The following is a 141,813-nucleotide window of genomic DNA, read 5'->3' as shown; positions in this document are numbered from 1 at the left end:
ACTCTAAAAGGGGCAAATTTTAGTGTAATTACAAGGATATGCATGTTAAGGCAATTAGGTATAACCTACACAGCATTTTTAAAAAACTTACGGAGAAAGTTCAAGAAAAATCTCTGAAAACCTAATTAATAATGTGAGATTTTGTGCCCAAACATTTTAACAGACTGTTATTCCACGTCATTTTGAGATAATTTATGGCCTGAGTCCAAAACATGTTGTTGTCATAAATGATGTATTCTCTCTAGGACAATATAACCATAGCTTTCAGTGGCATTAAGAGCAGCATTTGTACAACATGTGAAAAAGAAAGGAAAATGGGAGCTCTGTAGCCATTATTCATGGAGAAGTAATAAAAAAATACCCAGAAATGTAAAGCCTTGTGCATCTATAGTTTAATTCAACATTCCTCCAAAAATAGTTCTACAGGACTAGGAACCATGCAGAGGCTGGGGATACATCACACAAAACACAGTGTCTTCCAAACTGCAGGTGTCATGAAGTTGAAGAGTCACATCAGGGACTTCCCTGGTGGCACAGTGGTTAAGAATCCGCCTGCCAATGGAGGGGACACAGGTTCAAGCCCCGGCCCGGGAAGATAACCACATGCCACAGAGCAACTAAGCCTTGTGCCACAACTACTGAGCCCGTGAGCCACAACTACTGAAGCCCACGCGCCTAGAGCCCGTGCTCCGCAACAAGAGAAGCCACTGCTCGCCACAACTAGAGAAAGCCCGTGCGCAACAACGAAGACCCAACGCAGCCAAAAATAAAAATAATAACATAAATTTTAAAAAAAAGTCATTCAGCACTTTAAAAAATGAAACAGAATCAACTATACTTTAATTTTTGTAAAAAAGAAACAGAAAAGTCCGTTCTGGGTATATACCCAAAGAAATTGAAAGCAGGGTCTCGAAGAGATGTTTGTACACCCATGTTTATAGAAGCATTATTCACAATAGCCAAAATGTGGAAACAACCCATTTTCCACCGATGGATGAATGGAGAGACAAAATGTGATCTATCCGTACAACGGAATACTATTCAGCCTTAAAAGAAAGGAAATTCTGACACTTGCTACCACATGGATGAACCTTGAGGATATTATGCTGAGTGAAATATGCGGCATGATTCCACTTATATGAGGTCCCTAGAGGAGTCACATTCATACAGACAGTAGAATGGTGGCTGCCAGGAGCTGAGGGGGGGTAGTTAGTGTTTAATGGAGACTGCGTTTCCAGTTAGGATGACGAAAAAGTTCAGGAGATGGATGGTGGTGATGGCTGCCCAACAGTGAATGTACTTAATTCCACTGGACGGTATACACTGCAAAGTGGTAAAAACGGCAAATTTTATGTTGTATGTATTTTACTACAAGAAAAAAATAGATGAAATAGGAAATATCAAGGTGCATTGAACATAGTAAGAACAAGCATTTTTACCTGAAGTGTTGATCTTTACTTGAAATGTCTGTACGTGTGCTGAGTTGGGATGGAAAATGTATTTCTCCCTGTAGCTGACATATAACAATCGTACAAATAAATACGTCATTGCAAATTGTGGTAAGTGTTATGAAACAAAACCAGAGGAAGAGTTTCAGATTATTGTGGAGGGTCTGAACTGGACTGAGGCGTGAAAGGAGGGCACAAAGCAGCAGTGGGCAAAGAACAAGTGGACGTTGCTTCAGGCAAATAAGGCTCATCTGGGGAGCTGAGATTACCGCGGTGGGAGACGGGGTGACCTGTTCACAGGGGGGTTCTGATTTTATTCTAAGAGCAGAGAAGTTGCCTCTCAGTTCGTGTTTTGGGTTAAATTGTGCCCCCTCCCGCCAACTTCATATGTTGAAGTACTAACTCCTGGTACTTCAGAATGTGACCTTATTTGGAGATGGGGTCTTTACAGAGGTAATCAAGTTAAAATGAGGTCATTAGGGTGGGCCCTAATCCAATATGACTGGTGTCCTTATAAGAAGAGGAAATTAGGACATAGACACACACAAAGGAAAGACCATGTGAAGACACAGGGAGCAGATGGCTGGCTGTCTCCAAGCTAAGGAGAGAGGCTTGAAATCCATCCTTCCCTCCCAGCCCTTGCCCACACCTTGATTTGGGGCTTCTAGCCTCCAGAACCATGAAACAATAAATTTCTGTTGTTTAAGCCTCCTGGTGTGTGGTACTTCATTACAGCAGCCCTGACGAACTAATACAGTTAGTATAGAATCGCAAAGTCAAGAATTGGATATTCCAGAGATTCAGGACACCATTCATCACTGATACTAAATTATAAAATATAAAATACACTTTCTCATGATAAGACTGTTACTCCATAAAATGAGAGCTAATCACAGATTCTTGACATCAATAAAGAATATTAAACTCCTTTGTCCCCAGCTTGCCTGCTGACGCAGCAGTATTTTTCTGCAACATCCCTGACAAACGGTCACTCGGCTCATTTCAAAGTTGAAGAGCTTGAATTATTACAAAGATTGTTGGTTATTTTTATCCCAAACCGCCCTTCCCAAAGCATCGTTCATTGATCCCACTTTTGTCTGGTCAGTTTAATCTCCCTCTGTCCTGATGCAGGCTGCTGTCTGTTCTGAAAGGGTGCTCTAACAGCCTGCGTCCCGGTTTCCCCACCTCTGCTTTGTTACTCCAGGGTTAACTTGCCCAAAGAGGGGTTAACGACATTATTTCATTCTCTGATGCCTGCCACATTAAGTGCACACACCTTGGTGTGGACTTCCAGTCTGTCTGTGTTCCTGCCACAAATGCTGTCTTTGGCATCCGACACACTCCTGCCACACCACATACACGGCAACCCCTATCCACGACTCTCATACGTGCCATGCACGTGAGTGCTCTGGACCTCTGCCCACACCATTTCCCAGTGCTGAGTGCCCACCTCCCTGCCTGCCAGCAGAGAAGCTGCCTCATCTGGGAGGGCTTGGTGAGCCCCCTACACCCCCCTCACATCTACTGGTACCCGATTGCATCCCTTACATCAATCAGCCTTGTCTCCTAGGAACGTGTGTGTGTGTGTGTGTGTGTGTGACCTGAGTGGCAGTTCCCTTAAATAACTTGGCGATTATGATTCTATTGATACAACGGAAGTTTGTATTGATTTTTTTTTTTTTTTGAGCAGCCAGGCTATATGCTGTTGGTTCATATTGAACTTCTGGTCAATTATAAACCTATCAGTCTTTTTCAAATGCATTACTGTTGGGTCGTCTCCAACCTGTACTGAGCTAATTGATTTTTTAAAAAAATTTTAATCTAAAGATAAGATTTATCTTTACCCCTGTAAAACGTCATTTGATTTGTTTCAATCCATCCTTTTAACGAACCAAAATCTTTTAAACTCTTGAGTCTGGTATATAACACATCAGCATTGTGACAGCAGCGAATGTGCTGTAATAAACCCATTAATGTCTTATTCAGCCTTGTAGTTGATAAACACATTAGAAGCACAGGGTGGGGCTGGCGGAGGCGTGGAGCTCTCACATCGGCCACACCTCACCAGCTGCAACTCCACTGATCTTTTTATAAATACTCTGGATGTGTCTGTCCAACTAAATATCAAGTCACCCAATTGTCTGTTGGCCCAGACTATTTTTCTCTGTACTTTCCACAGGGTTTTGGGAAGGCTCTTTACCAACGCTTTGTCCATCCAGCCTGGTAACCCCGTGAAAAGAGGGAATAAGTTTGGTTTGCCTCTTCGTAACATTTCCTTCCAAGTGAGTTTACACCAGCTCTTCAAAAATCTGTTAAAATTTTTGCTCAGAACCAATATTAATATCAAATTTATTATCTGTATTTTCCAGAACCCAACTTATTCTGCTTTTTGGAAAATTATGACATTTTTCCCTTCCCAGTTTTCTGCGACTCCCATCTGGCCAAATCCGAGAAAGTTTGTGGAGGCCTAGAGACTGGATTCACAGTCACTAAGCACCACCCGCCTGCCCCCATCTCTCACCTATCTTGGGCTCTTGACAATTTCTCCTAAGGGACATTTCTTCAACTCTTCCCAGTTTAAAGATTATTCTCCTTATTGGAGGAAAAGAAACCCGCAAAGTCCGAGATACGCAGATGGCTTTCAGAGTCCTTCGAGGCCCCCATTCTCTGCCTCAGTCAATCCATTCTGCTTTTTTCTTTTCTTTTTTTTTTTTTTGGCTGCACCGCATGGCTTGTGGGATCTTAATTCCCTGACCAGGGATGGAACCTGGGCCGTCTCCAGTGAAAGCGCAGAGTCCTAACCACTAGGCTGTCAGGGAAGTCCCTCATTCTGCTTTTCATTCCCCAAACACCCTGCAGTTATCTGTCCCTGGGGCTTCACTTGCATGATTTCCTGGAAATATCCTTCCGCTCCTCTGTGGGCTCAGCTCTTAAGCTACTCCCGCTCTGTCCAGCCAGAGTCCCTGCCCCCTCCACCGCGGATGGCTGTCCGTACCGTTCCTCTGTGCTAAACCAACCTGCTTTTTGAAGCTCTGTAGAAGCTGGGGGCTCCGTGGGGGCAGGGCTGTGGCTCTTCACTCTGTATTCATTCCCCCTCCCGCAGCAGCCAACACGTGTCCTCCTAGCTCTCTCCCGGGCCTCGCACCAGGCTGGGAGCCTCATCCCCACGTATGGAGGTGGATCTTGCAGCTCGTCTCACAAAGGTGAACCCAGCTCTCTGACTACTTGTGCAGTGCTGGTCCCGGATGGGCTGGGGTGGGCAAGAGGTACCGGACCAGAAACAGCACTCTGTGTAATAAACACAGCCTTATCAACTTCATTATCCTATCACAAAAATGTCGACACTTCCGAACCATGAACTTCTGAGCCTCCCACAGATAATCTGCTAATAGTCCAAATGGATATGAAAACTCCTTGTTATCTAAGAAACCCATGGGGTTTTTTCCCTCAGTAAGTTAGCCAATCAAAATCATTCTTGGGCTTCCCTGGTGGCGCAGTGGTTGAGAGTCCGCCTGCCGATGCAGGGGACGCGGGTTTGTGCCCCGGTCCGGGAAGATCCCACATGTCGCGGAGCGGCTGGGCCCGTGAGCCATGGCCGCTGAGCCTGCACGTCCGGAGCCTGTGCTCCGCAACGGGAGAGGCCACAACAGTGAGAGGCCCGTGTACCGCAAAAAAAAAAAAAAAAAAAAAAGCATTCTTAATGATTTGCGTTGATCAAAAAAATTTACATATTTTGCAGTGTCTGAAGTGAAGTGGAAAATTAAAAGCAATATTGGTTGGTTTTCTCTCTCTTTTTAATCCTTTTATTTATTTATTATTTTTTTGACCGTGCCGCACAGCTTGCGGGATCTTAGTTCCCCGACTAGGGACTGAACCCAGGCTGCAGGCAGTGAGAGCTCAGAATCCTAACCACTGGACCACCAGGGAATTCCTGGTTTTCTCTTTTCAGAATGGCATTCCATTGAGGAAACTCAGTGTTAAAAGCGTCCCTTATCCATACAGTAATGCCAGTACTGCAGTGGATGGCAAACGAAATTTCCGTTGTGGCATCTCCACCGAAATATGTCATTTTCAGGAATTTTTGTTCATTTGCTCTATTGTGTCACCTGTGAGGTTTTATGGCAGTTCTTGGCATACCACCGACTAATCACAGAGTAAATATTCTAATATTAGGTCAACTACTCATCCCAGTGTGCTGGGGCAGCCGTGTTTATGCTTGTGTCCTGGCATAATAATCCCCCTTTGACCCTGAAGTATTCTAGTTTGGATGACAGATTATATAGTCATCCTAGCTAATATGGAAAGATGTAGACTATACCCATATCATGCATTGAAAAAAATTATTGAGGTTCATACAGTTATATTTACAATGCCACCCTCAGCTTCCTCACAGCAGCAAAACTGCAAGAAATAAAAACAAGTTGCCGGAAATCTGAATTATCTATCAGGAAAGTCAAGTAAAAGGCCCGCTTCTGAGGTTTGCCTGGTCCCTTCCTACCACCCCCATCAGAGCCCTTTTCATCCCAGTGGCTGAGATACATAATGCTTACTTGTAATTAACAAAACATCCTGGAACCCTTGCTAATATATTTGCCTATGGTCTGCAGACTCTAGTTATCGCATTGATTAAGGCAAAAGTTTAAAGGGTGTTCTGAGCAGAGATCACTGGTAAGATGCTTTTCCATCTCCTCCCGTCATGGGCTTGTTCACTGTATTTTTTTTTTTAATTGAAGTATAGTTGATTTACAGTGTTGTGTTAGTTTCTGGTGTACAGCAAAGTGATTCTGTTTCATATATATATATATACATATATATATACACACACACATATATGTGTGTATATATATATATACATATATATATATTCTTTTTCAGATTCTTTTCCATTATAGTTTATTACAAGATGTTGAATATAGCTCCCTGTGTGTTCTTCATCACAGATGGTTGCTGGGTGCTGACTATTGACTCACTTGTTTGCACACACTCAGTGCCCACTCTGTGCTGGGAGCAAGGGACACAAACAGGACTAGAGCAACACCTGTCCCCTGAGGGTCTCATCGTCCAGGAGGGGAGTAAACACCATAGGAACACACTGAACACACAGGAGGGGACCAAGGCACCCAGGAGCTCACTGGGGGAGAGTGTCAGTGCTGTCCATGCATCAGTCACCATCCGTGCCACAGGCCTGTGGGGTAGGTAGTACTGCCTCAATTTTATGCGTAGGGAAACTCCCTTGTGAGCAGAGGGGCAGGTGCCTGGCCTAAGGTCACCTTGCTGCTGAGAGGTAGAGCCAGGATTTAAATCTGATCCTCTCAGGTCCCAAACCTTGCTTTTCTGCCCTGAACTACCACCTCAGCAGCTGAGGGTGGGATAAGAGAGCCTGGGGGAAGGATGGAAGATTTACCCAAGAATAAAAACTGACAGCCTGGTTGGGGACAAGAAACAAGAACACCCCAAGATAGGGTACGGCCATGGACTTCATCCTGTGGGGTGCAGACCCCAGGTCCAACTTACCAACAGTACGTGTGAAGAAAGTATTTGCTCCTTGGGCTTGAGACAAATGAAGGCATGGGGATTACTGAACCCCCAGGGGCTAGGGCAGACAGGGAAGGAATCCAGGTTGGGGGTGTTGGATGGGACCAGAGTTCTGGCTTTGATGGATCTGAGAGATGAAGTAAGTGGAGAGGAGGAGTTAAAGTCATCCAAGTAAGAGGCTAGAAATGCACACCCAGTGTGTCTGGGAAATGAGGAGCCATCCAGCTCTGTTCAAGTCAAGGATGGGACAAGGAGGTCAGACAGGAGGTATCAGGCTGCACTGCAGAGGGCCTAGGACCCCTCACTAAGGGGCTGGACTTGGCCTATGGGCAATGAGGAGCCCCTTGGAAGCTTCACAATTAGGCTGTGCCTCAGGAAGTTTGATGGGGAACTGCAGGTAAACGGGACCAGGAATCACAGGACAAACTAGTGGGCCACAGGCCTAGTTCCAGGTGAGGCAGTGAGAGCCTGGGTGTGGCCAGCAGCCATCCTCCCAGGTGGGTGGAGAATTGGCCAGTCGGACCATGTTATTGATACAGAAGACGCCAGAGGAGGGTCTCACTCTCAGAGGGACGGAGTGGGATGTCAGGAAGAGAGGTGAGTGCAGGGAGAAGGCCGAGGCCTTGGCAGTGAGGATACATTTGGGGACACAGAGGCCGGACAGATGAGCTGTAGCAAGGCCTGAGGGCCAGTGGTGGCCAGGAAAGAGGCAGTCAGGCTGGGAAAGGAGAAAAGAGCTGGAAAACCCACCTTGTGGGGCAGCATGGTCAGAAGGGGCTTTGTCAGGAGGAAAGGGTCAGAGGAAGGGGAACTGGTTACAATTCAAGGAGAAGGGAGGTGGTGGCTGGAACAGACTTCCAGAGAACACTGTGTGTGGGGGGTGGGGCGGGGGAGGGTCACTTGGGAAAGAAGGAGGAATGGCACATCTTCTGGGAGGAGGGTCAGAAGGATGAGATGAGTGAGATGCTGCAGAAAATGTGAGGTTTCATTCATTTGTTCAACAAAGCTTTGTTGGCAACATGATCATCCTTGTAAGGAAGTTCTAACAGTGACTTTCTAGGGAAAGACAGCACACAGATCATGCGTATTTGTCTCCACATTCTGGGGACACTCATCATACCCATGGGACAAAGAGGATGGAAGAGGGGACAACTTCAGTACAGCTTCACAGTGGTAAACAGGTAAAGGAGAGGTGTGGTCTCATCTGCCCCAAACAAGCTGAAACTGAAGCCAGCAAGCGGGGGGCAACCAAGGAGTACCCCACTTCCCACCAGAGAACCAGCAAAGATTCAGGAACTGACAGCATGACTATGGAAGTGGGGACACAGGAGAGGCTGAAAACAGGAGGACTGGGCTTCCCTGGTGGTACAGTGGTTAGGAATCCGCCTGCCAATGCAGGGGACACAGGTTTGATCCCTGGTCTGGGAAGACCCCACATGCCGCGGAGCAACTAAGCCTGCGTGCCACAACTACTGAGCCTGCATGCCACAACTACTGAAGCCTGTACACCTAGAGCCCATGCTCTGCAACAAGAGAAACCACTGCAATGAGAAGCTCACGCACCACCACGAGGAGTAGCCCCAACTCGCCACAACTAGAGAAAGCCCTTGCGCAGCAGTAAAGACCCAATGCAGCCAAAAACAACAACAACAACAAAAACCAGGAGGATCGGCCAACAGTCTGCTTAAGAAGCTGCTATGGACTGAATTGTATACTCCCAAAATTCCTATGTTAAAGCTCAAACCTGCAAGACAACAGTATTTGGAGTTAGGGCTTTTAGTAGTTAATTAAGATTAAATGAAGTCATAAGGGTGGGGCCCTAATCTGATAGGATTGGTGACTTTATAAGAAGAGGAAGAGATCTCTCCCCCTCACCCTGAGAGGACAACTGCCTCCAGAGCTTCAAGAAATAAATGTCTGATGTTTAAGACCCCCAGTTAGTGATATTTTGTTATGGCAGCCTGAGGTGACTAATACAGAAGCAGTTAAACCTCTTCCCAATCTCCTTCCTCTCCCTGCAGAAGATTGGAGGTTTAATCTCTGAAACAGGTGTACTAAGGTGTCCTCAGCACAAATGGATACCAGGGGGGATGATCAGCGGGAAGACTCTGAAGATGAGAAAGAAGTGATGGCCTAATGCTGAATGGTGAAACCTCGCCCCAGCCCCTTCCCATCCTCAGTTCCTGCATCCTGGCAGCCCAGTGTCTGCCGTCCAGGGCAGAGTGTGGAAGACCCTTCTTTAGGGACCATGACAAACTCTTGGGAAAAGACCTGGAGGTCAGGAAGGTCAGGAATCACAGTTGTTGACAAGTCCTCCTGTGGACAAATCTCATCTGTGGACTCAGAGCTTCATGCAGCTTTTGAATGTTCGTCTCTAAAATTTGAATGGAGAGCCAAGGATCTCTAAACAGTTGAAAAAATATAAAAGGAAAAAAGGGCAGGGAAATATGAGGAAACAGAGAACAGAAGGATACAAAAAGATCATCAACATCCTCAGAGGCTGACGTTATTGTAGCCACAAAACAAGGACAAGATACTAAAGTTAGATGATAAAAATGAGTATTTGACAAATGTAGAAAACAAACTTATGGTTACCGGGGGGAAAAAGTTGGGGGGGATAAATTGGGAGATTGGGATTGACATATACACCCTAAAGCAGATAAAACAGATAACTAATAAGAACCGACTGTATAGCACAGGGAACTCTACTCAGTACTCTGTAATGACCTATATGGGAATAGAAGCTAAAAACGAGTGGATATATGTATACGTATAACTGAGTCACTTTGCTGTACAGCAGAAACTAACGCAACATTGTAAATCAACTATACTCCAATAAAAATTAATTAAATAAAAAATGAGTATTTGGAAATTAAAAGTATGATGGTAGAAATAAAATCTCCACAGAAGAGTATAAAATAAAGTTAAGATAGACACATTACTGTATACAAAGTAGATAACCAATAAGGACCTACTGTATAGCACAAGGAACTATACTCAATATTTTGTAATAACCTATAAGGGAAAAGAATCTGAAAAAGAATATATATATATATACACATATATATACACATATACACACACATATATGTACACATATATGTACACATATATGTACACATATATGTACACATATATATATAACTTAATCACTGTGCTGTACACCTGAAACTAACATGACATTGTAAATCACCTATACGTCAATTTAAAAAATTGAAAAATAAAATAAAATAGAGTTAAGGAAATCTCCCTGAAAAATAGAATAAAAAGACAAAGCAATATAGAATATAGGAGAAACAATTCAATAATCATATTGGGAAGTTCAATGTCTGAATAAAAGGAGTTTCAGAAAGAGCAAGTGAAGAAAATGGAGGGAAATCAGCAAATAAATAATTCAAGAAAAAGTTCCAGGACAAAGGGACATGAATTCCTGCATTGAAAGAGCCTGCTAAGTGCTCAGTACAATGGCGAGACAACCAAACACGAAAATTTATATCCCCGTGACATATTACAACACTGGAGACAAGGGAAATGTTCAAAAAGCTTGCAGAGAGCAAACAACAGGTCTCAGACAAAAGATTAAGAATTACAATGAAACTGGATTTCTCAACGGTCATGAAAGGAGCTAGAAAACAATAAGGAAATGCAAAAAATAAATTTTGGTGGGGAACTTAATTTCAACCTATAATTACAGACAAACCATCCAATCAAGTGTGTGAGTAGAATAAAGATATTTTCGGTCACACAAGTTCTCAAAAACTTAGCTCCCATGGGCTCCATTTCTCAAGAAGCTACTGCAGGTTGTGCTCTACCAAAATGAGGGAGTCACCAAGGAAGAAGACGTGAGATCCAAGAAACAAGGAACCCAGGACAGAGGAGAAAGGAATCCCCATGAAAATGGGTTGAGAGCTCTCAAGGCATCAGTTGTGCAATGGACAGTAATAACTGTGTTAGTGGGCAGCCAGTCAGGTTGCAGCCAGAGGACAGTCTCTGGAGAAAGGCTGCCAAGAAGATGGAACTGGAAACTGTTGCAAGATTTGCACATGAGCCAGAGTATTTGGGGATGACTTAGTAATAGGTACAAAGAAAACAGAAGACAGTTACCCACTCCAGGAAAACAAAAAAATTGTACAAGAAAGGAAACGCAATCAATTACTATATGGCTTAACCATGAATAGCATTCCATAGTCCTAATAATACAAGCATATAACGATCAAATTAAAAAATTATGACATAACTATATTGGAAAGACAGGGAGAAGTGTGCGTGCATGTGCGGGTGTATAGTGAGTGATGGGAAAGAGAACTAGGTCTTCATCTTCCATGGTGGGAATTTAACAGATAACAAATTCCTGAACCTGGAAAAATCAGAAAGCATCACTATACCCCTGTTATTTCAAGAAAGATAAATGCATTCCAAAAGGAATAGATAAAATATTTGGAAGGAAGTTGCTTCTGGGAAGTGGAAATGTGGGGATGGCATAGGGAATGAGGGAAGGTAACTGCTCTGTCTCTCTTTCTCTTTTTTTTTTTGTATTAAGCCTTGTAGAACTGCTTGATTTTTAAAAATATGTGCCATATGACTTTAATAAATTTAAGTTAAGTTTAAAATAATATGCACATTTTAATCTAACTTCTTGAACTTCAATTTGTTTATTTGCTCCTTTTTCACGCAAAATCATCTTTCTATTTTAATTTATTTTTTATCAAGGCCTTCATTTATTCATTCAATCAAAGAAATGTGTTTTGGGATTTTGTTTTTTGTTTCTTTGCTATTCAAATATACAATTTATTCCTTGGCTTTGGAACATTTTGGCATTAACCCAATAGGGTAAAAGTGTCTTATGTTTATTTGCTCTTTAGTTCATTTGTTTGTTGGTTTATTCACTCTACAGACGTTTGCTGTGAGCCTTCTTTTTTTTTTGGTTTTTTTAATGTGAGGCTTCTTCTGAAGGTCAGGTGCCATGCCAGATAAAGACTCAATTCTTGCTGCTAAAGGACCTTCCCTTTTTATAAGAAAAACTTAGAGGAGGTTAAAGATTTATGTGCCTTTTCACTTTGTTTTGCATATAAGTTGGGTTTCTGAAGAACTCTAAATTCTACATTTGTAAATCAGTTGAGGTCTTGGGAAGATGTATGGCTGGAGCTTGCTATTTAAATCTTTTGGGGAAAAAAAACCCTGCATAATATATGTGTAAACTCATATTTTCATATATTGGCCACTCTGGTGAGAAATAGATGTGGCAGCAGGAAAGGTAATTTGAGAACAAATTTATGGGTGACATTATTGCCATTTGGCAAGAGGGGAATTCATTTATGACCAATATTACTAATGACAACAAATGAGAATTCATCTATATTCCATTCACTGAGCTGTGGTCCTTAATTGCATTATTATGTGCATTCTTAATGATGTCATTTAGTGATTAAAAACAAACCATATCCAATAAATGGGATGGTAATGTGTTCAGCTGTACATCACTGAGATTCTGCATGAATTAAATTCACAGGTTCTTAATTCCCTCCTTTATAACAGATATACTTGCTTCCTTTCAGCTTCATTGATAAGGGCACAGAGGAGAACCTCTTCTATATATTTAATATACGAACGGATATGTTACCTGCTAAGATTTCATTTTTGCCTGTAGGATATTTTATTGCACCAAATTAGAGAAGCAAGAAAATATTCTTAAAAGATAGCCATCATTTGGAAAAACCATCTGTTTTAGTTGGAAAAGTATACACATGAACTGTATCATGAAAATTTGCTGTGAAAGTGCTCTTTCTTCCAAATGTTACTTTTGTGCTATGACTATTTATAATGTCCTGGATGAGTCTACAGAATGTTTTATTCAAAGTCCTTGCTGCTCTCCCAAGACTGCCATTATGAGGAAACAGTAGAGGGTAATAAGTTACACTCGTGTATTAGGCATGCCTTTCCAGTTGGTACAAAAATCATATCAGGCAAAATACATCCCGGAGTAGCGAAAACATCTTTTCCACCTGGTGGCCAGATTGGCCTGCTAAAGTGCAGCTCTAATCCTATCACTGCTCAGCTCAAAGGTCCCCCGTGGCTCCCCACTGCCTGCTAAATGAAGAGCCAGGGGCCAGGCCATCCTTCCCAGTGTGGGATCTATCACACATGTTCAGGCCTTGGCTTACTAGCCTGTGAAATGGACCGTTTGCTGTTCTCTGGATACACCCCTACTCTATTCCATCTCAGACTCTGTGCTGTCCCTTCCCGTTGCTCCGTGTTATAGACTGAACTGTGTCCCCCTGACATTTCTGTGTTGCAGCCCTAACCCCCAATGTGACTGTATTTGGAGACAGAGCCTATGAAGAGGTAATGAAGGTTAAAGAGGGTCATGAGGCCCTACTCTGATAGGATTGGTGTCCTCCTAGGAAGAGGAGCCTCAAGGCTTCCCCTACCCTCCACGTGAGGACACATCCTCGAGCCAGGAGAGAGTCCTCCCCAGAAACCTAACTTGCCGGCACCTTGATCTTGGACTTCCAGCCTCCAGAACTGTGAGAAGAGAAATGTCTGGCGTTTAAGCCACCCAGTCTGCAGCACGTTGTTATGGCAGCCCGAGGTGATGAATATACTCCCTGTGCTCCAATCCATCATCTCTCAAGGTTCATCAAGTGCCATCTACTCACATGGCACCTGCTTTGGGGACCCCTCCTCCCTCCTCTGAACCTGGTACTGTCCAGGGAGAGCCTGGCCCCTCGAGACCTTGCCTGGTCCACCCCGTGGGCTCTGCACACCCCGAGAACAGATTCCCTCCCTCCCGAGGCTCTGCATGTAGAAAATAGATTTGACGTGGAAACATGGGTTCCTGTAACTTTTCAAGGAGGCTGTGGCGCCCTGCCTCTGTGTCTCGGGCAGTGTGCCAGGAAGCTGCATTCCTAATGAACAGTATTAAATGTAAAGTGTGTGTCAGTACGAAGAGAGGAACGACCTTTTTTATTTTTGGTGTTTTGTAACCAGCAAAGCTCTTTATGATCATTGGACTAGTTTCCATTTTAAGCTAATTAGTAAATTGCATTTTTGGCTTCTTTAACTGGCTAGGTTAAATTTAGCTCATCTTTTCCCTTCAAGTCAAGCTGTCAGTGGGATCTGCAATTAAAATTTTCACTCTCAACTTTCTTTCCCATTCAGGGGAGAGGTTGGCAATGTACCCCCTCTTCCCAGCCTTCCTCCCTTCAGCTTTCTCCCCCACGCAGGGCTTCTCATGGCTGCAACCAGACAGCTCCCTACCCCTCTGCTTGCTGGCCAGCCGTGCGCAAGACTGACATCCCTGGGTCACACCCACAAGCAGGCAAGGCATGTGCCCGTGGCTGCAAATCCGCCTCGGGCGTGCAGCTGAACACCTATCGTGCCTCAGACCCCAAAGGAGTTATTTAAAATATGCAACAAACTATATGACCAGAAACAGGAGCCTGGAGGTGCCCCGACGTGCAAGGCAGGAGCCCTTCCACTGCTGGACACAGGATGTCTGAGGGGGTCCCAGAAGAGGAGGCTGGGTGGCAGGAGGAAAGGGCGCATTCGGCGGCGGAGGAAGGGTGGGAAAACACTGCAGAAATACTGAGCTCTACAGAAATATTTGAATCTTCCAACAGATGCCATGGCCAGGCCCAGGTGTGCCTGCTGACGCTGCGCCCTGCCTGGCCCCAAAGATGCCTGAGAAGGTCACGGCGAGGAGCGTGGATAAGTTCATGCAGATGTCACAAGGCCACCCCTGCGCGGCTATCTCGGAGAGCCAGGAAAAGCCCCCCACCCCTAGAATCCCACCCTCTCACCTCCAAGCCCTCTGCTCTTTGCCTGGAACTCTGCTTCCCTCCCTCCCCCCGCCCCATCTCCCCTTGAACCCTGCAGAGGACTCTTCCACGGCCCACCCCCAAGTGCAGTTCAGAGGCCCAGTTCCCCAGCCCCTCAGTAGGACAGCCTGAGAGTGGGATTGGGGGAGATGCTCACGCAGCCTCCGTCGTCGTGCGGAAGAAACACCAGGCCAGTTCCCCCTGTGTGAGCAGCTTGCTGCCCCTCCTCCAAGGGAGACGGGGAGTCACAGACCAGCCTTATGAGCAGAGGCTCGCAGCCGACTTCTCTCGTGGTTGTTAAGCAAGACGGGCTGGTGATTTCCAAGAAGACAGGAGGAGGCCTCCATTATGTGGGCACCAATGCATCTCCGGGTCTCTGTGCTGCTCCGGGAAGAAGGGCGGAGTGTGGGACAGGGAGCAGTGCCCACCTCGGTCCGGCTGGTTCCTCTTCCCATCCACCTCCGTTTTCTGCATATCTGGGTGATGGCAAGTAGGGCGGAGGAGGCCACCCCAGGGAACCAGCTGCGGTTAATGAAATGAGCTCTGTGGCCTGGGGAGTCTATGGAGCAGAGAGAGAATCCGGGAACAAGTGCCTGCGTCTTCGCAGTCAGAGTGACTTGGAATTTCAGTGGAGAATTACCTGTGCAAAGACTGGAAAACATTTGTTCTCTCCCAGGTGTGGGACCCTGGGCGAATGCCCACCCCTCTCTGGCCGAAACAGGAAGGAGGTGGGTTCCAAGACCTTCTGGTGTCCTCCCAACCCAGGTCTCCCATGGTCCCGGCTGTATCGAAGACTCCCAAACACCTATCCATGGAACGGTGACAAAGGTTGGGAGTGAGGTTTCCATGTCAGGAAGTGAATTTAATTTCAGGACTTGGCCTTATTCTGCGATTGTCCATCTGGCACTTTTGTAACCTTTGGTTTATGAAATGATGGCCAGAATAGATGGTCTTTATTTATTTATTTATTTTGGTCATGCCACGCGGCTTGCTGGATCTCAGTTTCCCAACCAGGGATTGAACCCAGGCCACGGCAGTGAAAGCCCAGAATCCTAACCACCAGCCCACCAGGGAACCCCCAGGTGGTCATAATTTTTAAATATCCTTATTTAACAAAATAAAAAGTTGGCAGCCTTATGTTTCTGTCCTGGATGGCCAGAGATGTGTGAAGTCTGTGAATCCCATTTAGCAGGGAGTCCTGGGTCCTGAAGGACTCTTACTGCGGGCTTTGGTCACAGTAGCCCCAGAGGGGTGGGAGGGGGAGGGGACACAGATGTGCACCCCATCTGTGGGGACAACATCATGACCACCACGCTCATAGTATGTTCAGGATGCAAAGCTTCTAAATCTTGTGCAGGGGATTGAGATGCTCTTGTGTTTTATTCATCCAATGAGCTTGTACGGTAAGAGCACCTGCTCCTTGTCTGGCAGGCGTTAGAGCACAGTGGGTCAAATCAATTTAGCAGAGGACTGAGACCAGCCTTTTTTTTTTTTTTTTAGCGCTTTTTTAAATCTTTCTTTCTTTCTTTATTAACCTCTTTAAGTATAATTGCTTTACAATGGTGTGTTAGTTTCTGCTTTATAACAAAGTGAATCAGCTATACATATACATATATCCCCATATCTCCTCCCTCTTGAGCCTCCCTCCCACCCTCCCTATGCCACCCCTCTAGGTGGTCACAAAGCACCGGGTTGATCTCCCTGTGCTATGCGGCTGCTTCCCACTAGCTATCTAGTTTACATTTAGACCAGCCTTTTTTAACTGAAAGACTGTGGAATAGAACAGAAATGATCGGAGTATATCATATGCAGACATGTAGTAGGTAAGTATTGATTCATGAGCCTTTTGTTTCAAGTATATATAAATTCAAATATTCAAATATTTTAAAATATGTGTATATATGTATATATTCTGCTTTTGTATGGAGGAGTAAATTGCTCACAAACCAACCTTCCTGCAGACAACATATACAAATCTGCAAACTATGGACAATATAACCAAAAACAACAGGGCCCTAGAGGGTAATCATAAGTACATGTGTTTTGGAGCAGCATCAAAGCCTAGAAGGATCAACCCACAAGGGGCAAGTTTCCTATTTTTGTGGGTTTGCCCTGAGGGCAGCCACATTTGTGATGGGGGCATGAGGTAGCTAAATTCTAGTAGGAGGCCTGTTGTCCCTGTGGACAGAGGGACCAAGAGAAGGAGACTTAGACAACCAGGGTCACCGGAGAGTGGGAAGGAACCCCACGACGCAGAGAGCTGGAGAAGAAAAATCCAGATTTTGTGTGTAAACCCTGCCCAAGTCTCTGGCTGAGCCCCAGACACGTGCCTGGCAGATCAAAGCAGTCTGAGCTCCCACCTACCACAAGCCTCATAGAGTATAAAGTTCGAGTCTAGCCAAGTTAATTGCCTAATGAAACAAAAACATCAACGTCCTACAAAACAATATCACTGAATCAGTTTCCACAACACAGCATTCACAATGTCCAGGATACAATCCAAAATTACTCTACACATGAAGAGCCATTTTCAAGAATAAAGTCAATCAATAGATACCAACCCTAAGGCAACCCAGATATTGGAATTATTAGGCAAGAAATTTAAGCAGCTATTATACTACTCAGTGAGGTAAAGAAAAATACATCGTAATAAAAATATATGACATCTCAGTCAAGAGGTATGATACATAAAAATGAACCACTTGGCAGCATTATTCATAACAGCCAAAAAGTGGAAAATATCCAAATGTCTATCAACTAATGAATGAGTAAACAAACTGTGGTTCAACCACACAATGGACTATTTTTCAGCCATAAAAAGGAATGAGTTACTCATACATGCTGCAACATGGATGAACCTTGAAAACAATAAGTGAGAGAAGTCAGTCATATAGACCACATATTGTATGATTCCATTAACAGAAAACTTCCAGAGGAGGAAAATCTATAAAGACGGAAATTAGATTAGATATTGCCAGCAGCTGAGAAGAAGGGAATATGGGGATTGATTGCTAATGGGTACTAGATTTCTTTTGGGTGTAATGCAGTGTTTTGGAATGTATAGTGGTGATGATTGCACAACTTTGTGAACATACAAAAAAAAAAAAACCCCACTGAATTATATACTTTAAAATGAATCAAATGAAAATTTCAGAACTGAGAACTACAGAATTTTAAATGAAAAAAAGTCATGGGATGGACTCAGAATGAGAATGGAATGACAGACTGAAAAAATCAGTAAACTTGAAGGGAGATGAATAAAAAATTTCCAATCTGAAAAAGAGAGAGAGAAAAAACATAATAGAATAAAATTAACAGAGCCTCAAGGACATATAAAACAATATCAAAGTCTAAAAGTCCCAGAGGACAGGAAAGAGAGAATGGGGCAGGAAAAGTATTTGAAGAAATGATAGCCAAAAACTTCCCACCGTTGGACAAAAACATACGTTATAGTTTTAAGAAGTTCAGCAAAATCTGAATAGAGTAAATGAAGAAAACTATGCCTTAGGCACATCGGAATCAAACTGCTGAAAACCAAACATAAAGTCAAAACTTTGAAATCAGAGAGAGAAAAACCATGCATTTCATACAGGGGATCAATGGTTTGAATGGCTGCAGACATCTCATCGGAAACCACGGAGTCAGAGTATAGTGGAATAACATCTTTAAAGTGCTGAAAGAAAAAAATACCATCAACCCAGAATTCTATATTCAGCAAAAATATCTTTCAAGGATGGATGAAATAAAGACATTTTAAAATAAAGGAAACTTTGGTAATTCATCACCACCAGACCTGCATTATAAAAAATGCTAAAGGAAGTTCTTCAGTTGAAGAGAAATGATGCAGGTGGGAAATTCGGATATTCATGAATGAATAAATAGTAAATAGAAATAGTAAATATTTGGGTAAATATAAAAAACGATTTTTCTTCTTAATTAAAAAAATTACATGTAACTTTCTGAAGCAAAAATTATAACACTGTCTTGTGGGATTTATAATAGATATAGATATAATACATTTTGCAACTGTAGTGTAAAGCAGGGGTCCCGCACCCCTGGGCCGTGGACCGGTATCAGTCTGCAGCCTTTTAGGAACTGGGCCGCACAGCGGAGGTGAGCGGCAGGCGAGCGAGCGAAGCTTCATCTGCCTCTCCCCATCGCTCTCATTACCTCTGAACTATCGCCCCCCAGTCTGTGGAAAAATATCCAACTAAGCCAATAATTACATTAAATCTTATTGGGATAAACATTCTAGTTAGAAGGCAGAGATTACCAGAACGGAGAAAAGAGTAAGACACAACTATATGCTGTCTACAAGAGACTCACTTTAAATATAAAGACATGTGTAGACTGAAAGTAAATGGATAGAAAAAGATGTAACATGTAAGCAGTCAGTATGAAAAGGTTGGAGCGGTTCTATTAATATCATGGAAAACAGACTTCAGGACAAAGAATATTACTAAAGCTAAAGAGAAACACTTCGTAATGATTTAAAGTTCAGCATGTCTTCATCAGGAAGACATAACAATAATAAATGTTTATGTGCCAAATGGTAGAGCCTCAAAAAATAAAACTGACAGCTTTAAAGGGGAGAAATTGACAATTCCACAATCATGCTAAGAGACTGTATCACCCTCCTCTCAGCAACTGATAGAACAGTTGGAACAACAGCAACAACAAAATCAGTAATGACAAAGAGGATTCCAACACACCCTGACCTGATATTTATATGTACAGTTTACGCTGTAAAATGTATTACTTACTATGAATCATTTCTTTAAAAATAAGTTTGAAAATCACTCTGCCAAGGCAAACACAGAGGACTGAACCACAGACCCTTAAAATTCGATATCTAGTGGGGGAGGCAGGCACAGATCATGATAATATAATTGGAAATTGCTATAAGGAAGGCTAGGAGAGGGAAGGGATTAATGTTTACTGAGTATCCACTATGAGCCAGGCCCTGTGCTCAACACATTACATAGTTATATAATTCTTGTTACGTGTCCAGGTGTATTATCATCCCCATTTTACAGATGGGGAAACTGAGGTCCAGGGAAGTAAAATTACTGGGTTCGTGTCAGAACTGGGATTTGAATCAGCTCTGACTCTTACAAAATGACCATAGGAGGACAGAGAAGGTAGTTCCTTTACTTTTGAGGAAAGTGGAGAATAATGGTACAGCGAAGTTTAGGTGCCATCAGAACAGGGTGGACAAGACAGAAATGGAAGAGGATGAGCAAAGGTGAGGAAGGGGGAAAGTTTGTGTGTGGTGTTTATGGATGTCAGGTGGCTGGAACTTGGAGGGAATAGGAGGGGCTGGTGGCAAATGTGGCTGGAGGGGTCTACAGGCACTAGATCAAGCTGAGCCCCATTTCCATTCCCAGGCAAAGGGAGAATGAGAGGCAGCAACAAAATAAAGTGCACATCTCCCCCTCCTTGGCTGGCTGCATGTGGGAGACGCAGCCTGGGAGGAATCTCCCCTACACTTAAATTGAGGGTCCCCAGTGTAATGTCCTGAGAAAACCTGAGCATCAACGGCAGGAACGTCTAGAGGACATCGTGACACTTGTCCAAGTGCTGACACACATATTCCCTGTCCCCAGTCCAGACTGACGGCTTAAAGGATGGGGATGGGTCGTGTGGAGACATGTAAACAATTAGCATCCCCTTCACTATCCGGGAGGCCCCAAAAGGGGTGAAATAAGATGGACCACATAAACTAAGGAACCTCGGACTGTCTGCATTAGATGCATGTCTAGGGGAAGAAAGGGAGGCCCACAAATGAGAAGACACTTGTTTCCCTGCCCACTGCCAGGGAGGCCAAGGTTACTGAGGTTCAAGGCCAGCACTGCCTACTGAAGACGACCCTGTGGAACTTCTGGCTCTGACTTCCACGGGGGTTGCCTCCTGCACGCACTCCAGAGGGCCTTCTCCTGCTGGTGCCCACCACAGGGGCCCTGGAGCTAGGGCCATGCCCTTTAGTCGGTACTTTTCTTGGCATCTCAGGGATGAGTTCTGCCCACAGGAAGACCTCAACCTGGGTCACGTGTCCCCACAGGGGACCAGGATGCCATCTGCAGAGCAGGCCTTGCTACCTGCACGCTAATACCCTCCGGCTCCCCAAGTGTCCAGCAATGCTGCAAAACCCCTGCCAGCCTGACTTGCCAAAAGAGATGATTAATGCTGTTCCCTTTTCTGCTTCTCAGGCAAGTAGCTGGCAAATGGAGACTCCGGGGGCTGGCTGAGAAAGGAGGACCAGAAAGGGAGCCTCCAGTGGCTTCCCCTTGTCGCTGGAGGGGTCTGTGCTTCCTGGCTACCTTGAGTCCACATCAAAACAACCAACCAATGCCAGTTTGGGTCACCCTGGAGCCCCAAACTCATGACAAAAACACACACCTACTCTGGGGGCTCTGGCCAGTGAAGTTCTAAGTCTTTGCCTTTGACCAGCTGTTCTGGTGCATCTGAGCAGGGATTCTCTTTGTGCCCATGAATCAAATGCTACAGTGCACGTGGCGGTTCTCCACGTGGCGCCCCGTCTGCCTTCTCTCCACCTCCTCCCTTTTCTGTGCTCCAGCCCCGTGGAATTACTGATGGTTCCTTGAGTTGCATCAGGCTTTTCTGTGCCTTTGCCCACGTTCTTCCAGATTTCTTCCAAAATCTCTTCCTCTGTGGCAGCTCAGGGAGCTCACAGCCTTCACCCTCCCAGCTCAGACTTAACCCTCCGGCTCACACGGCTGCCCTGGGAGACTCTCTTAGCCCTCACCTCGCCAGGCAGAACAAATCTTTCCCCACCCTGGGTCACTTCTGCCGACAGGACATCCTTCTGAGGAGTCCACCTAATAACACGTGCCATCGTAATGACCCTATTTTCTCAACTCTAAGACCAACCTTTTTGCTTTTGAAGCCTTCCGAAATAAGGCTGGCTCTTAATGTTCAGTGCATACCTTTTGTGTAGGAGAGCTTCTCCCCTGTTCCCCACCCCCAGGAGAAGCTGCTGTGAAATCACAGACAGATCTTAGAATCAGGGGGACTCAGCCCCCTCCCCCGAATTATCTCTATGCCCCACAGCCTGGTGCAGATGGAACTTGGCAAGCATTTGCTGGATGCAAAGCGGAATTCAGTTCAAGTGTTTCTTGAGGCCCCCACTAAGTCAAATCACCTGCTCTGCAAAGTGGAGGGTTCTGGGTAAAGGCAGAGCAAAGTTCCTGCCTCTAGGGGGTCCCAGATTGTGTGTGTGTGTGTGTGTGTGTGTGTGTGTGTGTGTGTGTGAATGGGGGGCTGGAGACACCATAAGGAATGCCATCGACTGTAACGCAAGATAAAACCACCTGCAACAGCACCTTGGCCTGCACTAAGTAGAGGTTTTGTATTTTGTTCGTGATTTTTGGAATAAGTTTTTACAATTTGTCAGTGTCTTGAATTTTTTCAATCAATCCTATAGAGAATCCTAAATTCCCATTTGCCATTTTCATTTTGCAGAGAGAGGAACCAAGTAAAGAGCATTGCCCAAGGTCAACAGCTAGAAAGCGGCAGAACCAGGGCCAGTGGCCCAGCTGGTCTCATTCCCTGACCCCCGTGCCCTCTTGGCTAGAGTAAACTCTGCTTCGTGGGACCTAACTCTCCTCTTTAAAATATAAAACACATAGCCCACTCTTCAGCAGAAGTCTAATCTCAGTTCTGTGAAATAAGAAGTAAATCCTGAAGTTTCTCCCTATGCCTTGTTCTCACACAGTCACCATGGTGATGGGGAAATATTATGGGAATGTGAATCAGCAGAGCCAGCGAAAGGACCTTTGGAAACCGTGACTCCCAGTGGACATGCCGTATTTTCAAAGCAAACACTCCAGAATGATGGATTGCACTTTGCTTCTTACAGAAACTTGAAGGCCAGCCTCACTCCATTAGCGACAGAACGACTTCTCCGGGTGAACACTGGTCTTCTCTCCTTTTTGTAAGAAAAGCACCGGCCGTTTATTAGTATGGCTGCTGCTCGGCACCATGGGATTGTGGTCATGTGCTGGCTTCATTAAACGTTAAACATTTTTCCTTGCCAAGTAGAACAAATTATTGATGTTGATTTGGGTGGGTATTTAACATTGTCCAATAGAATTTCAATGGTGAAGAGGCCAAGCCTGGTTTTTAAGTCTAGAAGGATGACCAAACATTAAATATTGTCTGAACGTAATGACTGGCTTATCCTGTTCTTGGTAAGCCTCCCTAAAATTCACAGTAAATCTATGTGTGATAAAAAACACCAACTGAGTTCCTCAAAAAAGTCAAAATAGGGCCTTCCCTGGTGGCACAGTGGGTGGGAATCTGCCTGCCAATGCAGGGGACACGGGTTCGATCCCTGGCCCGGGAAGATTCCCACATGCCTTGGAGCAACGAAGCCCGTGTGCCATGACTACTGAGCCTGCGCTCTAGAGCCCGTGCTCTGCAACAAGAGAAGCCACGACAACGAGAAGCCCGCACACAGAACAAAGACCCAACACAGCCAAAAATAAAAAACAAATAAATAAATAAATTTATTAAAAAAAAAAAAGTCAAAATAGAATTACCATATGATCCAGCAATTCCACTTCTGGCTATACATTCAAAACAAATGAAAGCAAGGGCTTGAACAGGTATTTGTACACCCATGTTTATAGCAGCATTATTCATGATAGCCAAAGGAGAGAAACAACCCAAGTGTCCATTGACAGATGAATGGATAAAAAATATATATATGGTACACCATGAAATGGAATATTATTCAGCCTTAAAAAGGAAGGAAATTCTGACATGTTCTACACCATGGATGAATCTTGAGGACATTATGCTAAGAGACAGTCACAAAAAGACAAACACTATATAGATTCCACCTATATGAGGTTCCTAGAGGAATCAAATTCATAGAGGCAAAAAGTAGAATGGTGGTTGCCAGGGGCTGCCGAGGGGTGTGGAATTCAGAGTTAATGTTTCAAGGGTATAGAGTTGGTGTTTTGCACAATGGAGAGTTCTGGGGATGGATGGTGGTGATGGCTGTACAACAATGTGAATGTGCCACTGAAATGCACACTTAAAAATGGTTAAGATGGTAAATTTTCTGTTACATGTGTTTTATCACAATTTAAAAAGAAAACCAATCGAGGAATGGGCAAGGCAGTGGTTGGTGTCCCTGAACTCTGACTTGGATCTATACTGCCGGCACTTTAGTCCATGTTTCACCAAGCATGGATGGTGCTGCGGGCATGTGCGGTCCACCCTACTTCCTCTGTTCTATTCCTGAACTGAGAGGCAGGTGGCTGCCTCTCTCACTCCTGACTTGGTCGGCCACCTCCTTCCTTCCTTCCCACTGCCCCTCAGGTGTCTCTTGCAGAAAGCCTGCCTTGGCCTTCCAGGGCCTTCATTATCCCCCCATCTGTGTACAGGCCCCTGTGCCCCCCTAGTCTGCAGCCCTTGAAAGCAGGATGCAATGCCTTGGAACTCAAGGCATGAACTTCAGACCAGCGGCATCAACAGCACCTGGGAGCTGGCTAGAAATGCAAACTATCCACCCAGCAAATCAGAATCTTGGGGGGTGGGCTCAGGAATCTGGATTTCACCAAGTCCTTCCAGGTGAAGAGGGGTTTGTCACCCATCTTCCACCCTGCCCCCCACCATGGCTCTTAGCCAACAACTGCCCGGTGAGCCAGTGGGATAGGCCAGCCCCTGACCTCAGGTAGGGGCAGACTCTGAGGGGCCGTGCAGCCTGCAGAGCCCTGCAGGATGCAGTCCCACCTAGTATGGCTGTTTCCCCTTCCCTGCCCTGCTTCTCCCTCTCCTATACCGGTTTCTCCTGGGAGCACGGCTCTGGGGAACCCACCTTACCTCCACAGCAATGGCTCATTGATTTTTGCACCGTGCGGCTGGACATGTAATAGGTGTCAGTCATTGTTTGTGTTAAACTCTATCGCCTAACATCTGTCAGTGCATCTTTTAATAAGTGTTTTTAAATTTTTGCCAAAGATGTCATTTCTTTCAACCAAGGGAGTGACACACTAAGGGGACCATTTACAGTGTCACTCTTTAGCCTCATTCCTCCACACCTTAGTGAGTGTGATGGTTCAATTTCTGTGTCAGCGTGACAAGGATAAGTGTGCCCAGATCGCTGGTGAAACGTTATCTCTGAGTGTATCCGTGAGGGTGTTTCTGGAGGAGCATTTGAGTAAAGAAGTTGGACTTGGGACTTCCCTGGTGGCGCAGTGGTTAAGAATCCGCCTGCCAATGCAGGGGACACGGATTCGAGTGCTGGTCCGGGAAGATCCCACATGCTGTGGAGCAACTAAGCCCTCGTGCCACAACTACTGAAGCCACTGCAATGAGAAGCCCGTGCCCCGCAATGAAGAGTAGCCCCGGCTCACCACCACTAGAGAAAGCCCGCATGCAGCAACGAAGACACAACGCAGCCAGAAATAAATAAAAAAGATGTTGGCCTTGGGAGGGATAAGTTAGGAGTTCAGGATTTACATATACACACTACTATATATAAAACAGATAAACAACAAGGACCTACTGTATAGCACAGGGAACTAAATTCAATATCTTTTAATAGCCTGTAATGGAAAAGAATCTGAAAAAGAATATATATGTATAACTGAATCACTTTGCTGTACACCCGAAACTAACCCAACATTGTAAATCAACTATACTTGAATAAAAAAAAAAGAAGTTGGCCTTCCCCAGTGCAGATGGATACCACCCAATCCACGGAGGGCCTGAACAGAACAAAAAGTGGAGGAAGGGGCTGCTCATTCTCTCCTCTTGAGCTGGGACAGCCATCTTCTCTGCCGGTGGACCTCAGAGTTCCTGATTCAGCCTGGGACTGACACCTAATGGGACTTCTTGGCCACCCTTTCTCAGGCCTCTGGGCTGGGACTGAATGACACCCCCAGCTCTCCTGGTTCTGAAGCTTGCAGGGGGCAGATCACAAGATTTCTCGGCCTCCCGTGATCTGCCATCTGCAAGATTTATGATAGGAATCGGCTCAGCCAATCTCCTCTTATTTCTCTCTCTCTCTGTCCTATTGGTTCTGTTTCTCCAGAGAACCCTGACTAATGCCCTGGGCTCTCCTCGCCCTGCCGTAGGCCGTCCCCACCTGGAGGAGGCACCTGAGGCCTTCAGCTGACCTGTGATGTTAGCACCGTGTGAGGTGCAGCCCCAACACCCAAACCCTGCCTTCCAGGAGGGTCTCCACGGTTAGCAACCTCATGGAGCCAAAGCCTCCTTCGGCCCGGCCCCTCCCACTCGGCAGATTTGTGTGAAGGGCAGGCAGTGACGTCTCGGGCCCTCTGGTGTCCCCCACTGCCCTGAGAGGCCCCCCCATGTCACTAGCCATGCTCGGGTGTGTTGTGCAGCTGTGCTGAGGCTCCAAGAGGCTAAGGAATGGGAATGTGAATGCTAAAATCAATGGAAACATCTGTACAGCTTAGTGGAGGATCCAGAGAGAAATCCCAGGCACGAGAGTCATGACCAGGACACCAGCTCCATGCCCCAGGCACGCGGTGGCTGCCAGGCGCTGCTCTAAGCGCTTCCCGGGGTGGCCTTGGGGCTTCCTCAGAATGACCCGGGGCACCTCGCTGTGGGTGCGCCTGGGGGTCTGCCTCTGAGATCCTTCCTGTTGTCCATCCTTCTTCCCTTCTTATTGCTGAATAGCAGCGTGGCGCGTGAATGTACTGATGGTTGATCGATTTTATTGTGGACGAACATCTGGGCAGTTGAAGCTGTCATAAAATTGCTGCTGTGAACATTCTTGTCTTGTAGTGAATGCATGTATTTATGTCTGTCTTCACACACACACACACACACACACACACTTATATACATGTACGTACATCATGCATACATACCTATGAATGTCATTCAGCTTTAGCAGATAATCTCAGTCTTCCAAAATGCTTCTTACAAGTTACACTCTACCAGCACCAGGCGTGAGTTCTAGTGGCTCCAAATCTTCACCGGCATTTGCATTTCCGTTTGCATAATGTCTAAAACAAGCAAAGCTAATCTAGAGTGAGAAGTCCGGTAGTGTTCACCTTGGAAGGGGTGCAAGGGGAATTCAGGTGCTGTAATGCTCTGTGTCTTGATCAGGGTGCTAGTGACATGCGTGTGTGTTCACTTTGTGAAAACTCAAGCTGTGTTCTCACAACCTGTGCACTTTCTGTATGCAATGGTCAACTTCAATTAAAAAGTTTATGAAAAGAAGTAAACTTAGAAACAATCCAGGGGCACAGGGGCCATTATTGTCCTTCTGGTTCATATGAACATGCTGAAGGTCAAGGTCACGACCTGGTGCTGGGTTCACCGTCAGAGTCAATTTACGTGAAGTCCCTTTCCTGACCCATCCCCACATCTGTTCAGTCACTGAGTCATTTCTACCTCCACGGTGTTTCTCTAACTGGTCGCCCATTTCCGTTCGTGTTACTCCTCAGGCTGGATTTTGTCACCGTCAAATTTCATGTTAACTTTGCCCTCAATTCTAGCCCAGGTATGGTCATTTTGAATACTCATTCTGTGATCTCCCAGGCCACCTCTTGGCCCCAGGCTCGGTATCATCCACGAATTTGATAAGTGTACCTTCCATGTGTCCATCCAGACGCCAATACAAACGCTGAGCAACTTTCCTCTACCTGGGAAGGGGCAGCCAGGTCTCACGACACCCAACGAGAGCCCTGGCTAGATTGCCGTGGGCTCAGTGATCCATTCTGGTCTGTGTTTGACATCCCCACCCCCCCGCCACGGCTCTGCCAGCCTGCTTCCTCCCAACTTATCCACAAGCGTGCTATCTGGCAAACAGTCCTCCACTGGGCAAACACTGATTCAGCACCTCCTTTGGGAAGGCCCTGTGCAGGCGATGGTACGGGTACAGAGCTGGATTGAACTTGGATCCTACAGAGCTGAGAGGAGAAAGGTGACTCTGGAGCCAGACAGCCACAGCTCAAATCCTGACTCTGTCACTTGAAAGCTGTGTGACTCTGCCCAAGTTACTCAGCCTCTCTGAGTCTCAGTTTCCTCATCTGTTAATACTAGTGCCCCTAGGGGTGTGGTGAGAATTAAGTGAGTTAACAATTATAAAGCTCTTCCAAAAGAGAAAGCACTTTACAAGCTTTGGATGGCATTACTTGTGGATCCATCTGTGATTCCTCCGTTTCTCTTTTTCCCTGCTTGCCTGGGCTTCCCCCAGGGTCAAACCTCGGTCGTCTCTGTGGCCCTCGGACAGCAGAGAGCGAAACATGCACCAGAGGCACTTGGGTGAGATGCACCCGTGTTTGAAACCCAACTCTATACTTACTGGCTGAGCAGGACACTGTTTGCACAGCCTAAGATGAAAGCAGGGCTGCCGCACGCGGGGACCGTCAGCCCAGGGTAGGTGCTTGCTTGCTGAGGCCAAGATTAATACCAGCGGCTGGGGAGAGAAACGTGTTTCAGGCTGCAGGAGACTAGAGGCGTGAAGGAGGGACGGTCGATGGATGGTCCTCCTTTAGCAACGCGACACAGGGATTAAATCAACAAAAGGCTGAAAGTCATTTCCCGTGACCAGTGACTTTTAAAATCCTGCACGGTAACGCCCAACATCAAGGACTGATCCCGTGCATAATGCTCTGCCATCGTTAAAAGCGGTAACTGTGGACGTGACGCACCGGTGTGGGAAACTCACCACAGTGCTGAGAGGAAGGAACAGGGGATACCATTTGATGGGTGGCTTGAGTGGCAACCCTGCTCAGAACAGGTGGGGAGAGAAAGGAGGCCCACATGGCTGGCAATGCTGGGTTTCCAAATGAAGACACTACAGTGGATTTTGTTTTCTTTTTCTCTGTTTAATGCAGAGGTTTTGTTTCTTATACACATTTGGAAGTTGACTTCTTTTTTTAAATACATTTATTTCTGTATTTATTTTATATTTGGCTGCGTTGGGTCTTCGTTGCTGCGTGCGGGCTTCTCTAGCTGCGCTGAGCGGGGGCTACTCTTCGTTGCAGTGCGCGACCTTCTCATTGCGGTGGCTTCTCTTGTTGCGGAGCACGGGCTCTAGGTGCGCGGGCTTCGGTAGTTGTGGTTCGTGGGCTCTAGAGAGCGCGCTTAGTAGTTGTGGCGCACGGGCTTAGTTGCTCCGCAGCATGTGGGATCTTCCTGGACCAGGGCTCAAACCCGTGTCTCCTGCATTGGCAGGTGGATTCTTAACCACTGTGCCACCAGGGAAGTCCTGGAAGTTGACTTTTTAAAAAAATGGAATGGTTTAAGCCTAGACCTTTAGCTCGTTATCCGTGAGCTAAAGTGTTTTTGAGGGCATAGCCCTGGCCCTGTTGCCCATGAAGACGGTTGAGGTTGGGCTGGGCTGGAAGCAGTGCCTGAGTGTAGACGGGCGTCCTCCAGACCCGCAGTGCCACATCCCAGCTGCTGACCAGGACAAGCCCTTCCCTCTCTGGCCGAGGCCTGGACCATACGTTATGCACCGGATTCCTGCCCAGGCTGCTGGGAGGCTGAAATGAAAGGAAGGGTGAAGTGGCCACACGTGGTGGCCGTGGATGCAGGGAAGGTGCTGGCAGTCACAGGACATTCGCTAAGGAGAGAAACCTCCCTGCCCAGGAATTCACACAAGGCCGGCAGAGGCGTAGCTGGCAAGGAACAGCCGAACTGTCGGGGTCAGTGTGATCAGGAAGTGGACACCTATGGCAGCAGCTGGGAAGGAGGACGGAGGGCCCCCCAGGGAGGAGCAACCTTCAGCCGAGGAGGCCGTGCAGAGCTCACCTCGAACCCCAACCCTGACTGCCGGGTGCCCACCGCGTGCACCCCATCACCAGCGGGAGGCCAAGGCTGGCTCCTGCAAGGCAGGGGGCCCTGCGCTGGGGGAAGCAGAGCCACTCCCTCCCCTCCGTGCTAGAGCCTGGGCCCTACCCTGACTCCTGGCCCAGCGCTTGTTACCTGATGCTGGGGCCACCTGCGCCTGAGCGCGCTCTGATCCAGAGGCGCATAAGCTCTTTAAACAACAGGTAAATTACACATCTGGGCGTCAGCTTCTCAGCTGGGGGGGCCTTGGTAAAGTCAAACTTCTTTCAAGATGTGCGGGCCTGAAGCAAGTCTCCCAGACGAGCGCAGGCCTGCTCTGACCCCGACGGCCCCTCCAGACCCGCCAGCATTGTCATCAGAGAAGCAACAGCCAAGTAAACTCCAGATTCCGTGAAAACCAAGGTGCCGTGTTTTAATAGAGCTAGAGAGGCTCTAGCTCTATTTCATCAGAGCCTCGGATGCACTGATTGTAACACACGCTTTGTCTTCTGGACCGCAAGTTCACTGCGGTGGGGAGGGAGAGAGGCAGGCAGGAATACGTGCTTTATAAGAAGCCCTTGGGAGCAAGACTTCCGACACAGGACTGAACCATTCCCAGCCCTCCTAGGCCTCCCCAGGAAGCCCCGGTAAAAAAAATGCATAATTTATGAGGATGAGCTTATGCATATTCATGAGCTTGCTGCCTTCCAAGGCCAGTCGCTGTCTGTGAAAAATCCTCCCGCAATGAATTATTGCGTGAAGGAGCTATGGGGGCCGAGGGCAGGCCTCCAGTCCTCAAAATGACTATAATCTCTAAAGCTTGCTTTGAAGAAAATGCTCCCAATGTGCCTGCCTTTGGTCAAATGAGGGGGGTTGCAGAGAATGAAGTCTCCACTGTGGGGAACCCCTGAGCCCCCAGGCTGCATAGATCAGGGTAGACCAGCAGCATTTCAGGGAACCTGAGGCAGGTCTCCATCCCCAGAGCAACCCTGCATACCCAGCAGGTGTGCCTCAAGACTGAGCCCTCCTCAGCCTCTGATCACAGACCAGCAAGAGGCTAAAAGGCCCTCTGGCCAGTTACCCTCCTTTCTGGGCCTCAGTCTTTCCATCTGTTGACTGGGGAGGCTAATCCCTCCTTCCATCGACTCTGAAACATGCTTTTCACATTTAAGCACCTTCAAGACAGAAGTGTGCCCTGCCATCCATGCCTTGACTGGGTCAGGGTTTGAAGCGCAGTGTTTCCTCTTTCTAAGCGGTCCAGAAGACAAAGCGTGTGTTACAATCAGTGCATCCGAGGCTCTGATGAAATACAGCAGTAAGCTACCATTTACTAAGCACCTACTGTATGCCAGGCACCACGCACACCACGAAGCACAGGGGCTGGCGCATAGTAGGTGCTCAATAAAGCTGAGTTTCCTCCCCTTCTCAATCCTAGGAAGAAAGGGCAGTCCTCATGGCAATTTGCCTGGGAGAGAAGTCTGCTCACGAAACTCCTTATGTCCGCGTTTTATTCAGGGAGTTTCACGGTATTTGAAGCGTTAATTAAGTGGTGCAGGTTTAATTTGGATTTGCGCTGAGGTGGGAGGACTGAAAAGTTTTCCCAGACTAGTCACAACCCCATTAGAACGTTACTCATGAGCCCCAAGACGGTGATTCATTTACTATTCCGGCTGGCATTTCTTGCTGACAAGCATCTCACATGTGACTCAACTTTGATTTTGCTTATTAAGCGTTAACCAGCACACTTCCTCATCCCAAAAAAAGTCATTTTGGAAGCCTTGCTGCACCTGAGCTGTGCGCCCATGAGTGTATATTTGTGTGTGTGTGTGTGTGCACGCACAGGCGCGTGCACCTGCACCCTGGGGTGAGTTCATCCAGGAGTGCCCCGGGATGTATGATGTGAGGATCTGCAGTGCTGGCTTTGTTGACACGTGACCTGTGCTGTCACAATAGGGCCCTGCGCTCGGCTTAATGTCCTGCTTGAAATTCTTTTCATTGTGTAGCCAGCCTGGGTGTACTTGTGCATGTCTGCATGTCTGTGTGGGCGTGAGTCCATACAGATGGGCTGCAGGAGTGTGTGAGGACACGTGTGAGTGGGGACTGAGAAAGTGGACGTGAGGGGACATTGAGTGCCAGAGGGTGCCTGAGAGAGGGACCCACAGCCCACAAGGGGAGCCCCCAGATGCAGATTCCACGGGCCTGGGTGCAGCTCAGGAATGCAGGATTTTGGCGAGCCCCCCCCTCAAAGTGACTACAGTTTGAGAACCACTGGCCATAGGTCTTAGGGACTGAAAATCAAGGCCATGACACAGCGGCATTCTTTACGGGTGCGTTAGAAACTCATGCTGCTCAAAACCATTTCACTGCCCACGCTGTTATCCGAGTTCAGGTTCTCAGAGGACCAGCAGCCCACCAGGAACACGAAGGAACCAGTGAACCCTGAGGCTGCTAAGCAGGGGAAGCCCAGCCGGAGGCCTCCCTCAGCTTCCCGGGCCCTGAGCCAGGTGGTGACTCACGGCAGAGCAGGACAGAGTGGCCTTGACGGCCAGCGCTCCCAGTCCACGTCCCTGCATCGGGGGGCAGGGCCAGGGCTGCCACCACCGTGACTTCTTCGATTTATCAGCATGGGTCGTACGGCGGGCCCTGCTCCCATGTTCCCGCCCTTGTCCGTGTTCCTGGCCTGACCCTCACCCACACTGAGACCCACCCTAAATCAGAAGTGATTGGCATTGGCCAGCACCCCCGCTGCCATCAGGGCATGCCACCTCCAGAAGCCCAGGGGAGGTCCTAATTGTACCCTCCTAGGGCCTAGCTGGCACTGGCCCTCAGATTGCTGGCACCTGACCCCACCCAGAATAACTGTTCCGAGGCTCCATCTCACTGAAAAGCCATCCCAGGGTCAAGGTGGTGCCCCCTCGCTGAGCACATCACAGCTGGGTGAGGGGTTGCAGGGCAGCAGGCTGCCGCTGCCACTGGGCAATCCCTTGAGCTCTCTGAGCCTCAGTTTTCTCATCTGTGAAACGGCCCTTTCCTGTGCCAGCCCTTGGCCTGGGGCCTGGGTCCTGCCTCCAGCCTCCCTCTGGCCACCCCTATTCCCAGCAGCCCCTCTTGGCCACCAGAAGCTCATCTCAGTTCCCCACCCCTGCCCTGTGGGGGGTTGGGAATGGAGCCACTCAGCAGCACCAGTGTAAGTTAGACTCAGAGTTCTGAAACTCACGGTTACCAAGGAAGGGAAGGGGGGAGTGGGATGAATTGGGAGACTGGGACTGACATATATACACTACTATGTACAAAATAGATAACAAATGAGAACCTACTCTATAGCACAGGGAACTCTCCTCAGTGCTCTGTGGTGACCTAAATGGGAAGGAAAGCTAAAAAGGAGTGGATATATGGATACGTAGGACTGATTCACTTTGCTGTACAGCAAGAAACTAACACAACATTGTAAAGCAACTATATTCCAATCAAAAATTTAAAAAAAAAGTAGATCAATATACTCCAATAAAAAATTTTTAAAATGTATTATAAAAAACGAATGTATGGGGCTTCCCTGGTGGCGCAGTGGTTGAGAGTCCACCTGCCAATGCAGGGGACACGGGTTCGTGCCCCAGTCCGGGAGGATCCCACATGCCACGGAGCGGCTGGGCCTGTGAGCCATGGCCGCTGAGCCTGCGCGTCTGGAGCCTGTGCTCCGCAACGGGAGAGGCCACAGCGGTGAGAGGCCCGCGTACCGCAAACAAACAAAAAAAACCTAATGTATGTTTGAAATATAGTCACAATCTGAAAACAAAACCAAAAAGAAAGACTTAGAGTTCTGCAAGCTTTGGGTGGACCAGAAGGAGCTCCCAGTTTCCCAGGAGGGAAGCGGCTCCAGGATGGGAAACAGGCTGGCCCAGCACCACACTGCCAGCCCGAAGCTGTAATGGGACAGACATTTTCTGCTACTCCCTCCCTGCCATTGAATGCTTTCTTCCATAGCTGCCACTGCCAACCACCTACTGTGTACCAGGCACTCTGCAGGCTGGATTCTGGAGCCCCTGAAATGATCATAAGTGGTAGGCAGGGATGTCATAGATGAGGAGATGAGGGCTCAGAGAGGTTAGGCATCTTGCCCAAGGACACACAGCTTATGAGACCTGAGACGGAAGCTGGGGCCTTCACAGTGACACCTCGCCTCTCTGAGCAGCGTCAGCCTAGCCCCAGGCTCTTCTGGGCCCCTAGGGTCCCCATGCCATCCGAGGCTGTGTAGCTCCCATGGGTCCCCCCTCAGCTCCCTGACACAGCCCAGGTGGCTGGGAGCACAAGGCCAGCCCTCCTATTATTCATGCCTCTCTTTGTCAATGGGGACCTGGCCCAGAGGCGCCAGCTTTGCCAGGAAAGATAACACGCCAACCCCTGACTCATCCTCCTCTACGCTCCATCTCAATTTCCGCAAAGAACACGAAGGCCTGTTGCTCCTGGCCCAGTGCAGGGGGCCGGACCTCCCTCTCCTGAAAGGAAGACAAGCCATCAGCGGGATTACAGGATTAGAGTTACAGCTTTTCCTTGTGGCCACCTGTTCCCTCCTGTAACACTGCATGGGCACGAGGGGCGGGTGCCTGCCCACTGCGGGGTCTCGGGCAGGGGCAGCATCGGCTCCCACAAGCCCGGCTTCAGCTGCATCGTGGAGCCCATGCAACTCTTTTCAAGGTCGGTGCTACTAGTCCCATGTTAGAGGTGAGGAAATTGAGGCTCACTCAGACCACACAGCCGGTGGATGACTTTGCCAGGGATCCCTGCCCCATGCCGGGTGGCAAGCTGACTCATTTGTCCTCAAAAGAAGACTCGGAAGATGTGAACTCATGTATGAGCAAACCCTGCCCGCCAGCACCTCTACGTCTAACTTGATACTTGCCTCAAGCAGAAATCGTAAAGAGAGAACAAAAATGCGAGGCCACGACAGGGAGCCATGGAAGGTCGGCCTGCGGCCCCCTCACCCCTTCCTCCTCTACCTTCAGCACAGGGAGCTGGGCAGCTGATCTGGGAGCGAGTCACGACTCCAGTCAGAAGTTCGACGGAGTCCCTGGATCAAAGGATGCCTTTGGTCTCCAGGTGTCATGGGTGCCACCATGGGGGAAGCAGGGCAGGGAGGCAGCCTTCCAGGCTAGGAGACGGGTCCCTCCCTGCCCTGGCAGACCCCACCACACTGACAATGCCACTGCCCACACAGGATTAAGATGATGTAACAGGAAGCAGCCTAGTGCTGGGACAAATTAACGTCTTCAGAATGTTGGCAGGCACTCCAGTGACACCTGGGCATGAGCAAAACGTGGCAATGTCTTGTGTGTCCCCACCCCCAGTGATGAGACACTTTAATATCACCCACTGCGGCTCCACCCATTTTACACATCAGGGAACTGAGGACCAGAGAGGGGAAGGGATTTATCCATGAACCCCCAGGGCCAAGGGGGTTGTCAAATGGGGTGGATGGGGCATTGGTTGGAAAGCTCTCTGGCTTTGCATCCCAGCAGCCCTGCAGTTGAACCCTCATGCCTCCATGGATCCACACCCTCTGACCCTCGGTTTTCTTGTCCATAAAGTGAAAGTGTTAATAACACCCAGCTAACAGGGTTGCAGGGAAAAGATAACAGACACTACGACTCAAAGGCTTTGCAGACAGCTCTCAACCCTAAGTCTTTGTAAGGGCTGTTGGAGGAACAATGACTAGCAGCAACAGAGAAATAACAAGACAGTTTGTTGAACACCTGCTATGTGCCAGGTTCGGGGCATAAAGATGACTCAGACATAACTGCTGCCCTCAAGATGGTCAGCATCTGATGAGAAGATGCACAGAGTGGAGCGATGGAGGCACACAGAGGAGGCCCTTCCCCACCGGGGAAGGAGGTGGCGGAGGGCAGGAGGGCATCCCTGGGAAAGACAAGGCATTCCAGGAAGAGGGACCAGCCCCGGTCAGGACCAAAGGGCGAGAAACGGCGTGAAATATGTGGAATTCCATCTGCTTGGCTGCACTCGGGATGTGAGGGGGTGGGGTGATGGCAGTGCTGGGCAGGGAGCCCGGGGTGGCCAGCGGTGTCAGGCCACCCAGAGAGGGCCAGTGGGCGCCAGGCCAAAGGGCTCAGACTCAACTCTAACGGGGAATTCTCCCTGAAGGGTCTCACTAGCTGAAGTGTCAGGGACCCCAGGCCGCTGGGCTGAGACAAGAGGTTGCCCCGCGGAAAGGGCAGGTGGGGGGCTGGGGTGCTTCCGTGGGGGACAAGTCACCAATAGGCAGGACGCCCCCAGCACGGGCTGTGCTCACTGTGCCACCTCCCCTGCCTCCTTCTCACGGCCATCTCGAGGTGGGCCCCGAGTTACAGATGGGGAAACCGAGGCTCAGCCAGGGGCAGGCGCTCAGCAGGGCGTCGAAGCCCTTGCTCCTTCCTTTGACTATGCTGCCTTTCAGCTTCCCGGAGTACCTCTTCCATTAGCCACACATTTCAGGCTTTGTTTCCTAATTCAGCCTTCACTATTTTAAAACACTTCTATTTCAAAATGTGCATTTTTAATGCATCTTTTTAAAAAGTAGCAGCCAATTCTTCTGGAGTCGGTCCCCCATGCATCCTCTCCCTCCAGCCCCATTTTCTCAGCACCATAAATCACTTTCTTAAAGGGGGCCGGGAGACAAGCTGCGGTTCATCAGCCAAAGAGATTTGGGCTCCTGAGGCCCAGAGGGGCAGCCGGGAGTCACCAGGCCCTGAGGCAGGCACTGCTCCCCCGAGAAAACGCCCCAGCCCCTCGTGTCTGCTCCTCAGACCAGCGGGACCAGAATGCTTTCTGCCGCTGCAGGCCTGAGCTCTGAGACCCAGATCCTCACCCTCTGGCTCCACACACAGGGCTCAGGGATGTGCTGGGGGTGAAGGTCCAGACCAGCCAGGTCCTCAGTCCTGTGAGCCTGGAAGGTTCAGAACCGTCATCACGGGAGATATTCTTGGAGGGATGCTCTAGTTGCCAATAAGGAGAAATTTGGGGGTTTTACTTGCACTTAAAAAATTACCTGTTGTTGATCTGAAATTCACCCTGGAGCAGACATGTGCATTCTATCTGGCAGCCCCGGTGTCGCTCACGGGAGTTACAGTGAGTGCCTACCCATGTGTGTGTGTCGTGGCGGAGTCCAGGGACAAGGACTTGGAATAAAAAACGCCTCTCCTGGGGGCTGTGCTGGCTGCACTGTCTCCAGGCAGAGGGCTTGGAACTCCCAGCACATTTGCACTGAGAGCCGGCTGCATTTTATTTTATTTTATTTATTTATTTTAACATCTTTATTGGAGTATAATTGCTTTACAATGGTGTGTTAGTTTCTGCTTTACAACAAAATGAATCAGTTATATATATACATATGTTCCCATATCTCTTCCCTTTTGCGTCCCCCTCCCTCCCACCCTCCCTATCCCACCCCTCCAGGCGGTCACAAAGCACCGAGCTGATCTCCCCGTGCTATGCGGCTGCTTCCCACTAGCCATCTACCTTTCATTTGGTAGTGTATATATGTCTATGCCTCTCTCTCGCTTTGTCACATCTTACCCTTCCCCCTCCCCATATCCTCAAGTCCATTCTCTAGTAGGTCTGTGTTTTTATTCCTGTTTTACCCCTAGGTTCTTCATGACATTTTTTTCCTCAAATTCCATATATATGTGTTAGCATTTGATATTTGTCTCTCTCTTTCTGACTTACTTCACTCTGTATGACAGACTCTAGGTCTATCCACCTCATTACAAATAGCTCAATTTCGTTTCTTTTTATGGCTGAGTAATATTCCATTGTATATATGTGCCACATCTTCTTTATCCATTCATCCAATGATGGACACTTAGGTTTTTTCCATCTCCAGGCTATTGTAAATAGAGCTGCAATGAACATTTTGGTACATGACTCTTTTTGAATTATGGTTTTCTCAGGGTATATGCCCGGTAGTGGGATTGCTGGACCAGTCGTTTGCCGGGTCCATCAAGAGGGCCTCTGGAGCAGCTCCATCTGGGACGTGGTGATTAACAACTCCAGCCTGGGCTGGCAAAAGGCCTTGGCTTTGACACCTCTTATCTTCTGGTGCTCAGAATCACTGGAAATTAGCATCTCCATTTCCTTCCTGCTGCTTGCTTGTAAAACCCAAGTGAGGCCTCTCCACTCCTCTGCTCTAAACCCTTCCACAGCTCCCACCTCACAGAGGGTCAAAGCCAAGGGCCCCTCTTGGACTGCAGAAAGGCCCTTCACAACCTTCCTGCCCCCTCCTCTCTGGGCTCACCTCTCCCCACACCCCTATTCACTCTGCCCAAACTGACCTCACTGGTGTTCTTTGAAAAGATCGGGCACCTCCACCTCAGGGCCTTTGCCCCTGCTGTTTCTTCTGCTGGGAACTCCCTTCCCTCAGCTATTCCCAGGGCTCACTGTTCAACTGTCACCCTCTTAGAAAGACCTTCCCGGGCTCTCTCCAAAGCACTGCTCTCTCTCTTCCCTGATTCACTGCCCTCCATCCTTTTCACCCTCATCACCATTGTACATCCTTTGGCTATTTATTGTGTTCATTGTCTGTACACTGAAGTGTCAACCCTGTGAGGGCAGGGACCACACACTCTTTACAGCTGATCAACAAATGTTTGTTGATTGACTGATTGACCAAATGCTGCTGCTGCCTCTGCTTCTGTGCCAGGTCACCCAGGACCTTCCATGCAGCAGGCCTCGCTTCAAGGACTCGCTTTGTAATAGGAAGACCTGTATGTGAGGCTGTCTCCAGCACCCTGGAAGCTCAGCTCTTCCTGGGCCCTGGATGGCTGTGCTTTCGTGTGCCTCTGAGCCAATCGTGCTGCCCTCTGATCTGGAACACTCTCCCCTCCCTCGTCACCTCCCAATTGTCCCTCAAGACCCAACTCAGGGTCACCTCCTCTCGGAAGCCTTCCCTGTCTATCCCTCATAATTTGAGTCACAGCACATGGGTTACTGGGCTCTCATTGTCCTTCTTCTAGTTGTCTCCCTTCCCAGCTGTGACAGAGAGCCCTCTGTGTCCCCAGGACCCTGCGGTGGCCCGACCGACAACAGGTGCTCAGGGCATGATTGGCAGCTAAGTGAACAATGGCTTGCATAGTTTCTTTTTATTTTCTTTTAAGCTTCTCCTTCATAGATCCTGGTGCTTCACTGGAGGCACTGGCTCCAGACTGGTTCATTTCACAGGCAGGGAAACTGAGACCCGGAAGATGAAAGGCGTGGGAACTAATTCCTTTCCAGCATGTTCTCTGAGCCCAGCACCAGTGTCTGAGCAGGGAGACTCCTCCCCTGGCCACCCCCAGCTGCTGTGGGACTCTCCGCGGCCATTCTGTGGGGGCGGAGGTCACAGCCTGCACAGAGGCCATGGCTTACTGGGATGTTCAGCCCAGACTGAGTCCTTCCAGAGAGAATAGACTTGGATCTTTCATAGAAAGATTAAAAGGGTTTCTAAGCCTCCAAACTTCCCTTTCCACAGCAAGAAAAAAGCCTAAAGAGCACAGAGAGGGTAGGGCAGGGAGAGGAGGGGCCACAGGTAAGGCGGGTGCTTGCTGCCTCTCCCTTGGGGGCAAAGCCACCTGGGGACATCTGAGACCCTTGGGCCATTTCCTTTGGTCCCCAGCAAGAGCCCCGGGAAACTATAAGCTTCTCTGAAGAATCCTGTACTTGTGCCTGCAGTGGGCTGAAGGCCCTAATCCCTGGACCCTTTGAATGTTACCATATGTGGAGAAAGGGTCTTTGCAGGTGTGATTAAATTAAGGATGTCAAGATGCGGAGATTATCCTGGATTATCCAGGTGGGCCTAAATGCCACCACAAGCGTACTTATAAGAGGGAAGCAGACAGAGATTTGATGCACAGAGGAGAGGGCAGTGTGGCCTTGGAGCCAGAGATGGGAGTGATGTGGCCACAAGTCCAGGATGCCCAGAACCACCAGAAGCTGGGAGAGGCCGGGGACAGAGTCTCGTCCAGTGGGAGCCGAGCCCTGCTGACCCCACAGGAAATTAATACAGCGCCTCAGCCAAACTGTGCAGGAGCAGAGGGGAAGGCGGGGAGGAGGGGAGAATAAAGCGGGACCCTTGGGGTTGAAGCCACCTGACTCACTGGGGCTGGGGTGCAAAAGCTGGGCCTTCTTGTCTCAGACTCCATGGTGCAGTCTGTACCCCAGAGCTTCCACACACAGGGCCAGGCTACTGCAAGGTCCTGGGTGACCCGGCACAGAAGCAGAGGCGGCAGCAACATTTGGTCAACAAACACTTACTGATGAGCTGCAGGCGAGGAAGGCGTGGTCCCTGCCCACACTGGAGTGTACGGACAGTGAACAAAAGAAAGCTAGACGTGTTTCTCTCCAAAGTCTTCCCATGGAGTTGACAGTTTTATTAAACCACTATTTATTTTATTAAACTATTATTTAAAAAAAAAAAAAAAGGCTAGACGTCACCTGAAACCCTACCCTTTTTCCCTCCCTCCTCTCCTAAAAGCCTCTCCTGATAAGCCAGGTGCATAGGACAGAAGCTCTGCTCTATAGAATAGAATCCCCCCCACTTCTGCCCTTGACCGCGCGTGCTATTTCATTCACACGTAGCAGCCGTCCTATAAGGTATCATCAGCCTTGTTTTGCACATGAGACAAAGGCCCAGGGAGATTATATGACTTGCAAAGACCACACAGCACCAGGTGCAGAGTTGGCATGCCAGGGCCAGCCTGTCTGATTCCCTGTCCCTGCTTCCCACCTGTGTCCCGCGTGACTGTGGACAGAGTGGCAGGATGAGGAAGGAACCTGGGACTCCTGCAGGCTGCAGCATCCACACCCATCCCCAGGGCCTGGAGCCCCCTTAGGATATGACCCGCCCTTCCCAGGTTAGAGACTCAGTTGAGCATTCCAGGGCCATCAGGGTGGGCTCCAGAACAGGACATAATTGTTCCCTCCGGGGTAGCCTAATGAGCTCGCCGTCCAGCAGTGGACTTGTTTTCCACCCGTGATGAGCTGACTGTGTTCCCTCACCTCCCGCCTGGCTCCTGGCTCAGGTTGCAGCTACACAATCGGCCTGACTATTGGCACCTCCGCCAGGTCCCAGGCTCTCGCCCAACCTCATGGGAGGATGCTCCTGGCCTAGTTCCAGAGCTTTCTTTTGACAGACGCAAGGGTACAAATCCAGGAAGGGCAACATCACTTCCCTTGGGAGCAGCCACGGGGAGGAGGCCAAATAACTCATGATAAGAAAACCCACAGGTGCCCCCCCGCAGAAACCCAGATGACAGGCCGGGCTTGTCTTCACTGCGCATGTGGTCTGGACACCTGCCTCATGTGCATTTCACCCGGCTGCATAGACACGGCCCAGTCACTTGGACTGCCCAGCCGAGCAGAGCTTCAAAGCTGGGGAAGTCAGCCAGGGCTGGGCCACTGCCAGTCAGCACCTTCTCTGATGGTGTTTGTCCCTTTCTTTGGAACTTGCAGAAGGCTCGAGATTTCCAGGTTTCTCCATGTTCCTCCTTCACACCAGCCCTCAGAGGAGAGGCTCTGACCCCAGCCTGCAGCTTCAAGCAGCAAATGTTTGCTGACAGCCTCTCTGCACCAGGACCCTAGAATTATCTCACTGAATCCTCACCACAGCCTGTGAGGCAGGTGCTGCTGTCATTATCCCCATTTTACAGATGAGGAAACTGAGGCATAAGTTCTCAGAGCCGAGAGGTGATGGCCAACAGGCACATGAAAAGATGCTCAACACTGTTAGTCACTAGGGGAAAGCAAATCAAAGCCACAATGAGACACCACTTCACACCCACTGGGATGGTTAGAATCAAAAAGATCATAACAAGTGCTGGTGAGGATGCAGGGAAATCAAGACCCTCACGCGCTGCTGGTGGGAATATAAAGTGGGGCAGCCTTGGTGGAAAACAGTCCGACCCCTTTTCAAAAAGGTAAACATGGATCCAGGAATTCCACTTCTAGGTGTATAACAACCCTGGAGAGATGAAAACCTATGTTCACGCAGAAACTCGTGCGCTAGCATTCATGGTGGCATTACTCATAAGAGCAAAAAGTAGACACAAGCTAAATGTTCATCACTTGATGAATGGATAAATAAAATGTGATCTAGATCCGTACAATGGAATACTATTTGTCCACAAAAGGAACGAAGCACTGATACATACCCAAACACGAATGAACCTAAAAATGTTGAGTGAAAGCTCCTGATCACAAAAGGCCATGTATTGTGTGATTCCAGTTACGTGAAATGTCCAGTATAGGCAAACCTATAGAACCAGAAAGTAGAGTACTTGTTGCCAGGGACTGGGGGTTGACTGCTAACGGGTTAGGGGTTTCTTTGGGGGGGGGTGTTAAAATTGTTCTAAAATTGATTTTGGTGATGGTTGCATAACTCACTTTCAATGGGTAAGTTGTATGGTATGTAAATTACATCTCAATAAGGCAGTTACCAAAAAATTTAAAAAGTGATGGCCCAGGACTCTCCACAGAGCCTGCAGCCCTGAAGGTCACTGGCTATACCCTCCTGCTGCCCTGTGGCACTCAGAGGGGCCTGAGCACAACTTCCCTGACCGGCTGACCCCACAGCTTCAGGGCAGGCTTGGGAGCCTGGGACCCCCGCATGCTCTGAGTTAAGGCCACCCCCCAGGCCCCACAGGACCAGGGAGCTCCCAGCTGTGGCCTGTCCTCCTGCCAGATGCACCTGTGTGCATGCTGATTGGAGTGGGGCTCCTCCCGGGAATTGGATGGTCTCACGATGGCACAGCTGCCAGTCCTGGTGGCAATTTATTTATAGCACCTTGCCTCCTGGGTTGGGGTCATGGCTGAGGTTCCTCCTCTCTCAACAAGTTTCAAGATGGAAAGAAAAGGGAAGGCATTCCATGGGGGCTGAGGGATGGAGTTTTTGCAGGGCCTCCCCATGTCCACCTCTGACAGAGCTGAGGGCTGGATTTCCTCCTGGTCACGCCCCCAGGTGTCAGGAAGGAGTACCTGCTGGGGGGGCTCCCAAGTTCCAGGCTGGAACTCAGTGGTAATTCATCACCCACAAGTGTCCAGGCCTGTGAGATGGGGACAGCGTCCCTCACAGAGCTGTGACGGCACGGGGTAGCAAACGCAGATGGGAGGGAGCTGCCCGGAGCAGGCCACACAGCTGATGCTCAGTGAACCGGAGCTCGTGGCCGTTGGTACTTCTCTCTCTGGGAGGAACTGGGGAGGCCTGGGGTGGGGCCTGCCCAATGGGTGGAGCCACAGCCCAGGCTCTGTTCCAGCCTCAGCCACACTTCTTGGGTACAGTTCAGGGATGGACTGTAGCCCCGGGCTGTGTGGAGGGGCCCCTCTGTCACAGGTGTGGCTGAGCCCACTGTGGTCCTGGGGCAGAGCTGGGGGCCAGCGCTTGGCTGACAGTCACCGAGCAAGCAGAGAACTGCTCCAGAGAGATGCTGGGCCTTTGGAGGCCCTTCCGGAGTCCTAAGATTCTGCTACAAGAAAGAGAACTGATTATCTTATGTAACATTCCTGAGTCCAGATTCTGATGGAAACCTCTTCAGAAAGGGCAAATGACTTGCTGGAGGTCACTGAGTACTTTCATGTCAGGACTGAGCTCAGGGCCAGGTGTCCAGGCGTCAACCCCGGTGCTCCCGGTGGCCCACCCCTGCCTTCCAAAGGAATTCAGAGCGAAAGTCATCTGCTGTCTTGGCTCTCATAAAAGCCCCTCCCAAGACTGCTCCCTCATCCACTGGCCTTCCTTGGGAAGGACTGAAGCTCTCCCGGCCCTCCTCAGGCTGCAAGGCTGCTTGGTGCAAAAGAGGAGACCCAGGTTGGGGCCAGCACACCTGCATCCTGGTCCCACCTCCCTCACTGTGTGCTCTGGGGTAAGTCACTCAATGTCTCTAAACCTCAGTTTGCTCATCTGTAAAATGGAAAAACAGTGTTTACCACATAGGGTTACAGTATAAGGAGAGTCATACTGAATTAGGTATGCGAAAGGACCTAGGAAAAGGGGAGACAGCATTTAGTTAGTGCCTACTGTATACAGTCTCATTTAGTGCTCTCGTAACTTAAGTCTGTTAACCCTGTAGAGGAGGAAACTGACATGGCTTGGTGAAGGCAAGTCTGCAGGAGGAGTCCCAGCTCTCCCCTCACACTGCAGGGCCCAGCAGGACGTGTGCACGGAGGACGTGCTTTCGACAAACACACTGAATCAGGGTGTCCACTCAGACCGCCAGCTCATCCCTCCAGCGAGAAGTGGCAGGAGGGGTGTTTTCGGCAACTGCACCAGTGCTCTGACGTGTTTTTCCACCCGAAATAAATGAGGTGGGATTCCTAGAAATGTGTTTAAAGCTGGTAGAGAGTTCTTTAAACGGTTTGGCTTAGATGTTGAAATACGGGGCCCAGAACTGCAGGAACGTTTGTGCCCCAACACGGAGCCCAACATCCCCAAATTCCAGTTTTAAGTCTTGCAATTTGGGTGACATCATCGACTCTTGGGGCAGGGCTCGGAGACCACCTCCAGTCCCTGCAAACATTATTTTTAAACCAGGTCTGATCTCGTTATACAAAACAACGTGTGTCGTCCATTGCCACAGCCCTCTGTTATGCTGTGCATTTTTATTGAAATTTGCTTAGTTATATACTATGAAAAGTCAGGTAGGAAAGCCTGTAACAAAACTGATGCTACAGCATTTATTTGGTGATGTCGTACAATCGAGGAAACAGTGTCTGTATGAGAAGAATGAGGTACAGACTCACAGTTTTTTTTTTTTGCAGTATATTTGCATAACCATTTCCTTCTAAACTCACGTCCCATTCTTTTAATTTGTTGATCTCGGTGATTAAACTGGCTCATGAACTATTCATCCCAGCTCCCTCCTTTGTGCCTTAGCAAATGATAAATCGAGAGAGCTTTGTGGCAACAAGCAGCAAACTTTTCTCTTGCTTTTGTTTTCCTCGCTGGTGTTGTGACCACATCTTTCAGACATTAATTTTTGGGCTTTAAAACTCAGGTTCACATCTGTGGGAGAGAACACGTTTTGAAAAACCTTGCCCTTGGTTTTGGGATTTGCATATCAGAAGGACTCGTGATTTACATTTCAGAGGCTGGCTGACCACAGCACATACAATACGCTCCAAACATTTCAACATTAAAATGGATTACTTTCCAAAGAGTCAATTGGGAGAAAAAGTTAAGGGGGGCGGGGAAGACATTATTAATCTGTCCCCTGATGGGAACCTGTACCTGCCCTCAGGCCAGTAGGTGTGGCTGTAGGACTTGTTTTAGCCGATGAAATGCTGGTAGTGATGATATTGATCACTCCTGGGCAGAAGCATTTAATTGCCGGTGTGATGTCTCAGCTCCCCCCACCCACCCCCACCCCCCCGTCACCTGCCTCATGAGAAGGGGAGCTGGGTCCCTATGGAGGCATCACACCCACTGAGTCATCATGTAGGCGACCTGCCCTGGAGAGTTACCCAGACCTGCAACAGACTTTGCATGAGCGAGGAATACACATTTGTTGCTTTAAGCCGCTGAGATTTGTTTTTTTCACAGTATACTGAGCCTGTCCTGAGTAACAGTGCAAACCAAAAGGGGCTGTTTTGATCAATGCAAACACTGGAAATCAATAAATATGGATGGTAGCAGATACCTTTGGCCCATCTCAGCCACCAGTTCCTGTATTTTATTTTGCCTGCATAGTTTCAAGAAAAAGGCTGATAAATGGTTGCAGACACCCACAGCTTTGTGTCATTTTAAAAGTATAATTTAAAATATTTAAAATGTATCCCACTATCTCAAGAAAGGTCAGTTAGAATGGACCCAATACTTTAAAAGAACAGAAGTGGGGGTGGGGGCGGATTTCCCTCGTGGTCCAGTGGTTAGGGCTCAGCACTTCCACTGCAGGGGTTACGGGTTCCATCCCTGGTTGGGAAACTAAGATCCAGCATGCTGTGTGGCACGGGCAAAAAAAAAAAAAAAAAAAGCAAAACAAAAAACAGAAGAGGGTAACTTTTATTTCCTGGTTGAATTCCTAACAGCTTCTAAACTGTATTTCTTGTCCTAGGTGTAAAAGCCCCCGAGGGTGCTTCAGACGCTGGAGCTGGGACTGGAGCCGCGTAGATTTCTTCATTTGCTGCTCAGAGGTTCACGGGTAGAGCCGGGGCCCCTGAGCCCTGCCTGATGCCTGAACACAGGACACATGTGCAGAGCTCTGTGCTCACCTGTAGGATTCTACCGGGGTGGATGCAAATTTAAAAAACCCCTCTGGGACCAGAAAGGGCAGGAGGCTTGTTCTGGGTCACACAGCAACGAACCACCAACACATCGCCCAACGCCCAGTATCCTGTGAGCGGTACAGGGGTGTCCAGGTTGGAACCAGTCAAGCTGTTTCTGAGCAAGACGGGCAGATGGTGGGGTGGGGGGGGGCGCCCTCCAGGAGTGCAGGGCCCCTAGGGCTGCAGACTCCAGGGAAGGGTCCCTGGAGGAGGTAGGGCCCCACCAGCCTGGATGACGGGCCGGCTTTGAGCGGGAAGAGTGAAGGGGTGAAGCCCGCGCACAGGTGCCGAGGGGCCTGTGTTAGGGAATCAAGTCCGGGCTCATCACTCTCTAGCCGCTGACCCTGAGCCAATCTCTCTTTCTCTTGGGCCTCAGTTTCCCCCTCCATAACATGGGGATCCACGGGTAGGGAGTGTGGACTTGGAGTGAACTGTGACGCGTGGGAACCGAGAGAGGCGGAAACGGGGCGCTGTCTGGAGAGCCCCGAGCCGCCCCTGACCCCAGCCTCCTGCCCCAGGTCTCAGCTTAAGCCCTTCCTGCCGTCACTAGCACAGGTGCCTGGACCACCTATGGCCACAGTCTTAAGGTTCATTCCTGAGGACCACCGGCTGCCATCCATGCCTCTCCCGGCCCGCGGTTCACGGGAGTCTGAAGGCGACATCTCATCTAACCCCCATGACGCGCCCTAGGCCTTGGTGTCACCCGTACTTACAGCTGAGCCAGCCGAAGTTCAGAGAGAGCAAAGCCCTGCCTGTGTCCGGGGGGACAGGTGTGCCTGACCCGGGAAGCCATTCTCCATCGACTCCAACGTGCTGTGCGGACCGACCCCTGGGGCTTTGCCAGGTCACCCCACTGTACCCCGAGTCCCTGACGGATGAGCCCTCTGTCCTCTGGACCGTCCTGGCGGGGAGGCAGCATCGGGCCTCGGCCTGTCCCGCCCCCACCCCCGCCCCCGCCCCCACCCCAGCAGCTGCCCCACCCTCCCGTTCTCCCCCCACCCCCCAGAGGGCCTCACCCTCTCTGCTCAGGACCATTTCACCAGCCTCCTCCCGGGCCTCCTGGCCCCCAGATTCTCTCTCCTGACCTTTCACTCCCCCACATGGAAGTGATCCAGGCACCTCCCCGGCTTGAGGTTTCCCTGGCTCCCAGCCAAGAGGTGAAAATGGAACCCAGTTGCTGTCTGGGGTCGGGGACAGCCCTCACTGCCAGGAGGGGAGCCACATAGAGAGATGCTGAGGCCCAGGGGCCAAGCCTGCCTCTCCCGGGGGAAGACGCTTCCTCTCCAAGAGTGGGGTCTAAATAATTAATAATTATTAAATAAATAATAATTAAAGCGTTTTGCTTTTATCTCCTCACGGAGGTGCTCGCCCCAGACCCAGGCCCAGAGGTCGGTCGGTAACCATAAAGGAGAGAAGAGCCCAGCCCACACCTCGGAGGGAGGTGGACGCTGTTTTGCAGCCTGGCGGGGGGCCCACCACGAGGTCTGGGGACAGGAGGCTGGGGCAGGCTGTCTCTGGCTCTGGGATGCCAGGAGTTGAGTGAGAAAGGGGTAGACCACCCCGATGTCAGCCACCAGCCCCCCTCTCCCCAGAAAAACCACTTCCAACTGTACAAACAATGTGACTGCAGTCCCCGGGGTCGGGGGGATGGAGCGGGCAGTGGTGTTGGTGGAAGAAGGTTTTACAGGAGGAGAAAGGAGGTCACTCTGCTGTCTGAGCCCTTACTCAGGTTAGGGGCGTCCATCCTCACCACAGCCTCAGGAAAGGGCAAGTGTCCACCTGTCACTGAGCCCCAGAGAGGTTAAGTGACTTGCCTAAGACCACAGAGCCAGGGAATGGCAGAGCAGGGATTCAAACCCCAGGCTCTGATGGACCTGCATTCAGGTGCTCTGCTGAGAATACAACGGCCTATTCCTTGGTGCTTGGAATCATAAACTTGCTTTGCTGGAAACTTTCCCAAACATGGGAGGAACTGACAGCACGGAGGTTGGATTCTCTTCCTGTGGAGTTCTGTCAAGAGGTCAAAGTCACCACAAGGTCAAAGGCAGGAAAAGACAGTCAGCAGACCCAGGGTACAAGGAGCCCCTCTACCCAGGCATGTGTCAGCACTTACAGACACTGTGTAAGTCTCAGGGCCAGTGAGGGACGCGGCAAGGCCCCACTTTACAGATGAGGAAGCCGAGCCTCAGTGAGGAAGTGACCTGTCCAGCCCGCCACCTTGCTAAGGGGCAGAGTCAGGTCTGGAAGCCAGGCGACTGTAAGGGAAGCACCTTCACTGGACATGGTTACAGGCTGGCAGTTCTCGGTGCAGGCGAGTTCCTGCTATAAATATGATGCTGACTCCCGGTAATCTTAGCCTCCAGGCTCCCTTGCCCAGGCACAGGGCCATAAATCCCAGAGCGGACTACCTGCCACTGCGCTCCGTGCTGCGGAATTTTCCTGGCACTCTAACAAGGTACCACCTTTTCTTTTTTTACAGGCTGCAAATTATTGGAAATAATTGGAGCCTGTAACATTGGAGAAATGTTAAGCTAGCTGTCTCCAAATGAGAAGGGCCATTGCTCACAGGAGAGCCAGAAATACCTGCAAGATGGCTAGCTTCCCCATCCCCCAGGTAAGCAGGGTGGGACTTCCTGGAAGGGGCATCTGATCTGGGTTCTGCACAAACAGGGTCCAGGAAGCTGGGTTCAAAGTTGGGTGAACTTGCACAAGTCTGTCTGCCTCTCTGAGTTTCAGTTTCCTTAGTTATACAGTGGAGTTCATGCCACCCCCCTCCTGGGATTAAACGGAGTGTCCACAATGGCCAATACACAGCAGACAGTTTGGTCCCTTCATTTCCCTTTTTGGGTCGCAGCTCATTTACTGGTTGAATAATAAAAACAACAGCTATGACTGCTAACAACAAGCCTGGCATTATGTTCAGTGTGTTACATGCTTTCTGTCACTTAATCCTCCCTGGAACTTGAAGAGCTAATGTCTATTATTGTCCCCATTTAACGGATGAGGAAACTGAGGCACAGCACCCTTGAGTAATCTGCCCAAGGTCACACAGGTCGTGGCCAGAGAGCTGAGAAATTTCCCCCTGTCTACACAGACACAGAGATTGGATACTGAGAACAGGTGGAACTATTTCACAGCGGCCTCCTGGGCCCAATCACTGCTTCACGGTAGGAAAACAAGAAAGACTTGAATTTCAGACAACAGATCCTAGGAGCGCTCCCCCCGCTCCATAAACAAACATACATCTCTGCACACAGGCTCTGTCTTTACTCCTGTCAACCAGGTGTGATCCCAAGCCCAGCACATCAGAGACCAAAGACCATCACACGGTATTTTGTAGGTGGGAAGCCAGGCACCGACCTCACCCAGAGAAGCCCACCCAGGCAGGATGGGCAGAGCAAGGATGCTGCCCACCAGCTTCCCATCCAGCTGACCTTCTCCCAGACGACAGTGAAGGCTGTCTCCTCCCAGCCTCCAGGCCACACACACACACACACACACACACACACACACACACACACTCGGTACCCATTCCATCGCCCCGAAGGGCTAATATTGTCCTGGGCTTCCTGAAATACCCATCCCCACAGCAGGGTGGTTTTACAAGCTGCTAAAAGCAGCGCTGTGTCCCTGATGGAGGCAGAGAGCTATTCCGGGTTCGTGTCAGGTGTGGGCAGAGCCAGCCAGAAAGGGCCTGTCTGCACTGCCCCCACCATGCTGGCTCAGCGGACAATTCCTGGCAGCCAGCGCCACTGGCGCCCAGCAGAAGAGGGAGAGGTCAGGCCAGTTTTGTCGGTGTCCCCCTCCCCAACACACATACACACAGCCTCTGTTCCACATCTGACTCAGCCAGGCCCAGGCGCTGGAACTGTCCATCCGACACCATGCAGAGTGGGCACACACCGCTGTTGCCCACAAGGCACCCTGAGGCCCTCCGGGACAGCCTGACCTGCCCGAGATTCCCCACGGCAACGTTTCACGGAGAAGGAATCCATGACCTACAGGCATGCAGCGGCTTAGGTGGCCAGACTTGGCTGGAGAGGGCCGGGCAGGGATGCACAGGCCCATGGGCTTCTGTGCGCCGGCCCGGAACCCCCACTTGCTGTTTCCACGAAGACACTGCTAAGCGCTCACTGCACACCTGCAGACGCTTTCATGTGTCATCACATTCCACGTTCACGACCCCCTGTGGGTTACGTACTGTTACCACTGTCTCCTTTCTCGCCTGGGGACGCTGAGGCTCAGGGCAGTCAAGCCACTTGCCCAAGGTCACCCAACTTGGAAGTGAAGGAACTGGAACTTGAACCTGGGCAGCCTGACTCCAGAGTCCCCAGTATATTCCCTGGATTAAGCTGTCTCCAGCCCCTGCCCCACCCGAGGCAGGTTCAGGATGACGTCCACATCAGAGCTTGTCTTCAGCTGGACGGAGCCAGGGGCCGCCAGCCAGGGACATGGGCAGCCAGTCCCCACCATAGCCCCTCGCCCCGGGCAGAGCAGAGGACATGTGGGCAGACTCCAGTGTCAGACCACCCCTCCGCCTGCCTGTGTCCCTGGCCATTTCCAACCTAGAGGATTTGGGGGCCCACGGGGCGGTCTGCTTTGTGCTGTCAGACCAGAAGCTCAGAACTTCCTGGAGGTCTCAGACCGCTGGGGAGTCTGATGGATGCTGTGGACTCCCCCTTCCCCCTGATGACAGGGAAATGTTCACGCACACTCGTTTGCACGTGATTCCAGAGGCCGGCACCCTGAGCCCAACCAGGGTCCAGCCGCAGCCAGGGCCCCTGCTGCACCGTGGGTCGCTCCAGACGCCCCGCTGAAAGCCGGGAGGGTCTGCAGCAGAAACCTTCCTGCTCTAGCCCCGTCGGGAAGCCGGGCAAGAGGAGGGGGGTGGGTGGGTGTGTGAGGCACAGTGAGCTTTGAAAGTCTCTCACCCCCCTCCAGGAGCCATTCCCCCCAGACATCAGGCCCAGAGAAAGGGGGTCCAGCCCCACAGCTGCCTGCAGCCTGCGGGGGGCCCAGCGCCCTCGGTGACCAGTGGCCTTGGCGCTGCAACCAGAGCAGCAGTGGGTAAATATAGCGCTGCCACTCACCGGCCGAGGGGCCCTCGCCGTCCGACATGGTGCAGAAGATGGGCGGGCAGCCCGCCACGGCCTGCTGGGACGCTCAGGGCCCTCGTCGGCTGTCACCCACCTGGTGGGGCTTGCGGCTGCCGGCCCTGCTGGGCGTCCAGTCCCCAGACAGTGTCCTGCCCCGGCAGCCCTGGCTACCCCCGCCCCCCATGCTGGGTCAGGCAGATAAGAACACGCTCCAGGGCCAGGAGCTGGCGGGATTGGTGGATAAATCTGGGCACTGCCCTCCCCTGCCTGGGCCTCTCCGGCAGCCTCAGAATGTTGCCCAAGAAACCACTGCACCCCGGGGTGCTTGGTCAAGCTGCGAGACCCCCGCCCCAGCCTGGGACCCCAGAATGCCTGCAAGTTCTGTCCCTGGGACTGGTCCCACCTACGCAGTGAGGGGCACTTAGGGGCGTTAGAGAAGGATGACAAGGAGTGATACCACCCTGGAGCACATGTGCCTGGTGCCGGGGTCGTGCTGAGAGCTACCACCCTTGTCCTTGCTCTCAGATCCCTGGGGCGGCCTCCCCTATGTTCTCCATGTCACAGAAGGGCTTAAGTGACCTACCCAAAGCCAGTTAGGGGTGTGACCGGAGCTGGGCTCTGGAGCCGGGCTGTCTGTCTCCAAGGCGACTGTAAGGTGTGCCCCTCGCCTTTGTTTGGCAGATGGGAGCCATCCACACTCAGGGGCACCTTCGCTTCCTGGGTTCTAACTGCTCCATGTGTGCTGGGGGGGCAGGGAATGGAGATGGACCCCCCCCCCCAAGGGCAGCCATGTGACCCTGTGTCTGGCACAGAGGGGGTGGTCAGGAAATATCAGTTGAGAGAACACACCTCAGCAAGCACTTAGTATGCACTTGCTGTGTGCTTGCCTAAGAGCCAACCCAGTCCCGCTCCTGAGTCCCCACAGGGACCCAGGCCAGAGACCAGGGCAGTGAGGCAAGTGGAGGGCTCTGGGCTGAGTTCCCAGGGCTCAGTGCTGGTCCCAGGGCTCGAGCCCGCCCAGGCTCGAGGTCTACCTTGTTCTGCACGCAGAGCACAGAGGGGGTACGGTGACTTAAAGAGAAGGCTGGTATCAACCCCAATCAGAGAAATACTGGAGGGCTTCCTGGAAGAGTTGGCATTTGAGTTACATCTTTGAGGAATAAGAAAGTTTTTTCAGGGGAAGAAAGGACATTCCAGGAAGAGAGACCAGCAGGTGCAAAGGTGAGAAGTGGGAAAGCTCAACTGGAGAGTGACAAGGGACCCTGGCAGGGGCTGGAGATAGTAGTGACCCCAAGGAGAGAAGAAGGTTGATGCTTGTGAAAGGGGAGGCATACAGGGCTGGGGAAGCCAGGGCAGGATTTCTGGAGCAGGGGGCAGATGCTGGTGGTGAAGGGTCCACGAGCCTCAGAAAAATGAGAGGGGGGTGGAATGGTATTCCAAGGCATCTAGCAGCTCTTCCATTGGCAATGAGACCTTTCCTAGCCTGGAGACCTGGGGAGTAGAGGCAGGAGGGGCTCCTTTCCAGACACAGGGTCGGCGGAGGGCTGTAGAGTCACACCAGCTGTCAGAGAGAACAGCAAAGGAATTCAATCCATGTGAGATGGTTCTAGGCCTCTTGGCCTTTGCCTGTGGGGTTCCCTTGGTCAGGAATTCCCCGTCCTCCTCCCCAGTCTCCTTCTCTGGGAAGCCTTTTCTGACTGCCCCTAAAGGCAGGTCAGAGGGCCCTGCACTCTGCTCTGTAAATTCTGACCTCACTGTGGTCAGTGCCTGGTCCTGGCTGTGTCTACCTCTTGGTTGGCTCTTGCTGTTATGAACAGTAATGAGCTCACTGTCACTGGAGGTATGTAAGCAGGGCTGGACAGCTACTGGGTGAGGACACAGTGGAGAGTTCAAGCATCAGATGGAATTAGATTAAATGGCTTTGGAGTCCCTTTAGAGTGACTTGTCCTGGTTTCCCTGGACATTTCCCTGTTTTAGCCCTGAAAGTCCTCATGCATCCTGGGAACCCTCAGTCTCAGGCAAACAAGGACTGCTGGTCATCCTGGGTCTCTCCTAACTGAGATTTTTATTTTAAGAGAGAAAAAGACAAAGAAGGACTGGATCTGTCTCTGGAGCCCTAAACCCCCAGCCACTGCAACCCAGAAATCCTCCCCCTCCTTCTGCACCAGCTAGATGTGATCCCAGGACTGGGATTCTAGGCGTGAGTGGAAACCTAGCTGCCCTGTGCCTTGGGAGGGCACGCAGGAAAGAAAGGAGGCAGGTCAGCAAGGAGAGAAGCAGCTCTTCTGGGCGCCCCCTACCTGCAGAGTGGGGAGGAGTCTCTCCCTCTGGGTCTGGAGGACTAACGAGATAATGCCGCAGCCGGAGCACCACAGGTGGCAGCTGTATCTCTACTGAGGGGCTGGAACCAGGTGGGACCCACGTGCCCAGGCCTCCACCTTCTTTTCCCCTGGAGCTGCAGCGGGAGGGCATGAGAGGGTTCAGACCTGTCTTGCTGTGTGTCCTTGGGCAGGCCATGGCCCCTCTCTGTGCCTCCATCTCCACATGGGTGGAGCATTTATGAGACCCTCGTGCACCCAGGCCTGGGCCAGGCTTGGGGGCAGGGAGAACCCCACAGAGCCCTTGCCATAAGGCACACATGGTCCCGCGGGGCCTCGCAGGCTGGGCTGATGGCCCCATCAGGTGTGTGTCATCTCCAGTAGCATGTGCTTGGGGCTCCCTGGGCTGGGCCCCCAGAGAGGCACACTGTGGAACCCACCTCAGGGTGCCCCCCGAGACCACCAGAGGCCAGGCCAGGTACCACGGGTGTGCCCAGTGCTGGACGAGCAGCGTGGCTGCAGAAAGAGACCCACCAAGGCACCTGGACTTGCAGGCAGAGGACTCCACCGTGGCCACTTCCAGGTGGGGCTGCAGGACCAGGGCTGGGGGAGCGTGATATCAGATGAGCCTGGGTCCAGGGCCAGCTCCGCCTGCCCTCCCTGGGGACTGGGACGAGCCACCCCTGCCTTGGTTTCTCAACTGGATACGTGAGAGGTGATGCCTGTGGGGCCCTCAGACAGGACCAGCACTGGGGCGTAGACCCCCTGTGGGCACACTCCACCTCCCCACCCGGCAGCCATCTGTCTGTCTGCCCCTGAGTCCCACCCGGCTGGAGCCGGCTCCCTGTGTGCAGGCCACTTCCTCTTCCTGTCCCTGGCCCCAAGTCCCTTCCTGTTTTCTTTAGTGTGGGAACATGTACTGAGGAAAAAACAACTCGATTCTTCTGCCCCTGAGCCCACTGCGTGTGTGTTCATGAGCGTGTGTGTGACAGTGTGTGTGTGTGCACCTGCATGCATGGGAGCGTGTATACGAGTGTAGGGGAATGTGTGTGTGTGTGTGTGTGTGTGCACATTCCTGTGTGAGCATGTATGTGCGTGTGTACTTGGGGGGCGGGTACCTATGCACCTGCGCCCTCTGGCCCCTCCCAGCCTGTCCTGCAGCCCTGACTGCCCGGCCGAGGGCACCTGTCGTGTCCCTGTCACGGGCACCGAGACCTGGCATGGTCTCAGCTCACAAGGAGCGTGTGGTGTCATTTCAGCAACCCGGTGGGCATCCGTGATGGGCAGTGGCTGCCGGGGCCTGGGGGGAACGTGGGCGCAGCCTCCTGTGGGGCTCTCGGGCACGTGGGGCGTGGCGGAGGAAGGGCAGGGCAGGGCGCTGGGCGAGCGGAGGCGGTCAGGGAGGAGCAGGCTGACACCTGGACGGGCAGCCAGACACCTGGACACCCAGGGTCAGGTTCAAGGTGGAGGAGAAGCTCCGGGGAAGAGCTCGGGGTGCCGCGGGGATGGATGTGGCGGGAGATAGGGTGAGGGGGTGGGCGGGCTGCTCCTGTGAACTTGGCAGCTGGCCAGAGTTGGGGTGCTTGGAAGGGAACAGGGGGTAGGAGGTGCACATTTCCTGGGTTTGCTCTGAGCTGGGGACCCTCCCGGGCCCTCCCCAACATCGTGCGGTCTCAGGGGAAGCCATGTCCCACTTCACAGGGGAGGACGACCACGAGCCTCGCAGTGACCGCTTGTCTGGGGACCATGCGCTCAGCGACCTCCCACACCCCACTCGCTCCCCCGTCAGCCCCTGAGTTCCCACTGCTCAGCCAACCAGCACCGATGCTGGGAGCAAAGTGACCCAGGAGGGAGGGAGGGTCAGGGCTGGCCTGATCAGAGGTGGGAGGGCACGGGAGCCTGGCGGGGTCAAGGTGGACGCCCTGCTTCCTGCGGGCACCTGCTCTCCCCACATTCACACAGACCCCAGCTGGGTCTCAGGGGTTCCGGCACCTCCTCCCTGCTGGACACCCCATATTCCTGGGCCCTCCGCCCCATAAATAGAGGCAGGAAAGTTTCAAACAAGGAGCCTCACCTGGGGCCTTGGTGACCATGACTTGAAGAAGGACAGAGGATGTCCCCGTTGGATGGACCTGCATCCCCTGTGTGTGTGGCCTTGGGCGGGCCACCTGACCTGTCGGGGCTAGGATGGGGTGTGCGATGCACAGCCAGGGCCGAACACCAGGTGTATCCACCTCCTTAGCTTAAAACAGACACCTCCTTTAACAGCTCAGGTCACGGCAGACACACACCCAGATGCACGCAGCCTGAGACACACAGACACGGACGCTGAGACCCGTATGCACAGCCTCACATGCGAGACACAGAGATACACAGAGACAGGGAGACCCCAGACACACAGATATACGAAGAGACACAAATGGACACACACTTGTGGGGCTCACACACGCACCCATGGGCTCACACATACATAGGGCTTACACACACACACACACACACACACACACGCACTCCAGTGCAGCTCTGGGAGCTGGTTTCCCACACCCGGGGCACCCCCATCCAGCCCAGGCACCCTAAGTTGATGGCTGCCTGGTGGCCTTGGGTGAGCCTCCTGGTCTCCAGGCTCCCGGGCAAGAAAGAAGCCTGAGAGGCCCGTCAACTGCACTGGGTATCCCTGGGGTGTGAGGGTGTGGGCAGCTCCTGGGTTCCTTGGGGCAACCCCTCACCTCTGGGCGCAGGCCAAGGAGCCGCCATTTGGTGTGTGCGAGGGGCGGGTGGCCCAGGGGACGCAGAGCTGCTGGGGAGACTCTGGCCTCGTCCTCAGGCTCCTGGGCTCACAGCAGGGGCGAGGCCCCCCAGAGACAGTGAGGCCCCACCTCTCGGGGCCCTGTCTGTAGAAAGGGGCCCGGGGTCACAGTACAGCTGGGCCCGGGGCTGGCCAACGCCACCATCACGGATTCCTCCTCAGCCAGGATGCCAGGGCCGCCCGAAGGGCCCTGCCCCCAGGCTGGGGATGCAGAAGCTCTGCCACGGCTGCATCACCCCCCTCTGCCCCCCAAAAGCTGAACCAGCGGAGCTGGGCCCAAGGACTGGGAGTGGGGAGGGGAGACAAGCCCTGGCATTGACCCTGGGACCCTCCACACCCCACCTGGGAGGCCGGGCTCCTGCATGAAAGGCTCCAGGACTCCCCACCTCCCACCCGGCCGCACCGCCTTGAGGTCCATGGAGCCTTCTGCAGGGCAGGCCTGGGGCCTGGGCATGGCCAGCTGGAGGCTGCCTGTGGGACAGCCGAGAGTGGGAGGCTCCGGGCCTCCTCTGGCCCCATCCTCTGCTGTGACCCTCAGGCCCCCCGCCCTGGGCATGACCACTCGGCCTGGCTGGCTGGGGCTAGCCCATCAGCAGAGGCTGCCTAAGGTGGGCAACACCAGGAGGGTGACCATGGTTTCCTCCAGTGGGAAGAAAGTGTGGGAGAGCCATGTTCTGGGAGAGATGAGTGTTTTTAAAGCCCTAGACCATCTGTCCCCATCCCAACCCTGATTCAGAGAAATGTCCCTCCTCTGCAAGTCTCCTGTCGCCCGCCAGAAATACCCCAGTGTCTGCCCCCTCCCCCGGCTGGGGTTATTTTTGGACGTCCAGGCAGAGATGCCCAAGGCTGTCTGGAGGAGCCCAGGGTGAAGTCTGGGCAGAGGTGCATTGAGGGGTTCGAGACCCCCCTTTGGGTCACATACTTATCAGGAAGCCGCCAGAAGATGCGGGATTCTCTCCTCAGAGGGGAGTAAGTGTCCACGCAGAGGGGGTGCAACGCAGAACGAACCCCTGGCTTGAGGCCCCTCTCGCCCCTCCCTGAGGTCACCTCCAGGTGGCCATCCCCTCTCGTGATCAGCCAGGGAACCCCACACACACTGTGCTTGTGGGGTCTGCCTGGCTGGACCTACTAGGGTAGCGGACACCATACCTACTCGGCCAAGACAACCAGGAGGGGCTGAGCCCCATCCAGAACCTTCCCAGCAGGGCAACTAGTTGTGGCCCTCTGCCCACCCATGCTGGCTGCCACTGAGGCCCAGCAGGGCCGCCAGGCAACCCCATAGCCAGCCTCCAGTCCCAGCACCCAGAGCGCAGAGGAAGAAAACCTCCCATCTGACCATGGCTGGGCCAAGCTTCTCATCTCCACACCAGCAGACAAGGCTCCTGAGGCCACTCCCCACCCCAGCCTCCCCACCCCACCCTGAGGGTCCCCCATCTCCAGCCTCCAGACCCCTGGGGCCGAGGGCACCGGAGGTGACTTCCGGGGAGGTGTTAGAGCAGCTCGAACCTGAGGGATCAGGGGGGACTTGGGTGAGTGTGCAGGCTGGAAGTTTCCTGCCCGGAGTGAGATTGTAGACCCACCTCACCTTGTCCAGGTTTACAGATGAGGGGGCGGGCTGGGAAAGGGCCATCAATGCCCGAGGTCCTGAGGGAGGGAACGGCAGGGCAGAGGGGACCAGAGAGACCTAGTGCAGCAGCAGGAAACAGCCTGACGCCATACTCATCTTTGGGCATTTCTCCACCGCGGGACTTTTCTTGCCAAAACTGCCCCTTCCGGGTGAGTCCAGACCTCCCGGCTCGTCCCACTGCGGGTCTGCCGGCATCGCACCACCAGACGCGGGCCCACCGCCCGGAGAGGTGGGGGGGGGAAGCACCGAGTGATCGCTGCCGCCCCACCCGCTGCCTGACCCTCGCCAAGCCTCAATGCCCCATCTGTGAAATAGGGACCGTGATGCCCGCCTCCCTACTCCCATCCCAGGGGTCATTGGATGCCCCAGACCACCCGCGCCTCTCGCCCTGACCCCTCCTCCAGGAGGCTGGGCTTGCGTCGCCTCGAGTCCCTCCCCCTCCGGACCTCCGGACCCTCCGAGGGTTGGGGAGGCACCGCCCACCCTGCCTGCGGCGGACCCGCAGTTCTGAGAGCTGCGCCGGGGCGCCACCGTGTGGCTCTTCTGGGAACTGCACTGCCCGGCCTCCTCCGGACGTAACAGCAATAAAGGTGCCGCCGCCAGTTACAGTTTACAGCTGCTGAGCGAGCGCTGACGCTGAAAGGCTCTGTGCTAAGCACCATCCACGTAGAACGTTCTTAATTCTCCCACAAACCTTCGGATGCGGGTCCTGTTATTTGTCCTCCCTTACAAATGGGGAAACTGGGGGCGAAGCCCCGTAACCAGTGACAGATGGGGTAGGATTTGACCCCAGGAGGCCTGGCTGCAGGACCTTGGTTTTAATCCCATCCATCTTGCCTGGGCCCCGGGGGGTTGGTACCAGCCCTGTGCACACTGAGGTCTCCTGGGGGGGGGGGGGGCTTAAAAGGAAAGGTTTCCAGGCCCCAGCCCAGCTGACCCGATCCAGCTGGCCCAGACACACCCTTCTCAGAGCCACAGGAGGTTCTGGCCTCCCCACCCCACCCCCAAGGCAGGGAGATGGAAACAGAGAGGGTGGAGTGTAGCTTGATAAGGGCCCAGCCGAGCGCTCAGGTCAGTCCGGGGTTGCGGGAGTGGGAGGACCCTCACTCAGCAAGGAGCCTGCAGCTACAGAGGCGTCCCAGAGGCCAGACGCCCTGCCCGGAGGCACAGGTGCGACCGCTCTCGTGGGACCCCATGTCCAGCCTGGGCTGGGAACGCAGCCCCATCCTAGGGCAGAACACCCACCTGTGCTGAGCATGCCACTTCCTCCCCTGAGCCTCAGTTTCCCCGTCTGCTAACTGGGAAGACCCCTCGGAGCTGTCGTTCAAGACTGCAGCAGGGGCTGAGGAGCTGACGTACAGCAGGGGCCAGTCCGGATCTGTACCCTCTCAGGTATGGTGGGGGGACCTGTCTGGCGCACGTACCCCGGGCAGTGGGCCAGCTGTTCCTGCATGACGATGAACTCCCAAGTGCTGAAGGAGAAACAAGCCCTTTCCCTTGGACAGGCCCAGAGGACATGGCAGGTCCAGTACTTCCTGCCCCTTGGCCACCCCTCAGCCTCGAGGAGGAAGGGACGGCTTCCTCACCCACCCACCGCCGCGAGGGTTACAGTCTCAGCCCCTGGGCCCGAGCAGCCTCCTCTGCCCAGGTCAGGAGGGGCAGCCCTGTGCCAGCAGGTGCACAGGTGCAGTGGGTGTGAGGCCAGGCGTCCACACTCAGCTCCACCAAGCTGCCCTCAAGAGAGATCCTGGGGGCTCCATCCTATGTGAGGCCCTCTGGAGTGTCAGTGGCCTTGTTGGGAGCAGACTAGACCACACAGGCCCCAGGGCCCCCGACCCTCTCAAATCAAGCTCTCAAAACTGCCCACAGTCCTGGCCTCACCCCCCAGGAGCATGGCCTTGCACATAACATGGGGCCCTCCTGGGAACCTGGGCCGTCTTCTGCCAACGTGGCATTGTCTGGGCATCTCCAGGGGCAGCTTCCAGAGCTGCATCAGCCCTTAGGGAGATCAGCCTCAACAAGGCACCCATTTTACAGATGAGAAAATGGAGGCCAGAGCGCCCTGGCCTGGTCTGGCAGTTCATTCATGCAGTCAACACATTTATTTATTGAGCCTCGACTCTGTGCCAGGTCCTGGGTGGGCACAGGGGGCTCAGAGGTGAATCACACGCAGACTCTGCCCTTGAGGCACTCACAGCCTGGCAGGGCAGTCGGTCACATCGAAGGACACTCATGATACAGTGTGGTCAGTGTGGTGCTAGAGGTAGCACAGGTGGCCAAGGGAGCACAGAGGAGGAGCCCCTGGCCCAGCCGGGGAGTGGCAAGGGGGGCTTCCTGGAGGAGGTGACATCTGAAGAGGGCTTTAGGGAGTGAGCAAGAGTTAGGATGTCTGGCAGAGGGCGTGGTCTGTGCAAAGAGGTTGGGGGAGACAACAGCACATCTGGGCGGCAGCTGGGAGATGGCAGGCTCTGGTCCAGGAAGGGCAGCGGAGTTAGCAGGGGACGGAGAGCTCTCAGGGCTGTGAAGCAGGTGGCGGTGCGCAGAGGGCCCGCTGGGAGCCAGTGTGGAGGGCGTTCCCGGGGAAGAGGGCAGGGGAACAGCGTGGGCGCGGCCCTGGCGGAGGAGTCCGGTCCTGCACGGGTCCCCTCAGCAGGGCGGGGGTGGGGGCGCGGGCTGCCAGCCCCGAGGCTGCAGGGTGCACAGCACGGGGTCCAGCGGCTTGAGCGTGGCCTGCTCCAGCAGCCTGAATCGCTGCCCGGGCACCAGCCGGAACTCCAGCCTCTGCAGCAGCTTGGCCATGACCACCTTCACCTCCATCTGTGCGCGCGGGGGTGGGGTGGGGGTGGGGGTCAGCGGTGTGAATGAGGGAATGAACAGCAAATGCCACAGCTGCCTGGGTCCCCAGCCCCCAGCCCCCAGCCCAGGGACCCAGAGCAGGGCTCTGAAATGCTTCCTGGACAAGATGTCACCCCGCAGTCACTTCTGGGCAGAAACCCCAGCGCTGGCCCCCTACCTGAGCAAACTGTTGCCCAATGCAGGAGCGGGGTCCCAGGGAGAATGGGAAGTAGGTGAACTTCGGCCTGCGTGCGGGGAGAGAGGCGTCAGGAGGCAGCCCCGTGACAGTCGTGACAAAGCCAACCTTGTGATGACCGGCTTTGGGCCAGGGCTGGTTTTCGAACATGCTAAAGACATCAACAGCTTACTCGGCTAAGCTCTGGGTCAGCATTGTCTCATTTTATCCTCCTTTGAGCCTTCCGGAAGGAGCTGTTATTATTCCCATTTCACAGATGGAGGAACTGAGGCTCAGAGAGGCAAAGCAACACTCCCAAGGTCCTACATCACTTACTCCACTTATTCAGCCGGTCGCATGCCCAGCTCTGGGCGGTCTGGGTCTGGACTCAGGCATCTGTCCCCTGAGCCTGGCTCTCCTCCCCACCACTGCTTCAGTACTTGAAACCATTCACCCCCACAGCCACCTCTAGAGGGAGCCGTCGGTATTCCCATTTCTCAGATAGGAGCCTCAAGGTGTGGGGGGGGGGCAGGGATGCCGTCACTTGCCCAAGTCACAGGCCTTCCCAGTATAAGGGACTGGTTATGAGCACAGACTTTAAAACCAGTCTGAGCTGGGCTCAAACCTTGGTTCTGCCCCTTCCTGGCTGTTCGTCTTTGTGCAAGTTACCTAGCCTCTCTGAGCCGTGATTTCCTCCTTGTAAATGTGGGTAGAGTGGGGTTCATAACTCCCTCGCAGTGATCTGGAAGGCTATGTGGGCTCAGTGAGCACAGGCAGCTCAGACCAGAGGCCTCTGGGACCAACCTCCCACCAGGTCTCCACTTGTGGACAGCTTGAAGAGAGACTTACTTGGGTGCTTTGGGGCTGAAGCGATCTGGGTTGAAAGTCAGCGGGTCCTCAAAGTATGTGTCCATCCGCCCCATGACATAGGTGCTGAACTGCCGGGCAGAGGATCTGCTTGTCTCTGGCTCCGAGGATGGGTCCCCTCGAACCTCCCCAACCTGCTGCAGTCACCCAGTGGGGAGACTCGAAGCAGAGTACCCTCTCCCGCACTCCCCACCCCTGCTCTACTCCACCCGCCCATCTCCCCACCCACACATCTCCCCACCCATCTCTCCACCTGGCCATCTCTCCACCTGCCCATCTGGACCAGTGCGGAATTCCACTGGCCCCTGAAAAGTCTCTAAGAGGAAGAAAGGGGGCAGCCCAATATGCTGCCAACCAGCTGGGCATGCTACCTCATCCCATGCTTGACCTCACCCTATGGGGGGAGCTACAATTATCCCCATTTTACAGATGAGGAAACTGAGGCTCAGAGGTTCATGACTTGCCTGAAGTCACCTGGCAAGTAAGCGGCCAAAATGAGATGCAAACTCAGGTCTGCTGCGAGGCCATCTTTCTCTAGATTCCCGGGAGCTGTTATTATTCAAAGTTTCTCTTCAGCACAAGGCTTGCTTCAGCGGGGTGGGGGTGGGGGAGCCACAGAGCCCCCACTAGCCTTTCACCTGCACACCTGGTGCCTCCTGATTGAAGTTGATGCTCCATGCCCCGGCCCCCAGGGGCCATTCATACCCCGTAACTTGGGCCCTGGGTGCTAACCTTTGCACAAAGTGTCTCCCCAAGCCCGTGCTGCCCCTGGTTCTCTGTGTGAGAGTCTAGGGCATCCAGGGCTGGAGGGGGGGCCTGGAGCTGAGTGGGAGCATAAGACCAGGAGGGGTCTAAGGTCAGCAAAGGGCACCTACTATGTGCCAGGGGTTTTTGCCAGACACGTGATGTACATTATCTTGTATTATCCTGTTGACTCAGGTACCATTATCCCATCTTACAAGGATGGTACTGAGGCCTGGAGGTTCAGGGTCTTCCCTGAGATGACCCAGCCAGCAGGGAGCAGGGCCGGGATTAGAGCCTGGGTCTGCCCACTCAAGGTCCATGGAGTTGCACACGTGGGTTGAGAGTCAGCCCCAGGGCCTCGCCCTGCCAGATGTAAGGGCATTCTGAAGAGATGGTCGTTAAGGCAGGTGGTATTATTGGTGCAGGATGTTTTTAAAAAAAATAAAAAGTACAGATACAGAATTCCCTGGCGGTCCAGTGGTTAGGACTCCACGCTCTCACTGCCGAGGACCCAGGTTCGATCCCTGGTCTTGGAACTAAAATCCATGGTGTGGCCAAAAAAAGGAAAAAAAAAAAAAAGAAGCACACATGGATGAAGGTTTGGTACATGCTGGAGAGGGCTTGGCAGAGCCCTGGGGACGGGAGACTCAACAGGTGGGACTGGAGCAAGTCTTTCTCCAATGTAAAAATAAACATAGGTTCTGGCTGGGGCTGAACTGCATCCCCCTAAAATTCATAAGTTGAAGTCCTAACTTCAGAATGTGACTGTATTTGGAGACAGGCTCTTTAAAGAGGTAATTAAGTTAAAATGAGGTCATCGGGGCCCCTAATCCAGTATGACTGGTGTTCTTATAAGAAGAGGAGATTAGGACACAGACACACACAGAGAAGAGGCCAGGTAAGATGGAGGGAGAAGATAGCTGTCTGCAAGCCAAGGAGGGAGGCCTCAGAAGAAACCAACATGCTGACACCTAAATCTTGAACTTCTGGCCTCCAGGACCATGGGAAAATAAATTTCTGCTCTTTAAGCTACTGTGTCCGTGATGCTTTGCGATAGTAGCCTCAGCAAACACAGACCCTTACCTCACACCATACGCAAAATCATTTTCAGATAGATGGGAGCTTAACTTTCAAAAGTGTAAAATCGGTAGAAGACAATGTAAGTGAATACTCTTCTGACTTCAAAGCAGGGAAGAATTTCTTAAACAAGACAAAACAAGATAACTAACCACTAAAAAATTTAAGAACGTCAGATCATTAAAAACAAAGACAAACCGCTATCTAGAGATGATATTTGCAACACATCTACCTGATAAAAGATTAACATGTGAATTTGTGAAGACAACTCTACATAATAATAAGAAAAGACAAACGACCCAAGAGAGGGAAATGAACAAACACCTCACAGAAGAGGAAAAACAGTGTAGGGCTGCCCAACCTCACCAGTAGTCGGGAAAGTGCACATCAAGACCACAGCAAAATACTTTCCTTAAACTTATTGAACTGGCAAAAAATAAGCAATTGGCCCCTACTAAGTGGTGAGGCAGATAAGGAACAGACTCTCTCTTATACCGCAAGGGAGTGTCTGAACTGGCAAAGCCACTTTGGAAAATAATTTGTCCCTAGTTTATAAAGTTGATCAGTCATCTGTCCTACAACCCAGCCCTCCCACTCCTGGGCACACACCCAAAAAACACATTTGCACGTTGCATCAGGACACAAGGACAGGAAAGCTGACAGCAGCAGCTGTGCTCATAATGGCAACAAACTGGGACCCTCTCAAATGCCCGCTGACCCCGGAATCAATGTGCAATAGTGCAACTCACATGGCAGAATATTACACAGCAGTGAAAATGGATGGCCTACAGCCACACATGGAAATCTACACTATCTTAATAGACATTGGACTGAGTCACAAAGCAAGTCCTAGGACACATTCTTGTGTGGGCGTGCGCACACACGAAGGTGAGGGAATGGCAAGCACAAAATTCAGGAGAGTGACAGCTTTTGGGGGGAATCAGGAGAATGATGCCTACATAGGTGGTTACATTCTAGTTTTGGGGGCAGGTGGTGGGTTTGGGGAGGTCATTGTGCATGAATGGAGCCTGAATGAATGAGGAAACAGCCAAAGGGACAAAATGTAAAGGAGAACGGGGTGGGGGAGGGGGGAGAAAGTCAACCTCAGTGGGAGGAGGGGCCGTGGAGAGAGAAGGAACTGGGGCAAATTTGGGCCAGCTCTGAAACTGGGCACATCCCATTCTGCTCCTTGCTGGCTTTGTGACCTCAGGAAAGTAACTTAACTTCTCTGAGCCTTAGCAGCCTCAGCTGTAAATGAGGCACCTCCCTTTTAGAATCATCCTCTGTAATCTTACACTGGACAGGGGGGTGGGGAGAGAAAATCCATCACAGGGTTACGGTAGGACTCAAACAAGAATGCACGGGGAGGTCAGGGAGGATAACGGGGCCACGGACTTCAGAGGAGTCCCTGACCTCAGCGGACAGCCCCGAATTGACCAGCTGGGGGCAGGCAGGCAGGGCCCCCACGCACCAGGAGCGGGGTGTTGCCGGGGACTCGGATCCCATCGATCAAGGTCTCCTCCTCCAACAGACGAAAGGTGCCCCACGCTGGCGGGTACAGCCTCAGCGACTCTTTGAGGACCTGCAGACACCACACGGGGAGATAACGAGAGACATCAGGAGACCCCATGGAAAGTGCCAGAAGCATGTCCCGAACCTCTGCTCCATTTCACGGTGCTGAATGTTCACCCACGGCCGAACTGGGTCCCTGACCCCTGCAAGGTTAGCGTCTTCTGCGTGTCCAACCCCTCATGTGACAGAAGGAGAAACCAAGGCCCAGAGGAGGGGCTGTGCAAAGCCACAGTGCCAGAGACCAGACCAGACCAGAGACCAGAGCCAGGCCTCCCTCTAAACCAGGGCTCCCACCATCCCGAGGACTCTGGCAGCTCGAGGAAGGCCTCCTCCTGTGCTGTGCTGGGGGTTGGAGGGGGGCTCTGCTGAGCCTGGCCCCCAGCTGGGAAGCCTAACGCTTGTGGAACCCAGGCCTAACTGGGTTTGCTAACTGGGCTGGTTTCCATACTGGAATCACCTGGGAAACCGTAGCCATGCTGGGTCCCGCCCCCAGCGACTCAGTATCATTGGTCTGGAGCAGCCTGGACATGGGCAGTTTTTTAACCTCCCAGGGGATTCTCAGGTGCAGCGACGTTCAAGAACCCCTGTACTAAAGGGTTCAAGGAGGCAGCAGGCTGGTCGATGAATCGCCCACCTCTGCCCAGAAGCTTCTCCCCCATCCCCACACCTGGGACAGGTACTGCAGTCTCCCCAGGTCCTCGCAGTCAAGGTGCCTCTTGGAACCGATGACCTCGTCCACCTCGGCCTGCAGCCTGTCAGTCAGACAAAGACAAGTTCGTCTCCAAGGAGAGATGCCCCACGTTAGTTTTAAGAAGGGCAGGCTGGGAGGAAGCGTGGAGAGGCCTGGGGCTTCCCCGCTGCACACACTGCTCCCCAGCCCCCGTTCTTGAAAGAACCTCCCAGTCCAAACGCAGACGCCCGGGCAGCTGGGAACTACGTTCCAGGCCCTTAAAACATTCACCCGCTGTGTGTGCTGCTCGGAATCGGCTGTGGGAAACAAACCACCACAGAACAAGGTCTTTGCAAAAAGATGCCTATTTCAGCCCGGTTCACAGCAGCTGGAAACAGCAGAAGGAGCGATGCAGGGATGCAGGTACAAGCCTTAGGATGTGCACCGTTAGAATAATATGCAGCCGTACAGGTGGACCTGGACCACTTCCCACCCATGATGGGGTCTTTTCTCAAAAGACAGAAAATAACAAGGCTGGTGAGGGTGTGGAGAAATCAGAGCCCTTGTGCACGGCGGGCGGGGCTGTAAAGTGGTACAGCTGCCGTAGAAAATGGTATGGAGGCTCCTCAAAAGGTTAAACACAGGGCTTCCCTGGTGGCGCAGTGGTTGAGAGTCTGCCTGCCTATGCAGGGGACACGGGTTCGTGCCCCAGTCTGGGAAGATCCCACATGCCGCGGAGCGGCTGGGCCCGTGAGCCATGGCCGCTGAGCCTGCGCGTCCAGAGCCTGTGCTCCACAACGGGAGAGGCCACAGCAGTGAGAGGCCCGCGTACCGCAAAAAAAAAAAGTTAAACACAGAACTGCCATGTGATGCAGCAATCCCACTTCTGGGTAGACGGGTCTCAAATAGACACTTACACACCGACGTCCACAGCAGCACTATTCACAATAGCCAAAAAGTGGAAGCAACCCAAGTGTCCACTGATGGACAAATGGATAAACAAGATGCGGTCCGTACATACAAGGGAATATCACTCAGACTCAAAATGGAAGGGCATCCTGCCACTTGCTGCCACACGGATGAACCTTGAGGACATTACGCTGAGTGAAACAAGCCAAACAGAAAGGACAAATACACTATGATTCTGCTCATATGAGGTCCCGGGAGGAGTCAGATTTCTGGAGACAGGAAGTTGAATGGTGGTTGCCAGGGGCTGGAGGGAGACAGGGAGTGAGGAGTTAGTGTTTAACGGGGACAATTTCCGTTTGGGATGCTGAAATGTTCTGGGGATGGATGGTGGTGATGGATCCACAACAGTGTGAATGTACTTAATGCCACTGAACCATACACTTGAAAATGGTTTAAATGGTAAATTTTATTATATATATGATATTATATATGATATATATATGATATACATATATACACATAGACACAATATTCAAAAAAAAGAACTTGGGAAGAGGTTGCAAAACTGTGGGGCAATGTTGTGATAATACACATGGCAAAATTCAGTAATTAATCATGACCTGTCACTGGGTGGATGGGGCACCGCAGGTGGATTTATCATTATAATCATTATTTTAACTTTTCTGCTTTTTTCAAAATTTTTAATAAATACTATTACGTATTTTTAAACACCAATAAGCTACAGTTGACCCTTGCACAACGCAGGAGTTAGGGGCACCGACCCTCCGCACAGTCAAAAATCTGAGTATCACTTTACAGTTGGCCCTCCGTGTCCGTGGCTCCACATCCACGGATTCAACCAACTGTGGATTGTGTGGTGCTGTAGCAGGTATTTAGTGGAAAATATCCATGTGTAAGTGGACCCGCACGGTTCAAACCCTTGTCGTTCAAGGGTCAACGGTGTTATATTCTCAGGCAATCGTTCAGTCTGCCCTTTCCTGCTGGTGATGACAACCTTTGCTCTGATGGACCCTTCCCCATGTCCACGGAGGTCCCACCCCCAAGCCTGTCGGCGGCATTTGCAGAGCGCTCTTACATTTAGCTCAGCCCATCTGTGCAACAGTCCTTGAGGGACACTGTTTGTATTTAAGGAAACCAATGGCCCAGCTCAAATGCCATCTCCCCAGCGATGCCCTCCTTTGTCTTGCCAGCTGCAGACAAGCGCTCCCTCAGCACTTTGCTTGGAATTCTGTTCAGTCCTCAGTGCCAGCCCCTGGCCAGGCCCTGAGTACATCTTGGGAGGGAAAGAGCCATGTCCCTGCCCTCTTGGAGCTTCTGGTTTCACGACTGAAATAGACTCAAAGCAAACAGTCCCAGGAGAAAAGGCATCTGTGAGCTGGGATGAGGCTAGGAGGGGAAACAGTGTGGTGAGCTGGCAGGAGGCTAGGAGGGGAAACAGAGTGGTGAGCTGGCAGGAGGCTAGGAGGGGAAACAGAGTGGATGCTTCAGGGGTCTAAGAAGGCCTCTGAGGAGGGGGAAGAGGAAGGCGGAGGAGGACGAGGGGGAATTCTCCAGGAGAAAAGCATGAAGAGGAGCTTCTAGAAGTAGGAGCAGCATGTGCAAAGACCCTGGGGTGAAGGGAGGCAGGACACATTGGAGGGGGCTCAGCCGTGGGATATGGGAGCAGGTGGTCCCCTAGGAACAAGACATCAGATAAACCCCTTCACCAACGTCAAGGGGAGCCCCCCATCTCCCCTCCTCGTACCTCGCCAAGATCTCCGGCTGGCGCGACAGCTCCATCACCGTGAATGCCAGGTGATTGGCAGAGGTCTCGTGACCTGCAGGAAAGGAGGAGAGCGGAGGCTCCACGAGGCCTACGGGGCTGCCGCTGGCCCAGCCTGCCTGGCCTCTGAGACCCCAAGCCTCTGGTGGTAGTTCAAGCCCTCACTTCTCCCCCTTGGCTGAGCCAGACGTACAGATACGAGGGAGACACCTGTCCACCTCCGCGTTCCTGGTGCCGCCTATGTTGTCAAAGAAATGGCCTTCACCCCACGCATCCGTGTCTCACACCCTAAAAGCCCCTTGCTCCAACCCTCCTTGTGCCTTGCCTGGCCTGGAGGGATATTCGTCCCCATTTTGCAGAAGAGCAAGCTGAGGCTGAGAGGAATGTGTCCCTCTTCGGTCACACAGCAGGAGGAACAGAGCTAGGACTCAAGTCAAGCACAGCTTTCAAGCCCAAAGCCCATGAAGCTGCGGGCACCAGCCCCTGAGGTCTGGAGAGGGTGCATCTCCTGTCACGGGGACCGACTTCCCAGGTGGAGAGGGCTGATTCTGGGTTCCGGCAGGATCTGGTCAAGTTGATAGCATCAACCCCACCCCCACCCCGGTTGGCCAGGGAGGGAGCCGAGTTGCACCACTTTCCTCTAAAGGGGTAGGGAGCTTAACAGGTGGCAACCACTGCCAGCCGGGGGCCCCAGGGGCTGCTCGAATGCAAGAGGAGGGCCTACCTTCCAGCAAGTAGGTGCTGGGAAGGAGGTCCTGCTGCTCCCAGGGCTGGAATGTGGGCAAGTCACGGCCAGGGGACCCCACAGGGGAGGCTGGGCCGGGGAATCAGAAGTGACCGGAAGTCCAAGCCTGGCCCTGGCTCTGCATTGCCAGCAGTGACTCAGTTTCCTCAAAGGACAATGGGAGGAGAGACACAGCTGTCCTCTCCCCGGCCCCTTGCGGTAGGGGCACAGGGCTCATGGTGGGCTGCGAGGAGGACGTGAGGGAAGTTATTAAACCCCAGCTGGAAGGCTGGATGGACATCCCCATTTTACAGATGAGGAAACTGAGGCCCAGGCTACAGAGCCGGCCTATGGAAGAACCACATCCCGGACTCGGCCCCCTGGCTCACAGCATGAAGACCAGCCAGCCTTCATTCAGCAAGCACTTTATCACGCACAGAGGACGGTGCCCTGGAGTCCTGCTCCAGCCCTACTGCTCCAGGTCTCCCGGGCTGTCTGTGAATGTGACCCCCACCTGGAGGGCCCTCTTCCACGCCGTCCACATGGCAGACCCCCTCCCCCTTCGTGACCCTCTCGCAGGGGAGGCAGGCTTCCTCCTCTGAAAATCCACTGCCCAGCAAGGCAATTCTGTCTGTCTGTTCACCTCCACCAACAGACTATGAAGTATCCCTCATCTCGTTCATCTGTCTTCCCTGTGCCTGGTCTTCGTTCATTTCATCCGATCTTTATGGGTACCTACGGCACTGGGCCCTGGGAATACACACAGGTGAGCAAAACAACATAACCCCTGGCTCACCGAGCACGCAATCAGCTGGGGGAGACAGACCTTAGCGAATTACACCGATAAACATACAACTTAACACTGTGAGATGTGTGGGCAGAGAGGAGCTCTGGGCGCCATGGAGAGCTTCTAACTGGGGCCTGATGAGTCTGGGCAATCCCTGAGGGCTTCCGTGAGGTAGAGACACCTAAGGGATTGCTGAAGGGTGAGGAGAAGTTTTCCAGGTGAAGGACAACGCTCAAGAAATATTTGATGAGCAAATGAATAAAGTTGCTTAGCACATCTTCTGGTGCTAGTGTACGGAAGGCCTCGGCATAAGTTTTGAGTGAGGCAGAGACTTGAATTCAAGTGGCCAACCTCTCCTGAACCCAAAAAGACAGCTTCACAAATCCTCACGATCGCCAGCTCCAGAACCAGGTGGGAGGCCACCAAGACAGCCTCCTGGGCCTCGCCAAGCTAAGAGAGAGGGCATCTGCTCCCCTCACTCCAGCCCCCCAGTTCCACAGCAGAGCTCTGCTCAGACTGTCTAAGAAAATCTCTGAGCCAGGGTTTAAGCCATCCACGGTCCCCTTCACTCCTGCAAAGCTCTGAACCTTTGGTGGCTGCTGAAGCTACAAACCAGCAATGAAGAAGGTGACGAAGTTGTCCAGCAGAATCTCGTCGTCCTGGGCCCCCTCTTCAGCTGAAAGACAAGGCGAGTCTCAGAGCCCCAGGAGTAGATGCCGCCTGGGACACTAAGAATCCTGGTCTCCTCCCCACTCCCCGCTCCCCTAGAGCCAGACAGAACCAGCTGGAGTCAACTGATGGGGGGCACCCCCGCTGCCTGGCCCTCCCAAGGCCCTCGAGGGAGCCCTGGCACCTTTGAGAATCTGTGTGAGGATGTCAGCAGGCACGTCCTCCCCCCTCTGCAGGGCCTCCCGGCGGCGCTGGACCCAGTCCTTGCCAACCTGACGCAGGAAACGCACGCTCTCCCGGACCTCGCGAAGCTGCTTCCACTTCCCCGGCATAAACTAAATGAGAGTTCCAGCTCAGCGTGGTGGACTGGACACACAGTTTCCCTCTCCCCTGTCCCCCCAACTCCAAAATGACTTCAGAAATCCACAGCGGCACCGGCAAGCTGGGAGGGTGGAAGAATGTGAGAACATTCTAGAAAAGATCAAGTAGCCAGGAGACTTTATCAGAATGGTGGGCTATGGGGAATTCTCTGGCGGTCCAGTGGTTAGGGCACTTTCACTGCCGGGGCCCCGGGTTCGATCCCTGGTCTGGCAACTAAGATGCCGCAAGCCATGTGGCCTAAGCCCAAGCACTGGCTTCCCCTTCCTGCCCCAAATCCCTAGAAATGATGGGAAAGATGCCTTAAAATACCCACAGAGCACTGGAAAATAAGAAGGGATTCCTGAAGGATGGAGGCAATTAGGAATAAGAAGGGATTCCTGAAGGATGGAGGCAATTAGGGTCGCATCGAAGGAGGAAACTTCAGCCAGAGGGAAGTAGAGGGAAATTAACTGCTGAAAAGGTGCGGTGGCATCAGGGGACTCTAAGCTCAGAGTCTGAAGTCCCAGGGTACAGAAGGGGGCCCTGAGCATCTGTCTGGGAATCAACTCAAGCACTGTAGCCGAGCAGGACTCTATGGGGTCTTCCCAGAACAGACCACCCCCACCCCCATGTCCTCCGCCTGCCTCTTGTCTATAGAGAAACCTTAGCCTCCTAGGCCTTCCCCGAGTTCCAAAGAGTGAATTTAATCAGAGAAGGGGTAAAATGCAGAAAGAAAGGAAAACAGTCCAGCAATACAAAATAATAGTTTAACTATTAAACAAAGTCAAGAATCTTTAGTTCCTCCTCAAGGGCTATAGAGAATATTCTGAGCCATGTCCTTTGAGCTGTTTTCCAGATACTGAAGCCGCCACCAGGTGGGAGAAGTTAGCTGCATGCTGCGCACCTGCACGTAGACCCCAGACTGGTTGGAACCAGAAGGTTGATGATGTTGACTCCCGATGACCTCACCACCAAGTAATCAGAAGAGTGTCCACAAGCTAATCACATACCCACACCCTCCCTCCACCCCAAACACACACCCCGGTCTTTAAAAACCTTTCCCCAAAAGCCTTCAGGGAGTTTGGGCCTTTTAAGCCCTAGCTGCCTAGGCTCCTTGCTTGGGGCCCTGCAATAAATGTTGCACTTTCCCTCACCACAACCCAGTATCAATATATTGGCTTTACTGCACGTGGGCAAGCAGACCCAAGTTCGGTTTGGTAACAGTGCCACCTTTCCCCCTTCTTCCTCCTTCATGCCTGGAACAAGGAGGCGATAGCTGGATCTGCAGCAGCCATCTTATAACAATGAGGTGATGTGCTAGAGACAGTGGAACAGAAAGACAGAAAAATCCAGGAACATCTGACATTGTGGAGTCATCATTGCCATCCTGCTTCAGGATCATTTCACATGAGAGAAAGATTTACTCCTAATTTACTTAAACCACTTCTATTTTCAGCCTCTACTTTAGGGGATGTATGCAAATCCTAACTGATTTGCAAGTCACTTCAGACATATCAGAGCTCAAAACCCATTCTGAAAACAATCACAGGAGGAAGTTCTCCAGCAAATGAGGACAAGACAAGCTACGATGGCAGGTACCTTTGCCAGAGTGTTTCGGGATGCACTGATGCCCTCCAGGATCAGTTTCACTTTCCGGGACAGAGGCTTCTGGGCACCCAGCAGCATGCTGGTCTCCATCCCAAAAGCTGCCTGGGGGAGAGAGAAGGGCAAGGTCATACGTGGGTGATGGGAGGACTGAAGACCCAGGACAGAGCCTGAGCTAAGGGTTGTGTGCATCATGTCATCGACTCCTTACAACAACCCATGATAATCCCGAACGTGTGGGATGTGGTAGGATTAAGTGGCACATAGCAGCCACTCAACAAACCTTGGCTTCCTTCCTTGACAAGATGCATTTCCCCTGAAATGCAGCCTTCCTTGTGTGCCTGTTTCACACCCAGTTTCCCAGTGAATTGTTGAATGGTGACGACTTCACTCACTGTGCCTGAACTCCATCCTTAACCTGGATTGGGGGTTACCTGGGCCACTGCTGAGACAGCCAGGGTGAAAAGTCAAGCAATACCCCATGGGGGCTGCTGAGGGGGAGGTAGGCTTGGGCTGGGAGTCAGGCAGACCTGAGATCCAGTCCTAGTCCTGCCACTGACCAGCCAAAGGCCTGTCTCCACATCTCTTTGTGTCCATTTCTAGAGAATGAGTTAGGTAGCTCCAACCTCACACTGTTGTTTTAAAAGTTCGAGGAGATAAAACAGATGACCCTCCCAGCCCAGAGAAGGGGCAGCTTGTATGTGGAGAAGTGGGGAGAGGGGAGGGAAGCAAGCAGGGAAGAGGGAGGGAAGAAGTGCCCTCTGCCCGTGTGGCCCTCCCCACGCCCCAGTCCGCCATCCTCCCATCACCTTGGCCAGGATGTCCATGGTGGTGCAGGTCAGCATATCCTGCATGGACACCGGAGTCTGCCCATCCGCCTTGGCTTCCAGAATCTCCACCAGCTGCTCCGCTTTCTCATTGAATGTTTCCATCAAGCTAACCAAGGAGCTGAGGAAACAGCACAGACATCAGCGGCCACTGGGACCAGCCCGGGGCTGCGGACATCCTGTGCCCCCCTTTCTGAAGGGAGACCAGTGTGCAGAGTGGAGGTGGGGGCCCCTCCCAGCCTTTCTGGTCTCCCCTTAAGACCCAGCTCACAGGATGGGGCTGCAGTAATCAAACTAAGCCTTGGATTTCACCAGCCCCCTCCATTCAGGATGGCCACTGTCCCTTTACCCTTAGTTTTAATGGTTTCATGGGTCCTCTGTTTGCCACTTGGCCCTTCAACTCTGACCCCAAGGAGACATGGCAATGTAGAAACTCCAGAAGACAGTGGGAAGGAAAGGAAGAAAGGCCTCTGGGGCCTCTTAGAGTCTATGAAGTTTCCCCTCCAACCTCTTGGTTGCACTGCCCACTCTCCTTACCTGCCCTGCCTGGGGCCACCATCTGCAGCCTTTTGTTATCCCATTTCACTCTCTGTCCTTGAGCAATCATAGTGCCCAGCCCTACACAGAAGTGAGTCCTCTGACCCAGAGCTCCCAACCCACAGTGCCCCTGTCCCAGCACAGCTACCTGGCTTGTCTGCCTGGCATACAGCTTAGAAAGAGGTATGGAAGGATGTGCTCCAAACTCACAAAAATGGTATCCCTGAGGGAGTGGAAAGGGGGGAACTTATCCCTTTGTACATTACATATTTCTGAATTTTTACAAAGAGAAAGTGCTGCTTTTGAAATTAAAAGTCGTTTTTAATGTTAGCAATCTGGGTAAAGGGTATAAGGGTGTTTTTTTCTCCTATTCTTATTCTTGAAACTTATCGAGAAATTTGAAATTATTTCCAAATAAGAGGTTTTAAAAAACAGTAAAGAGAGCAAATTGGGGAAGAGAAAAAAAAAAGAATAACTTTTTTAATTAGGAAAGACTATCCACTCTTCGTTGCCGATCAGCCAGCCCTGCTCTGTTTCCCAGCTCTAGCACAGGCCCCAGCATCTGTCTGGTCACTGCTGCTCCCACCCCATGCTGGCTGCATGTCTTGTTCTCTGTGGCCCAGGCATATAATGAAAGCACCACTCGAATCTGGTCTCTTGCCCACCTAAAATGCTTTGAAGCACCCTGTTGTGAGGGAGGGTAAATCCTCACCTGGGCCCAGGAGGCTGTCTGCTCTCATTCATTCCTGCCTGCAGCACTGCTTTCCTGTTACAATGACCTGTTATCTTCTCCAAAGCCCAATGCTCCTTCCCTTCTCAGGGCCTTTGCCCATGTTGTCCCCTCTGCCTGAGCTGTCTCCCCTCCCACCCTCCATCCCTATGCCTCATAACACCTTAACATCTGCCCTCTCTCCAGGTGGACACCCAAATGCCACATCCTCAGGGAAATGTCTCTTAAGCCTAAGTAGTCCCAGTACATGCTCCCATAGTACCCTGGACTTCTTTTTCATAACACTTACATGGTTTGCAAGTATATATTTATTTGCAAGATTCTTTGTAGTTGTCTTTTTTTAAAAAAAAAAATCACATTCAAATTGACTATTTGGATCCCATGCGCTGGTTACCACACCAGTACTGAATCCCTTGCAGCTACTGCAGATACAAAATAATCGGACTGGGGCTTCCCTGGTGGCGCAGTGGTTGAGAGTCTGCCTGCAGATGCAGGGGACGCGGGTTCGTGCCCCAGTCTGGGAGGATCCCACACGCTGCAGAGCGGCTGGGCCCGTGAGCCATCGCCGCTGAGCCTGCGCGTCTGGAGCCTGTGCACTGCAGCGGGAGAGGCCACAGCAGTGAGAGGCCCGTGTACCGAAAAAAATACATATATCGGACTGGAATGTTAGCGGTACAGTAAAATCCCAACCCCTTGTCTTTTGTTTTTGCTTTTTTTTTTTTTTTTTTTTGCGGTACGGGGGCCCCCACTTTTTTGGCCCCTCCCGTTGCAGAGCACAGGCTCCGGAGGCGCAGGCTCAGCGGCCATGGCCCACGGGCCCAGCTGCTCCGCGGCATGTGGGATCCTCCCGGACCGGGGCACGAACCCTTGTCCCCTGCATCGGCAGGTGTACTCTCAACCACTGCGCCACCAGGGAAGCCCCTTTTTGCATTTTTTAAAACGTCTTTATTGGAGTACAATTGCTTTACAATGGTGTGTTAGTTTCTGCTTTATGACAAAGTGAATCAGCTATACATATACATATATCCCCATATCCCCTCCCTCTTGTGTCTCCCTCCCACCCTCCCTATCCCACCCCTCTAGGTAGTCACAAAGCACCAAGCTGATCTCCCCGTGCGATGCGGCTGCTTCCCACTAGCTGTCTAGTTTACATTTCCTTGTCTTCTATGGAATGATTGGGACCAAGATTTTCAGTAAAATTAACATCTAGAAAAGCAGAAACTGGCAGTTCATTATCACGATTTTATTAAAAGTATATAATGATGTTCTCTGTGGATAACGGCTGGAGGTGAAACTCACCAGTGGTGCCTATTTTCTTCCTCAGTAGTGAATTCGGATTAACCAGGGGTCACTGACACTTTCATAAACACAGGAATCTCCCAAAGCTCCTTTCATGCAACTTTGTGAATTTTGCATTTCCAGTAAAATAGTCATCGCTTAGCTGGCTACCTTATTGTGAAACTAAAAAATAAGAATATGTGGTGACGGTTGCACCACAATGTGAATGTACTTAATACCGCTGAACTGCACACCTAAAAATGCGCAAGATGGTACATTTTATGTTATGTGTATCTTACCACAATTTAAAATTTTTTAAATAAAAATGTGAAAGCACTTAATAAAATGTAAAGTGCAGTTCAAACGTGAGGTTCAGGGGCTTCCCTGGTGGCGCAGTGGTTGAGAGTCCGCCTGCCGATGCAGGGGACGCGGGTTCGTGCCCCGGTCCGGGAAGATCCCACATGCCGCGGAGCGGCTGGGCCCGTGAGCCATGGCCGCTGAGCCTGCGCGTCGGGAGCCTGTGCTCAGCAACGGGGAGAGGCCACAACAGTGAAAGGCCCGAGTACCGCAAAAAAAAAAACACAAAAAAACGTGAGGTTCAGTGTAATGGAGAGGGTCAACCAAAACAGTGCTGCTGGTATTTATATCATGAGCACTATGGGCGGCCATCTGGTTAGAATCTATGTCCTCCCATAACCTCAAAGCTTCCTGAGGGTGGGACCACGTCACCTTGGTTGGCCTTCATAACCCTGGCACTTGGCACAAGTATTCATTAAATAAATGCCTCCTTCTAGTCTATTCCTTTTATCATTCCTGGCAACTTTCCAGTAAGACCAAGACCATTCCATGCATTCATTCTATGGACATTCCTGGAGGGCTTGTGAAGTGCCTGGTGCCGTGCTGGGTGCAGGGGTCCAGAAACAGGGTACATCTTCTGCCTTCACGGACCCGAGGTCTAGTGAGGGAGGAAGATTGAATGAGAATCTTTGCAGTGGATGTGACAAGAGCCATCATGGAGACATGAACTCAGTCTTGGAAGGTCAGGAAACAGTTCCCCAAAGCAGTGACATCTTAGCTGGGTATCAAAGGAGTCAGAGGAATTTCCTGGGGTAGCACAGAAGGCAGAGGGAATGGCAGCAACACAGGCAGAGATGCCAGAAAGAGCCCAGCGTTTCCAGAAAGGTGGAGGTGAGAGGGTCCAAATGTTGGAGGGGTCTCAAGGGCAGACTAAGGGGGAGTGAGGTCTGACCTTCATCTTTCAGGTCATAGGGAGCCACTGAAGGCTTCAGGACAGAGGAGAGACGTGGTCAGATCTGAGTTTCAGCAAGATCTCTCCAGGGCGGTCAGGTGGATGCATTGGAGGAGGGAGACAGGAGGTGGGGAGGCCAGGGAGGAGGCTGTGACTAAAGTCTAGGTGAAAATGTTTATACGGTTGTCCACAGACTGCATACAAAACAGTAACTTCACAGTGGAGAAGCCTGGAGGCTCCCTTAACCAAGGGAGCAGTTAACATCTCCAACAATGAGACAGATCAACACATGCTTCCAGATAACAATGCCGTAAGGAGGATACAACATTACTCCTGGGCCATTCCCGCCAAAAAAGGCACAACCTGAGTGTAATTGAACAGAAATAGAAGACAAACAAAACTGAAGGATGTTCTAGGAAATTGGCCTGTAATCTTAAGGTCAAGAAATTTAAGGAAAGACTAAAAACTGTTCTAGAATGAAGGAGGCTAAAGAGGTATGGTAACTGGGACTTCCCTGGTAGCGAAGTGGTTAAGAATCTGCCTGCCAATTCAGGGGACGTGGGTTTGAGCCCTGGTCTGGGAAGATCCCACGTCGCGGAGCAACTAAGCCCGTGGGCCACAAATACTGAGCCTGCTCTCTAGAGCCCATGAGCCACAACTACTGAGCCCACACACCAAAACTACCGAGGCTGCGCTCTACAGCCCACAGGCCACAACTACTGAGCCCGCGTGCCACAACTACTGAAGCCCATGGGCTTAGAGCCCGTGCTCTGCAGAAAGAGAAGGCATTGCAATAAGAAGCGCACGCACCGCAGCGAAGATCAGCCCCCGCTCGCCGCAACTAGAGAAAAGCCTGCGTGCAGCAACGAAGACCCAATGCAGCCAAAAATAAATGAATTAATTTAATTAAATTACTTAAAATAAAAAAAATAAATAAAATAAAGAGATACGGTAACTAAACCTGACACATGGACCTGGATTGGATCCTAGACAAGAATACAAAAAGCTGTCATTACACAAGTGACAAAATTTGAATATGGATTATGGATAAGATAACAGTATTGGATTTATGTTAAATGTCCTCATTTTGATAACTGAACTGCTGTCATGTAAAAGAATGTCCATGATCATAGGAAATACACACAGAAGTATTTAAGGGAAGAGATTACAATGTCTCCAACTTACTCTCAAATAATTTAAAAAACATGCACTATGCAAAAATGTATATACATACACACACACAGAGAAAATTATAAATATATTTATATATACACATAAAGAAGAAATGACAAAACATATGGTGATTTAAACGATAAACAATTAAGTGGATCTGGGTAAAAGATATACAGAAGTCCCTTAGACTATTCTGACAATTTTTCTGTAAATTTGAAATTATATCAAAATAAAAGATTATCTTCCTCAAAATGTTAAACATAGAATTACCATATGACCCAGCAATCCCATTACTATATACCCAAGAGAAATATATCCACACAAAAATGTTGATAGCAGCATTATTCACAATAGCCAAAAAGTAAAAACAACTTAAATGTCCATCAACTGATGAATGGAAAATTAAATGTGGTATGTTCATACAACGGAATCTTATTTGGTAATAAAAGGGAATGAAGTTCTGATACACGCTATAATGTGGATGAGCCTTGAAAATATTATGCTAAGTGAATAAACCAGGCATAAAAGAAATGTTGTATGATTCCATTTATAAGAAATGTATAGAATATGAAAATCCATAGAGACAGAAATTAAATTAGTGGTTGTCAGAAGCTGCAGGCATTGACAGGATATAAGGAGTGACTGATTTGGGGGGTGATGAAAATGTTTTACAATCAACCATGGTGATGGTTGTACACGTTTGTGAATATACTGAAAACCATTGAATTGTACCTGTAAATGGGTGAGTTGTATAGTATTTGAATTATATCTCATGAAAACAGCTACTTTAAAAATAAAATGCTACCAAAAAATGAAAACTATAATAAATGAAAAAGCCCAGACAAGGAGTGATAAAGTCTGAGCCAAGGGAGCTGCTGGGGGACAGGGACCCCACACCTCCAGGCATCATGGTCATTCAGCTCCTGACGCTCACAGACTACTTGGGGGCCCCTCAGACGCCCACCCCGCTGGCTGTCTTGGTCTCTCTTTGACCAGTAATTCCGTGTCCTTCCTCTCTCCCTTCAGCCTGGGTGAAGGTGAAGCCCCTTCCAATGAAGACTCTCCCTTGCCAAGCCCACCCAGGCTGGCAGCCCAGCACCGCCTCTGAGCAACCAGCCATGACCCCAGGGCCTGTCTGCGGCCACACTCACCTCCGGCTGAAGGCCAGGTCCATGACCCTCCGCTGTTTGTGCCAGCGTTCATAGTCACATTCGGACACTAAGCCTTGGCCAAACAGCCTGCGGAAGAGACAAACGCTTGATGTGAGACACGGGGTGAAGGAATGAGAATTGACTGCCTGACGGGGTCGGGTCACCTTTTGGGGTGATGAAGATGTTCTAGAACCAGACAATGGTGATGGTTGCACCACATGGTGAATGTAACAATGCCACTGAATTGTAATTCCAATGCGGTTAAAACGGTGAAATTTATGTGATGTGAATTTTACCATAATACATACATACATACATAAGGGTGATTGTGTGCCCCAACCTCAGTGACCCCTGCATTCCCACCTGCCATCTGGAGGGGAAAGGGCGAGAAGGAAGGTGCTGGTGACAAGAGCGGTGACCACCACGGATGGCCCCTGTTGTGCGCTCGGCAGCCAGGGTATTGGGACTTAATGCTACATCCAAAACTCTGGACCCTGTGAACCCTCCACTTGCAGCCAGAGGCTCTCCTGGCCTCGCCCCAGACACCTCCTCGCATCTTACCTCTCACCAAACACAGTCTGGATCGCGTGGTACATCTTGGAGTCCTTGTTGTACTTGGTTGACATCAGGAACTTCTAAACATCCCCAGAAAAACAACATGAGCTTGTGCACCCATGAGAGGCTGCAGAAGAGTCAGCAGTTTTCTTGTCTCTTACGAAACACCCTCCAAATAATCACCCTGAGCTGAGGGCCAGCTACGGCGTGAACGCCCATATGAGTGATCTCACCTACTCCCTCCAGAAGTCCTGTCTTTCAGGGATGAGGAAAGTGGGGCACAGAGCGGTGAAGTGATTTTTTCCTGTGGTCACACAGCTGGGGACTGATGCAGGGTGGCTTCCTCACTCCAATGCCCACACTCAGGAGCCCACACCACGCCACCTTCCAAAGTGGCAACAAGAAAAGGCCTGGGCTGCTCTGAAACCAGAGTGGGGAAGGGGAGAAGCCTGGTGGGAGGGCTTCTAGGACACAGGAGAGACACTCAGCACAGATTCAGTGTTGTTAGTGCCAACCCAGCCGTGGAAGTCAAGGAAGGCTTCCTGGAGGAAGGGTCCACTTCCTCACCAAGAGCAGGAGGGTAGCAACAGTAACATTAGCTAGCAGATTTTGAGGCAGCACAGCCCAGGCTGTGGGTTCCACTGGCTTAAATCTGAATCTGGTTCAAATATTTCACTCCACCACTTGCCAACTCTATGACCCTGGGTGAGTTACTCACCTCCTCTGCCCCTGTTTCCTTATTTTACAAGATGGGATTCGGGAGAGTACCTGCCTGGTAGGGTTGCTGTGAAGAGAAAATTGTTTCTACGTGAAAAGTGCAGAGAATGGCACCTGGCACACAGCAGGTGCTCCATGAATGCCAAATGCACACCAGCGCCCTAGAGCTCATTTAATGCCCAATCAACCCTAAGACGTGGGTGGTATTTTTATGCTCATCGTACATCTAGGTGAAAAACGGAAGTTTAAAACTGGCCCAGGGTCACCACATGGTAAATGGTGGCCATAGGATTTGAATCCAGGCAATTTGCTGGGGGGGCGAGGGGAGAGAAAGCTGTGATACAGGCAGGAGAACCCCTGTCACATGGTGGTGCATTCAGGCAGAGGAGTGGAGGTGTGGAGGTGGGGGAGGGGCAGCAGCAGGGGGGCTGGAGAGGCTGCTGGGCCAGACCCCCGAAGCCTGCCCTGCGGGACGCTTGGCTTTACCCTGTGGGCACTGGGACACAGTAAGGTGACATCTCTGCTATCCATTAAACCCAGGGGCTGCTGGTGACTGTGGACTTAGCTCCTGGGAATCTAAGCCAAATTTTCAGCTCAAAGGAAACCCCAGAAATGTTGACTTCAGCTCACAAGCCACATCCCGGGGACCCCACCCCTACCCCCAAACTGTCATTTGTAAACCAAGTTCTGTCACTATCCTACGTCTGCTGGTTTCCTCTTCTGCAAAAAGACCTTGGCAGTAAAGGCCCACCTCCCAGGCCCTACTCAAATACCTCTGGGTAGTCCAAGGTCTGTGCCAGCCCTTCCCCACCTGAACTGAGGCGCACCCCCTGAGGCAGAACAGCCTCAGCACAGTCTCTGATCAGGGTCCCCACAGCCTTCTGTCTCTGGAACCACAGATCCTTTGTTTGGCCCAGTGAGCTGGGCTCTGGGACATGAGGGATGCACAGGGAACCCCCAGCACCTTGCTGCCTTCTGTTGCCCATTCTGACAGTGCACTTCTGCCCATGGAGGAGTAACTGCTAGGCACTTTCCCTTCGGCCATAAACAGCCAGAAAAATAAGCAAAAATTATGCAATGTCTGCTTTTAGACAGTGGGCAGTGAACCATGACAGAAGGAAAAGGGAAAAAAAAAAAAAAAAAAAACAAGAGCCCTACAATATAGGAGCCCTACAGCTTTCGGCCCAGAGGCAATTTTAGGACAAAGGCACTTAAAGAATAAACTCAAATACAGCCCAGCAGGCTTTCCAAATTGGTAAGACAGAGGTCAGAGTCCAGGCAGGCCAGAAAAGCCTAGAATTTGTAGGGCAGAGGACTCAAGAGGAGGGAGCTATGCAGAGAAGGAGGTCCTGTGCAGAAATCTGCACAGGGATCCCCTGTATCTTTGTATAACTACCAATCTGGGCATGTGTAGAGTGAAACTCCACAAGACCGGGTAAAAACTTCTGGGGAAAGGAGAGTTACTGGGTAACTATAGGCTAAACAATTCTCAGAGCTCAAACAAGCTCGGAATTGTTCAAGTCCCCATTGGCCACAGTTAAACCTCAGACACAAGGCCTTTATTAGAGTCCTCAGAAGGGTTACTCCTTAGTCGTGGGGCTAAACTAGCTCTAGAGTAAAAGCCTACACTTGATCAACCCTCAAAAGCCTTAAAGCAACCTGGAGAGGATCCAAGTGATCTGCCAGAATGAAGTCCAGCACTCTTTAAAGGAGTAAAACAGAACTGAGCACTCAGCAATGTACAAGTCACAATGTCCATTGTGCAGCATAAAATCACTAGACGTGCCAAAGAGCAGGAAAATCTGACCTATAACCAAACCTAGAAATAATGGAGATGACGGAATTCACAGACAAGAACTTTAACACATTTATTACAATTTTACAAATATGCTCAAGGAACCCACATATCCAAGAAGTTCAAAGAATCCTACATAGAATTAACACAAAGAAAGGCACACCAAGGTGGATCATAATCAAATTTCTGAGCCCAGTGATAAAGAGAAAGTCTTAAAAGTAAACAGAGATGAAGTGATATAATATTATTTGAAGATAGATTGATATAAGTTAAAGATTATCCTATGAATCCTAGGACAACCACAAAGAGAGAGAAAGAGGCTAATAAGACAATAGTGGATATAAAATGGAATACTAAAACATACTCAATCTAAAAGGCAGGAAAGGAGGAAAAGGGAACAAAAAACAGGTGGATCAAATAGAAAAAAAACAACAGCATGGTATATTTAAACTTAACCACATCAATAATTACATTAAATGTAAATGACCTAAGCACTCCAATTAAAAGGCAGAGATTTTCAGATTGACTGAAACAGCAAAACTCCACTATATGCTATCTATAAGAAACCCACTTGAAATATAAAATTCCAGATAGGTTAAAAGTAAAAGGATAGGGCTTCCCTAGTGGCACAGTGGTTAAGGGTGCACCTGCCAATTCAAGGGATGGGGGTTCGAGCCCTGGTCCGGGAGGATCCCACATGCCATGGAGCAACTAAGCAACTAAATAGTTGTGTGCCACAACTACTGAGCCTGCGGTCTAGAGCCCATGAGCCAGAACTGCTGAGCCTGCATGCCACAACTACTGAATCCCGCATGCCTAGAGCCTCTGCTCTGCAACAAGAGAAGCCACCACAATAAGCACACACACCTCAATGAAGAGTAGCCCCCACTTGCTGCAACTAGAGAAAACCCACATGCAGCAACAAAGATCCAGCACAGCCAAGAATAAATAAGTGAAATAAATTTTAAAAAATAAATAATAATAATAATAAAAAGTAAAAGGATAGAGGGAATTCCCTGGCAGTCCAGTGGTTAGGACTCTGCGCTTCCACTGTAGGGGGCATGGGTTCGATCCCTGGTCAGGGAACTAACATCCTGCATGCCACATGGCATGGCCAAAAAGAAAGGAAAAGGATAGAAAAAGATATGCCATGAAACACTAAACATAAGACAGCTGGAGTGGCTATATTAATACCAAACAAAATATACTTCACGAAGTAGAATACTACCAAGGAAAAAGGGGAAATTTCTAAAGATAAAGGGATCAATTCATCACAAAGATATAACTTTGCTTAATGTGTACACACCTGGTAACTCAACTTCAAAATACATGAATCAAAATTGATAGAACTGAGAGTAAAAATAGACAATTCCATGATGGGGTTAGAGAGTTTAACACTCCTCTCTCAGTAGAGAGTAATTTACTTTCTGCATGCTAGAACGTGTAGAAAGTAAATTAGTAATGATTTAGAAGATTCAAACAACACTATCAACCAACTTCACCTAACTGACATTTCTAAAACACTCCAACAATTACAGAACATATTTTTTTTTTTAAGTGCTCACAAACGTTCACAAATATAGACCATATACTAGGCCATACAACAAGCTTCAATTAATTTTAAAGGATTGAAATCATGAAGAACACTTCCTCTGACCTTACAGAATTAAATTAGAAATCAATAAAAGAAAAATATCTGGAACATCTTATAATACTTAGAAATTGAATAACACACGTTTAAATAATCCATGGTTCAAAGAAGTAATCACAAGGGAATTAAGAAATTATTTTAAACTGAATGAAAATAAAAGCACAACATATTGAAATGTGTGGTATATTTGTGCTAAAGTAGGGCTTACAGGGAAACGTAAAGCTTTAAATGCCTATATTAGAAAGGAAACAAAATCTAAAATCAATTATCTAAGCTATCACCTTAAAAAATTAGAACAAGAACAAACTGAAAGTGAGTAGAGGAAGGAAATAAAAAGGAGCAGAAATTGGGGCTTCCCTGGTGGCGCAGTGGTTGAGAGTCTGCCTGCCGATGCAGGGGATGCGGGTTCGTGCCCTGGCCCGGGAGGATCCCATGTGCCGCGGAGCGGCTGGGCCCGTGAGCCATGGCCGCTGGGCCTGTGCGTCCGGAGCCTGTGCTCCGCAACGGGAGAGGCCACAACAGTGAGGCCCGCGTACCGCAAAAAAAAAAAAAAAAAAAAAGAGCAGAAATCAATAAAATAGGAAACAAACAATGGAGAAAACCAATAAACCAAAGGTGAGTCTTTGAAAAGATGAATATGATTGAAAAACCTCTTGCCAGCTTGTTCAATAAGATAAAAGAAAACCCAAATTACTGTTCTCAGGAACGAAAGAGGGGACATTTCCAGAGATCCAGTAGACATGATAAAGATAATAAATAAATATTGTGGACAACTTTTTATCAGTAATTTCAACAATTTAGGAGAAATTCCTTGAAAGATACAAAACTCAAGAAAAAATAGAAAATCTTAATAGCCATATATCAACTTTAAAAATTGACTGCATAACTTAAAGAAAACAAAAACACTTCCCTCAAAGAAAATGCCAAGCCCAGATGGCTTCACTGGTAAATTCTATCAAACATTAAAGGAAGAAATAACACTACTCCTATACAAACTCTTTCAGAAAACAGAGGAGAGGGAACATTTCCCAACTCATCTTATGAGGCCTATTAACCTGATCCCAAAGCCAGGGATCAAGAGAAGAAAAAATATAGAAACAAAAATTCTTAACAAAAGATGAGCAAATCGTATCCATGTATCCAGGAACAAATTGTATCATGACCAGGAAGTGCTGATTTAACACTTAAATGCTAAGCAATGTAATTCATCATATTAATATATGTCTTTCAAGTTCTTATCTCATTGAGCATCGTGAAGGTCTTGTGTATGGTTTTTGGTAGCATGCTTTAAAAAGTCTTAAGGCATGTGTCTGTATTTGCAATGAAAATTTTTAAAAATAAAATGACTTTTAACATCCTGTTAGAGACACCATGGTCATTCAACTTGTCTTGTGATCTAGACCCCAAGCTGTATTTTATCCCCCTTAGTGTCACCACAGCCACTGCCTAAGCAGAGCATCATCCCTGCACATCAGCTCAGTACCCACCGTGAGAATCACAGCACAATCGTTTATTGAGCACTTGCTGTGTGCCATGCACCGGCTAGATGGTTCACACACATTATTTCAGTTCCATTCTTTTTTAAATTTTATTTTATTGGGGTATAGTTGTTTTACAATGTTGTATTAGTTTCTACTGTACAGCGAAGTGGAGTTCCCTGTGCTGTGCAGCAGGTTCTCGTTAGTTATCTATTTTATACATATTAGTGTATATATATGTCAATCCCAATCTCCCAATTCATCAGTTCCATTCTTATAAGCACCTGTAAGAGAGGCATCATCCCTATTTTACAGACGAGGAAATTATGGCTCAGAGTGAAACAGTAATTTGTCCAAGGTTCCATAGCCAGTTGGTGGCAGAGCCCAGATTTAAGCCCAGTTCTGCCAACTGGCCATTCTTAGTACTTATATGGCAGACACCAGCCTGCACATATTATAGTCCAACTAATGCTGCCTGTCTCTGTTTCCTCACCTCTAAAATGGGGACTAATAAGAGTCCCTACCCCTCTGTGAATTAAAAGGGTTAATAATTGTGAAGCACATAGAAAAGTGCATGTTGAAGCATCTTTTGACCCTTTATTTGTTAAATAAATGGATCAATATTTAGTTCCCATCATAGTCTTAAAAGAAAGGGGTTATAATCCCACCTCGCAGATGAAGGAACTTCTAAGAGAGGTGAACTAACCAGGCACGTGTGCACCAGCTGGGTAAAACTCCCAACCCAGAAGAGTCTAACAATAACTCACTATCCACATCAAAGAGCCCTGCTTTTAGGAGGCCCCCAACCCCACTGCCAAAAAGTGGGTGGTTAGAGGGAAAGATGCTGTTCCCTTCAGGATCCTTGGGAAACCAGCCCAAATGCGTGTGACTCTGGAACGTTTCTCCCACAGTCCCTGGGGCAGACTTTCATGCACCCATCCCAGGGAGGAGGAGGGCTCCCCTCGGAAACCACTCTGTCTCCTACCTTGACCGACTCGGGGCTCGTGACGATGACCGAGGTTTTGTGGAAGACATTGACCCGCACGACAGGTCCGTACTTCTTAGCCCTGGGAACCAAAGTGATGCAAAGGAGGCTGTCAACTACCAGAGATGTGAATGTCATCAGATCAGCCCAGGCTCAGCTGGAGAAACAGGGCATCCCATCCCTGGGGGTGGGGGGGGGGCAGGTCTCAGCAGGGGTCTGGGGCCAAGGTTCTGCCTTGCTGTTGACTCACTGCTGAGTCACATCCCCCACTGCCCTCAGTCTCCAAATCCATGAAATAGGGTTGCTACCCTCCTCCTTTGCCCCAAAAGGTTGTGCTGGGAATCAAGCAATATCATGTCTCTGAAAAGTGTAAAGCACCACCCTAAACAATGACTGTTACCTAGTCACACCCCCACCCAATTTACAGATGAAGAAACTGAGGCTCAGAGAGCTTCTGATGCCTGGTCTAAGGCCACACAGTTGGCAAAAGGCAGAGCTTGCCTTCTGAACCACCCTTGTGTGCCTCAGAGTAGGAACTGCTGGGGGTGGGAATGACCTGGGCTGGGGAGGTGGGTGTGTGCCGGACTGGGGGTTAGGGGATTGGGGGAAGCTGGCTCGTGAGGGGCAGAGACTGGAGTAGGGGCAACAAACGACAAGTTAGGACCCACCAATCCAAAAACATATCTTGGAGCACGCGGCCACAAACCTCATCCTTTTTCCAAAAGTAGGGGAGGTGTCCTAGAAGGAAACTAGAAGAAATGGGAAACATTAAGATGACCGGAAGTCACCATCAAAGAAGGCTCCCTTCCCCACAGGACCTTGTGAAGTTGGCATTATCAGGCCCACTTCACAGATGGGCGGACTGAGGCACGGAGAGGTACAGTCCTGGCTCAGGGTCACCAGGCAGGATGCAAATCTCAGTCTGACTGGCTCTGGAAGTCTTCTTAGAAAGATGGAGAGGGATAAAACCATCTCCCTGGTGCAGAGAATGGGGGCTGGCATGAGGAATAACCTGAGACATTCAGGGAACACTTACTAAATGCTGGGCACCATGATGAGCTTGACCCCATCTGAACTCCCCACACCTCCTGAAGTAGGTCTATTATTAACGTAGTTAATAGGTAGGGCAACCGAGGCTGGGAAGAGGAAGTCACCTGGCCCCAGGTGCGTGGCTGGTACCAGGGTCCCCCACAGTCCTTCTCACCAGGACATAGTTTGGTCATGCTAACTCGGCAGTGCGATTACCAGATTGTAAACAGGCCTGTGTGGTGTCACCTTAGGCACATTCCAAGGTACTGGTGACTTCCTGTCTCCTGTTTATTCCCATCAAGCTGACTTACTACAGCTTCCAGAATGGGCGACAACAAAACTGCAGTTGGGGTTTTCTGGGTCATGGCACTCACATTCTCCTGGGAGGAGACAGAGTGAATAAATAAATAAGTAAGTAAATAGGGAGTCAGACAGTGATGGGAGAAAAATCAGACTTGGGGGAGGTAAGGAGAGCTGGGGATGGGTGTAGGAGGATTATTGTAAATAGGCAGGTCAGGGAACATCCCTTTAAGAAGGTGACATGTGAACTGCAAGAAGTGAGGAACTTGGCCACGTAGGTATCTGGGGGACGAACATTCCAGGCAAAGAGAATCGTAGGTGCAAAGGTCCTGAGGTAGGAGAGTGCTTGGTAAGTTCAAGGAACAGCAGGGAGGCGGTGTGGCTGGAGCAGAGTGCTTGAGGGGAACCTGGTACACGATGAGGTCACCAAGATGGGGGTAAGGTTGTGTACAGCCTTGGGGGCTGTTATCCAAACTTTTTCTTTGAGCTTGGTGAAGTGGGGGCTACTGGAGGGTTTTGAGCAGAACAGAGATGGGATCTGAATTGGGTTTTAAATGAATTGTCCTTGCTGCTGCAGAGCTGAGAGTAAACAGGGCAGGTGTGGGGGGCAGGGGTAGAAGCAGGGGCACCTGTGAGGGGGCTGTGAGCGGAGGTGAGAAGTCAGACTCTGAATGCACGTGAAGGTGGGCCAAGCCAAGGGGACCTGCTGATGGACTGGATGTGGGGGGTGAGACAGGGGTCAGGGATGACCCTGGGGCTTTTGGCCTGGGCCGCTGGGAGGTTGGATGGAGCTACCACTCACTAAGGTGAGGAGGACTGAGAGGGGGCCTGGTGGGGGCAGCAGACACTGTTGCCCCCGCCCCCCACCCTTGTCCCTGCAGGTGGAGGGGCTTCCAAAGGCCAGAACCCGAGTCTCTGCCCTGTGCTCTCTCGGCTCTGTCCGCAGGCTGAGTAGCCTGGAAATTCCAGCTCAACACCCCCCAGAGCAGCCCTCCGTCAATGATCCCCTCTCCCTCCACCTCGTGGTGGGGTGGGGGGAGCCTGTGTTCCACCGGGCCCCAGAGTTCGCCATGGGGGTTGCATCTCAGTTGCCCCCAGAGGTAATTTGCTTTATTGACCTTCTGACCTTCTCTCTCCATCCAATCCCTAACCCCACCAGGATCACCCCTCCCAAACGACTTACACTTCAATTCTTGTCTCAGGATCGGCTTCTGGGAACCAACCTGAGACAAGTGGATGAAACTGGGAGCCAGCCTTGGAGCGGTTAGGTGTGCGCTGCCCATCTAACACGGAAGGGAAGCAGGCAGGTAGGCACCTGAGGCTGCAGTTCAGGGAAGAGCTCCCAGCTAGAGATGTCAATGCGAGACTCCTCAGCAGAGAAGTGGTGTTGACAGACTGGGTTAGACCACAAGGGGTGGGTGTAGACAGGGGAGAGGCCCCAAGAGTGAGGCACTGTTGGGGGGACAGGCAGTAAAGGGACAACCAGCCAGGAAGACTGAGCAGGAGATGCAGGGGAGAGAGAGGGGGAAACCTGAGAAGAAAGGCTTCAAGGAGGAGGTAGGGGTGCGCCCTGCCCCGAGCAGCGGAGTGGCAGGGCAAGATGGGGACCAAGTGCTGACCATGCGTCTAGCTCCACGGAGGTCACGGGGCCTTGATCAAACCCAGCTGGGTGGAGAGGTGGGGGCCAGAGCCTGACGGGCGGTGGATTCAAGAGAGAAGGGGAGGGAGGAACAGGGGCCAGAGACAGGCAGGCTTCGGACGGGGGTGTTGCTGTGGGCGTGCAAAGCTGGGATAGGGGGGCGGCAGCTGGAGCGAATGAGGGGGAAGAGGTTTGTGTTACAGCCTATTACATAAAAATAGGAATGATGCAGAAGAGAAGGAAAACTGATGACGGAGGAGAGGGGGCATTGCTGGAGTCTCGGGGCAGTGGTGGGGGTGGGGTGGGGCGGGCATCCTTGGCCAGGAGCACCGAGGTCCCAGGGGGGAAGGCACGTGGGCTCAGGGCAGGCGAGGGGGCTGATGTGGCGGCAGAGCCCTGGAAGGAAGTTGTCTCAGGCTGTTCATTTGCTCAGGGAAGTAGGAGGCGAGAATAAAGGCTGAGCGTGCGCTGGCTGGCACGGGAGGTGAGGGACTGAGGGGAGAGCGGGCGGGCGGGGCCTGCGCTAGGAAGCTCGGCGGGGCGCCGGGCAGCCACGCCCACTCGAGGGGAGTGGCTTTGAACTTACACCGCCCCGCCTGCAGCAAGATGGACCGTGGACATCACACATGACTGGCTGTATTTCCAGAATAATCTAGTACCCATGGTCACTCCCCAAAGCTGCAGGTTTGGAGAGAATATTCTCAGTTTTGAGTCACCTGAGTGAGAACAGAGTCTGGACCCTCCTCACCTTCACAGGCCTGAGAGTCTCCACCCTAAGCACCGGAGTCCAGAGCCACCTGGGGAGGCACGTGAGTGACACCTCAAGAAGGTCAAGGGCATGGCGTGGCGTGGGGTCCTCACTGCCAGGCAAGAAAGGAGCCTACGACCCGTTCCTTCCTGTTCCTGCAGGGGGCGCTGGGGGGGGGGGGCGAAGGCAGGGCCCGGAGACCAGGGGTTAGAAACCAGCAGATGAGGGATGATGGAAGGAGGGGATGGTAGACTCCTGGGATGGGGAGGGGCGGACCGAAGCCCACCTGGTGTGCCCCTGGTGGTAGACAGGATATGGCAGAGCAACCCAGGGAGAGAGGAGAGGGCAAAAATCCCCCTCCCCTGCCCGGTCCCCAGCACGCATGGTTTCCTATAACCCTGCGACAGGCACAGTGGGAATCCGAGGTTTCCTGTGGGCAGAGAAAGTTTGGGACAGTACTGGAGCAGAAGTCATCTGGAGAGCCCACTGTGAGGCCACACAGAGGGGTGGCGGGAGCCCACGAGATGGCTGAGGGGTGGGCCACCCACTAGGAGTGAGGGTGAGGGTGCGGGGCCAGGAAAGTGCCTCGCGCCAGAGGGATGCGGTGGTTGAGTGATCAGCTGGGCACCCCAAGTCCCCTGGATGCGCCGCCCAGCAGAGCCAGCCGTGGGTCTCCACCATCACCGAGAACGACCCAGCAACGGTCGAACAGCCCCCAGGCCTGGCGACTCGGCAAGCAGGAGAGGGTGGAGAGAAGCAACACCGCCCAGGAGTTTTGAAAAACTTATTACAGAAGAAATAAAAACCGGGAGAGAGATTTTGCATTGTCAAGTTTACATTCATCCCACGCTACCAGGAGAGTGGGGGGTGATGAGGAAGCTCAGAGCGGTGACAGAGAAATACAGAGGCTACAAGTGTTTGTGTGGGATCTGAACATGGGGTCTGAGTTTTCGGCTGTTACATGGATCGTTGCAGTAGGATGTTGTCTGTGATCAGCACACAGAAGCAGGGCACTCAGGGAGGGCATCTTGCTGGTGACTCTTGCAGAATAAAGAGGATGAAGAGTGGGGCTGCGAGCGCACAGCAGCTACCTCTTGCAGGGCAGAGGGCTCCTTGCCTGCGAGCTGGCAGAGCCCTAAAGCACGCTGCCTCTTGCAGGGCAGAGGGCTCCTTGCCTGCGAGCTGGCAGAGCCCTAAAGCACGCTACTGGACACTCAGGACGCATAGATTTCTCGTCAACCATGGTGTTGCCAATCATGGTTTGGGGATCCAGGCTCTGAATGCCAAAGCATCTGATTTATGCTAAAAAGAGGTTCCAGAACCTTCATTTAGTGCAGTTTTGTATTTGACCACCAACCAATTTTTCATCCAAAATCTTTTCGTATATGCATTGTTCAGCTGACCCCCTTAGAATAAAGAGCCCAACCCAAATTATATTCAGCCTCCTCCACCCACCCACACACCTGTAGGTCACACGTAGATTTTGTGGTGTAAGACTTGAGGGAGAATTCAGGCATAAAAAGGAAAGATATATGGACACATGCTACTACATGGATGACCCTTGGAAACATTCTGCTAAGTGAAAGAAGCCAGACACAAAAGGTCAAATATTGTATGAGTCCATTTATATGAAATGTCCAAAACAGGCAAATCTATACACACAGAAGGCAGATTAGGTGGTTGTCAGGGGCTACGGGAGTTCCGGGGGCAATGAGGAGTGACAGCTAATGGTTATGGGGTTTCTTTTTGCAGTGATGAAAATGTGCTGGAACTAGCAGTGATGGTTGCATAACTCCGTCACTATAACTAAAAAGCACTGCATTGTACATTTTAAAGGGGTAAATGTTATGGCATACATAACTTTATTTTTTTTAATGCAATTTTAAAAAATTGATGCGGGGAGAGTAGCCGAGAGGAGCTTGACTTAAGTTCTCTCTTCTTAAGACACAGAGATTGGCTCAGGTCTGCAGTGTTTGAGGCACTTGGGTTTATGAGAAGGTCAAGTCATGAGGAGGCCTGTCAGAATGAGCACAAAACTCATTCAATTCCAAGCTCTTGACGGCTGATTTGAAAACCTGAAAGGGTGAGAGTGTATCTAACAGGATGGGCAGGAGCCTTCCACCATCCACCTTGGATCAGAGTTTATCCAGGGTCTACTGTGCATGCTGAGCTAGATGTCAGGGGCACAGCAGTGAACAAGACAGACACAGGCCTATGGGAGAGACAGACACTTAACAAGAGGTAGCACAAATAGTTACCCAATTACCATTCAGGTGACTCAGAGTTTATAAAATGAACAAAATATATTTGCGTGTGGGAGCAGGTAGGGCCTCCCTGAGGAGCTGGCATTTAAGACAAGCCTAGAAGGCTGGGGGAAGAACCATCTAGATGGAGGGGAAGACACAGCTGTGAAGTAAGGGAAAAGGGTGGGAGAGGGCACCTGGGAGGAGAGAGAGCTGGCAGGGAGAACAGTTGCCTCCCTGTGTCCCCAGCTAGAGATCTTTCCCGAACCCACCAAGCAGGGATTCAGGCTTCAAATGCCAGGGCATCCGGCTTGTGCTGGAGGTGGGTGCCTTCCAGAATGTTGGTGTCCTGAGGTTTTAAGAAGTGTGTCTAATACCCTTGTTTATTCACTCAGTCAACAAGTGTTTATTGAGCATCTGCAGTGTCCCAGGCTCTGGGGATACACAAGTGGACACACAGTAGCCCTGCCCTCCCGGGGCTCACATTCTAAAGGGGGAGACAGACAGTCAACAGGTGAACAGAAGGTAACTTCAGGGATGATGGCCCCATAAGGAGCTTGGAGCTAGGAGGTGGGCTTTATACAGGGTGGGTGGGGAAAAGGAAGACCCGGGAGGAGGGGTTCAGCTGGGGTGGGTGCATGCAGAAAGAACTGGAGGCAGCAGTGAGCAAGCATGGGGTTAGAACAGTACAGAGCGGGTTCTGAGAGCCCAGCAGGGGCCTTGCTGGCCCCAGAGTAGCCTTAATTTAGAAGTAGATTTAGTTCTAAGTGATGGGAAGCCTTTGGAGCACAGAAATGACACGTCTGAATGACACAGAAATGACACTTCAGAAAGGTGAACTTCTGGTGGAGTAGAGGGGAGGTAAGGTGAGTGGGGTGAGGGCCGAGGATGGAATGGAAGTACCAAGGAGAAGACAAAAAGGAGATACCAGGACAGAAATTTTAAAAAAAGGGGGGGATGTGACCAAAGTACAGTGTATGACAACCCAGGTTGAGTGACCCCATCCAAGTCCCAAAGTTAAGAGCACCCACTTTAGAACCAGGCTGACCTGGGTTTAAATCTAGGCTTACCAACTGTGTGACCTTGGGCAGGTGACTTTGCCTCTGCGCGCCTCAGTCTCCTCGTCTGAACGATGGGGTAACAATAGCGCCTACCTAACAGGGTTGTCGCTGCCATCACGTTTTCGGGGCCCAGCAGAGCGCGGTGGGCGCCGAGCAGCTGCTGCGGCTGTGAGTAATTTGTTACTAAGAATAGTTAGCGCCCCTCTCCCCGCCGCCGTTTCCAAGCGGCCGCGCGCAATGGCAAGGCTGGACCCGATGCCGGCTTGGACGCGGTCCCCCGGCCCCCCATGCGAGAGCCCCATCCAGGTCCCCGCCCCCACCCCCCGCTCACCTGGGCCGCGGCGGCCCGGGGATGTGCTCGTAGCGGCTGCGAGCGCGGTGCACGAAGGTGCAGCAGAGGCCGAAGACGACCAGGACGGCGCTGCCGAGCAGCATCAGCAGCCCGGGGCTCATGGCTCCGGGGCAGGCCAGGCCGGGGTCGGGGCCGGGCACGCAGGGGGCGGGAGGCCGCGAGCCGACTCAGCTGTCAGCGCCGCGCGCCGCCTCGGCCCCAGGCCTGGCGCGACCCAGCACCGCCCCCGCCCGTTCGGCTCCGCCCCCGCCGGCTGCGACCCCTCCCAGGAGCTCGGTCCCCGCCAACCACGTCTCCGCCTCCGGCTCCAGCTCTCCGGGCCGGCCCCGGCTTCGCACCGCCCATCCTGAAGCTCCGTCCTAACATCAACACTGTCTCCTCCCAGCTCCCAGGCCCCGCCCAGAGCATGTGATCTCCACCAATAACAACTCCACTTCTGGCTCAGACCCCCCCCAGCTCCGCCTTCTCTCCGCCTCCCAAGCCTCCGCCCACATCCCTCAAGCTCCACCCCAACAGCAGCTCCGCCCAGAACGCGTTGTCCCTGGCAACCCTAATTCCTCGGCGCTTGCTGACCTGGCGGCGGCGCTAAATCCTGCTGGCTTCTCAGCCCGGTTTGGCGCCCCCAAATAACGGCGTTTCTCCGCGCGCGTTCTTAGGCCCTTTCCTTTCTCCCTAAACCTTCCTGGAAACCCCATCCCAGCCTCCAAGTTTCTGTATCACGCCGACTGTTCCCAAACCTCTCCCCGGAACCCCAACCGCCAAAGCTGGTTTCCCCTGCGCGGCCTGTCCACACGGGGCAGGTGAAGAGGACCCCGGGGACACAGGGAGGCCTATGCCTGCGAATGAAGAGCACACGGCTGCCACCCAGACCAAGGGGAAGCCCCACTGGGGGACCGCGACCGCAACGTCCAAGGCGTTGACCCAAGTCCGAAGGGTTGGAGTGGGTGAAAATCTGGTTACGGAAAGTCCCCTTCAAGCGCGAAAGCGAGAAATATGCCCGGGGTGGTCAAAGGGTATTTTCGAACTACTAACGAAGATTTTCCTCCCTTTTATAACCTGCTTCTTCTTACCAATCCGGGTATGACAGAAGAGGCCAGCTCTGGGCTTTTTACTTCCCAATTCTTAGACTCAGGAGCAACCCAGAAGGAGAGCAGTGGATGGGAAGGGCCAGGTGTGCCCCCTCCTAACCCAGATAAAGATCCTTACAGTCGGGCTTCCCTGGTGGCGCAGTGGTTGGGAGTCCGCCTACCGGTGCAGGGCATGCGGGTTCGTGCCCCGGTCCGGGAGGATCCCGCGTGCTGCGGAGCGTCTGGGCCCATGGGCCGTGGCCGCTGGGCCTGCGCGTCTGGAGCCTGTGCTCCGCGGCGGGAGAGGCCACGGCGGTGAGAGGCCCGCGTACCGCCAAAAAAAAAAAAAAAAGATCCTTACAGCCGGGGAGGAGATGCCCAAAGAGTTTAGATGCTGCTGAGTTTCTGAGAAAAGGACATGCCCCTGGGCCAGAGTCCCAGAATCCTGAGAGGTTTGGGAAAAACAGAGAAGGCCTGTATACCTCCTTCCCAGGTACAGCCAGGGACAGTCCCCACCAGGGGCATGAGTGTTTGGGGCGTGTGGGCTATGGGGTGTCAGAGAGGGCCAAGCTTTAAGAGTGGGGTCTAGCACGGAGGGGACAGGATTTCTGTCCCCAGCACGGCAAGCTGGACATCCATTCCAGCTCTGGGGATGGGGCCCCATCCTAGGGGGAGCACCATCCTCCCCCTAGGGCTGGGAGATGGTGGCTTGCCACCTTGCCCCCATGTGGTGGTGAAAAGCAGTCACAGGCACGCACTGGCTGGCCCTGAGGGGCAGGAAAGAGGGAGGCGGGGAGACCAGGACAGACCCTCCTAGGTTGCGAAACCTCCAGGGGTTGGGGGCAATTTGAAGGGAGGACACCAAACAATTGTTCCTTGAGGTCAGGACCAGATCTTAAACTGCTCTGGCCACAGTCTGGGGCAGGCATGGGACAGCCTCAGGGTATAATTGTCAGTGTGAACCTGTCCAACTAAGCTAGGGAGAGAAGTGGGCATTAATATTCTCTGGTGCATGGGTCAATACCAGTGACCTCTGGCTCTGTCCCATCGCCACCTCATCTGAGCCTCCCGGCTCTCCTGTGAGCATCAGGGAATGCTTAAGACTGTACACTGATGCTCCCAGGGGAAGCCCTTTGCCTGGACATGCAGCACTGCAAGCCCCCAGCAGAGGGAGCTGCCTGGAAGCATGTGGCCAACCACCTGGCCCTTCACTGGGAAGGTCTGGACAAATGCTATCCACTGTGGTAGCTATTGGCCACATGGCTTCCATACAGGAAGTGGTTTCCTAGGAGGCAGGGCACGGGCACAGTAACCAGGGAAAGAGAAAGATCAAGCTCCTTGGTTCAAAGCTAACCCCCCTCTGAATAAGGGACCCAGTCACATAGCCAACTTGGAGATCATCTGGAAAAGAACTGTTGACTGAAGAAAAATGTACAACCTAAAAGTTGGGAGTTATGTTTTATTTGGGGACATTGCTGAGGACTATAGCCTGGGAGACAGCCTCTCAGATAGCTCGGGAACTGTTCCAAAGAGGTCAGGGTGGAGCCAGGATACATATATAGGAGTTTTTGCTGAAAATAAAAAACATGTAGTCAAACATCAAAAGATTACTGCTAATCACAAAAACCAGACATCTCAAGTTAATGATTTTAACTTGAGTCTGGGCTAAAAGATTTCAATGATTTCAATGAGTCTGGGCTCATTGAAATTATTCCTTAGACACGCATCTTAACTATGAGGGCCAGTATCCAGTTTTTCTCCATCTTGAATTCCCCTCAGGGTGCACCGTAGCGGGTGGCTGCAGTGGCTGATGGCTTGATGGCAGGCAACATTCATCGTTCACCAGGATGGCAGGCAACATTATTTTGTCCTCAGGGTCAGGGGTGCCTAATGGGGTAGTTGTGAGGATTAAATGATCCTGCATACCTGAGGCATCTGGCATATAGTAAGTGATCAATAAAGGTTAGTTTTTGCAGCAAGACCAGAGGACAGATGCTGCCACAAGAAGATGTGGGTTCTGGGCTTCCCTGGTGGCGCAGTGGTTGAGAGTCTGCCTGCCGATGCAGGGGACACGGGTTCGTGCCCCGGTCCGGGAAGATCCCACATGCCGCGGAGCGGCTGCGCCCGTGAGCCATGGCCGCTGAGCCTGCGCATCCGGAGCCTGTGCTCCTCAACGGGAGAGGCCACAACAGTGAGAGGCCCGCGTACCGCAAAAAAAAAAAAAAAAAAGATGTGGGTTCTACATGTTAGCTGAAGGGGCTCATCTTCCTCCCATTTTGAGGATTTGTCCCTGGGTCATTCTAATGCTGGTCCCTCTACCTGGCATGCCCCTCCCACCCTGTCTTGTGCAGTTGGCAGCTGCCAGTGTGGGCGCCAACAGCCTGCTACTGAGCTTTCTGTCCAGAAACAATACAGAACGTCCTGGGCATGTTTGTAAATGTTACCTCATTTTTCTTCCAATAATCCTGCTGATTACTTCTGTTTTCCAATGAGGCTCAGAGAGGTTAAGTGACCTTGCCAAGGTCACACAGTCAAGGCTGGACCCCTAACATCCCAGTCGTTGTCTCCCAGCCAAGCATTTGCAAAGTGTAAACATAGGAATGCCTTGGGGAGCTGAAGGTTGCTCCCTAGCTTGGTTGCCTTCAGCCACAGACTGAAGCTGTCAGGGCTGCCAGGGACAGTGGGTCTTTCCTGTCATCAGAGGAGAAAGGTGGCCACCTAGGGCCCAGCCCAGCTGAGGCTTGCCAGAGGGATGCAGGTGAACAGGGAACCAGTGAGGCCCAGCCAGAGACCTGGAGTGTTGTTACCTGAGGCTGACACCATGGATGCAGTCCTGGGTGCTGGGCCACACCTGGGACATCCCTGCAGCGGTGGCTCCAAGGGCTCCAGAACTAAGCTGTGTGACGCTGGGCAGAGGCAGTCCCTCTCTGGGCAGGTTCTGAGAGATCACTCTAGCTGCTGGCTGGAGGCCAGATTCGAGGCAGTGAGGGCAGAGGCCTATAGGGAGCATGGAGAGCCTTGGCCCAGTCTAGCCTCCATCCCCAGCGACTTTAGAGGACTCAGAGGCAGGATCAAAGTCCCTGGGGACAGAGTCACTTGTGACTGCTCCCTTGGCTTTCCGAGGCTGGTGGTGGAGTGAAAGGAGCACGGGACAGGGAGTCTGCGCCTAGCCCTGCCCCTCCCTGGGCCCGTGTCCCCATCTGCACAATGATGGGGCCCAACGAGGGGGACACTGAATTCAGTGCTCTTGAGGTAGCACAGCGTGACAGCACACAGCTGGGGCTCCAGAGCCGGGCTGCCTGATTTCTAATATTGGCTGTGTGACATCTGACAAGTAACTAAGGGCCCCTGGGCCTCAGCTTCCACATCTGTAAAATGGGTGGGAGGGTGACCCTAGCACCTACCTCATAGAGTTAATACAAGGATTAAAGAGTGCCTAATATGTAAAGCCTTTAGAACAGTGCCTGGCATAGTAAGTGCTCAGCCGATGTCAGCCACCTGCCCTTATTATTACTAGTAAAGCAGCAGTGTGTCTCTGTGAGTCTCATTCTCAGGAGTCAGGCCGCAGCCTCAGCCTTATTTGGAGCCTGAGGGGTGATGGGAGGGGAAGCACCCTTCCTGCAACACTGACGGGCCAAGGCCAGCACTGCCCAGAGGAGTGATGGGGCCTGGGACCTCCCCTACTTGCCCCAACAAACAACAGTGACACTCAGGGCCCAGCGGAGGGCTGGACCACTCCCCCTTGCCACTTGGGGAAAGTGCCACGGGCCCCAGATGGTGGGCCCAGGCTGTGGGTGCTGAGGTGCAGTGGGAGGTGCCCACCTCCCAGGCCCTGCCTTGTGGCATCATGTCCTCCAGGCCTTGAACTGAGGAAGGGGGCTCCACAGGGTGGTGAGGGGCAGGAAAGAGCACAGAGGAGCCCTAGGAAGAGGAGGCAGAGGCTGCTAAAAGCCATACCCCACCTCTAAGCCAGAGGGACCAACAGCCCTGGCCCTTCCGCTCTGAGGGCCCTGAGGGCCACCCCGCCTTCCCTGGGCTCTAGTCTTAGCTCGGCCCCATCTGACCAAAGGCCTGGGACACTCAGCCTCCCAGGTTCATTTCCCCATCAGCACAGTGAGGAGTTTGGCCTGGGTGGTCCCCACGGGCCTCCCAGCTCCTAACAATTCCAGATGTCCCAGCGACCTGGAAGATGCCCAGTCAACCACCCCTGGGCAGTGGGAGGTGGCACAGCCACCTGCTTGGCAGAAGGGGCCCACGGGGGTCTCCATCAGCTATTTCCCAGCAAGGCTGGCAGCCTACAGCGGGCAGGGGCCCTGGGCCATGCTGAGACTTTCTGCGGGTATAGCCAGGGGGTTCAGTGGTTATACACCTGGCGGGTGCTAGGGCTAGCCAGCTCGTGTTCAAATTTGGCTTCCCCCTCCCTGGCTGGGTGATCTCAGCTAAGATATTAAGCTCTGTGCACCTCGGTTTCCTCATCTGTAAAAGGGGAGGAAGAGGGCTGTTGCGGGGATTGAATGACTTCAGGTATGCGGCACCGTTCTTACGACGGTGCCCAGCACACAGGCCACAGTCAGTGGCAGGGTTAATTGTGGTTTGCACGCGGGGCTCAACAGGGTTAGAGGAGCCACAAGGGTCTGGGTCCCTCGCCCACCCCACTTAGGGCAGAGGTAGGGGGGAGTTCGAGAGGGTGACCCTAAAGCTTTTTTCTGCAGCCTCATACTCCACACTCAGCTTCAGTGAGCAGCTGGGAGACCCCGACAGGCTTCTGCCCGCACCATTTCCTCTGCCAGGCACACCATCCCTAGTGCCAGCTCAACTCCCAGGACAACACCCAGGTTGGGTTGGGATGCCCCACCCAGAGCCCTCCCCCGCGCCCCCGACACGGGCCATATCCGGTCCTCACTGCCCGGTGACCATCTATCTGCTTCCCCTCCCTGGCCCCCTATCAGAGGCTGAGCCCAGCCATACTTGATGCCCCTTGACCGGCCTGGCATGAGCCAAGGCTGAGGCCCTTAGTGGGCAAAGGAACTTCCACCTGTGAGCAGGACAGAGGCTGCAGACCCAGCCCCCTTCTCCCACCCCCTCCCTCCGCTTCCAGGCAGGTGTGAGTCAGAGAAAAGAGGCAGGAAGGGGGTTTGTAAACAGTCGCGCTGTTGGCACAGCACTGGGTGACAGAGCACCAGTGGTCTCACTGGGTCCGCAGCCCGGTCGGCCCCCGGGGTTGGGTTGAGGAGGCAGAGGGTTCCCTGGGATCTCACTGAACAGGGTGGGTGGGGAATGGAGGTGACAGAGGTGGCCCTGGCACCGGCTCGGAAGTGGAGAAATCTGAAGCCTCACCAGCGACCGTGGTGCTCGGAGTGGCTGGGTCCTGCGTGATGCTGAGGCCCAGAAGGCTTCTCCCGGAAGTCATCCAGTAATCCCTGCCAGCCCACCCCGGCACTCGCTTCTCCTAGGCAGCCTGACCCTCGCTGGGACAGCCACAGCCCAGGGGTCACCCTGGACCCATCAGTCTGATGACTTCCCTTGGCCCCTACTAGATGCCTTCGTGCTCTCTTCACCAACCCTGACTGCCAGGCCACCGGTCCACGCCCTTTGGGCCACGTTCCTCAAGCCGTGCTCCAGCTGGTCTGGGGCCTTCCACTCCCCACCGTGGGCAGGGCAGGCCTGGTCCCCTCCCTCCACCCACCGGCTGTGCCTCTGTTAGTGCAGTGAGGTCATGTCTGCCCTTGAAGGGCAGCTGCCCGCAGTGCTCAGGGTTCTACCAGACTGTGCTCCTGCCGCTGCTTGAGGTGCCTGGAGGTAAGCAAGGAGCACCTCAGGCTGCAACCACACGGCCACAGGGGCCACACGGGCCCCAACACACACTGCGGCTGCGGGGTTTCACAGACACGTGGGCAGGAACACACAAAGAACACGCGTGCACTGCATGCACCACAGGACAGCATTACAGATGGGCCACCCCTAGTTCCCCCCACCCTCAGACTCGGGCGCACGCACCAGGCGCGCACAGGTTGGACGGGCTCTGGACGCACAATGGATAGCCCGGCTGGCCAGACAGACAGACGATGCTCGCCTACAGATCGGGGTTCTCGCGGCTGCACACGACGCCGGCGTCCTCCTGGTGGTCGCAGTTGTGGGAACCCAGGCCGGCGTGCGCGCACTCCAGTAGGTTGCGTTCACTGCCTGTGCAGCGCACGTCGTCCAGCAGGATGGGCAGCGTGTGGCCCTCGCCGAACTCGGCACGCTTGGCGGCCCGCACGGTGTACGCGAAGCCCAGCTGGCGGCACACGACGGCAGCGCCCTTGGTGTCCCAGGCGTCATCGCACACGGTGCCCCAACGTCCACCCGCGAACACCTCCACGCGCCCGCGGCCTGGACTCAGGCCCGGGGGCCGCACCAGGCGCACGGCGCCGTTCGAGGGCTCGGGGACCGCGGTGCCCAGCCGTCCCCGCCGCCGCCCGCCGCCCCGACGGCGCCCGGGCCGCGGGGTGGGTCGTGCCAGCCGCAGGGTGGGCGCAAGTGGAGGGGTCGTGGGGCGGCTGCGGCGGGGAGCCTTGGTGGGCGCGGGCGCCGTGGGCCGCGGGGTGCTCTCCATCCTCCAGATGAACTCTGCGCAGAGGAAGAGCCTGTGTTCGGAAGGGCCCCGGCCGCCCCAGCCCAGCCCATGCGACCCCACCCCACCCCGGCTCTTCACCCCGGAATGCAGACCCCAGGGAAAGATGTCCTCGTTCTGCCCTCTACTCAGACCCTGAGGATGAGGTGCCCCAAGCGTGCTTCTTGGGTCACTCTGGCTCCACAAGGTGCCTACCTGGAGCTGAATGCCAGGTGCTTCTGCAGCCATTCTGCACACACTTGCTGGCAGCTGCTTTGTGCCTCTGCTGCTCGGCCTCTCCCCACCCCCATCCCTCCTCCCCTTCTGGGAGTCCCCTGTCTGGCAGGGGAAGGACTCTCACACTGTAAATTCCTAAGCGCAGTGGCAGGGAAGGAGTGTCTGGGAGAGCTTCTCAGAGCAAATGACGCTTTCTGGCTCCAATCTCTGGTTTAAGGGTGAGGAAGCTGAGGACGGCTGATGGGGGGGGGGGGGGGGGGGAACTGCAGTCGGTGGAGGGCAGGCCAGCAGGACGGGAACCAGCCTGCCCGGGGCCCCTCTGCTCAGGTGAAGCCCTCCCCTCCAGGCTCCCAAGGCTGCTGGTCCCCCTGCCCATCACAGGGAGGGCTGGTCAGGAGCTCTCTAGGTGCGGGGCTGTGGTCCACACTGACCCCCGCCCACTGACCCCTCCACGGGGACCTGGACTCATTAGGTGTCGGGGAGCTGCGGTGGGTGATTCCCTTTGTCCCTGCAGGACGTGGCCCTCACGCTTGGCCCAGGTCAGCCATAGGGCTAAACGTCACTCCACGTCAGACACTCTGCCAGGTACTGCCTCCCTCAGGGGAGGTGGAAACCCCAAACTGCTCAGTTACTATGGGCAGGGATCCCAGGGCCACCGGCCCGTCTCACTTGGAAACCCACTGAGACAGGGGCTGAGAAAGGGCCTGGATACAAGACCAGGTGCAGGCCGGGGCCAGAACATGAGCCAGACGCTCCCCCAACCTGCACCCTGGTCCCCACTCCACCTGCAGGGAGGGACTTCCAGCTCCCAGGGCTCCTGCTTCTCCTGCTTCCTTCACTGCCTAGGCTGCCCTTCCCCGGCCTCTGCAATGCACTTTCCTCTCCATCCAGGCTCAACCCTCAGCCTCCAGGACCTTCCCAACCCTCCCCCTCCACCCCCAGCTCTGCACTGCTCTGGGTCCCCATGGTGCCCAGCACAACTTCTGTCACGGGGCCTGGGACACTAAATGACCCCTCTGTTTGCCCCAGCCAGGACTGGGCCTCGTCTGACTTCTTCTGTGGCCCCAGCATCCAGCACACAGCGGGTAACTAATAGAAATGCAGAAACTGCTGAATGAGTGAATGGAAAACTCTGCCAAGGCCCCAAACCAACTGCAGCTGGAAGTGAATTCCCCAAACAGCCAGCTTCCCCAGCCTTCCTCTTCCTGGTGGGGCACCCCTTCCTCAGGGCCGGGTACCCTCCACCCACCCAACCTCCCCCTCTTCCTGCCCCCCACCCCAGTCTGCCAGCTGGAGACCTGCTGGGCACACTCAGCCCACTGAAGTATTTCCTTTGGCCCACAGGGCGGTTTTGAAAATTGTGACCTAGTTGTCAATATTTTCAAATCGGGAGATTGTATAATAACAACCCAAGAAGGCAGGCACCATATCTGCTCGCTCAGCATTATAGCCCCAGTATGAAGCGCATGTATGTGGTGGATGGATGGAGGGATGGATGGATGGAGGGATGGATAGTCTGCTTGTCCTGAGAACTGGAAGATCTGACAACACTGGGGCACTCTCTGTTCCCACCTAGCTTGGACCCAGTGGAACAGCCCTCTCCTCGGGCCATACCCTCTTCAGATGGCCCCAGATCCCATGGGTGGTCACTGTGGCTTTGCCTGGCCCTCGGCTCATGAGGATTTGTACCCCTCTCTCCCCACCAAGCTCGTCAAAACAGAACCTTCGTATGGCAGACCCAGCCCAAACGCTCCCCTAGGCGCCCTTGCACCTAGAATAACTCATTCCAATCTTGAGATATACCCTCTTTCTCTGTCCCTCCCAAGAACTCTGAGTGAACCTTGCCTGGGACCAGCTATTTCTCCCTTTGCCATGCTCGTTGTGAGGCCTGCAGCCCCTTGGAGCCACCCACCGTGGCCTGGGACTGGCAGACACTGCATGAGTGGAAGGAGGTTTAAGCGGTTCTACCCACTCCTAGTATCTCCTAGTGCTGGGCATGGGGGCCAAGGAAGGGCATCCAGGCCCCGCTGGGAGCATCCACATCTGGAAGAGGGGCAGCGGGTGTGGGTTGCAGGAACTCCCGCTGTGTCCCCACCTTGGCGGACACTTACTTTCTTTGGGCACGAAGTGGATGAGGCGGCCCCGGACCTTCACGTGGGCGGCTTGGATCTGACACTTGCCGGGTGGTGCCCGTCTGCAGACACACAAGAGGTCATGAGCCGCACCCTGGGAACCCGCCCTGAGCATGTCCCCCCAACATCACCTGCCCCCTGCAGCCAGGAAGGAAGGGAAAGGGCTGGTGTGCATTCAGGCCTGGGCACGTGTACGTGGTAACAACAGTGGCCACTTACGGAGCAGTGACCCTGCTGGTCCACGCCTCCCAGACCCCAAGAGTCCAACCCCAGGACAGGACCCCCCTATAACGGCCTGCCAAGTGCCCGCTCAGCCTCTGCCTGCAGAGCAGGAGGGCCACTTCTAATTCTCAGCATGAAGTGTCCTTGGGATGTGATCAAATGTCACAGTCCTTCTCCCCAGCCTGCCGGTCCAGCTCCTGTAACTGTCACCACAGCCCCATTCCTGCACTTTACCCTGGTCCCCATTCCCCACAGCCTCTGAGGAGGGTTTCTCTCTGCCCCTCTGGTTCTGGGATTTCTGGTGATACAGAATCAAAGGGAAAGGTTAAGTCGATCTAAAGAATAAAGTGGGGAGAGAGAGAAAGCCTCGGGGCTGGCAGCAGAGCTGAGGGCTCTGGGGGCCTTGGAATGTGAGGTTGGAGAGGGCTGGGAGAGAAAAGAGCCTGAGAAGGGTTGCCAGGGCTATGAATTGGGTCTCCTTGGACATCTCTGAGGGGCACAAGTAAGGAATGGAATCCCATTTTAATGAGCTTCTGGCTGTTGATCTGTGAGTCTTTGAATGGGGCCGACACTATTCTGGGACCAACCCACGTGGGTCCAAGACTTCAATGGGTCCCAAGAGCACGAAGGGGAAGCCCAAGGGCTGAAGCAGCCACGTGACCTGGGGTGGCTTTCAGACAGCCCTGGCAAGAGAGGGAAACCGAGGAGGGACGTGGGCCATTCCCCCCAGAGGTTGAAACACAGCCCAGCTCACGCCCTTCTCCAAGCTGCAGAAAGCGTGGGTTTTCCGGCTGCTTTGAACTCCACATAATAGCCACACGCTTCAGACGGACCCAGCTGAGTTTTGTTCCTTAAGGAAATTACATAAAAATTTTTGTCTTGCCAAAGGGTAGGAGATACACCAAAAAATGCCACAGTGGTTATGTTTGGGCGGCAACGGATGACCCCACCCTACCCCCTCTGCTTCCCATTTCTTCATTTTCCAAATGTTCTGGAATGGCGCCCCTCTTCAATATGCTGTGGATGCACAAAATTACATGGATTCCAAAAGAGAAAAATGAAAAAAGGGATGAGAAGGGCCACGGAGGGAGGGAGGGAACGGGGGGTCTAGCCTGTTGCTGGCTCCTCCCACCCACGAGACCTTGAGCAGAAATCCCTAAGCCTCGGGTTCCCTCTGTTGCGCGGGGGGCCATGAGCCCAGAAGGACGCTGCACAGACTAAAGGAAACAGTGGGTCTCAGGCAGCATCTGGCATGAATTAGGTGATATTTCCTTAGAGAAGCACTCTTTTTTCAAAAACTGGAAATAACCTAAATGTCCAAGGGATGGATCAGGCAATCACGGTGCAGTGACTCAACAGAAAATTACGCCGCCATCAAAAAGGAGCCTTCTGAGGGTAATGTTGCAATGTGGAGATGTTTATACAAAATAAGGATAGACCTACGAAGAAAAATGCAAAGTTTGCGTGTGTTGCTCCACAATGACATAAATCCAAAGAGGGCCGAGGCCTCAGGGAGAGGAAAGGAGCAAGCGCTTATGTTTTTCTTGATAAATAGTTATGTCAGTAATTAATAGCTTTGTGCTTTCAACAGAAAAGTGTGGTAAACAAGGAATGTCTGAGAAGCTGTCACAGACTAGAGGAAGCTAACAGGACATGATGACTAACTGCAATGTGGGATTCTGTATGCGATCCCGGAGAAAAGGACACTAGGGAAAAACTAGAGACATCCTTTTGTTTTTAAAGTATGGAGTTACCTCAATTTAAAAAAAAAAAAGTGTGACATTTAATGAATAGTAATGTACCAATATTGGTTCATTAATTGTGACAAATGTACCATGATAATGTAAGATGTTAATAATAGGGAAAACTGGGTGAGGGGTATATGGGAAACTCTGTACTATCTTTGCAACTTGTCTGTAAATCTAAAACTGTTCTAAAATTTAAAAAAAGAATTTAAAAAAATGTGATGGTGGGGCCCATATTTATGGGCCCCCACTGGTATCTTGGGCGCCCACTTAGCAAGAATAGAACTGGACTTTGAGGCTGGCAGATCGGTTTTGAATCCTAGATCTGCCCCTCACCAGCAGTATGAACTTAGCTAGTCACGTCTCCTCTCTGGGCCTCAGTTTTCTCATCTGAAAAATGGGCATATTAACCACAACCACCTTAAGGAGTGGTAGAGAGGGGAAATGAGGTAATGGAAGGAAGGGCTCCTGGAAGACGGTAGGAGCTGAGGCCATGACGGGGGTGGGGTGGGGGGGACTCACCTGGAGGGGTCGATCACTTTGTAGACAACCCCACGTGCCACTGTGGCACTCGGCACACCCGTTGACATGAAGTACAGCTCCCCTTGGACAAGAAACGAGGCAAGAAGTGAGAACACTGCCTGGAATACCATCCCGGCCAGCCCCACGGCCCCACCTCAGTTCTGAGGTGCACCCCAACCTCAGTGAGCCAGGAGGGGAAATGCTGCAGGTCAGTGTAACTCTCCAGTCCCCAGAACTGGAAACCGAGGCTGAGAAAGGCGTCCAGATGTGCCCAGGGGCCTCTGCAGCACAGCCTCCCGGGCTGCCGGCTGCTCTGCCCGGACCCTCCCAGGCTCTGACCTCTGGACTCTTGTCTCCTCCCTGGTGACCCAGCCCCACCTCTGGTCCCTGCCTGGGTTTCATGCCCAGGATCACACACCTCTGAGCACGAACAGAGGTCCACAGCCCAGCTCCCCACTGACTGCCTCCTGATGACGCAGCTTCCTCATCCCCACAATGGGCCTGCCTCATCGGGCTGTTGTGAGGATGAAAAGAGCATAGAGTAGATGCTCCATCCGTATTAATTATTACTGCTGCTGCTATTGTCATCGTTGCCCAGGCTCCAGGTCCTGCCAAGTCCTTGGGGACACAGTCTCTCTCCACTGACCAGCAGGCACCTCCCAGGCAAGTAGCAGGGGCAGAAGAGTTCGTGCTTCGGGAGCCTCTAGTGTGAATCTCAGACCCTGCACTTCGCCCCATGTGAGCTCCAGCAGCTCCGGGACAGCCCCATGCAGAGCCTCTGTTTGTAGAAATGGAATTATGAGCACCTGGTGTCACGGATGCTCTCAGGGAAATTGAGTCCTCTGCTCTCTCCCCACCCCCATCCTGCCCCATGGCCCTTGCTGCCACAGGTACCCATGCCCAGGAATTAAGCTTCATTATTCTCAGCTTCCAGATGAGAAAACAGAGGCTCAGAGAGGTCAGGTGACTTGCCCAAAGTCACGCAACTGGTGAATGGTTAAGCAGGCCTGGAACTCAGAAACATCTGCTGTCCCCAAGCCCACACTAATGTAGGAGATGTGGTAGCTGGGAGGCCCAGACACAGGCCACATGTGGCTCATTGTGATGGTTCAGCCATGCTAATACCTTCTGTCCTTGTAAGAGGCAGCAGAGAGCCCTCCCAAGGATGGGGGCGGGGGTGGTTTCCCCAAGGAGCGGCCAATACAGACAGTGAGAAGGGAGCTTGAAGAAAAGCATGTCCCTGGTGACTGGTGCAGTCAGGGAGGGCTGCACGAGGGAGGTGTTTGAGAATCAAGGCCCAGGAAACCTGGGGAATTCTGGAAGGGGAAGACACTTGAGAGGTGACCTGTGCAACTGGGGTAGACCAGCTGTGGCAGGGAGCTGGGGGCTGGGGAGGGCAGGATGCTGAGTGGTCAATGGCCCCTGACCTCCCTCCAGGAGCACCAGCCCTGACTTGGTGGGTGGTGGGAGCGTGGCCGGTGGGAGTGGGGTGGGGGGGGTGTCAAGTTGGGGGGGGGAGGAATAGGCCCACAAGGTGTGATGCACCCTGTGGGAGGGAGCAGGGCCCCTGGCAAGCAGGCCCCTGCTGGAGGGTCCATAGGCACAGCTATGAATTTGCATGTGGCTTTGAGCCTTACTTCCCTTTCTGGGCTCCTTTCTGGAGAGAGGCCCTTGGGAGCGGCCACGGTCCCCTCCCTGGCTGTGCAGCCCTCCTTGACCCTATGCTCCAGGCGCTGGAGCAACTCGGAGCTCTCCGCACATGCTGCTCCCTTGGCCTGGATGCCCTTCTCCATTGTCTGCCTTTGCCTGACCAAGCTTGAGCTTGAGGTCCTGCTCTGGGAGGCCTCCAGGGGCCAGGCTATGTCCAGTGCCACCCACCCCACGACCAGGCAGGAAAAGTCAGCCTCAGTTTCCCCATCTGTAAAGTGACAGCATTGGACCGGGTGCACCCCAAGGCCCCATCCAGCCTTAATCTGCGGGAAGCCCCCAACCCCGTGCACGGGCGGGGAGCCCCCATGGCACTGCTAAGCCCTGCCCAGGGCCACACTACCCTCCTGGTGTCTGCGGTATGGACTGTCCCTGGAGGACACTGGGCCAGCAGAGGTCCTTGTTTTGCAATTTGCAGGTGTCAGAAGATCATGCAGAAAGGCAGAGGCCAGAAGGAGCTGGGAGACGTTTGCTGGCATCAGACCCCCAGGTCTCTGTGCCTTCCGGGACCACCTGCCCAACTCACCAACATGCTATCCCTGGGCTGTCTGTCTTTGAGGGGCCTCCTCCTGGCTGTCCATCCCTTGCTGTCACTCAGAGGGCTGAGGAAGGGCCCCCTGGGAACTGCGTTTTCCAGGCCCTCCTCTGGGTCTGGGCTCTGGAGGCGGAGGAGGGTGGGGGGAGGGCATCCCCCCCTTTCCAAAACATGTTAACTCCCTAATGACCAAAAGAAATGGCTTTCAAGGGCCCAGTGGGCTCAGGGAGGGTGGTGGGGTCTGAGGCTGCCCTTTTGAAAATTTAGACTCTGACGGGTATCGGTTCAACAAAGGTTTTCCAGACTCAGGCCTGGGGGCTCTGGGCACTGGGCCCTGCAGGGGACACCTCTCGAAAGGCCCCTGGAAAGGCGTTGCTTAGTAACCTGGCCAAGCATCCACCAGGCCCCACTGGGGGCCCCTCAGCTTTTGTCCAGGGACAATCCGGGGCCAAGGACAAAGGCGGGATCCAGCCTCCATGTTCCTTCTTCCTCTCCCCTCCCCCTCTGCTCCTTGCATTGAAAACACAAGTGCCTGAATGGGGGACCCACTAACAGGCAAGAAAGCGGTGCCCACCACTTTCTGAAGACAACGCGGCTTCATTTACAGGCCCCGATACATTTGCCATCAGGAACCCAGGGAGCTGGAGGTCCCCAGGGAGGCACTCTTCCCCCACCTGCCTGCATTTCCACCACCACAGATCCTTTCCTGGTCCCGTAACTGCCCTGGACTCTTACTTGTGGGGTCACGCTATCCCTCCTGGCAAGCCTGCCCAGGGTGAGAGTTGGGGAAAGGGAAGGACGGGGACCACTGCTCCCATCTTCCAGATAAGGAAATGGAAGCTCAGATGAGTGAGAACTGACACCGAAGCAAGGCTCAAGCCCTCTGAACACGTCACTCTCCAGCCAGAAGGTGATTTCAGGCCTGAGATGCCATCCCTCGAATCCCAGGCCAGAAGGACCCATGGGGTGGGGCACAGTCCCAGGCATCGGCAGCCTGGATGCAGAGGCCTCAGGAGCGCTCACCGGCCTCGTCCTCCGCGAAGGAGATGATGTGTGGATAGTAGTTGTTGATGAGGCCCGGGAACGCACAGGTCTGGCCACGGCCCATGCAGATCTCGTTGTACCGCCACCGGCCTGTCCCCAGGTTCTCTCGGAGGGACATCAGACGTCTGCGAAGGAGGATGGGCTGTGGGGTCATGCCTGGCAGGGCGCCCGAGGGAACCCCACCTACCAATCCATCCATCCAATCATCTATTATCCATGCAACCAGGACCATACATAACTTGCAGGGTCCAGTGCAAAGTGAGCATTCAGAGCCCCTTGTTCAAAAAGTACTAAAAATTTCAAGACAGTAACAGCAGAGCATTAAACCAAGCGTGGGCACTTCTGAGACGGAGCCTCATGTAAGCGCACAGGCCGCACATCCATGAAGCCGGACTCAGGTGCAGGCTTTACTGAACACCTGCTACGTACCAGGAGAAGCACAGGGGTGACAAGGCCAGCTTGGTTCCTGCCCCCTCAGCTCAACCCCACCTGCTGACCAGCAGGAGGCAGTCAGGAGCTGACTTCCGGTTCAGAAGCCTCCAAGGCTGGTGCCCAGGAGTTTCCACATACTCTGGAGCTGCCTCCACTTCGGAGCATGAAATGGAGAATTTGGCATCTTCAGAAAATGTTGATCTTGTCCCTTACTCCCTTCTATGCCTGTCAATCACCTGTTGATACTTTCAGGCCCTGCTTGGTCATCCCCTCCTCTGGGAAGCCCTCCTGACTGCCCCTGTGCTGGGCTTTCCCAGCACCGCTCACAGGCTCTCTGAGGCTGGACTCGAGTGGACCGAGTGTGGGTCTGTCTCCCTGACTTGGGTACAAGGTACTCGTCAACTCTGTTGCTTTGGCCCTGGCACGAAGCCTGACCCAGCAGAGGGGTTTGGGAAGTGTTGGCAAAATTCATTGAATTTCTGTGTTCAGGTGGCTTGGGCACTCCTGGGGGACAGCAGAAGGGAAAAAGGAGAATCACGGTAAAAAAAAAGGGGGTTTCATCTAGACCCATTTTCCAGATGAGATAACTGAGTCCCAGAGGGAGACCCTAAGCTGGGAGAAGGACCCAGCAACCAGAGGCCCAGGTCAGGGTTCTCTGTCAGCTCCAGCTGTAGATGCACTGGCCACAAAGCCACCCTAGGTCAGCAGTCTGGAGGAGGTAAGAATTCTGCCAGCCTCGGGCTTCCTTATTTCCTCTCCCGAGGGACCCAGTTCAGCTGCCCTTACATGGAGAGGCTAGGGTGGGAATGATTAAGAACTGGTGGTCCAGTGGTTAGAATTCCACGCTTCCACTACAGGGAGCCCGGGTTCAATCCCTGGTCAGGGAACTAAGATCCTACAAGCTGCACGGTGTGGCAAACAAACAAAAAATTCATTTCACATGAGGCTGGAAGGGTCCTCAGGTAACCAACAGATCCTTCCACCTTATTAAACAAGCAAACAAAAACAAAACACAGAAATTGAGCACATTCTAGATTCTAAGTGCTGTATATGTACGAACAGGTCTCAAACAACCCTAGTAAGCAGGTACTATTATCATTTTGTAGATGAGGAAACTAAAGCACAGAGTGGTGAAGTAACCGGCTCAAGGTCACATGGCTAACAAGCGTGCCAGGCTTTGAACATAGGCCGTCTCAGCTGTACTTTTAAACATCATGCCAGGTGTATAGCTTCCCTGGGCCTCTCTGGTCCTCAGTTTTCCCCCTCTATACAACAGGAGAACGAGACGGTCATGAGTCTCCATAAGCTCCCCTGGGGAGAAAGTCTGACCCACAGGAGGCTTGGGAGGTATGTTCTACTCCCTCTGAAACCTGTTTGGGGTGTGACTCATCCCAACCCCTCTCCCAGACACACACACACACACCCTCTAGGGGCTCAGTGGGTGGAGGCAACACTGCCGTAAAGCATGGCTCCACGGGTCCCACGGGCAGACCCCAGCTGGAGCCCCAGCTCCCCTCTCTCCAGCAGGGTGACCTCTCTGGCCTGTTGGCGCAACGGCAGGTCCTGGCTCGCAGGAGCCAGATGGCCCCGGGGCTGTCAAGGGTGTTGTACATTCCCCCACCCTTCACCTCTGCAGTCCCTGCCCCCTCAGAAATGTTGTCAGGCCACTTACCCGCTCATGAAGTCTCCGAAAATGTAGAGGCCGTTCAGGTTCGGGTACTCGCAGCCCCGGTACACGTAGCCCCCAGTGACCGACTTGCCCAGTCGGTGCGGGTAGGCGAAAATCGGCAGCGCAACATCTGCAGGGGCGGGAGAGGCTGGGTGAGTCTGCGGCCGGTTCCCAACCGGGCTTCTTGGGTGGTCCTGAGTCTTGCGGGGGGGGGGGGGGGGGGGGGGGGAGGGAGGGGATGGGGGGAGGTTCCCGAGAGGACCCCAGACAGTCAACCAGAAAGGGTGGTGTTTCAAGTTTGTAAAGCGGGGGGGAGGGCATGGGTTTGCGCGGGCAAGGAAGTCCCGGTCGGGGGCGCGGTTGGCCGCGGAGGGAGGCGCGGGCGCACAGCCGTGGAGTGGGGGTCAGATCCGGGGAGACAGGTTCTCGAGGGCGCGGGGGTAGGGGGCGGGGGGCGGTCACCGAGGGAGGTGTTGGCACACAGCTTGCGGTCGTAGCACTCGAAGCCCTCGCGGGCGCGCCAGCCATAGTTGCGGCCGCGCTCCACCAGGTCCACCTCCTCGAACTTGTTCTGGCCCACGTCGCCGCAGAAGAGGCGCCCGCGGCCCGCGCCCGACGCCGGGTCGCCGCGGTCGAAGGAGCAGCGCCACATGTTGCGCACCCCGAGGGCGTAGACCTCTGGGCGCGCGGCGGGGTCGCCCACGAATGGGTTGTCGGACGGGATGCGGTAGAGCGGGCCGCGCTCGTTGCGGTTCACGTCGATGCGCAGCACCTTGCCCAGCAGCGCCGACCTGCGGGCCGGGTGAGAGAAGGAGCCGGCTCGGGGTGTCCCCGCGCCAGGGGCTCGGGCACCGCGGGGCAGGTGCGGGGATGGGGGTGCCGGGGCCCGGGGCCCACGGCCAACCCAGGTGCAAGGAGAGCCTCGGCTGTGCGGCCAGAGACCCCAGGTTCACGACCTCCTCAGCCACTTACCAGCTGGGTAACCTCATTCATTCATTCGACATTTATCGGGCACCTTACCAAGTCCCAGGCCCTGTCCTAAGTATTGGGCATACATACCATCTATTGCTTTGTTTCATCCTCACAACGAATCTTTTAGGTAGGTGGGTGCTATTGTGATCCCCTTTTTACAGATGGGGCAGCTGAGCTCAGAAAGGGCATAAAACATTCCCAGGAAATGATAGGACTGGGATCCAGCCTAGGCAGCCTGGCTGCAGAAATCCAAGCTCTTTACCACACTTTCTAATCGCCCCGGACCTTGGTGTCATCCACTGTGATATTAGGTGGCCCCTCTCTTTCCTGCCTCCTCACAGGGCTGTGCTACGGGGTGCAAATCATACCAGAAAAAATTATTTCTATTTACAGCTTTCTTCCAGCACCTAGCACAGTGACTGGCACGTAGCAGGTGCTCATGAAGTGTTTGCTGAGCGAATGAATGAACACCTGCAATCAAAGTCAAGTGTCCCATACAAGGGTACAGGCCAGGGCAGGGAGACGGGAGAGAGAGCACCTCAGATCTTAGCAGGAAATGGGAGGCTGGGGTACTCGCCATCTCTCTCATACAGCCCCAGTGCCATCGCAGCATGCCAGGGAGCCAAACAGGCCTCAGAAGCGGTTTCATTCACCCCACACTCCACACACACCACCCTGATCTCAAAGATGAGGGGGACAACTTGCCAGATTCCTCAGGCAGCTCTGGACCGGAAGCGAGGCCACTCCTCGGCACCGTGCAACATCAGCTTCTGGAGCCCTTGGAGCGAGGAGACCTCAGGATGTGCCCTCCAGAGCCACGCAGAACGGGGTGCAGCCCTAACCTCCATGCAGCCACTGGGGGTGAGCGGCTTTTGGGTCTCATTCATTGCATAACAAAAGTGACACATGATGGAACCTGTAACATGCTTAAAGATGTACGCCCTCTTCATCTGTGATGTTTGGATGCGCTTACTTACTGCGTGGTTTTCCCCTAGCTGTTAGCATTTTGGTGCACTCCCTTTGGCTTGCTTTTCAAGGCAGGACTGGCTGGTCCGCCCATTTGATGCAACTGTGTACCCCATCATTCTCACATAGCATCAGCACCCAAGCTTTTCCCTCCTCATTAAAGGTACCTCACAAGTATTCTCTTTCATGATGATAAAATGCTCTCCCCCAGTAGATGTCCCACAGTTAATCCCCTATTGTGGACTTCTAGGTTTTGCCCCAGTGAGTTCCTCTCATACGCTCCAGTCTGCTCAGCACCAAGCTACAGATTACTCCCCGGAGCCCATACACCACGCACCAAGCTTTGATATATAAGTGGGCAAAACTCCTAACAGCAAAGTAATGTTTTAAGTCCTGTCCAATTATCCACAAATCCTTAATTTCTATTTTCTCAACTTCATCTCTAAATACATCCCAAACATGAGACCGTTGCAATGATTCTTACGCTGTCACATATGAAAGCACAAGTCACAAATTGGGAGCACTTTAATTGCTGTAACCAACAGCATACTCGCTCTTTTTACTTTCTGGGCTGAGGAAGGTTTTGTGATTTTGACTAAGAGAATGGAGGAGGCTGCCCTCAGACTCCTGGATATCCTCATCTATATGCACGAGACTTGTGTGTGTGTGTGTAAGGAGGGGAATGGTGGCAGGCCATCTACTCAAGTCCAGAAGTGAGGAACTGAAAGCAAGACTATGCTTCAATTTCTGGGCCATCTTGGGTGACCCTTGGGGCAGAAAACCCACATGCCCAGCCACACAGCCCTGCCCCAACCAGCCCACACTCCCCATTAGGTCTGGAAAACACCCTTTCCCTTCCTCTGGCTCCAGAAGGGCTGGGCAGACTTCAGAGAAAATCTGATCTTCCCAGAGGCTCTGTGATGTCACCTCTCAGGTACCCATGACAACGTGACGGCCTTTGTTCTTCATGACTAGATAATGATGATTATTATCCCCCATGGGGATTCTTCTTCTTCTCTAACTGATGAGAGGAAGTGACTGGGTCCCCCAGCTAGCTAGCTGCAGACTGAGCTGGGGTCCAAAGCCCTTTCTACTACCCTGCACTTCGTGGCTGAGGAAGTAACCCCCACCCTCCAGGATAGTATGTAAACTAGGAGTACGTAAAACAACCCACCAGCCAACCAAATCAGAACATACTTGTTTTGGGCATTTCCAAACTTTCCAAAGGGGTCTCCAGCCATCCCGCCATCTCCAGTAAAGATGTAGAGGTACCCATCATCCCCAAAGAGCAGCTGGCCCCCATTATGGTTCGAGGCTGGTTCTTCGATCTCCAGGATTATCCTAAAAGAAGATAAGCACCCCGCCCCCCCCCAAAAAAAACCTCAGCCAAAACACAAAACAAGATCACAGCAATAAAACCTCCTGTCTCCTGGATGCCATTTCATATTTGGAAAGACTTTTCATATCCTTTATAGCAGGTGATTTTTATAAGGATATGGCAGGCTGGGCAGGAGGAATAATTCACGCCATTGTGCCAATGAGAACCGAGAGGCTCAGAGAGGTTGAGCAACTTGCCCAAGGTCACACAGCCCGTAGATAGCAGAGCTGGGACTAGAACTCAGGACTTCTAGTTCTGGTCTAGCGCTTTTTCCACTCTCCCCACAGCTAGCACCTGTCCTGTTAGGATCAAGCGAAGCTGTTGACCCAATCACTGGCACAACTGGTTTCTTCATCATCATAGCTACCCACACGCCAGCCACTTAAGCCGAGCACTTCTGACACACTCTCTCATTGATTATGTGCTGTAGCTTCTAAGGAGGTGGGCTGGATGGTGTGGGTTGTGCTCAATCACACTCATTCCTCAGCAACCTCCTTTCCTGCCAGGGCGGAACCTTCCACCATACTGCCAGCCAGCTGGCTTCTGGTTAGGGGCTTGCCAAGGGACGATGGAAGGCAAGGAGAAGGGAGGGGCCACATTTCCCTGGTTTCTGGTGCTGCCTCCAGAAGGGGTGGTTGCAGGAAGGGCAACAGTGGCTGGCAAATATGGACTCCTGGGTTTCCACCCAGACATCTGGGTACCAGGAGGGGCAAAACTCAGCAGCACAAAGATGCTTTTGCCTTTTGTTCCTCTAGCTTCTCACAGGAACTCATCTTTAGGTAACCTGACCATCCCCTTTTCCTTCTCCATCCCTCCCAATCCCTTTGTAGCCAACTCCTTGTACTAAATTCCCTCTGATCGAAATGCTTGGGCTGGTTTAGGTTTTCCAGGATTGGTGACTGACTTGCCAAGCCCTTATTAATACAGATGAGAAACCCGAGATACAGAAATGTCAAGCAACTTGAACCCAGGACTTTGGACCTTCAGAGCCAAGACCAGAAGCCTTTCTATTGTGAGGCCAACACACACGACTTGGTAAGTCATACACAACCCCAAACTCCAGGTCCTCCATGGAGAGGACAGCTCAGACTGTCGGTCCATCTCCCATTGGGGTCTCAGCCCTGAGAACAGAGACTGACAGCTGACTCAGGCAAGGATGATCACTCACTCCTGGCTCTGCCCTGAGCCAGCTGTGACTACTTCTGCCCCTGCAAGAGTCAATTTCTAGGCTTGTACTTGTGAGGTCCCCATAGAGCCTTTGCTGAACCCTAACTCTGCAATATATTCATCTGTTTATTTTGTGTTCCACCTTCAGCCTTCATCAGGAATCAATATTTAAAAGTCACCATTGAAGACACATCCACTCTGTCCCTCTCTCTCCCCTCTGTGAGATCCATGTGATAAACTTGGCCTCTCTTGGAGAACTGGTTGTGCAGCCTCATATAAGGTAATGAGAATTATGTTTTCTCCTTTTGCCCTGGCTGCCGGGAAGCTCACAGGCAAAATCTATATTAGACCTCACATTAGCCAGCATACTTAACTCCTTCTTTTTATAAGTTCAATGTCAAGAGTTTACAATTTTATTGAATGCATCATGTGCTATTATTTGTCTATTTGCCCTCAGATCAGTCCTGGTCCTCCCCTTACATGCTCCTCTACTTCAGGGGGCCAGCTCCTGAAAACTACATTTCCCATGCTCCTCCGCTACGTGGCCTCCAGCTAGGTTCAGCCAGTGGAAGGCACTGGCCAGAGACTGGAGGGCGGGGAGTGGGGAGTAGCAGGTGGAGAGGCAGCGGTATTTCTCCCTCTCTCTCTCTCTGTCTGTTTCAGGCAGTGTCTTGGCAGTCCCTGGCTCCAGCTGGCTCCAGCTCCCCTGACCCAGGTCCACCATGGTTCTAGCTTCCACCAAGTGGCCCCAGCTCAGGGGCTCCAGTAACCCCACTTCTCACAGCCCAAGAGACGGAGGCAGCTCCCTCCAGTTGTTAAACCCAGAGTTGCCTCCCTTCTTCTCCAGGTTGCTCGTTCATCATTTCCAACACCCGAGGAACTAATTCCCAGTATCAAATTCTGCCTATTTGAGTTACCTGGTACAGGATTTATTTTCCCATTGGAGACAGATTATGTATGCCCTTCTTGCCAGGCTAGGTCAAACCTGTTTTGAAAACAGCTGGGGCATAACTAATACCCAGAGAGCAGGCTGGGTGTTGAGAGGAGCAGAGGCCTGGAGGCAAGGAACGGATAAAGCTGTTGGGGGAGGGTGGGGAGGAGAGCAATCTGCCTGGGGGGCAGAAGGTCCAGGTGAGAAATAGGAGGTGGGGCCAGGTGAGACTGGGGCCTTGGGGCCACAGTGCCCTGGTAGGAGCAGTGGGTTGGGCCTGGGAGGGAGGCAGACAGACCAGGGTTCCAGCTCTGACACTTCCTAGCTGTGTGACCTAACAGTCCCGTTACCTCTCTGAGCCTCCACTTCTTCATCTGTAAAATGGGGCTGTATGAGAACCAAATGAAAGGCACCATCTAAAGTACCTGATCCAGGAGTTGGACATGACCCGGTGATGTCTGTTTGGCAACTACCCCTCCCCTGACCCCAGAACAGGGGGTTCGGCCCCCTCACCAAGCGTGACATTCAAAATATTTCACAACTCCTGAGGGGCACAACTCCAGTTGGCCATGTGTGGTCACGCCAGGGCTCATCCATGCTCACAGCCCCGCCCCTCCCGCCTGGGCTCCCAGGGAACCACCTCTCCGAGTCGTGGTCCACAGCGTTCATGTCATCCTCGGAGACCCGGAACTCACTGATGCGTATCCACTCGTGGAAGCCCACGCCCACTGAGTAGTAGACGTAGAGCTTGCCATTGTGCCGGAAGCTGGGGTGGAAGGCGAGGCCCAGGAAGCCCCGCTCGTCACCCTCCCAGGGCGAGGTGAGCACAGCCCGGCTGATGTTCAGGAAGGGCTTCTCCAGCCGCGAGCGATCAGGCAGGTAGACCCACACCAGCCCCAGCTGCTCGGCCACGAAGAAGCGGTGGGAGCCGTCCTGGGCGTGGACCATGGCCACGGGGTTGCGCAGCCCATTGGCCACCTCCTCCAGACAGAGCTGCAGGCAGCCCATGGCATCGGCCACCACACGGCCCAGGTTGGAGTTGAGGTTCTCATTGACCAGCAGGTGCGGGAAGCAGTAGTCCGTGTCATCCAGGGACAGGTAGCGGCAGAATTTGGCGCGGTTGCCCTCCAGCGTCCAGAGCTCGCGGTCGGGCGACAGGTGGCGGAAGAGGCCCCGGCACGACTGCCACAGGTCCAGGCAGTAGTCCTCGCAGAGCCCGGGCACAGTCCTCAGGGGCGTGGATGGATCCTCTGCGTCGTAGAGGTGGGCCGCATACGGCGAGCATTCCTGCACAGACAGGGACGGCTCAGGGATGCTCCGGGGTGGTCTTACCAGCTGTGTGACCTCGGGCAGGTCATCCCATCTCCTAGAACCTCAGTCTGCTGTTCTGTAAAATGGGAGGACGCCATCTGTCCATTACCACCAACTGTCTCAACTACAGCAGCAGCACACAGGGCCGGTATCTCCTCGCCTTCATTCCTTCTCTCTCACCTTGATGCTTCTGTTAGAATAACCACACTATCACTCCTACTACTAACATTAGCATCAGGAGCTAATCTTAAGCACCTACTGTGTGCCAGAAAGGATCTGAGGCATTTTTATACACCTTCTCTTTTAATATGCTGCCTCTGCCCTATACCTCCATGACTCACTCCACTTTTTAAATTTTTAAAATTAATTAACTTTTTTGGCCACACCATATGGCACGCAGGATGTTAGTTCCCCGACCAGGGATCGAACCTGCATCTCTTGCATTGGAAGCATGGATTCTTAACCACTGGACCACCAGGGAATTCCCTCACTTCACTTTTTTTAGATCCCTACTCAAGGGGCACCTCCAGGAAGTCTTCCCTGACCACCCAGCCATCACCCCCATTCCCTCCTGGCCTCTGACTCGGCTTAAAAAACAAAATCTTAACATTCCCTGATATTATTATAAAATCAGTGTGTTTACATGTTTATTGTCTGTCTTCCTCAGAACCTAAATTCCACGAGGGCAGGAGTTTTGCCTGTCTTGGGCACTGCCGTATCCCAGAGCCTGAGACCATGTCTAGCACATAGGAGGCCCACAGTGAATACCTAGGGATTGTGCTGAGCACTGACCCACCCTGACCAGCCCTTAACAGGGAATAAGGGCTCCTCCCTCCATTATTCATTTAATCATCACAAGGGCCCATGAAGGGGGGATTCCTTGGTGGCGCAGTGGTTAAGAATCCTCCTGCCAATGCAGGACACGTGGGTTCGAGCCCTGGTCCGGGAAGATCCCACATGCCGCGGAGCAACAAAGCCCGTGCGCCACAACTACTGAGTCTGCGCTCTAGAGCCCGCGAGCCACAACTACTGAGGTCCGCGTGCCTAGAGCCCGAGCTCTGCAACAAGAGAAGCCACTGCAATGAGAAGCCCACGCGCTGCAACGAAGAGTAGCCCCCGCTTGGCATAACTAGAGAAAGCCACGCGCAGCAACAAAGACCCAGTGCAGCCAAAAATAAATAAATAATTAATTAATTAAAAAAAAAAAAAGAGCCCATGAGAGTGAGAGTGCTACAGATGGGGAGACCCAGGTGTGGGCCCTCCAGTGTCACCCAGCGCCATCGGTCAGCATGGAGGATCTGGGTTTGGTCTCAGGCCAACCGCATCCTCCCAGCACCGGGGAGGCTGGTGCATGTACACGTGTGAGTGCGTTGATTACGCACATGCCCACATGTCCCCCTGACCACCGGGACCCCCTTCCTCCATCCCTTAGTCACCTTGGGCTCAGCCCCTCCCAGGCAGGGCCCTGGGGCTGTCCTCTGCTACCAGGGCTGTTGTTCTGTGACACAAATGAATCAGGAACCCCCCCACCCCCGGGCACCTCTTCAGACCTTCTTGACCTCACTGGTCCTGGGGTCTAACGTCACAGGGCAAAACCCAACAGCCGTGGCTCACCCCTCACCTCCCACCGAGGGCATCCCCACTGATGAGACGCTTGGGACCCCACTCGTCTCCCACGTGGGCCCCATCCGGAATGTGGGGGAGTTAATGCCTGATGTGACAGACCTTTGACCCCTGGGAGAAGGGAACTGACAGATAACCTGCTCCGCCTTCCTCCCCCCGCCCCCCGCCCCAGGACAGTCCTGATTCACAGTTTGTATGTTTCTTGGAACCACAGTCTTGCCATTTCAAGCATCAGTCACGTTTGGCAGCAGCCGACTCGCAACTGCATCCGTGACTGGGCTCTCCCTCTGCCCCTTGCCACGTCTGCTTACAGCGTCCTCTCACCATAATAAGGGAAAGAGCCATGAGCTTTGCCCCAGGTTCTGCTTTCTGGGAACCCAGGCAGTGGCAACAAATGTGACCAGGCCTCTCCCAGCTTCAGGCTCCAGCGCCCACCACCTGAGAGCTGAGAGCTGAGAGCCCCCCAGAGCAGAGGCCTCAGCACCCCAGGCTCTCTAAGGGACTCCCTCGGCTAGAGCCTCTGACCTGAGCATATGTAACTGTTATGAGTCTGGTACCCCCCGCCCACCCCCTGCGTGAGCTCACCAGGCCAAGGCCCGGTCTGACTCAAGCCTGGGCCCCCGAGGCATCAGGGGATGCTCTTCCCACAGCAGGGGAGGCGCAGACAGGCACACGCTCCGCCCTCACAGGCAGGGCCAGGCTGGGTTCCAACAGGAGGCCCTCAGGGGCAGAGGGTGGCAGGCTGCCCTCCTGACTGTGTTCTCAGGCTCCTGGCCAGGGGCCGTACCCTCCCTTTACACGACCGTGGCTTTTAGTCACACCACGGCCTGTCCTCCTGGCCCAACTACTGCTACTGTGGGGCTGAGGGCCACTTGGTGACGTGCTTGTGTTTCTGGTCAGTACTGCCCAGGCCCAGACAGGGAAAGCATTTCCACATGTTCCAGACGGCCAGGCCCTGGCCTCTGTGCAGTGCCACCTCTCCCACGGTTCCCCTGGAGCCTCTTGTGAGTCCAGCCAGCAGCCATGGGTGGACCAGGGAGGGTCTGTGTGCACACACGCCTCATTTAGTCATTGCGAGGTAGGGTCATTGTGATTTCTACTGTATAGATGAGAACCTGAGGCTTAAAGAAGGCCAGGTGCCAAAAAGTGGCCAAGCCAAGGCTCAGACCCAGGCCTCACAATGCCCAGACCAGGGCTTTTCTCAGATTACTCAGCAGAGTTTCATTCAACAAGTGTTTACTGGGTGCCAACTCTGTGCCAGGCACTCCAGAGACACAGTGGGGAGCAAAACAGACTTCTGAAAGCCAATCTGAAAGCCTCCACTCATCAAAACCCCACCCAGAGCTAGAGATGGAGCAGGGAGGGCCTCCAGGGAGCCAGGCTGGAATTTCAGCATCCATGCGTCAAACCCACTGGGTCCGGCCAACCCTTACTCGTGACCCATGCACTCTTACTTACACACAATACAAACCTGGTGCCCAGGCCTAAGTAGTCCAGAGCAGGAAATGACAAGAGGGTGCAGCGGTCGCTGCTCGCAAGGAGTTCAGTCGGCAACTAGCCTCACGGTGGTCAGTGAGCGGGAGGCAGCAGAAAACCCATGGAAAACCAACCCAGTATCACATTGCTTAGCTGTCTGGGCCTTTCAGCACAGGGGCAAACAGCCCGCCCACATTATTGCCCCGAGGTTGCCAATGTGCCATCACTGACACTCATGACCCACGGTCCTGAGTCCCGAAGGCTTCTTACGTCCACCGTCTACTCTTGAGGCGGACCAAGTCTATTTTTTTTTGGCTGCGCCATGCAGCTTGCGGGATCTGAGTTCCCCGACCAGGGATTGAACCCGGGCCCTCAGCAGTGAAAATGCTGAGTCCTATCACTGGACGGCCAGGGAGCTCCCCAGGAAGACTGAGTCTTTGTACACAATATTCTCTCATAGGACGTTCCCTCCTCGCCCACTTCTGCATCTGGCAAACTCCTATTCATGACTCAAAACAAAGCGCAACTCAACAGTCTTCCCTTACACCTCTATTCTCTCAGGGCCCTGATCCCCCAGCCCTTGTGGATGCTCCTACAGCTCTCTGTCCGTATCTCAGACACAACATTCACCAAACTGTAATTCTGTAGCTTGCAGTGTGAGCTCTCCACTTCTGCTGTCACCTCCCCACTGCTCAGCTGGTCTGCTTGACTAGGACTTAATTACCTCTTTGTGTGTCCACCCCATAGGCTGTGAGACCATCCAGGGCAGGGACCCCGGGGCCCAGCACATGGTGGGGCTTCAAGAAGGCAGGCAAGTGATTAAGAGAGGGGTTTTGGAGTCAGAGCACACTGGAGACTGAGTCTACCATTCCCTGAGTGACCTTGGGCAATTTCCTTAACCTCTCTGTGCCTATGTCTTCATCTATAAAAGGGGAAAAAATTCCAACCTCATAGAATCATTGGGAGGAATAAACTGAAATGATGCATGTGTTTGTTGAAATAATGCTCAGACAATACGGACTATCAAGAGGCAACTCAGCGTCCCCTCCTCCAGGAAGGCTTCCCTGACTTTTTCAGGGTAAGTGTGGCCTTTCTCACTATGGCTCCACAGTCACCCTTGGGAAGCCTTTTGGCCATTCTGGTAAGTGTCTGTGTGTCTGTCTCCTGAACTGAACAAGGGGACTTTTGAGACTGAGCTTGCTACTGGCCAACTGCCTCTGGGCCCAGCACCCAGCATAGGGCCAACTCCTAACAGGCTCCGAGGAAATGTCTGCCCAGTACCTGAGCCTGCAGAGCATGTTTTGCACAGACTCCTATCAGAAACCATGCTTTGATGATTTTAGGTACCTAAAGAGGCCATCTCAGTTACATGGGAAGTTCGCTATGTGGACTGGCTCCCATCAATCTGGGACCTGAGCTGCCATGTGTCACAAGTTGTCTCTTCTCCTCCTGATGACATAGGCATCAGATGGACGAGGGCAAAGCCCCAAGAAAGGGTCTGAAGGGGCCAGGAGGGACTACTGGCCTCTGGCTAAGGAGCCATCCTGGGCATCTAGAGGAGTTGTGGGTGCCAGGTAGGGGCAGGTTCGGGGGGGGGGGGGGGGACTTGGGCGCAGGCATGGCTTCATGGTCTCTCTCCCCACCTGGAGTCCAAGCAGGTGCGGATCCCTGAACGCCGTCATTGACTGAAGCTTGTAAATAAAGTACCTTGGCCACCTCCCCTCGTGGAAATCTGGAGGTGCTGAATCCAGACGCAGCCTTGGCTTGCAGAGAATACCATCCCCCATCTAGCATTCTCCTTCCCTCCCTCCCACAAGGCCCTGGCAGGGAAACTGTGATCCAGCCTCGGGTGTACTCTCCAAGCTTGCTCCAGACATGAGGTCACTCCCAGAGATGCCTGGGGTGAGATGCTAGTGGCCCTTCTACCGCTGCTTGCTCAAGGCCAGGCCGTACTGGGAAGGTTCCCAAGGAGAGAGGGAGCCTCCTGCCAGGGGAGGGGTAGCAGGCCTTCCCTTCTCCCTCCTCAGTCCTGCACACCTTTGGGCCCTGCTGAGCCTGGCACATAGTAAATGCTCAATTAAAAAAAAGTGGGGTGGATGCACGTACTCTGCTATGTGACCAGGGTGGGAAGACCAGAAGATCTGCCCCAGGAGTCCCCAGGCAGGTGAGCTAGGTGGACACTTGACCAGACCATTCTGGCTCCCCTGAGATGCACAGTGTGGGTACTCAGCAGACTCCGCCAAAGGACAGCTGCCCACCCCCTTGCATTCTGGAGCTCCCCAGGGTCTGTCTCCTTGTCTGCTCCCAGCCCCCCCTTATTTCTTACCCAGATGGCTCATTCACATGGCAACGATTGTGGTCCAAGTGCCACCATGGCCACCACTGAGTTGTGTGACCACCAAGCAAGTCCCTCCCACTCTGGGCGTTCCCTGAATCAGCCTGTAGGCCCCACTCAGTCCCTGCTCAGGGCAGGGCAACCAGTGGGGGCCAAGGAAGCACTAGAGAAACCCAGGCAGAATCATCCACTGAGCCCTGAGTATGCGTCATTTAGTCTTCATGGCAACCCTGGGGGGGAAGCTAGGGTCGCCCCTGTTGTAAACACGATGCAACTGAAGTGCAGTGATGACCTGCCCAGGGTCGCAAAGCCAGGAAGTGGCAGAGCCAGGATCGAACCCTAGTATGTCTGGATCTAAGCCAGCCCTCTCGCTCCTCCCATCAGCGCCTGCCCCTGCCAGCTGAAGGCTACGACTCTGTGCTGTGTGGGCAGGACCCCTCCACCCATGGGTCCTCCCACTGTCCAGCTGCGGGGCCAGGGCCAGCCTTAGGACTTCTCAGCCTCCACCCATTGCCGGCCAGGGCTTCTGCTCAGGCACTCCGGAGTCAGGAAAACGAACAGCTAAGGCACAGTCTGGTGTGAGCAGAAGCGGGAACTCAGCCCCCACAGGGGCAGAGGGGTTTCACCAAAGGGATCTCACTGGGGTAGTCTTGGAGGATGAGCGTGCCTATGCCTACGCCGGGTGGGAGTGCCATCCCAGGAAAAGGGCACAGCACAAACCAAGGTATGGTCTGGAATCACCTGGGACATCTCAGCACCGGGGGTCACCCAGGATCGAGCACCAGTGCACGTCAGGACCCCGGAGCACTGAGGGGCTGTCAGACAGCTCCTCCAGGCTGGGGGAAGGGCCCTCACTGGGAGCAGTGTGCCCCCAAACCCCTCGACAAACCCAAGTCCAGCGCTTTGACCATGCCCTCTGCAGGGGTCTGCGGTTCCCATCTCCCCGGGGGGCAGCGCAGGGGAGCCCCGAGCAGGACAAAGGCTTCCCACCCTGGTACTCCGACAAGGGCAGGGCTCTCCAGGGCCGCGGCACTGGGGATCTTTAGGCGGTGCCAGGGCAGAAGAGCCCCCCAAACTCTGAGGGAGTGATGACCTCATCAGGAGGGGAAACCGAGGCCCAGATAAAGCCCAAGTCACAAAGCTAATGATGGCAAAGCCCAGAGCCATCCCAGGATGCCCGAATCTCTGCCCCGTGCCCAGTTACTCCTGCCGGGGTGGGGGGGGGTGGTGTGCTCGGGTTACAAAGCCCGCCGCCCACCCTTGATCTTGCCCCAGTGGGGTTGCCAGAGCCGACCTCCCATCTAGGAACTAGGCCCCTGGCGCGCGCCCCGCGCGCCCGCTCACCTGGCACAGCAGGTCAAGCGCGTAGCCGGCGCACTCGGCCCAAATCGCGGCGTCCACGCGCGCCGCCAGGGCCCCGAAGCGCCGGGCCAGCGCCGCGTCCTGCTCCGGAGCGCAGCAGCCGAAGGCCGAGTACTGCGCGCAGAAGCGCAGCGGCTGCGGGGGCCGGAAGGGCGGCCTGAAGTCCAGGCACTGCGGGTGCGCCGCGGCGCCGAGCGCCCGCAGCGCCAGCAGCGCAAGCAGCGTCCAGACCCCGGTCCCGGCCCCGGCCCGCCTGCCCGCCATGCCGCCGCCCCGCTCCGCCCCGGCCCGGCCCGGCCCGCGGAGGAAGAGGCGGAGGGAGGGCACCCCCGGCCCAGTGCGGCCCACGAGTAGCCGCCGGCCGCGCCCTGAGCGCCCGCCCCTCGCCCCGCCAGCACCCTCCTGGGGCGCCCGCCCCGCAGGGCCTGGGGTTTGGAGACCTCCCCTGCTAGGAGGTCACCTCTGGTCGGGGACTTCCCGGCGGGACTGAAGGAAGAGGGGCGCGGTGCAAAACTCGGAACTCGGCGCAACCTCTGTTCCCTCCGTTGGGGCAGCCCCTTCCTCCTGGACCTGGAGCCTTTCCAGTTACAATGGCAGTGACCCGGCCTCCTGGGGCCTGGGTGTGGACTGTGTTCCCCGTTGCCGTCTGGGACGCAGCTGGCCCCCACCCCCGGCGCTTTTTAGCGCAGGACGTGCAGGAGCCCCCAGCCAGAGGTTTGGACCCCTGGATTCCCGGCCCTACCTCTGACTGGGCCAGGGGAGAAACACGATGGAGCCAGTGGTTGGGAGTGCTCACAGAATCACTTAAAAATGGGACTGCAGCCGTGTAAAGGGCCGGTGGTGTTGCCCTGACACTCACAAGAAGTGAAACCTAGGCCCCGGGTGGGGAGGGAGGATGGGGCAGACTCTAGAATCCAACCTTGGCCCCCACCCCAGGCTTCTTCCCTTTCTGCCCTCCTGGGTCAGCAGATTCCCTGACAGCCTGGGACTGCAGGCCGGCCCCTCCCCAGCCCCCACCCCCCTGCCCACTCCTGTATACCTCCTGGGTGGGCATCCAGTCCATCCTCCAGCTCCTGCCCCAGCTTCTGCCCTGTATCACGCACCTGGGTTATGGAACCAGCTTCCCCAGCAGCCCCAGGCCTCTCCTCCCTCCCCATCACCACCACTCCACAGAACCAGAGAGGTTTTTCTGAAAAGCAAATACCATGGGGTCCTTCCCCTGCTGAACCAGGTCTGAGGCCTCTCGGAGCCCAGGGCAGTGGTTTGCACACTCTTGGGAGCAAGCCAGCCCCCTAAAAATGGACCTCTGAGGCCCAGAGATTGTTACGGCCCCTACAAATCTCTAATTCAAGAAATTCTGGGATCACTCTTTGAGCAACCCTGGTGTACAACACACAGAGCAGGCCGGGACTCAGCCTCAGCTCTTGCTGCTCAGACAGGACCCCCTATATGCACGCGCACGTGCGTGTGCACACACACACGCCCCCCCCCCCCCCAGAATCTCATGGCACCAAACCGCCCCCCACCCCTGGGCACTTTCCCAAGTGGACCTCGGCACTTGCTCCTCCCAGGAATGCCTTTCTCCATCTTCTCTGTCTGGCAAACTCCTACTTAGCCTTCATGGCTCCAACTCACAAACCCAGCCTGGGCAGATCTCTTTGGGCTGCCCTGGGGAAGGGGATCTGTGTCTTTGTGCCACCCCTCATGGCAGGACTGGGGGTGGATTCGATTCTGCAGGACTGTGAGCTCCCTGAGGTCTGTGGCTTAGGCCCAAACAGGTGCCGTGTATGAGCCAGAGAGTACACAGAAGATCAAACATCTCTAAGTATTTAAAACAAGGGGAATTTAATGCAGAGAACTGATGACCAAGAAGCCATACAGGGGACAGTGAGGCAACCTTGAGACTAGCAACAGCAGGAAGATTCCACAAGTCCCTGACTGGCGGAACAGCAGGAAATGTTACTAAAGCCAAGGGGCGAGGGTCACCTGGTCAAAGCCGGACACCCAGTGGGTCTGTCTGGTAGAACCGGAGGAGGCAAGCCCTTCAGAGATTCTGCCTGAGACAGAGGGAGAGAAATTCCCTGGCTTCTCCCTTCCTCTGGGCTTCCAGCTCCTTTCACTGGCCTACCTAGCAGGTGGAGGCTGGAGCTGAAGCCTGGGAAATGCAGCCCTCAGGGGCCCTCCTGCACATGATCTGGGCAAGGGCAGAGCCAAGACAGGAGCTGAAAAGGGCTTCTGCAATGACCCCTTCCTCCCAGCCTGGAGTCAGACAGGGCGATGATACCTGTCTCAGTCTGCTCAGGCTGCTACAACAAAATACCACAGACTGGGTGGCTTGCAAGCAACAGAAATTTATTTCTCACAGTTCTAGAGGCTGGAAGTTTAAGATCAGGGTGCCAGCACAGTTGGGTTCTGGTGATGGTTCCCTTCTGTATTGCAGACGGCTTTCTTATCGTATCCTCATATGGCAGAAAGAGTGATAGGAACCAAGCTCGTGTCTTTTTACAAGGGCACTAATCCCACTCATGGGGGCTCCACCCTTGTGACCTAATCACCTCCCAAAGGCCCCACTTCCTAATACCATTGTCTTGGGGGTTAGAATTTCAACATATGAATTTTGGAGGGACACAAACATTCAGACCATCATAATAACATCAACACAGGGCCCTGGAAAGGGTGTATGGGGATGGGAGAGAAGGGGGGGACACGGAGCCTGGGCTATAGCCATGAACTTTGGGGACAGCCTCATCAATGCCCAATGTCATTCCCACAGGAGATGGCCAGGCAGACACCCTCCCCACCAACCTACACACCTGGCATGGCCAGTTACCGAGGCACAGTCTGAGACCAGAGCATGGTGTCATGATGAGCCCCCATCCCCATCCGGGTGGAAAACCTAGAGATTTGTTCATTAGTTCATTTAATAATTAAGCAGCTATGGGACACTAGGCTCGAGGCCCCTGTGCCCACCTGGCTGTTTTCTGGTGTGCTGGGCTGTCTGACCTCAGAGAAGGCTTGCTGCCTGAGGTCACGGGGAGGGAAGCTGGAGGGCCCAGACTCTGACTGGTGACTCCACCACGGACTCACATTTGCCAGGATCCCCAACATGCCTGTTGTGACAGGTCTTGGCAGCATGTGGGCACAGAGTCTTTGTGTTGAGACCCACTAGACAGACGAGGAAACACAGGCTGTGTCACACAGCAAGCTGGTGCCTGAGAGTCTCTGGTTCCTCTCTGGCGTGTAGGAGCTTGGAAGTTGTTACTCCTGTCTTGCCACTAAGAAAGAGGCTGAACAAACTGAAAACTGGTGACTTTTCCCAGACCCATTCGAGAACTGAGGTCCGAGGGTAAACCGCCAGCCCTAAATCTGGAGAGACAAATAAGTCCAGAGTCCCAGCGGTGATCTGGTCACCTGGAGCAGAAGTTTCTGGAACCAGAGCCTGTCGGCAGGCTTCAAAGGTCATGTTGACGAATTGCTGGGCGCTCAGTGCAGAAGAACGTGAGGCTGAGGAACTCCCGGGGTGGGGGTGGGATTTCACAGTCTAAAGGAGGGGCCATGGTTTGGGGATTTTACCTCTAGGAAGCCCTCAAGCCCCCCTCACAGCTCTTGCAGGGGGAGGGGAAAGTGGCCCTCAGTGAAATACTCCCACAGTGGTCTCCATAACAAAGGCCTACTCTCCAGGATTAAAGGCTTTCTCAGAGGCTGTCCGCCACCCCACCAAGGCAGTCCCCCAACTCCAGCCCCGTCTAACCTGCCTTCTTACCTAAGCGGGGGACAAGCTAAGAAGCACCAGTGAATGTCATAGCCCCTGAGGCCTGGGCTCCTGCCAGAGCGGGGGGCCATGGGCTAGATGGCCCGGACGATTTCACCAAATGCCATCTGGAGCCAGGGACATTTGTCGGGGGGAGGGGGACACTACCTAAGCAGCAGGAACAAAGCTGGTTCTTTGAGCCGATGTGCCCTCAAGCCCCATGTGATGGAAACAGTGGCGGCAGCCAGGCCTGTGGCTAAGGAAGCCTCCGGATTTTCTTCCCCAAACACTGGCTTCGTGTGGGCTGTCAGCAGATGCTTCAGGGCCCAAAGGCTGCCTTCTTGCCCAGCCAGGCCCCTCCTGGCACAAGAGGACACCCAATCCTGCTGTCGACTCCCCTTGTGACCCTAGGCAGGACCCTGCCTCAAACTCAGCCCCAATTTCCCTACCTCTTGAGTGGGGGTAGGGTGGAGGTGAGACCAGGCCACTGCTGGCCACTCTGGGTCCCAGCCTATTGGTCCTGAGGATTGCCTGAGGGTCCAGGCGCATTGCCCACATTTCCGGGAGCCCAGAGGGCACTGCCAGATGCCAGAACCAGGACACACAGGCCAGAGGAGCACCCAAAGCCTATGCTGGCCAGACTGGGTCAGTGTGGGCAGCCAGCCATGCATCAGCTCCTGCCGACCAGACGCCCGCTAATTACATAGCCATCACTTTCTTCCCCAGAGTGATGGGAAAGGCCATGGGCCAACCTGTCTGCCCAGCGGGGCCACTTGCCCTCCCTGTCTCGATGGGGCAGCCCAGGTATTGGCTAATCCTTTCTCCCCAGGGCCCAGGCCACCCAGCCGCAGCAGGAGAATATGCCAGGCGTCATCTCGTGAGCACTGTGGGGGGAGGGAGAGGTGAGCTGGTCATTGCTCAGCCACCCGGGGAAGCTGGACTACCTGTGTGATGTGGATCACAGCCGGGCAAAGGGCCTAGGGCCAGAAGAGGCTTTTGTAAACATTTCACACCTACAGGAAATTATACAGCACAGAAGAAAGAACACCCAGGAACACACCACCAGACTTTACCCATGTTAATATTTTACCACAACTGTTTAAGTCTTTTCTCAAAACACGAGGAACACTGAGCCACAGTGTGAGAGGCGATGTGGGTTAGTAATCCAGAGCGTGGCCTCTGCCACTTACTAACTGTGTGACTTTGGACAGGCCGCTTGACCGCTCTGTGCCTCAGTCTACTCATCTGTTAAGTGGGCTGGTAGGTGAGCCTGTTAGAAGAGTACCTGGCACGTAGTATGTACTCAATACAGACCTAGTCGGCTCTCGCCCCCTGTGCCTCACATCAGCCTCATGGCCTTTTCCTCTGCTCCTGAGGGAAGGTTCTCCTGAAGGTGGGTACGTACAGGCACCACAAGGAATATAGAACATCATCTAACATCTTCTTAAACTTGCTACAACTGAGCTCGTGCTGTGTACTTTTCCTCCTGTGACTTGCTTCTTTCCCCTCACCCCGGTGTTGGGGATATGCCCGCAAGGATCAGGGTGCTCTCTCATCGAGCTGCCACCTAGGACCACATCGGACCGTCAGGGCTCCCTTCTGCCTATGTCGCTAGTCACCAAAAGGCAGCTCAGGCCGTCCCCGAAGACCTGCTCACCTGCCAGTCTGCTGGTCTCTTTTCAAAACATCTATTTTTAATTTTAAACTTGGAAGAAGAAGAAAAAACCAGAAGACAGAAATAGCGTTTCTTGAAGATCTGCAGGGGTGGGTGCTGGGGCTTTGTCCGTGCCACCTCGTGCAGGCCTCACACAGCACGGCTGCACACATGAGCTGCGTGCCGCCAGGTCTCAGGTGCCAGCGGGGGCCACACGGACCCGCATGCCGCCTCCACCCCACCCCTGTGCCTGCAGGATCCCCGGGTCTCCCCAGATGCTCCGAGTCTCTGGGGGTGCGGCATGAACTCAGGGGCAAGCTTGTTGATGTCTCGCAGCCCTCGAAGACCTCCCTCCCCTCTTGCCTGCACCAGCCCATGTTACCACTGAGGTTCCTGTCACATGCAGTTGGAGACACTGAGGCACGGGGTGCTGATGACAAGGAATCACGATGGGGTCAGGAAATGACGCGGCCGGGATTTGAACCCAGGGCTCAGTGTCAGGATGCTTCCCAGAGGCCCTGAGGGTGAAGGCAGCAGACTCTGTCACCTCAGCCTGTTTCCTCCCTCTGACTGGCTGCCAGCTATGTGGCCTCATCGCTCCAGCCCTGTCTCGTTATCCTGCTGATAAATCAGGCGGAGAGGCAGCAACCGCTTGCTTATCACCCCGTGGCTTTGGTGAAGCCTCCAGTTTAATGAACTAGCCCCAGCCACACTCCAGCCCTCTCCTAGGAAAGGGTGCTCTAGGCTGATTCTCAGGGCCCTGGCCCTCTCGGGCAGCACCTCCAGCCTGTGGCCTGGGTGCAGAGAGGCCGGCGGCTGGGGCGGGATATTAACTCCAGGCTGAACTCGGAGCCCCAATGGCCCCAGGAGCCGGTGCCAGAAAGGGAGTGTGGAGAGGGTGGCCGTGCCGACAGGATTGGGCTCAGCCCTTGGATAGCGGGCTCCCTGCGTCAAGCAATAAATAACCCTTTCTTTAATCGGAGGGGCCCAAGGACCAACCTGAAGGCCGAGGGGTGGGAGGCCGAGAGGAAAGTCGCCTGGATACCATACAGTCCTGGGCTCAAATCTGCATTCTGTTTCTAAGTTGACCTTGGAGAAATCCCTCCCTGAGCCTCAGTTTTCTCATTTGCACAGGAAGATGGCCCAGCTGTTCTGGGGGTTTCAGATTTTAAATGTTCTCTTCTGACATTTCCCATGCTCTGTTCTGTAGAGTATGGGTCCCGGGTGCTCTTATCAGGGGCTGGGCTGTGTGGGGTGCCACGGTCAGGTGAGTTTGGGAAACACCACATTCCAAGCCTCTCCTAGAGATTCAGTGTGCACCTCTGCATGCTAAAGGCTCTGAGAAGTCCTGCAGCCAAAGCCTGGTTTATTTATTTGCTCAAATAATACCTGATAGGGACTTCCCCAGTGGTCCAGTGGTTAAGACTCTGCGCTTCCGCTGCAGGGGGTGTAGGTTCTATCCCTGGGTGGGGAACTAAGATCCCACATGCCGTGCAACTCAGCCCACACAAAAAAAGAAAAAAAAAAAAAAAGTAAGGCTTTTTTTTTGGCCACACTCTGCAGCATGTGGGATCTTAGTTCCCCGGGCAGGGATCGAACCCATGCCCCCTGTATTGGGAATGCCAGTCTTAACCACTGGACTGCCAGGGAGGCTAAAACCAGGACCCAGAAGTAAGGCTTCTTATTTTTCCCAGCACACATGTCTCCTAGTCTGTTGCCTTGATACGTCTCTAAGTCAGAACCCTCACATCTGCACTTCCTCATCTGTAAAAACGAATCGCATTCTCGCCCTAGGAGGAGTGGAGAAGACTTAGATGGGAAATGCAATGGAAGGGCCCCCAGAGGGGGGGCTGGTAGATGATGGCCCTGTCCCCCAGCATTTCTAGAGCACGGGCACCTCCTCTCCCAGCCCTAGATAGAGGTTAACCCTCACTCCTGCTCAGAAGCCCTGGGGAAGGTGTTCCCACATGCTGAGCACACTTCCCCTAGGGGTCTGGGGCTGGGAGATTTTTCTGGAGCAGACTGTGAGAGCTTCTGCCTTCTGGGAAGCCTCCTTTCCTCATCCCGAGGTTCCATGAGGAATAAATGCCCGCTTTGCTCCTGTCCTGCCAGGCTCCCAGCAGTGGGAGCTGCAGCCTTGCTCTAGGACAGACCTTAACTCCTCTGGCCCACTGCGGGCTGTTCAATTGTGTCCTGGAAGTGCAAGGAAGGAAGGAAGGAACGGCAATCAAAAGACATCAGAGCCCTCGTTTCAAAATCAAAGGTCTGGGGAAAATCCCAGCATGCGGATGTCAGCTGGAAACCGGGCTGTCATTTTATAGACAGGAAGGCTGAGGCTACCTGATGTCCTCTGCCTTCCCTCTGCTTCCTGGAAGGACAGTGGCCCCTGGAAAGAGTCCGTGAAGAGAGCCTCCCTCACCTGATGACCCTGGACTTGCTAAGTGGGATAAGTTAAAGCTGTCTTAGAACTGTTGCCAGGTGTCTCTTCTAAATCTGCCCCTCCTCTGCCCAGAACCCATCCACAGCGCCTGTATGGCACCCCCAGAACAGTCTGTACCCTAATGCTGGCCTCAGGGAGCCCCTGGCTGGGGCTGACTCATCCCTCCCAATCCTGCAGGTCTCAAGCCATAGGGGCCCACACTCCATTGGTTGTGACATGGCTCTGGGGTCCCCCGGCTTGAGATGTGTTGCAAATAATTCTGCTTAGTTACTTTGGGGGGTCTGCCTGACAGCATAGATTCTCCCTTAGGTGTCCCCACAATGCCTGGCAGCTGATGCTCCCCTGAGGCTTCAGCTGAAGCAACAGAGGGCTTGATAGGTGCAGGTGTGCTGGGCTTGGGTCACCCCCCCCTCCCCCTCCAGGGTCATGGGCTGCAGCATCTTATAGGGCTTCCCTGGAGTGGCTGCCTTCCCCAGTGTGCTCCTAGCCCCTCATGTGTGGCCCTCCTGCCCCTAGAAGGCTCCTCATCCATCCGGTCAGGCCCACCCATCAGTTGGCTGGACACGGCCAGACTTGCCCAGGTGGGTCCAAGTCCCAGCCATGGATAGAGCTGAGACCCCAGATGGAAACTTCTCTCCACCCCTCTCCCCCTCATCAGTAGGTACATTCAAATATGTGTATATGTATATATATTCATATATATATATATATATATATATATATTCATAGTGTGGATTTGGAATAATGTAAATCCCGTGGCTCCATCCTGTCCACTCACCGGCAGCGGCCTGGGTGGGGCAGACCCATCTCCTCCATCACCACCTCTGGCTCCTCTCACCCCACAGTGTGCGTCAACTATCATCTTACTTGATACTCACAGCAACCTTCTAGGGCAAGCATTATTATTAACCCATTTTACAGATGAGGAAACTGAGGCTCCGGGATGTTGATACTGAAGACCGATCAGAGGCGCCAGATCAGAACATGACAATGCAAGGGCATTTCTGTAGACACTGGACAGGAGGAAGAGGGGCAAGAGGAGGCAACAAGAGGAATTTATGGGTACTGTGAGTGGATGGGGGAGCTGGGCAGCAGGGCCTTCTCCCTGTTGTTACAAAGAGCTGCCTGCCCTGTGTGAGGTGGGCGAGTCCTATATTGGCTGGGGGCTTGTACGCAATGGCCTCAGAATCCCACCTGTTGTTGGGATTCCAGAAACTGGACTCTGAGTTTGTTGGAGGCTAAAACCAGGACCCATGGCTCCAGGGGATGCTCAGCCAGTACTAAACATCCTACTGATACCCAAAATGTCATCCCAGGAGAGGGAGTTTAAATCAGGGAGATATGTTTCTGTCCATAGACAGAGGGTCTTTCCAGACTGGGAGCTGACCCGTTAAGGAGTAAGCTTCCCGTTGCTGGAAGCGTGCAAGTCAGTGCTGCTATAACAGGGGGAAATTCTGATCACTTCCAAGTTCCTTTCTGTCGCTGAATCTGTGAGTCTGTGAATGTTTAGATCTTTCATGTACTTTATATATATATATATATATATATATATATATATATATATATACATTTATTTATTTATTGGCTGGGTTGGGTTTTCGTTGCTGTGCGCAGGCTTTCTCCAGTTGCGCTGAGCGGGGGCTACTCTTCGTTGCGGTGCGAGGGCTTCCTATTGTGATGACCTCTCTTGTTGCAGAGCATGGGATCTAGGCGTGCAGGCTTCAGTAGTTGTGGCACCTGGGCTTCAGTAGTTGTGGCTCACGGGGTCCAGAGCACAGGCGCAGTAGTTGTGGTGCACGGGCTTAGTTGCTCCGCGGCATGTGGAATCTTCCCGGACCAGGGCTCGAACCCATGTCCCCTGCATTGGCAGGTAGATTCTTAACCACTGCGCCACTAGGGAAGCCCCTTTTCATGTACTTTTAAGTATAGGCAATATTTCTATAGAGTTCAAAAACCAGAAAGCACAAAACTAAACCGGTGAAAAGGGCTCCTTCCCACCTATGCCCAGGCCTCAGGTCCCCTCCTGGAAGCCATAGGTGATACCAGGTTCTGTGCCATCCTCTGGAGTCTGTGTGTGCCAGCACACTCGCTCTTAATTTTTCAAATAAATACATGTTCATGTTATTTTTATTTGTACTCTGTCTCTTGCTTGTTTCTCTGACAATGGTTCTTTGGCGGCAGCCTGATGATTCAGGACAGTCCCCTCCAGGTGTCCACATGTATAAAGTGGCGGTAACCCCTACCTCATGGGGCTGTTTGGAGGTGACCTTTCCCTGGTGACACCCAGCAAAGCACCTGGCAGGCGTTCAGCTTCCTGAGAACGGTCCTATGTCAGGGGGTCTCCGGGAGTGAGCCAGCCCCGGCCTGCGTGGCTGCAGGAACTCCTCAGGCCACCAGGGGGCCCCATATAGCGGCCCGGTCCTGCTGGTGGCCACAGCATGTCCCGAGGTGACCAACACAACACCGGAGGCTCCTTGGCGGGAGGGAGGCACCTGGGCTGGGATTCAGCATCTTGAATTTCCAGGAGCACTGCCTCTCCCTCCATCCTGTCACTGTCCTCCTTGCCCAGGAATGCAAGGGCAAGAAGCTGAGGTCACCTGTGACCCCACTTACCTCTCCTGAAAAGAGCAACAGTTTTTAAGCCATCTTTTTGAGTTTTTTCATTCAAAGACAGAGAGGAAGAGGTTGTCCCATGCACAGCCACCGCCCACCTGCCCCGTCCCGTCCTAACCCCTTAGCACCTGGGCCCTCGGCCGTTCCTGAGTGCTGGGACCCCAGCCTGCCTTAGCAACACTCCCTGGGGACCTTGGTCCCTGTGGGACCTCATCACCTTCATGCTGTCCATTTGCTGAAGGAACCTTGCAAATCCACCCTCTCCTCCTCTTTGCTCACGCTGGTGCCTCCCCTCTGGGTGCCCCAGGTTTTCTCAACCCTGTGTCTGTGAGCTAGCCTTCTGGGCAGCCTGCAGGCCAGGCACCCGTCCTGCTGGGAGCCTGCAGGGCCAGCTTTGGGCTGACACAGGCGCTGGCACTGGGTTCCCCATTCGGAGGCCGCAGACTTGGTCTCTAAGCCCAGAGCTGGGGCAGCTGGGCGGGCTGTGTCCCAGAGGCTGGAAATGGGTCTTCAGCAGTTTCTACCCCTGTCTCTTGGTCCCAGATGCAGGACAGACCAGAACAAGATGGAACTGGAATCCTGGCTGGAGCAGGGAAGCAGGGAACCTGTTAGGCAGGCTCCACCGGGGCCTCTCAGCTCCATGGGAACCAGGGGGCCTGAGGGGCTCAAACACACGGGCCTGGACCCCCAGGGACAGCAAGCCCTCTGGCTTCACCAGCCCAGAGCCGATTCCCCCTGGGGCTACAGGGCTGTCCCAGCCACACATGGAGACCACCACGCCACAGGGTCTATCACCATCAAGTCCCGTCCCGGTGACCCCACCTCCTCTCCAGCATCAGGGCAGACAGCCCCTTCTTTAGCTGACCCCACCTGGAGGGATAATGGTGCAAACGTTTATTGGACACCAGCACAGGCCAAGCACACTTCCAGCCCGCGGTCCTCACAATGACCTTGAGCTTTGCCCTGTTGTGCAGATGGGGAAACAGAGCAGCAGCTGAAGTCACTTGTCCAGGGTCACACAGGGAACAAGCAGAAGTGCCAGGATTTGAGCCCAGGGACCATGTGCTTACCCAGCAGGATGCACTGCCTTTTGGAGCAGGGATACTTAGCTTGCCTGGGGGGTAGGTCTGGGGGGACTCTGCTTTATGGAAACAGTGGGTGCCTCTGGTTGAATTTTCAGTGTTCCCATCCATGAATCTCTGTTGTATCCATCACCAAATGCTTCCAGGAGCAGATGGGCACTGAGTGGCTGCCTGAGTCCAGGATCTGCCAGAGGGTGGGAGAGACCCCATGTTGTTGACCCAGCCTGCAGACTCAGGCTGCATGATGGGGCCTCACATCTTCAGTGTAGTCCTGGGGCCAGATGGGACAGGACTCTATCGAACCCTGGACACCAACCAGGCACCTGGTCCCAATGACGCAGCCACACAGACCTGCCTGCCGAGGGCACTGCCCTCAATAATAATAATTACAACTAGTATGAGTCTTCTATTGTGATGATGGTAATAACCTTGGAAGCAGTTTTGGCGTGGTGGCCAGGACACCAGACTCTGTGTCAGGCAAACTGGCACACCTTGGCTGCAAGACTTTCTGCCAGTGATGTGACCTCCCTGACCTCAGTTTCCGCCTCTGCAAAGCGGGATGAGGTTGTGGAGAGGTGTCAGTTCCCACGGGCTGCCCGGGGGTCGGGCTGCCCAGGGCAGGGTCCCGGCCAGCCTGGTGGGGACCGTGTTGCAGCCACAGGAAAGGAGGCCCTGAGATGCTGCCACGTGGTGGAGCCTGAACCCACCAGCAGCTCAGGGAACCTACAATTCCAAGTTCCGTGGGCTGCAGCACCTGTCCATCATCAGCGGACACCCTCGGCTGGTGGCTTCTGCACTTCATCCTCAAGGTAGTTTGCACTAGGTCAGGGACTAGTTTTTTCTCCAGACTCCTCTCTGTTAAGCAGATTTGAAATGGATGGGCTGCCCATTTTATTTATTTATTTTTATTTTAATTTTTTCGGCTGTGCCGCGAGGCAGGTGGGATCTTACTTCCCCGACCAGGCACTGAACCTGTGCCCCCTGCAGTGGAAGCGTGGAGTCTTAACCACTGGACAGGCAGGGAAGTCCCTGGGCTGCCCATTTTAGAGATACGGTGACTGAGGCACACGGGAGGCCGAGGGCTTGCTTCGGATCTTAGAGAGGGGCCCAAGGCCAGTAGTTCAAGCAGGGATTCCGAATCTGGCCTCCTCTGTGTAGTGAACTAGGCTCCTGGGGGAAAGAAAAAGGGACACAGATCACAGTTGCATGAACACGGGAGCGAGAAGGGAGTCGGGTGGCTTACAGAGGCCACCAGTGCCGTGAAAAAACTCACACTTACAGGCCAGCTGCTCCAGCTGCCACCAGCCTTCTCTCCTCAGATCCCAGGATGGGGACACGGGGGAGGAGAAGACAGGTCCCACTTCTGCCACTACCAGGGTCAGAGAAGGGGCAGGGTGTCCCCAGGTCGGGAGCTGGGGCTATAAATGCCTCATCCTGTATAAGTGGATAAGGAGACCAGACTTGTCCTTTACTGAGCCCTTTTGCCCAGACACCGTGTCACCGGCTTTGCATGTCTCTGGTTGCCACAACAGCCCCCCTTGGGGCAGGCACTGTTGCCACCCTATCCACAGGTGAGGTGAAATCCAGGGGGTGAAGCGACTGTTTAGGCCACACAGCTGGTGGAGGGCAGGGCTGCCCTGGAACCCGGGTCGGGGAGCCCCCAGGACCCTTGCATTGTCTCATCTCACGCTCCAGGGAGCCCCCCTGCCAAGAAGAAAGAGGAACAGCTGGGTGTTGAGAACAGAGCAAGGTGGAGAGTTAGGTCTGGGCTCGAATTCCGGCTCAGCTCCGCTAAGCCCTTGTCCTTCTGAGATCCCATCCCCTCGCCTCGCGTGCAGGCATGGGTAACCCCCCCGCCTTTGCCAGGCTGCCTCGTAGACTTGAAGGCAGTGCAGGGGTGCCCAGCTCACGTAGCGGATGCTCATTAACAGTAAGTTTCCATCTTCCTTTCCCTTGATAATAAAGCACTTAGTAGGTGCTCAATAAAAGTTAGTTTCCAACTTCCTTTCCGTCGGTAATAAAGCAAACTGTTCCCTCTCCCAGACAAAATATTTACATTTTAGTAGAAACCCTTGTCTTAAGAAGGAACGTCTTTATGACCGCCTGGAGGGGTGGGATAGGGAGGGTGGGGGGGAGGAAGATGCAAGAGGGAAGAGATATGGGAACATATGTATATGTATAACTGATTCACTTTGTTATAAAGCAGAAGCTAACACACCATTGTAAAGCAATTATACCCCAATAAAGATGTTAAAAAAATTAAAAAAATAAAAAATAAAAAAAATAAAAAAAAAGAAGGAACGTGAGGGATGGTGGAATTCGAGGCGGCGGCATGCTGTGTCAGGCCAGGAGGCCGCTAGGAAAGGCTTTTCGTGAGCGGCCCCAGGGAGGCTGGTGCTGCCAGGGTCCTGCCCTCCTCCCCTGCCAAGCGGGGTTATCATCATCTCAAAAGCACCACTTCTAAAAATCACCCAAATTCTCCTGAGCTGAGCTCATTCCACAATCTTGAGATAATAGAGAAGGATTTCCCTGGGCTCATACATACCTTTGGGAATCGTGGTTCTCAGAGCCAGCCTCAAAGGGAAACAGGCATTCAAAGAAATACAGAATAAGGCTGCTCCAACACCATTCATCCCTATTAAATCACACACACACACACACACACACACACACAGCCATACATCATTAAAATGATAAAAGCCAGTGCTGGCAGCTCTGTAGGAAACAGCACACCCAGGAAGGCTAGAATGTTCTTCCCCAACTCTGCTGCCTACAGAAATGGGGAGCCCCCTTTCAGGCCCAGCACATGCATCTCCTCTACCATGAAGCCTTCCTAGCTTCTCACTGGAATCACTGCTCCTCCCGGCAGCTCCCATAGCACATTAGTCTCATTTAAGGCATGACTCTCTGTCCCCTTCTCTAGCCCCAGCCAGACTGTGAACTTGATGACAGGGACCGTGGCACCTGGCTCATTCAGCCGATGAACACAGAGAGCCTGCCCCACGCTGAGCATTTTGTCCACATGATCTGTGATCCTCACTAAGCCTTGACCCGGTGAGCGTCCTCATTGGACAAACGAGGAAACTGAGGCTCAGAGAGGTTCAACCATTTGCCTAAGCCCAGCTGGCCCCGAGCCTGGGCTCTTTCAACAGTACAGAGCTTCCGCTTCAGGTGCCGGGTCCTGCCTGGGCTTTGGGAACCCCGGCAACCCCAGGGTGTAAGTGGGGGGCTGGGCAGACAGGGCCAGCACTGTGCTTGGGAGCCACGACCAGAGAAGCCAGGGGCCTGTGGGAGCCTGATGGGTTGGGAGTGGGGTGTGGAGACGGACTTTACAAACCTGTGTCCTGGCGTGGGAGTCAGCCAGGTGAGGAGGAGGGACAGGGCATCAAAGGGACAAAGGGAACACTGTGGCCCAAGGCATGGAGGTGTGACAGATAAGAGTGTGTCTAGGGGACAAGCTCTTTATGTTGTCCTTTTGGTGGAATGGAAAATGTAGGCTGGAGAGCAGAGCAGTTAGGAGGGAAGTCATAGCTCCCTGGACAGAGTGACGTAGGGACAAAGTTCACCTTGTAAATCAGTGCAATCTGATATGAGGGTCTCTAAAGATGGGCCATAGGTCTCTGCCTTCAGCTCTGTTCACTTCCATCCGGCATCTGCACGGAGCCACGGGAGGCTTTCTTATCAGATGTGCAAATGACAACGCCCCATGAGAACACAGCATTTCCAGGAACCTCAGCAGGTGAAACAAGGGACTGAAACCAACAGAATGGAATTGAACAAGGAGAGCCAGAATAACCTGCCTTGAGGCACAAAAGGTTGTATGCACAGACTGACATGGTATTGGTGAGGCTATTTCCCCCCCAAATTGCCTTAAAAATGGGCATCTCCTGTGGCTGAGATGGGGAGACCTGTTTCCTGGGCCTGCCCACAGAAGGTTCTTTATAAACTTTCTGTGGTCTGTGGGCCCCGGAAGGATGTCCTGTACCATCAGGTGTCCTGGCCCTGGGAGGGTCCTTCAGAGGAGGCGGCCAGCGGCCTGGCTCCAGGAAAGGCATCCCCAGCGATGCCTGTAAAGCTCCCCTACCCCCTCACAACAGCTGGGGTTGGCCTAACCCACATAAGCCCTCAGTCCCACCCAGGAACAGCCATCCCTGAGACCAAAGAGGGCCACTGCCGGATGAATGGAAGCTCTGGGGCAAGGCGAGAGGAGTTAACTCCTTTCCTATGGGAGTGGATGGACGGTGGCTAACTGTGCCTGTGATGAAATACAGACAATGGCTGGGAAAACTGGTCAAGGGGAGACTCAGGAAGCAAGGCAGCCTGGCGCATAGCAGGTGCTCAGTAAACAGTGATGAGTCGTGAATGAGTCAGCCATCCTCAGATCACCAGGCAAGCCGATTTAGCCCCTGTGCCTCAGTTTCTGCAGCTGTAAAGTGGGTATAACCTCCAGAGAAGAGTAAGTATTGGGCAAGCAGTGGCGTAGGCTGGGCACTCAGCCCAGGAAGACCCTTCTACCCAGCCAGTACAACCGCTAAGCCTCCGAGAGATGGTCCATGCTGCCTTAGCTTGTGCACCTCCAGGGACAGAGTGCTCACTTCCTGGAGTCTGAAACCCAGCAGACACCAGCCTGCCTTCAAAGAATTCATAGTGGGTGGTGGTAGAAGGGAGCACACTAGTGCCAGGCTCTGTAGGACCATGGACACTGAGAGGCTGGCCTCGTAGGGCTGACTCCCCCTGCTCCTATTAGAGGCGTTCCCATAGGGGTGGGCCAGAGTGTCCCATAGATGGGCCCTGGAGGCGTGGCCCCCACCTCAGGCAGGTCAGAGGGGCCAGGGGCCAGAAGCCCTTCGCTGTCTGAAAAGACAAGGAA

The 141,813-nt window shown here is 52.9% G+C and overlaps 2 protein-coding genes across 4 annotated transcripts; both read right to left on the bottom strand.

Annotated features, from left to right (window-relative positions):
* Nucleotides 1–59,790: 59,790 nt before the first annotated feature.
* LOC114904848 (cholesterol 24-hydroxylase) lies at nucleotides 59,791–94,170 on the bottom strand. Its single transcript, XM_029239204.1, has 15 exons — nucleotides 93,958–94,170; nucleotides 87,275–87,355; nucleotides 86,607–86,688; nucleotides 79,987–80,060; nucleotides 79,426–79,512; nucleotides 73,290–73,428; nucleotides 72,475–72,585; nucleotides 70,700–70,850; nucleotides 70,460–70,522; nucleotides 68,318–68,390; nucleotides 65,641–65,725; nucleotides 64,873–64,983; nucleotides 61,563–61,651; nucleotides 60,717–60,783; nucleotides 59,791–60,520 (listed from the first exon to the last, which is right to left on the bottom strand). The coding sequence occupies exons 1-15, from the start codon at nucleotides 94,077–94,079 to the stop codon at nucleotides 60,350–60,352; spliced, it is 1,506 nt and encodes a 501-aa protein (XP_029095037.1). The 5' UTR covers nucleotides 94,080–94,170; the 3' UTR covers nucleotides 59,791–60,349.
* A 2,321-nt stretch (nucleotides 94,171–96,491) lies between these two features.
* On the bottom strand, nucleotides 96,492–125,667 carry HHIPL1 (HHIP like 1). 3 transcript variants are annotated; one of them, XR_003796055.1, is made up of 10 exons: nucleotides 125,386–125,667; nucleotides 117,937–118,583; nucleotides 115,018–115,161; nucleotides 112,345–112,673; nucleotides 111,886–112,012; nucleotides 109,761–109,906; nucleotides 106,496–106,577; nucleotides 103,986–104,068; nucleotides 101,043–101,654; nucleotides 96,492–96,616 (listed from the first exon to the last, which is right to left on the bottom strand). XR_003796055.1 is itself a non-coding variant. In XM_029239199.1 (9 exons), exons 1-9 carry the CDS (start codon nucleotides 125,665–125,667, stop codon nucleotides 101,119–101,121), a joined length of 2,376 nt encoding a protein of 791 aa, XP_029095032.1. In that variant the 3' UTR covers nucleotides 99,993–101,118. The 3 variants fall into 3 exon arrangements, 2 of the variants coding, with proteins under 2 accessions (XP_029095032.1, XP_029095033.1); XM_029239199.1 differs by lacking the exon at nucleotides 96,492–96,616 and having other exon boundaries at nucleotides 99,993–101,654; XM_029239200.1 differs by lacking the exons at nucleotides 96,492–96,616; nucleotides 101,043–101,654 and adding an exon at nucleotides 102,037–102,111 and having other exon boundaries at nucleotides 125,386–125,613.
* Between the last annotated feature and the right edge of the window lie 16,146 nt (nucleotides 125,668–141,813).

This window comes from Monodon monoceros, unplaced genomic scaffold (assembly GCF_005190385.1).
Source record: "Monodon monoceros isolate NGI ecotype Baffin Bay Population unplaced genomic scaffold, NGI_Narwhal_1 Super_Scaffold_21, whole genome shotgun sequence".
Taxonomy (NCBI): domain Eukaryota; kingdom Metazoa; phylum Chordata; class Mammalia; order Artiodactyla; family Monodontidae; genus Monodon; species Monodon monoceros.
This window is presented reverse-complemented; position numbering and strand designations above follow the sequence as displayed.

Coding starts and splice junctions, on each gene's coding strand:
- LOC114904848 (XM_029239204.1), bottom strand. CDS start 94,079: ATGAGCCCCGGGCTGCTGATGCTGCTCGGCAGCGCCGTCCTGGTCGTC. Junction 65,726..68,317: donor CAGCCGGAGATCTTGGCGAG/GTACGAGGAGGG, acceptor TCTGACTGACAG/GCTGCAGGCCGAGGTGGACG. Junction 61,652..64,872: donor CCGGCAACACCCCGCTCCTG/GTGCGTGGGGGC, acceptor TCTGCCCGGCAG/TTCAGCACCTATGTCATGGG.
- HHIPL1 (XM_029239199.1), bottom strand. CDS start 125,667: ATGGCGGGCAGGCGGGCCGGGGCCGGGACCGGGGTCTGGACGCTGCTT. Junction 115,162..117,936: donor GTGGACCACGACTCGGAGAG/GTGGTTCCCTGG, acceptor ATCTTCTTTTAG/GATAATCCTGGAGATCGAAG. Junction 101,655..103,985: donor CCACTTCGTGCCCAAAGAAA/GTAAGTGTCCGC, acceptor TCCTCTGCGCAG/AGTTCATCTGGAGGATGGAG.